The sequence below is a fragment of the Ammodytes marinus genome, assembly GCF_949987685.1.
Source record: "Ammodytes marinus genome assembly, chromosome: 17".
NCBI classification, from domain to species: domain Eukaryota; kingdom Metazoa; phylum Chordata; class Actinopteri; order Uranoscopiformes; family Ammodytidae; genus Ammodytes; species Ammodytes marinus.
The window spans coordinates 17,364,899-17,509,077 of NC_137221.1; the positions used below are offsets into that span (position 1 = coordinate 17,364,899).

The 144,179-nt window shown below is 41.6% G+C and overlaps 5 protein-coding genes across 5 annotated transcripts; 1 reads left to right on the top strand and 4 right to left on the bottom strand.

Moving 5' to 3' along the window:
• Nucleotides 1-20,858: 20,858 nt before the first annotated feature.
• trappc3 (trafficking protein particle complex subunit 3) lies at nt 20,859-29,372 on the bottom strand. Its single transcript, XM_080046135.1, has 5 exons — nt 29,219-29,372; nt 27,885-27,982; nt 23,865-23,964; nt 22,057-22,239; nt 20,859-21,238 (listed from the first exon to the last, which is right to left on the bottom strand). The coding sequence occupies exons 1-5, from the start codon at nt 29,258-29,260 to the stop codon at nt 21,119-21,121; spliced, it is 543 nt and encodes a 180-aa protein (XP_079902261.1). The 5' UTR covers nt 29,261-29,372; the 3' UTR covers nt 20,859-21,118.
• Nucleotides 29,373-31,648: 2,276 nt separating this feature from the next.
• Nucleotides 31,649-44,532, top strand: smap2 (small ArfGAP2; the record flags this gene model as incomplete). The annotated part of the gene is made up of 9 exons (XM_080045513.1): nt 31,649-31,754; nt 40,255-40,388; nt 41,341-41,505; nt 41,615-41,674; nt 41,990-42,047; nt 42,277-42,434; nt 43,263-43,437; nt 43,613-44,019; nt 44,407-44,532. The coding sequence occupies 9 exons, from the start codon at nt 31,649-31,651 to the stop codon at nt 44,530-44,532; spliced, it is 1,389 nt and encodes a 462-aa protein (XP_079901639.1).
• A 10,415-nt stretch (nt 44,533-54,947) lies between these two features.
• On the bottom strand, nt 54,948-89,469 carry rims3 (regulating synaptic membrane exocytosis 3; the record flags this gene model as incomplete). Its single annotated transcript, XM_080045787.1, has 7 exons — nt 89,437-89,469; nt 75,899-76,247; nt 56,928-57,069; nt 56,204-56,316; nt 55,502-55,603; nt 55,251-55,390; nt 54,948-55,160 (listed from the first exon to the last, which is right to left on the bottom strand). Exons 2-7 carry the CDS (start codon nt 76,164-76,166, stop codon nt 54,948-54,950), a joined length of 978 nt encoding a protein of 325 aa, XP_079901913.1. The 5' UTR covers nt 76,167-76,247; nt 89,437-89,469.
• A 5,433-nt stretch (nt 89,470-94,902) lies between these two features.
• On the bottom strand, nt 94,903-98,895 carry nup42 (nucleoporin 42). Its single transcript, XM_080045694.1, has 7 exons — nt 98,615-98,895; nt 97,406-97,772; nt 97,197-97,285; nt 96,989-97,065; nt 96,641-96,727; nt 96,440-96,542; nt 94,903-95,877 (listed from the first exon to the last, which is right to left on the bottom strand). Exons 1-7 carry the CDS (start codon nt 98,811-98,813, stop codon nt 95,339-95,341), a joined length of 1,461 nt encoding a protein of 486 aa, XP_079901820.1. The 5' UTR covers nt 98,814-98,895; the 3' UTR covers nt 94,903-95,338.
• A 769-nt stretch (nt 98,896-99,664) lies between these two features.
• LOC307264533 (gasdermin-E-like) lies at nt 99,665-106,926 on the bottom strand. The gene is made up of 10 exons (XM_080045951.1): nt 106,672-106,926; nt 104,958-105,196; nt 104,623-104,818; nt 104,137-104,314; nt 103,778-103,898; nt 103,328-103,450; nt 102,234-102,355; nt 101,916-102,099; nt 101,717-101,787; nt 99,665-101,023 (listed from the first exon to the last, which is right to left on the bottom strand). The coding sequence occupies exons 2-10, from the start codon at nt 105,166-105,168 to the stop codon at nt 100,790-100,792; spliced, it is 1,440 nt and encodes a 479-aa protein (XP_079902077.1). The 5' UTR covers nt 105,169-105,196; nt 106,672-106,926; the 3' UTR covers nt 99,665-100,789.
• Nucleotides 106,927-144,179: the final 37,253 nt, after the last annotated feature.

A 144,179-nucleotide genomic window follows, 5' to 3' on the forward strand; every position in this document is an offset into this window, starting at 1 on the left:
CTGTATGTAACAAAAAGGAAAACGTGTTTCGTAAGTTGTAACATTCACTCATATGCGCTTGTTTCAAAAATGGTCTTGGCCTGAGCCTTGTGTTTCCAGTGTGGGTTCTGAGGATTAAAATGGAAACACATTGAAACCATGGTGCTGATCCAGCTCTCTTTTAGTTGTGTACATTCTTCATCGACAGTGAGCACTGCTGAATCAGAAAGAGTTACATAACAAAAGTTGCGAAACCAGGAGACTCGGGGCAACAAAATGCCCCTGGTCGTCCCGGTTGCGTGAAGGATGTAGTTTGAGTCGAAATGATAACGCAAAAGTACCCTTACTCCATTTTAGAAAAGCTTGCAGTACCACTATCTCCCCTGATATTCTGCTTCTTCTGGGGAGTTTGAAATGTATAATCAAGGTCTGGAATAGGCCCTGCACCGCTAGTTTGGCTATTAAAAACACGGCCTCAGTTGGACAACAAACAATTTCTTGTTTACTTCCCATGGTTAATTAATAAGTTGGAATGATCAAACCATTCACGTCCCCTGTATTTACATTTCAATACTAAGGAGAAGGAAGCCACATTGACCTAAAAACTGTGCAACCCCAAAATGGGAGTGCATAAAAGTATAGACTGATTGTCTGTGATTAAAATAAAACCATGCAGTCTGAGCTGAAGGGGTTTTACTATAAAGCACAATCACAATGAAACTTGACACCCATCAGTGTTGTTAGTGTTTGTGTATTTTCAGCCACGCTAGAGATGTGATTCTAGGGATGACCATGTTGAATTGTCAGTTGGTCGACCACTTTGTTCCAAACTTATAGGCTATATCTCTGGATGGATGGTGTGCCATTTTGCACAGAATGAAGCTTACTGTCTTTTGGGATCCTCTTGACTTTTCACGCAGTACAACCAACAGCAGAAAGTTTTCACTTATTAAGGGAATAATCTCGACATCTGCAAATAGACTGGCACAGACGTTCAAAGCTACCAAAGGACGAAAACCTTATATTACTTTTGAGTTCCGTCATGCCATGATGAGGTAGACATTTGTGGTGATATTCTCAACAACGAGATGGATTGCCATTAAATTGGTTTCAGACATTCATGTAGCATTTAGGATGATTTATTATAATTTTATGCTATACCGCCTGTTGGGCAATGACTATGAAATACTTCACAGAAAAATGTAATCTGTTTTTCAATGAATTGTATAAACATTCACAGATTTTCCTTCAGAACCTACTTTAAGTGAATTGTTTTTGACAGTGTGTTGAGTCTGGACTAGTTTTTATATTTTTTCTTTTAAAATCATTTGATTCCCCATATGTTTGGTGTCTATCAAAGGAAACCCCATTTTGATGTGAAGACATGATGTCAGAAAACACCAAATGGTAACATGGTGCAAATGGATTATGTTTTCATCCAACACCCTCGAGGCAAGAATGAAAAATAACAATGAAACTGTCTGTTACTATTCCAGGGTATAATAAAAGACAAGCTGTCCTATGTCATGCTCATTGGTCAGGAAACTCACATTATATAAAAAAAACTATTACATTTGAAAAAAAATAGCTATTGTTTTTCAGGATTGTATGGGGAATGTTACCCAGTCCCTGCATTTGATTGGAGGAATCCATGAAATGAACAGCTAGAGGGGTTTCCACTCATGTACACAAAAAGTGTTTTTGTTCCTTCAGATACCATTGTCGGTTAAAGCTCAGAATATCTGTGGAGTTCAGCAGGTAGTGCAAATATTCTTTTAGGACCCGCCACTGAAATCTCCAGGGCTTTGCAGCGAGTCATTGGCCCAACGCTTCAAAACACTCCCCAAATCCTGGAGATCACCCTGAGAGGGAACATCTGTGGGCTGGGACGGCCTGCATATGAGAACAGTGTGTGTGTGTGTGTGTGTGTGTGTGTGTGTGTGTGTGTGTGTGTGTGTGTGTGTGTGTGTGTGTGTGTGTGTGTGTGTGTGTGTGTGTCTGTGTGTGTGTGTGTGTGTGTGTGTGTGTGTGTGTGTGTGTGTATGAGCGTGCGCGCATGCGTATGCATGTGAGAGTACGTGCGTGCATGTGATAGAGAGCGAGAGAGAGGGAGAGAGAGAGAACGAGATTGTGGTTGTGTGCGGTTGAATGAATAGATTGGATGGTTATGATTTATGTCAAACAGTGTTTAAGTTCATGTATGTGTGACATGTATAGGTCCTTCTGTTGACACATAATTACTAGTATGACTATGCATTAGTGTGTGTTACTCTCTGTATCAGCGCGTGTGTGTGTGTGTGTGTGTGTGTGTGTGTGTGTGTGTGTGTGTGTGTGTGTCTGTGCGTGCGTGCGTGCATGTGTGTGTGCGTACGTGTGGCGTGGGCCATCAACTGGTACAGTTCCGCCTTCCTAAAAACCAACAGTGAACAGTCACCGGGGAAATTGGAGGATTATTCTATAATTGGGATCATACTAGACCAAGTGGAGGCTTGTGTGTTTTCATGAAGTACATGATGTTATCCTGACCAGTAGTTATATTCATACAACAGCTGACCTGCAGTAGCACACAATTCACTCATTGTACACACGATATTCATAAAATGTTCGGACCATAAAAACAACAGCAGTGGTTATTTGTTGAAAGGCTGAAAGCAGCCAATGTTTTTACAAAACTGACCTCTTCTAGTCATTCAAGTAGCTTCTAAGCAGTAAAGGCAGAAGTTGCATGATATTGTACAGCAGCACAACCTCTTAGTAGGAGTGGCGGGTGGTAAGCAGCATATACAAAGCTTGTGACATGCCATGGTTTGCACCCAGTTTCATACCAGCAGTCAGTTTTTCGATTGATAGAGGCAGGCTTTCTCAAACGTCTACCATGACCACAGCCCTTTTCTAATGTTAACAAAATACTTTTCATTGCTGCAACCTTTACCATATAGGTAACAGATGAGTAATCATCAGTATAAGATTTTTCTAGAGCACTCATATAGGTTGTTTTAGACAGCACTGACAAGCGGTTTTCTCATTTAAGGTACGAGGACTTGTGGTAAAAACAGACTTTATACAAAGACAAATACGAGTATGTCAAGTACAACACACAACGACAGCATCACGTAATGGCAAGTTATTTGATTCACATCAGTTCCTCATTGTATACATGCCAGTTGTGCCATACAGAAGTAGTTTAAGAAGTAGTCTCTGCACCCTGCACACACTCACACAACACAACTTAACCACATATACAATGCACACAAACACAGCACATACTCTAACACTCTACATAATCCCAGTACATCAAGGTGACACACACAATCCCATTCTGTACCCAAAAACCATATGCACAATACAAACAATGACACATTGTAGAACCATTGCACGCACACACCACCCACACATGCTGCAAATGGAGCCAAGACCAACTCTGACTGACAGCTTAAGCAGATTCAGCCTATCTGTTCCCATCAGGTGTGATGACTGGCGGACTGAGGGGTTAAATCCAAAACTCCACTCTAAACAGAGAGAGCGGGCGTATGTTTAAACAGGTCTTTGGCCAAGTAGCCAAGGAAAGCAGGACTTTGTGACCACCTCAGCAAACAGCTCGATTAAAAGGATTTACCATTGATTTCTTGGTTAAGGTTACAATGGAAATATTTGGACAAAAGGCTGCTATCAGCATGAATTACCACTGACATGTTTGCACGTTTGAAAAAGAAAAGAGGCAAGAAAGAATGCATTAGTTGGTGAAACCTAAGAAAAATAAGGAAGAATGGGAGAAAGACACAAAGAAACAAAGAAAGACACGGTGGAGATGGAAGTGTGGTGCCGATTTTCATCTGTGTGTGTGTGGGGGGGGGGGGGGGGTGTATGGGGGGTAGTGAACGTCCATGATGTGCGTTTCTCTGTGGGTAGCATGTTGGAGGCCGGGTACACTGCCGTATGTGGTTTTCCCAAGGCCAAGCAGATCCAGCTGGAACCACCACTATTTCTCTCATAGACACATAGAGTTACACACCACTACTCAGAGGGAGGTAGAGCCAGGGTTTTCCTGTGCATGTGGAAAAAAGGAGGGAAGCGGGGAGGGGGGAAGAATGAGCGGAGGTAACCCTAGCCACCAAGGTGGCCCTCCGGTTGGGTCCAAATCCTACTATTCTTCTTTCCTGAATCTCTGCGAGGGAGTTGAACACGTGGGGCGAGGCGCCGTGCATGGACGTTGACGAGTGGGGTGGGGTCTGGACACTGTTAAAAGCGTCTCCCTGTTTTTTGACCACAGTTACGTTACATGCCAGTGGGTGTCTGGTTATGAAAATAAAGCAGTGCGTGGGCCCAGTCCAGGCTCATATATAAAGCATATGTCTCCAAACACAGGAATCCAAATTCCAAAGGCAGGAATTTAGCAGAGCTCTTTAGTTCTACTTCACTGCGGCGCGGGGCTCTTTCGATCCAAAATGTGATTATCTCCCTTACAAATTGTTCGAAAACAGCAAGAGTACAGGGCCTAAGTCGCAGCATTGCAGGGTATTGGATTTGACTCGCTCTGTGAGACACAGGAGTATTTGTCTCTGTCTGTATCTGGTATTCTCTCTCCTTCCACTCTCTCCATCATTGTGTCCTGCTCCTTAATCTATCTTCCCTTTTCTCTCTTTCCGTCTCTCTCTAGGGGACATTGTGCAGGCACGCTTTGGTGTTACTGGTCTGGTCCCAAAGAGGACCCTGCTGAGGAGGATTCCATAAAGCACTCAGCTCCCAATCCACATTCAGCACCTGGCTAAATATTATCCTCAGAAAACATGACTGCATCGTTAATGCAGTTTACAATGATAACAGAGAGACAGACTTGATACTTTAAATTCTTGGTCATTGTTGAAAAACAACGGATCTTTGATTTTACACAGGAGTAGACAATGCTGAGCTTAGCAAATGTTACTAGCTAGCTAATTAAGATAATGATAGCTCCATGTCAAGTTGGATGAAAACTCTGTCTCCAGCTGTGAGAATGATGATGTGCCTCTTGGCTTGGAATTAAAGCTTGGTTGCTACTTGCTTATTACTCAAGGTAGTAAATCTGAGAAAACACAAAACTTGACAGGCCTGATGTGCCTGGTTTTGGTTGCAAATATATGATTGGATAATTGCTTTTGGGGGGGATGGGTTTAGCCAACAGTCAATTGCAAGCGTGCAGATTAAGTGTCTATTTTAGACAGACTGTAAAAAACAACAGAGGCTGAAAAGGGAGCCTCAAAACTACATTTTTTGTCTGTCTCTAGAATGAGACTGAGAGAGATCAGCAGTTTAACTGATGGATCCTGAACAAGGGATGTTATTTGGACAACGCCAGAGCTCTTGTGGGTTTGTTTGAGTAAGAAACGGTGCTGACATACTGAGTGTCATTAACTACACAAAAAGACTACATCCACCAACGACCCCAAAGAAAGTTCACAACCTTATGGTTACCCTAAGAAACCTAAGAAAGAAAGTGTGTGTGTGTGTGTGTGTGTGTGTGTGTGTGTGTGTGTGTGTGTGTGTGTGTGTGTGTGTGTGTGTGTGTGTGTGTGTGTGTGTGTGTGTGTGTGTGTGTGTGTTTGTGTGTGTGTGAACACCTGTTTCTCTACATCCTCTGATCTGCTTATCATGGTACATGTAGTGCAAAGATGGATGAATCAGGGAGGATCTGAAAACCATCCAGGCTGTGTTCCAAATTGCATACTCTTTATTTTTTTCTATTCTACATACTACATCTGACCATAACAATACAATTGGGACATACTTTTACTTATTTATTTTATCACAACATTGCGCCTTGATCTTGCCTCTCCTCGTTTGTTTTCATACGGAGGCTCCATCGATGTGACGTCACCTCCATTGGCACTGGATTGTGGGTCAGAATCGCCCAAATAGCATTCTGTAGTTAGTAGTTAACATCCGGGTATTTTTAAGCATACTTAATCTGACCACAAGAATTGGGACATCCTAAATCTTTTTTCTACCATACTAAATAGCAACATGTATGGGTATTGGAACGCAGGGCAAGTTCCTAATTTTTGATGGGCTTCGATGATGTAACCAGTTAGTGACAGCGCATTAAATGAAAACACCCTTCTTAATGAGGATCCTCTTGGCTACTGTGCATGGGAACCAAAGAGCTGCAACAGAAGCCTCTGACACTTTCAGCCTCAGCAACCCTCGCCTCCACATGGAATGACTTATATTCAGTGCCTGACTGCCAAGATGCTTTGCATTTTGAAGTACAACCACAGTTGATTTTATGATTTCATGATGAGAACTCCTTAACTCTACTAACATACTGCACCGTTAAATATAATGTCAGGCCTACTGGAGAGGCAGTACAGGGCAAAGGTTAGAAATGGACAAGGAAAAAGAAGGGGAATGAGGCAGAAGTGTCTGTTCATGCAATTTGCCTCGATTGTTAAACAATCTACTTAATTACATGTACGACATTAATTACTAACATTTGACTGGCTTGCAAATCAAAGCCCTGTTATAGCAGATCGTGTTGCTACGATGTTACTTTACAATTAATCCAAGCCTGACTAGAAATCTCACATGAAGTCAACAGATCTTTATCTAAGTTCGAATTGATATTTAAGAGTGTCCCTTCAGCTCACTCATAAAACTCAGGCTCAGATGTCAAACATGTTCACTTTTAATGGGCTTTGGCGGCTCAGAACTGCAACACTAAGCTCTCCGGTTTCCACAGCTGCACGGTTCACAATTGGGGAAAACCAATTCGAAGAGGATGGATCCAAGACAGAGACTGGATCCAGTGGACTTGAAACGACCTGGACTACCTCAGCCAGCGCGTACTGACAGTGATGGAGAAGAAAAACAAAGGGCTGAAGGGAGCGAGAGGAATCGCAGAGGAAATGAATATCTTACAGTAACACATGGTGTGAAAGAAAGAAACGTCTCTCGCTGACCTCCTTGTGTTTTTCATTCCTCCCCTCTCTCCCCCCTTCCTCCTCCACCCCTCACTTGCGCTCCATGCTGATTGAAATATGCAAGCCTAATAGTCTGGGAAATAGGATCGAGAGGTTTGTGAAGGAAAGTGCGTTTGGGCAGGGCCTGCTATGCAGTGTTAAGTCGACGTTGAAGACCAGCGAGAGAGATTTATGCTGTGTGTCAAAAGAACGTAGGTAAACTGGAATTATCACTTTGAAACTATAATACCATGAAGAGAACATTATGCAGAGGAGAAGCTGAGTGAGTAGGCAATGAGGATGGAGCGGGTTACTGAACAAGAGGAACATGTATCAGTGGTTAATACCAAAAAAACAGCTGAGGAATAACCTAATGGATACATTGATTTGCTGCGGTTTCTCTACATGTTCAAGGCCAGGCCTCATCCGATGTACGTAACTCTTTATTTCACCCTCTATCTCGCATAATGTGACACCTCTATTAAAAAGAATTTAGCCGCATTATTTCTCTTCTGCTCTCTTTACCCACATTGAATGCCCTCAGCTAGGGAAATATCTTTCTGGAGCATGGGATGTCCTCTCCAGTTTCACCTCAAAGGTGGCTTAGGTAGTAATAAGGACTGTGGCATGGCCGTTCCGCTTTTGACCTCACTCGTCCAAGTATAGTAGAAGCCAATTATCACGCTCCATTGACTTCATAATTACTTTGCCAGACTGTGTGAAAGATCCGTTCCCACCAAAGCTTGAACCGAATCAAAATCATTGAACCAATTAGATTGATAAACTTGGCAACAGACACTGCATTAAAAACACTGTTTTGTTTAAACCTATGCAGCCGCTTTGTTATTGGCATAATGCTGAAAGAGTAAAGGCCTCATATGCTTCAAACAAAACTGTGACTTTTTTCAAGCACTTACAAGTTCAACACTTGAGTGCCCTCAAGGCATAGCATGCATAGTGTTATCCCTATTTGATAACTGAGTGTGTCTTTCCCTTTATCTATGGCGACTATAGTTTTGAGCATACCAGGTAAGCATAACTTTTATGCAAATCGCTGGGCATGATGTCGTATCGTATACGTTTAAACAATATAATCAGCAGGGATCAGAGGTTGTTGTAAGACACTGACAGACTGACCTGGTCTGACTTGGCCTCAGGTGACGATTCACATTGTCTACGCCCAGTTGACAGGTCAGACATCCGACTTCCTTTTCCTACAGTGGCCTCATTTGTCAGCTGAATTAGCAGGCTTGGACACTGCTGCCGCCTCAGTCTCCTGGTGCCCTTAAACGGAAAGACAGGAAACATTATTACCATCCCACTGTCCTTCCAACATACATGTACATGTCTCTCTTGGCTTATAGTACTAATGTAGAATGTTCAGTTATGACTGCGTGCTTGCTACTACAGTACATACAGTATATGGAACAATGTGAAGTATTTGATTTTGAATGATTCCATATTACTGTCAAACACTGACACACTGTACACACATGTGCATACACACAAAAAGGAAAAACGTAAATGGATTCAATCCTTCTCAGGAAACGAATAGTCCTGTGTTTCCTGCTGAGCTGCTGGTTAGTGTTATAGGCCTACTCCAGCCTTTAGAACACCGGTAGTGAAGGCAGGTCTACAGGTGGTGTGATGTGTTCAAAGACAAACATTTAACTACGTCATATACTTAGCGTGAGTGCCTGGAAATGTGAAAATGGAAATATCAGATGCATTTTTCCAAACAGGTCAGTCCTATTTTTAGATACAGTGTACCTTTTAAAAAAATGAAGTACACAACTCTATAAAAAGGTTGAATGAGTCACACTTCATGGAACTCTCAACTATGCCTGTCATGTTTTCCTTGCTGATTCAAGGGTCCACACCTTGCACCACTGGCCATAGTCAGTTACTTGTGTGGTAGCCATACATATTGGTGGTCATGCTCATTCTTCCAGTTTGTAATTTGTTTTCATGGTGCAGGTAAATGAATATACTGTAATGGTTGGAAAATATCATTTTGACAACCCATTCATCCATCCATCCATCCATCATTCTATCCAACAGCCTTTTACTCCCTCCTGTTCCACACCCTTTCTATCTTTGCCGTTCATTGATTTGAAGGACTATGCTGGTAGTTTGGGGCGTTTTAGCCCGTTAGCTTCAAATCACAATAAATTCCTTCCTTTCTATGCCTTCTCTGGATTCCTATTCATTATTGTGCTATAAAATCTTCTTGCTCATACTAAACTTGTTTGATATAATCCATCACAGTAATTGTCGTTCCATGAATCTGGCTTAAGCACTTAAAGAACCATACTGATGATTTTCGCATGGTTGCATGTTCATGAAAGCTCCATCCAAGAGTGAAGATTATTTTGCCAAAAAGCATCACAGTAACAAGCTATGTAGTCAAGAATTTAAATTGCAAAGGACAAACAATAAGTAAACTTGGTAAAGAAAACCATTGTGTTCATTGTTTGTTGTTTTTGCATGAACATGCTGGGGTATTAACTTTCCCCTCGAACAGGCCCTGCTTGCAACAGCATTATCATACCACATGACTTTGTCAAAATAAGTAGGGGAAGACAAATGTTCACTGTGACAGATTACCCTGTAGCCTACACAAATGAAGTGAAACCAAAGTCTGCCTCAATGAAAAAATTAATAAATTGAAAACATATGAAGTGCTTTGGCAAATGATGCAGACAATTTGATTTGTGTTAGTGTTGTAGTTAAAAAAAAGTTAAAAAACATCCTAAGCCACTGGCGCAGCGTTTAAAAGCAAATGAGCCTCAGATGTAGCCTACACGTTTTTAGTTAGCACTACATGTACAGTATGTGATCGTTATACAGTTTGATGAGAATGTAAGGTGTTGAGAGGTACCTGAGGTGTCCCAAGGAGGGGTCAGGGGTCACTTTGGTGTGAAAAAAGAGAGTGGGCACTGGTCGAGAGAGCTGAAACAGTGATTGACGGCAACCTTGTTATAATTACACACTTATGTTGAAACCTGGATTTCTTCTGAACACACTCACCCCCTGGGTTATTATTCTATGTTATTTTCCTCTGTTCACCGTTGCGAGCCAATCACAGTTATACCATACACTGACATGTTTTCCCAAAGCCGATGTTATTGCTAACATGGTTAGTGCTGGAAAACCAAACAAAGCATGACACAGCACTCCATCACCCGGTCTGGTGATGTCATGATGTCATGAATACCCTGTTTAAACGCCTTCCTCCTAGCACGTGTCAAGGATTGGTGAGCTGTGGGCAGGTGAGTCTATGTGTATGTGCAAATCAGTGACATATTTTGGAGGTTGAATAGTGACAGGGCATGTTTTTAAGACCCCCCCCCCCCAATATGTTGTAAAGTTGAACCAGACCGTGCAGCACCGAAGCTGGGTGTGAATGGGGGGGTTGTGTCTCTGAACAGTCCACCCTTTGAGCTTCTAGAACCAGGTCCACCCTAGCAGATCAAGCATTCATGGTATAGGGGTGTTGCCATCAGGATGGTTGGTGCCTCTGGTCTCAGGTGTTAGAGTATATTTAGTGTTTCAACCGAATTGCGGTTACATCAGGTCCCATTACTACAAGCTAATAGCAACAGCAGTGAGATCATGTATGACGCCGTAGCCTTGTCCCCTTCTTTTTAACTTGTTTGTGTTACATTGATTGAATATACCAAATAAAGGTGCATTCATTCTGTAAAAGCTGATTTATTGAAAAACCATAAACAAAGTTTAAAAAATATATATATATATACATATAAATCATACCAATCAAATTATTGTGCAATAAGTTTAGTTGTAGTGTTGTACAGGTGTAGAGTTTCAAATGGAAATATTGTTATACAGTTTTATTTGTGTTTTAATTGATCAACTGCTGGTTGATGAATTAAAACACAAATAAAACTGTGTTGAATACTCATTACATTTACAAAATGAACATATTCCCTTGACATAGACGAAACTAAGACTCTATAGTCACACTTATTGCTATGTGAGGCTATATTTAAGCACAGCGGTGTTTTAGGCTAAAATATTGTGTCGGCATGCTAACATGCTTCCGATGACAGTGGCTAACATGCTGATGCTTAGTAGGTAATATTTGCCATGTTCATAGAGATATAATGTTATGCATATACCCTTAACACAAATGATGAACATGTATGGAGTTATTTTCTTATCTTTATTCAAGGGCATAGTCTTTTGATAAGAGAGCATCATATATTGTTTCCACGTTGAGATGTTGTAATCCTTTCCCTCAAACTCTTGCCCTGGCACCTCAAACTGCAACTACTTGCTCTCAAATTGACTCTGCTTCTGCTCAAACTGTATGCTTGTTCCCGAATATATTGTTGATGGCACAGATTTCCTGGTTCCAGCATATTTCTTTGTCAGCAGTTTGTGTGCGAAGGGCAGAGTTTGAGGGAACACATTAAAAAATCTGAACGTGCAAACAATAAATGATGCTCTCTAATCAAAAGACCACGCACTTGAATTAAGATATGAAAATAACTCCATACATGTTCACCATTTCAGTTAATGGTATTAGCATAACATTTGCTAACGCTAATGGGAATGTCATTAGTTTAGCAGAGATTTGGTCAAAGACACCTGTAGGTACGGAATTAGTGGAGGTTAAAAGTTAATGGATCACCAAAGTGATTGCAATTCATCCTGAGGGAGACAGGAATGTTTTTAATGTTGTGTTCATGTCACTCCATCGAAAGGTGTTCACAAATTCTGATGAATGTGTGGTTTTTTTTGTATTCGTAATTTTTCATACTATTGTGTTTAGTTTTAAATAAATACTGACTGATTCTCATATTTTATATATAATCATTAGTCTTTATAGACATACTCTTAGGGTGTGTTTAACGCTCTGATTTTTGGTAAGAATATTAGAACTTGAAGACAGATGTTGGACTCAACTCAATATGCGGACAAAGACATGTCTGGTTACTGGTGCCAGATAAAAATACTGCTTGAGAGAAAGAGTGTCATCAGTTTCATTTTGGCTGAGGCATTTCCTCAGTTTTATCACAGCATCATCTATTTGCACTCATTCACACCTGCCAAGAGGTACAGTAGATAAAACAGAGAAGGACAAGGGAGAGATAAAAGCGGGGAGGAAGAAATGTGATTTTTGGATTCTCCCTTGCAGTTCGAGTCATACTATTGTCTTCCAAAGAACATCTAAGAAGGAATCCAGGGTCTCGCTCATTCAGCTCCATTGGTTTTCATGTCCATTGAAAATGTCTCCGTGGTGTGTGCCGCATACCTAGTCCAAAAGAAAACCAAATGTGGTATTCTGAAATCATACTGTTTTCAGTGATTATGTTTCACTTTCCTTTGTTTCTTTGAATACAATTTTGGTTACACAGATTATGGTTACATTTCTGAATCAAGGAAAAGCTTTCATTGAATTAAATAAGGGGGGAAATAGGAAATACCTACATGGTCTCGTAACATATTAACAACAAAATCGGCCCATAGTTACTCTGAAACCTAAACCCCAGTGTGCTTGGATGACAGTGGCTGGAAAGACTAACAAACGCAAAGAGAATCAGCTACCCGCTGTTCGCTGAAAACAAGGCCCCTTCTGCTGACATGAAGCATTGCTTCTGCTCCAGACAGTCCAGAGAGGAAATATGTTATACTGTATTTGTGTATGTGTGGCTGTTAGTGGCTGCATTAGTACATGTGTGATTGTAACATGCCCATCTATCTAGCTATCAGGTTTATTCTTTTTCCCGTAACTGAAAACACATGACTGTCCTTTGACAGGCTAACTCATGTGGATGCTAAGGGGCCAGACAGTGACTTGCAGCATGAGAGGCCCGGAAAACCATCCGACAAAATGCTACACAGCTTTTGACAGTTTCCTCCCTCTTCCTCTCTCTGTAAATCCCTTTGGAGTTAGGTTTTGTCTGGGTCAGATTTACAGTAGATCTAAGAACCACCGAGCCAAACCTGGCCAACTAATTGAAAAAAGGTTTGTGCGTTATGGGGTCCGCGGAGAGCGCTTTCACCACCTCCACATTGAATGAGTAACGAAATCACCCACAGGGAGGCACATAGGTGAAGCAGATGCTTGCATGTACACGTGTGTATGGTGAAATCCTTTGCAATATATTATGTACACACACACAGACAGAAACATCGCGTTTGCAAAGCCATAAAATTAAGAATAACTTTTGGCGCAGTATCCACGTTGCTGAATGACATGAGTGAGGAAATGGGAAAATGCTAAAGTTGAAGTTGAAGCTACACGTTTGGCACGAACACTGTTATTTGAGAAAACATAAAATAGTGCATAGTCCATACACATACTCCCATTATGCGTCCCAAATGTATGTATGCATGTGTTATATTTGAAAGACAATAAATACACACAGGTATACCTGTACACTTGCACTCTCTCTCAGACACGCACACTCAAAATCGCACATTTGGTAACATCATACACCTAGTAGCAAGTTATTCATCACAGGCAATAAAATAGCAGAGAAAATAGCCCCTGCTGTACTTTATGTGCAAGCACAACATCTTTCCCTGGCAATTTTAGATCTACTGCGTCTAATCTCATTTGACCTCTGATTTCTATTATGGATAAGTGAAGACGCATGCTCTGTGAATACTGTGAATACTGGCCTGTCCGATGAATGCGGCCCGTTTCATAAATCTCTCATCACCCTGAGGCCTTTGTATCACTGCCCAGTAAATGAACAAGAGGTCCTGAACTTGGCAAGAATTGAAACACTTTGAAGGCCTCACAGTCGGGCAGACACACACCCCCACTGACTGTAGAAAAGTTAGGATGAGGAAACACTTCACCTGATGATAAAAAAGAAATAGTATGAACAATATTGTAATTAATCATTGTTCAAAGGTTAAAGAGTGAAAAAGATAGAAGGCAACATTTGGACAACAGCGTGCCTCAAGGTTTATACATTCATCCTTCCCCAGTAGATGCATTCTACTGACTTTGATGAACCCTGGCTCTTTCTCTATTGAAACCACCAAGTCAAAGTTACACTTTCATCCCAAAAATTACTCAAACATCTATAAAATTCAAACGTCCATGGTTCCTAAGTAATGTATCCTATGAATCGAGTCGTCCCCAGACCTCTAGCACCATCAGCAGGTTGACATTTGTGTTTTTTTTTATGATACAGATTGGCATGCATTTCTTCTACAACAATACTGTACATGTTTGAGGAATTGTAGTGTCTTTGGTGATCCCCTGACTTTTCATTCAGCATCACAATCAGGTCAAAATGTAAATTAGTAAAGCACTTTTCTAATAAAACAATACAGACATTACCATTATCTCTAAGCTCGACTTGACCCTGCTAAATGAAGATAGCAACCATGGTAAATTTAACCAGCCAAACATTAACGTATTACCCAAGACAATGCATTTGATAAATAAATAGTGGCTGGTCTGGCAGAATGTTTGAACTCCATTACTAAAAAGTTAAGCATTTTCTTGACTGTTGATGGTAAAGTATATGGATGCCACAACGTCCCAGAAATGTCATGACTGGTGTTATGGTCAGTTTAAATTTTGGGTAAATCTGAAATATTCAATCTTTAATGATCTGTCTGAATTTCCCAATTCAGTGTGTATAACAAAACAAGTCATGTTCTCCTAACACAAAATTAATAAAAATAGACAACACATATATCATTATTACTACCTGTTATCCATATTGCAAATGACGCTTTTCTACAACACGGTTTAGGATTAGGTTACAAGAATGGGGTTCAGATTATTTTGAACAAATTGTGTGTCTGTTCCCATTCTTTAAAACTTCTGTATTTTGTAAATAACAGTCTTAATTCTCAAGTGGGAACCGATAACTGTAAAGGCATTGTGTGATGCACTGAAACATTCAGGATTGCATTTTTTTCATCTTTATTAATAAAAAGCATGAAAAGTTACCAACATTTTCCACTGGCAATGAACAAAAACCGAGTGCCTCAAACCATTTCTTCAAAGCCTTTGTGCTATTTGAACATGTGCAATTGACACAGATAGTGGTTAAAACATGAGTTTGAAAGGAAACACAGATCATTTGCATTTTGCATTACATTTCAGATTGTATAAAATTGATGAACATCAAATGGGAATATAGCTTAAAATGCCCCCATCATGCACCTCCCACATTTTTTTCACAAAACCTCCCCTCATCAGATTCTAGTCAGTCTAATTTTTCCAGTCTGACAGCTCGAGGTGTTTTATATGGAAAGTCGTACTCACAGACCTGAAAACGTCTAGCCCCCGTCACATCCAGACTCCTTACAATCACACTGACTCGTGTGAGAAGTGCATGAAGTGGGCGGATAACAAATGACTTGCTGGAGACATAAAGCCTTTGAGCTGGTGTGTAGATTATGGCGTGTAGATTTATGCTGTGATATCAGCTCGGATATTATGCTTTAAAAAGTTGGGAATGGAAGGCCTGTTTGGGAGACATGAGTCATCACAAGTACTTGGCCCTAATCAATGTATGGTGTGTGTTTTGTCACTTCGAAAAGTTTGATGTGACATACACTTACACACACACACACACACACACACACACACACACACGGCCGGTTCATGCTTGGCAGCGGTGAGCGGTGATATCCCGTCCAGTGCAGCTGGTGTGCAGCCTCTAGGCAGCCCCTGTGCTCTGGGAGGGAAGCCTGGTTTGATTTTAGTCCAGGGCAAACCAGGACTTTTCACATTCCTTCTTTTCAATTGGAATTAATGTATTTGTTACTGCCTGTGAGACTGATATAAATATATGCTTACATATGTGCATTTGGAAGAAAAAGGGGGGATAATGAAGTCTAAGGTGAGGTGCCGTTTACCCTCAGGGTAAGCCAGTGTAATATTACATGACACCTTCTTTTCTCTCTCTCTCCCACTTATTCTCCTCACTCCATCTTCAAGTGAGGCCGTTCCAAGCTGTTACATAAACTCCAGCTCAAAAGCGGCTGTGGGGTCAGGAAAAAAGGGAAGAGAGAAAGGGAGAAAAACAAGACAGAAGTGCAGTGTGTTGTGGGAAAATGAGGCACAAAGATAGAGAGGATCTGGAACGGGTAAAAACTGTATCTAAAAAACTGCTCTTCATCAGATCCCGGAGAAAAGAGGAAGAACAAAAGAGCGGGAGGAAATTGGAAGCAGAGTGAAGGCAGCTTAGCAGCAACTCATCCAAAAGGCCTGGAAGAAAGGGATGGAGGGAAAACTCAAAACAAGGCATTAAATGGCTCGGTGGCGTCCAGGACTCCGGCTGAAAAACCCTCGCAGAACCAGCCAGGTCACTGCTGAGACAGAAAAGAGAATCCAGCTTTGGATCAAATTCAACCTTGCATGTACACCTGAAGAAAATATGTTTTTCTTTGTTTACACAAATCCCTTGCTAGAGTTGTTCTAGATTTGTTTCTCAATTCACCCCTCCAGCCAACACCCCTGCTGCTGACCCACACCTAACTTAAGTAAGGCCTGCAAAACTTTTCACTTTTTATTGGATGTGCTGTCCGGGCTAAATTGTGGCGCAAATCATGAGTTATTAGGTTTATAGGAAGTGCTCAACAGTTTGTCTGGAAGTGGGAGATGATTCATATTCCAAATGGCTTGCAGATGCTGTAGCAGGTTTCTAGTGGGTACATACCAGGACCCGAATAACAAATCAACTCATAATTACCTCTCGAAAACCACATCGACGTTTATTTACCGAGGTGTTTACGCGCATAAATCCCAAACGAACATCCTCTCAAACCGCTAAAGTCACACTTTCATCAAGAACAACGGGGTACGTTTAAGTATACCACTGTGGAGTAGGCTGTGAATTGTGTAACAACTCTTGGTTTTATGTGATCATCTTTTCAGGTGTGCACCAGAGAGGCACGCTCATTAAATCAACCACCTCTTCCCATTGATTCCCTGCCCGGGAATATTACTCAAGTCTGTCTGGGATTCTTTTTTTCTTTTACCACAAAAGAACACTTGTTTGCTGACTCACTGCATACTCTTCTCAAAAGAGTGCTGTCCATTCCGCTGTCATCTCCTGCTCCTTCCACTGACCAGACACGTAACACACTCCGAAAAAACCTTTCGAAATCCCTGGTCGCAAGCGTCTTTAGCCAGCCCCTTACCGCACCTGAGAGACAGCACTTTCGCCATCAGACACACTAGGCACATTCCCAGAAGGTTAACCATCACACATCCTTTCTTTGATTTAGAGACTGGCTGGCTGTCTGGCTGGCTTTTTGCTCGAGCACATCAGCAAAACATTAACAGGGCTAGGAAAATGGAAAACAAAAGGAGGAATGATTGAAGCAACGAAAAAGGACCGAGAAAGTAGAAAGGATAAACTATGAGAGAGACAGTGGATTGGAATGGATGGAGTGGAGGTTAGAAGAAAGGGGGATGCGGTTTTCAATAAGCGCAGGTCAATACCAGGCTGTGCGCTGGGCTTTACTGTCACAGCGTGCCTTTCAACATTTGTTTCCCATAAAGGCCACATGGAAATGTTCAGCTGGCCTAAAGGAGATCGGCGCACGTTGTCTCGAGCCCGTAACAGTTGCTACTTGTTTCCCAGGTCCGTCTTAAACTATAGGCAACTGCAATAAATGATACTAATGATGGCAATGTAAAGGAAAAATCTAAAAATGAAAAACAACGCAGGAGTGCCGGTGGGAGGCACCGAACAAGCTGTGTCCATGATATGACTGATGGGAAATGTCCGTCTCGCAGAGCGCATGTGTGTTACTACTAAACTACTCAAGAAGAAAAAAATAGAGAAGGGGGGGGGGAAACAACAGATAAAAATAGCATCTTCTGAGCAGTTCTTCATGGCTCAGAGAGAGTCTAAAGTGCTTCAACAACAACTCTTTTTTTTCTCCTTGTGTTTTCATTTTGCAACAACATCTGTAGTTTTGCAACGGGAATGGAAATCACAGATGCACAGGTTATGAGGAGAGGGAAGCCATAACCCAGTGTTAGTAAGTTTGTGGTCGTCATACTTCCTCATTTAATGGGTAAAACTGCGCAAACAATCAACACAAAACTCTCACCAGACGTACTGGTAGACCTTTGGAGTTGGGGTGGGGAGACAGAGAGAGGCCTGTTTGCGTTTTTGGACAAGGTCCATATAGTGTGCATTAACACCTAATTGTGAGTGCGGTCGCTGTAATAAATTAATCCTCACTTTGGCCCCCTTGTACAGTATGTGCTGTGCATACATGTGTGTGTGTTTGTCAGGTCAAATTCCTGCGAACATATGGCAGACTAATACATTTTTTCTTTTTCTTTTTTACAAATACACAAACCCAGCTGTCCATCCATCCATCCATCCCCCAGGTACGCGACTCAGATTCTGCCAAGTCATTTACATTGAGCTTCTGCACAAAAACTATTTCCTGCCCGCACCCCATCCAACATCCACATATCAGGCCTACAGGTTGCATAGATATGTGTACCTAATGTGTTGAGATATTGCCTAATGGCCCGCCTAGCATACTGCAAGGCTGGATAGTGGCGAGTTGTGGTGATGGTGGGGGTAACACCTTTCCAATCTTTATGCTTTTAAATGAGCACTAACCCCAGACAGGAGTGGGTAAACGCTTAAGACACTATATAATACTAAGAATCCCATCCTAATCCATCTTCTGCAGGATTATAAAGTACAAAGACTCCATGGTGTCATCATGTGTCTAATGGCCAGCCAAATAAAAGTTAAGAGTGCACATATTGGCATCAGCCACTCTGCTAGCACTGCGAATAGTCTGCTCTTCCCATATTTATAATCGCCAAATGAACCTTTTATTTATGCTCTCTGGCAGCTCCGGCCTTCACTCCCACCAATAAGGGAATGTATTTCTCCCAAAACACCCATTTTTGTAGCCTGGCATTCCCAGACCTGCCACTAGGCGCTGGCAAATTAAATTTGCTGCGCCTGTTGGTCTGGACACTCCGTTGAAGCTTTTTCAAGAAGACCAGAAATCCGGGCTCACGTTTCGATTGGTTCTATCTAATATGGGCGCGCCAGAGCCCTTTATATGGTACTCTGGGTAGGACGTAACCGGATGACGACAGTGACGTGCATGCGACGTCGAAGCCGTGATAGTAAACATCAAAGATGGCTGCGGATATGTTGTGTGAGTTTGAGACTGCTTTGGCCTCGACCCTTTACGATTTGGAAGACGGCACTCATATCTTTCATTAGCAAGTAAGTGGAATGTTCTGTTTTGCCGACAACGGCAAACGTTTAATTTAACAGTTTAACAACTGTTCGCTAAACGAACGGGGCTTACGTCACCTTGTGTATCGCTCTGATTGGTTGTAGTGCTATCCAACTGTGTGCAGTGGCATTTGAAATGCACGAGTAGGAGCCGCCCCTTGAGTTGGAAATTACTATTGATCGTGGCCAGACCCTCTATCGTTTAAAATATCAGGGTCTGGATTTCCAGGCTACCATTTTTGGCAAAGAAATGCCAAATGTACATATCTAAAGCCTTGTACTAAGGAACCATGCAGCACACAGCTGAGGAAGGTAATGTACACAGCATCCTCTGGTGGCTTTTTGGAGAATCTTAACTATCAAGTGCCAGAGGACTGTGACTGTAAAAAGCAGAAGTGGGTTCAGAGCAGCTATAAAATAGGATGTGTAGAGGCCTAAAGGTTTCCAGTGGCTAATAGCTGACAGATTTATCCAAGAGGAAATCCCTATCTAACAATCTCATCCTCTAAATGCTTTCAGCAGACTTGTGAGTTTGGTACCCAATGTTATTGTTCTGTTGCACAATGAAACAAAAAGAGAGCGGGAATAAGAAAAAGATGACTGACTTTCTAGTGGAATCTAGACCAGACTTTTGCTTCTAAAGCAAGACCAGGACTGATTTGTTAGTGTTCGAGTGTGTGTGTGTGTGTGTGTGTGTGTGTGTGTGTGTGTGTGTGTGTGTGTGTGTGTGCGTGCGTGTCCGCCTGTTTTTTCAGTTATTGATGAGGTGTGCAGAAGGTCTAAATGAGCAGCTCTGTTCGTTACCTTTGGGTGATGTAGAGCCATTCACAGGTGTTACCACCAGAAACAAGCGCTGGTTACTATTTTTTAATAAGGCAGTCTGTCCTTTTCTACACATGAACGCACAAAACACACAAAGATTACTTCCATGTACCCTGAACAAACACAAGAGAGGCATTAGTTTTGTTATTGTTTGCCTTTGCTGAGTGGCTGCGGTACTCTAAAAAAATAAGGCTCCCACAGTACACCGAAGCAGATCTGACAAGGTGGTGCAGAGGACACTATGTTAGTGTGTGTGTGTGTGTGTGTGTGTGTGTGTGTGTGTGTGTGTGTGTGTGTGTGTGTGTGTGTGTGTGCATCTGTGTGTGCGTGCGTGCGTGCGTGCGTACATGTAGTCAAAACTGTTTCTGGTCATCCAATTAGGCATTTTAAAAAGCTTTAAGTCTTTCCACTTGCAGAAACATACACACAGGAATAATATATTATATGTCGACTTTATTTGACATATCTTACTACATAAATTAACATACCATATAATTGGTAGCAATATAGAGTGTGATTTCTCAAAAAGAAAAAAAAAAGAAACAAGACAAACATAAAAACAATGTAAGGTGTCCAGCCTTAAACCAAAAACAAAGAACAGAGTATACATTGCCAAAAGAAAATACATCATTCTTTGAGTGACAGGACGATATTTTATCATCAAATTAAGAAAAAGTGACTTCCCAATGAGGGGTGGTGACAGATAAAGGGTTGGGGGGATTCTCTTCTCCCCAACAGCATCAGCTGTCATGACAGGCACACTGCCTACAGAAAGATTTTCCCTCAAACTGGACCACAGATCAGTGCCATGGAATTTGTTTTTACTCATAAGTTATTTAACGTAGCAGGGGCGTGTCATGATCTTGTGTTTCAACAGTATACAGTGTTTCCTTTCTCTGGGAAAATCTCAATAGTCTCTTTGAATTCCTAGCATTCTTCTCCAAACAACACAGACGGAAAAAGAAAAAAAAAACAGGAGATGATGATGCAAGAAATCGAGGAGCGTTTTTTTTTTTCGTAACTTCCCACAAGTTAAGTGTCTAGGGTATCATCGAGATATGGCGCCCGCCTTGATGTTTTGAGTTCGGCTCTTTCATCCTTTCAGTCTGTATGTGATGGTGATGTATGTTTGTTTTTTAACTTCCATCACTCATCTCCTGCCGGGAGATTTTCTTCGATCCTCTTGATAAACTTCATGCGGATTTCCGTCACATTGTCCCCTCTCAGAGTGTCCTGAACAAATTTCACATCCACGGCCATCTGGACCTAAATCACAAACATAATAATTTCGATTTTATTTCATTTCATGAGTTTTCTCTTTGTGGACCCTCAATTTACCACATTTATATTTTGAAAATGTACAATGAGTATTGTATTTTTTGATATACAGTATTTAAGCTTAGATATACTTAAAGCTACAGTGCATAACTTTTTCATATAAATGAATGTCGGTTACATTCATTCAATCGCTAAACGAGTTGATTTTAAGTTGATTAAGCCCACAAGCTCAGTATGACCGTGTTTACAAACTGGTGTCAACCTCCCGACACTGGCGTAGTTGCTCAAGCGCCCACGAAATGTTTCACTTGTTGATTCTTCTGCTAAGAAAACACCTGGATATACAACAGAAGGAATAAAATCCATGCGTGATCACCAAAGGCTTACCTCATGTAGATGCACTAACAGTGTTGTTGTAATTACTCAGATTTCCTCTTGGGGGCAACATAAGTTACGCTCTATAGCTTTAAGTAATATTAGTTTTTACATATTCAACATACTGACCCTTACACATCAGAGAAAAACTTAATCCAGACTGTTTAAAGGTGCTACGAGGGACTATTTCTATCTAATTTTTCCTCTGATGATAATAAATAACATGTAACAGCAAACAGGACCATCAGTGCAAATAATGCTGTTTTTAAACAGTTTTTCTTAATGCCTTTGTCATGGGTACGCTCACCCAGGAACTACACCTATCGTAATAAAAACACTACCGCTTTTGTCCAAAGAGAGGTTGCAAGAATGAACACAAACTGAAAGCTCTTCGAAGCAACTTTAAATATCAGCAGTGTTGACCATCTTACCATCTCCAGAGCTCCTCTGAGGACGCCGCACAGCAGGTTGGAGTAGATGAGTGTGTTGTGGCTATCGGGCAGCTCCACAAAGTCCACCAGGGGGTTGTTCTCCAGCATGAGGGAGAACTCGTCTCCGGCTGGGCTCCAGTTAGTCACACTGGGGGTGATTCCCAGGTACATCTTAAATGCAACCTAACAACAATCACAGCACGGTGAGGGGGAGTGGGTAAAAGAAAGACAACAGAGCAAGATTACTCAATTAAGGTTTTTTTTTAATGCATGTGAATTTAGCTGAAGCAAATGTCACATTTTCCACATCTGAGACACCTGTGGCAATAGGTTTTGTCATTGGCAATAAGTTATTCTGCTAATGTTGCGTAAAATATATTCACACAAAACATATCAGTCACTGCAGTGTCACACAATATAGGTGTTAAACACATTAAACTCTAAACTTTTATTGAACATTTAAAAACGTATTGTAACCATTCAACCTAATGACCAAATATTATTGTAAAGATTTGATTACTGTATATGTTTCTAAAAACTTCAGCTTGTGTTAAACTGATCCACCAACAAACCCCAGTGAATACAGCTGCTTCACTTCACTGGACGGCTTTAACAGTGAGGCATCATCTTCACACAGTCTTAAATCTGCACCACGTGCATATTGACGATAGTATCTGCACACACCTGATTTCTGTTAACTGCTGTCTGATGCTTCCTTTCTTCTGCAGCACTCTGTCCCTGTGATGTGTCACGAAAAGGCAAGCACACTTTTTCCACGCGTGCGAGAAACAAATCAAAGCTTGTTCGAGCTACTAACATAGCTTGTTCGAGCTACTGAAATTGCAGTCCAAACCGATTTAATCATTCACCAGCGCTGTGCGGATTTTTTGAACGCAGCCTTACCTTAACGACAAAAAAGTACTTGAGAATATCAGTTAAGAGCACCACAGCTTAAGTGGTGTGAATACATCTTAACCTCCCAAAGAAACCATTCATGATTGAACTTCTGGTTTTTAACAAACAGCAAGGCTCCTTCATGTTTACACATCTGACTGAGGTAGTTTCAGAGTTCAGCTAAAGGCTCTCTTTTTCTCAACCTACACCTTTCTGAAAACCAGTCACATTTCTCCCCTTATAACATCATAAAGGGAGAACACCTCCCCGGCAGTTACTTTAAAACCGGCAGTTTGATTCAGAGCAAAACAGCGAAGACTGGGCTTTTTAGAGGCCGGGACTTGAAGAGACAGGCTCTAAAACAGAGTGTTTCAGACCGATGCTGAAAAAAGGAGATTCAGCAATGGCACTCAGAGATGTTTTTCAGACACTGTAAGGTGAAAACAGTTTCTTGTACAACCCCAAATTACATTTTTGAACCTTAAAATGAGCATAATATGTTACCTCTAACAGGTACTTTAGTTGTCTTAACTAAGAGTACTTAGACAAAGGAGCAGATCAGGGGTATTGGTGGATGTGCATCACCTTTCTGAGGGATAAGATTACATTTCATTCCACGTAAGTGTATCCTCGCCCTCTGAATATCAAGGCAACTATCCCACAAAGTCAAGGAGAATGCGATCTTGGCCTTGCGAGGAGCTAGACGGAAACTCTAAGTGTTTTCTAATCTACTGAGTCACAATAATCACATTACCCTTCCCCTCGCAAAATCCTTCTCTTCTTTCGCTCATCAATCTCTTGGATGTTTCATCTAGATCACACGATCTTATCTTCCCTCCTCTGTCTCTCCCCCTCCCTCTATCTTGGGAGAAGTCCACGGTCACGCTCTGATTGGCCAGCAACCTTCCAATTACCTTAGCAATGACATCTGCCGTTTCTCGGAAATCCTGACACCTGCCGATGCTGGAGCGTGCCAGGAAGTCCTCGATCAGACGCACTCCGATGTTGTAGCCCCTATGCAAGAGAGACACAAGAGAAAGAGGAGTTAAGTCATTATTCGTAGTAGTAGTAGTACAGGAAAATAATATTGAGGAGATAGAAGACAGTTCCAAATGCTCTAACACATTTCTGCGTCATAGTGCTTGGCAAATCATGTTTAGCTATGACTAGAAGGCCATGTCAAATCTCCTAACTGCAGATTTTGAATACCACTGATCCCGATCCTAACATGGTCTGCCTCGGACCAGTTGGCAGGCCACTACCACAGTGGGCAGTGCTGCCTTCTAAGGCCAGGTAAGACAAGCCTTACAGTCACTTAATTCGCAAAGAGCTTAGGGTTGCTGCACAACCAGAAAAAGCAAAGTAGCGCAAGTCCAAAGTCCTGTCAGCGTGACGGGATGTTTTGAATTTTTTGAGTTATAAACCCATCGATTTTCCTTAATCTGATTTTGTGGGAGAACCGTTAGCCAGCGTTGCTTTCCAGATATTTTTTTTTCTCTCTAACTCTCTCTCATAAAAGCATACACGTTTTCTCTTCTTCTTCCCATAAGTTTGAAGAAATTACAAGAGCAGAGTGGGTAACGTCTTAAACAGACATGTGGGAAATAAAAGCGGATTGTGTCATCTCTCCTCTCTAGTCTGTGTTTAAGTATTTGATGAACTTACTGAGGGCGGACTAATGTGTCGGAGCAGTGTGAAGGCGTGAGTTATAGGGAGACACCCAGGAGGCCAATACAATTACTTCTCTTCCCTTGGATAAACAAGCAAAAGATCAACTTCAAAACATTGAAGCCAAGCGAGTGTTTCTGTACTTAATATGTGCATGAGAAGAATAGACCATCTAATGCACAGTATATTGTAGGATATATAAAAAAAATGTAAGATATTTTTTGGGCATTTTTGCTTTAATTGACAGATGAGGTGAAATGGGGCAGAGAGGGGAAGACATGCAGAGATAAGACCCTGGCGGGATTGGAACCCGGGTCTGCCCGAGGAGGGTACGCCCTTACACACTGCGCCACGGGCGCCCCCATGTTGTAGGATATTTGAGGTGGTTTGCGACTATGATGTAGAAACTAGGGATGGGCATTTTCATTAATTTCAATATGGGAATTCTCTCATTACCCTTTGAACAAGTAATCGATTACTCTGGAAACACATTTTTAATCGTAAAGAAAAAACCAGGAGGTCCATGCCCGACTGGAAACACAAGCTGAACCGATGTTAAGACAGTAAATAGTCCACTATGTTTTCCTTGGTGTGTGAGTACTGTCAGTATGTAGGACAGAGCTCTTCAAATCCAAGTTATGAATTAAATAACAAGTGATGGTAAAATACGCAACCGTGGTGAAATATGTCCACGAGTCTGTGGTAGGCTAATAGCCACCTTAATGACGAGTTCCAATCAGCCCTCAATTTAGCTGGGTTTTTTCTGATATTTTTCGATCTCTTGTTTGTTGTTCGCTGTGATGGTGGCTTGTACTCCGGCTCGACAAATGCTATAAACTCGCAGAAGCTTTCATCTTACACCAATACTTAATGGAAGCATTATATATCCACTCACCATTTTCACTGTTAGCAGGCTAATATCTGATCTGCTATCATCACAACGGTGTGTGCTAACGGCGCTAGCAAATGCTGTGATGCAAGTCTGTTGTCTGACCCCACTGTTTACAGTTGTAAACAATAGTTAGCTGCCAGTAGTGAAACGTATATCGAATAATAGATTAAAATGTGACCTTTTGTGATTAACAAAAGAAGACAAATGCCAATAATAAAACTAAGGCTGACTGTATGGTTAAAAAACGTTGTTCACTGCCATGGCATGACATTACAAATGATCGTAAAAATAAAAAATAAATAAAAATAAAAAATATATATATATCAATAAATCAAACGTTAACTTAGCTACAATCGTAGTAACTGCATTCAGATTACCACACATTCCCTATCTCATGTGCCACTGCAGCTCCACAAGGCCAATTAGGGCTGGGAGGTATGACGGTATCATACCGTGGACGGTATGAAAGTGTCTACTGGGAGAGATTTGGCCATACCGTTTATACCGCAGAGAAATACAGTTCATGTCGCATCTGTCCCTCCGAGTCCCCACAGTAACACCGCCGCGATCGCAGTGTTTGCCGTTCATGTCGAAGTACACGCCCATTTTCTGGTGCATGTTTGAGCTTTGAGCGCCGCGGAAAGGAGAGGAGAGGAGAGCGGAGGGATGGAAATTAAAACCCGCCACACGCCATATGCGGATAGATTTGCGTGCTGGCGTGTAAATTCCATGGTAAATTCTGTCACTTCACCCGCCACTGTGTCGGGTAATACTTTCCAGTCAGGTCCGATCGAATTTGCATATTTAATACATTCGTCATACGCATGATGACAGTGCGCTGCACAGTTCAACTGTTTGTTTTTGCCTTTCTTGTTGAGCTGAACTACGGCGCGATCCGCTCCGCGAGGAAACGTTTTCTCCGAGTTGACGTGTGGAGGCATGAGTCGACAAATCAATCGACTTACTTTGCCCCCTTTTTTCCCTCCCAAGGCAGAGGTTGAGGTGGTGAAAACAAGTGAAAACTGTGCTTTTCCTTTAGCCATTAGAGCTGCCGCCATTATGTTACAGTATTTACATCAAAGCCCTAATGGTAATACAAATTAGATGCTTTTTTTAATGCTGCCCATGCTTAGCAGGTGATTGTAATTTTGTCGGCTGTAGACAGAAACTAACGGAGGGGAGCGGCTCACTGTACAGTCCCTTTAGTCGCGCAGGAGGCTCGAGACATAGCCTACAAACAGATTGCATACAAACAGATCGCGGAAGACTTTCCCATCGGCATCTCTAACCGGGAGAATATCCCAGGTTATTATTTTAGTCTCAAACCACAGAGTTCTTTTGCACGGCGGCTCACTCGCTCACTGGCGAGATCTCACAGTCAGTGAAACGCTGCTTTGCTTGGAATAATCTTTGTGTGTTTCTAAGGTGATTTAACATCACAGTCTTAGACGAGCGTTTAACTTGTGCAGCATATTTTGCATTGTACTGTTTTTTTAATCAACAGTGAAAAAGTAGTCCCACACCGACCGGACTCTTATGTGAAGCGGACACTTCATGCAGAAGTGACGCTCCTGCAGCGCGCTCACGACCAGACGTGAACTCGCATGACACGGTTATAATATAACGGCATAACCCCCTGATTTTCGGATTTCTAATTTCTAATAAAGTCGACTTGAGCATGGAAAACCGGTCATTGGGTCGACACATTCACATCCCTAATGCATATGGAGAAAGTGATAAACACTGCCTACCTCAACACAAAGACTGATCAGACCTTCATCACTTATTTTTTTTAATGTTTGACCATGACTTCTTCTGGTAAACTATTCATTTACCAGCATTCATTATATCCCAAATTCAAGAATAAAATCAATCGTCAAACCACTGCACTTTCAATTACTGGCCCACTTCTTCCACATACTTTCAGTTGTAGGCTTCAAATTCAATATGGAGTTTAACGTGAAAGAAGTTAGAGCTTTTTTTTTATTTACACTATTTTAAATAATTCAAGCTATCTTATATTTTTTTGTTAGGGGCAGATAAAACATGTTTGTGAAGTTAAATGTTTATATTTAAAGGTGATTCAATGTTGCCTCATCACAAATATTCTAATAAACAACATTGTATGTTTAAACTTATGAACACTTTGATTTCTTCAGGCTTCAGCAGTATCACATCATATATCGTGATTAATATCGATATCGATCAATATCGAAAAAAAATAATCGTGATAATCATTTTTGCCATATCGCCCAGCCCTAGTTCAGAGTGATGGGGCAGCCCCATATCAGGTGCAGTTAGGGTTTCAGTGCTAAGGAGGAGAACGGACACCTCTCTCCAGCTACAACTAATGACAGTAGGTTGGGATACTTACATCTTGTCCAGTTGTTTATTGACTTCCTCGTCATTCTCGTAGTCTTTACAGAGCTGGGTGACTAGGGCCCCATAAGTGAGAGTGAACAGCTCAGAGTTCTGCAACAGAGGAAATAACAGAACTCTCCTATTATTTGTGCAGCTTAAAATGAAATGAATAAGGCAGGAATAATGTAACTGAAAGAGTGTGGCAAACTATTATGTGGTGATGAGAATTACACTAGGTCTAATACAGAAAAAGCAGGCTTCCTTGTTTGTTCCAACAGTTCCGGGATGAATAATGTAAAGAATCTATACATATCTAACTACCTATCTATCTTTCTATCTATTTAGTGAAGTGACCAGAGGGTACAAAAACAGAAAATGACATTTTTATGGTAACAAAATCTAAACCCCATATATTATAGGGTTTTTTCTTTCATATCTAAATACCAAGCAACTTTCAAGGATATGTTAAACAAAGCAGGAAGCACCCAGGTATAAGTGTCTTAAACAAAAGTATAGCAGCCAGAAACCCTGCCACTTGTAACTTTATAAATCACAATGGCTTTTTGGCCAGGTCTCATAAGAAAGGAAAAGACCTTAAATTGTCATAAGTTCCTCAAAGTGTAGAGAAGCATGTAGATCGACCATTGAGTAGACACAGGGCTACTTTCTCCAGCTGGGGGTCTAGCAGCTTGTGCTGTGGACAGCTCCTGGTGCTGAAATTAACTCTTAGAGGAGAAATTAACAATTTAAGTTTATAACTAATAATAAAAGTGAAAACGCTTATTTTTATTGCATTATTGGTTAACGCAATATATGATCATTTACACGGAAGGCTTGTGTCTTAAAACAGTTCCAATACAGAGCCAGTGTTGAACATGGCTGCAAAACCGTAGCATAGACTGAATCAGTAACTTCTTACTTAGCGAGAACGGTTATTTTCAGCTAACTTTGAATCGCAGTGTGACTTAGCTCAGGACATGTTGATTTATGTTTTTAATTTACCCTTGTAAAAATGCCGTTCCGGAATATTTGCTTTAACCGCATAGTTTCATTCAAAAATAAAAGGGCTGGGACTGGGAGGGACTATACCATATACGGCTACGGAGGCTAACCATTTAGCCTGTATGTCACAACAAACTACATTTCCTGTCAAAGCTAGTAATAATAAGCAATGAATAAAATGCATAGTGCTTTACGTGTATCTAGCCACACATGCCAAACAAAGATACAAGACTGTCAATTGGTTTAGCTCGCGGAGTGCGCCTAGTTGTTAGGTTAGCTATTTGGCTGCGCCTAGCATTGTGCTAACTAGCTTTGGCTAATGTTAATCCTGCGGGAGTCGCCTACCATCTTCTTGTTGTCAGATGTTCGGTTGGATTGCCGGGACATTGTGGACAGGATTACAGGCACACACCGGTGGCGACACGATATTAATCCTTTATTTATTTGATTCTGGCCAAGCAGTTATTTCCGTAATCGCCAGTTGAGTCGCACACATTCACTAACGTCAAGCCAGCTAGATGAAAAGATAAACTTCCGGTGATACTTCAGATTAAAATGACTATAAAGAATAGCCCATGAGACAAATACCAAGAGTAGACTAGACAAGAAAATAAACGAAGTATTTGATATTTGAACAAATGTAGGTATACGAATGTTATATTGCTGTTATCAAGCCATTGCAGAGTTCCCTTCCCTTCTTACCAGAGAAACACATTACACATTTTATTTTGAATTTAAAAAATCATCTCATATCCGGTATTTCTTTGGTAACTCTTCACTAGCTTGACATAGCTCGTCGGTCAGCTGTCTCATCAGTCTTTTCTCCTCTCGGTGTGTTGTTTTATCGCCGTCGTGCGTACTGGAGGGGAAAATACATGGGAAAAGATGACCACAGTGAAACCTACTGCTCAAAAACCATAATGCTGTCAGGAGTAAAACTAGAAGTTGTCTCTGAGTTCAAATAATAGGCCTCCTAATCGACTCTCAACTGTCCTTCAAATCTCATGTAAAAAAAAGTTAGTCACAGGGTTAAGTTTAACTTATCAAATGTTCGCTTCATTAGAAATTCAATGACAACTGATGCAGCCAAGATTTATATGCATGCTATGATAATGTCTCATTTCACATAGGCTACTGTTTGACCAGCTTTGCACAAGCCAATAAGACAACACTCAAACCACTTGAAACACTGTACCTACCACCATTGTCTTATGTTAAGAAAGTATAAACTTCTGAGCTGGGACAACCTAATAAAGTATGCAAATCTTTGCCTTATTTTTAAAATGTTGCACAACAAACCTCTTCAACAGTGTATCACTCAGAGGTCAAATTCAAACCGGACAACCAGAGGCTTGTCCCGGGGAGACTGTGTAGTACCCTTTAGAAAAAGTGCCTTTAGCCACTCAGCATTCTCAGTTACAGCGTGACAGGAGTGGAACTCACTACCAGCTCATATTAGAGAAATTAGTTCTTACCGTCCCTTTTCAGGACAGCTGAAAATATGGCTTATTAGTAGGCCTAATCAATTGTGTACACACTAGGACTGCATTTGCTTCTCCTGCCGACTTCTTAGTAACTGTTTTGTCCTGCTTGCTTGTCTCTTGTGTGCTCCTGTCCTGTGTTGTTCATGTGAGTGTCTAAATGTATATGTTTGGGCTGCATGTTTGTGCTTTATGCTGCTATATGTTTGTGCTGCTGGTTTGTGCGTTATGCTGCTGTATATGTGTTTTTATTGTAGGTGTGTCTGTCCTGCTCTATCTACTGTTTTGTGCACTTTCCTATAATGTTTAATGTACGCTGTGTTTTATTGTCTGCTTATTTTATTGTTTGTTTGCCATTGTCTGTCAATTCGTTCTTACTATGTGTTACTGTATTTTCTGAGTCGACTATGTTGTTTTTTAATCTTTGTTTATACATTTTATTTCTATAATTTTAGGTTTCCTTTTACATATCTGGCAGGGGACAACAGATGAAAACTAGCCTCTTAGGCTAACTCTGGCTCATTTACATTTTGAATGTTGATTAGTGTGCAATGTCCCTGAAATAAACCAATAAAATAAAATAAAAATACATAGGATTGGCCACAGGATGGCGGCATACGGGAAATATTGTCAATGAAATTGCTGAATTAGGCTACCTGAATTACCTTAGTTAATAGTTTGTCATATTAAAGCAGGGCATGCCGATTTGAAGTATAGCCTATGATAAGTCACACTTTTCCAGATGTATTTGAATAACAATACATCATAGTGTGTGTGTGTGTGTGTGTGTGTGTGTGTGTGTGTGTGTGTGTGTGTGTGTGTGTGTGTGTGTGTGTGTGTGTGTGTGTGTGTGTGTGTGTGTGTGTGTGTGTGTGTGTGTGTGTGTGTGTGTGTGTGTGTGTGTGTGAGAGAGAGAGAGAGAGAGAGAGAGAGAGAGAGAGAGAGAGAGAGAGAGAATGACAGTCTGATGAAGACTCGGTATCGGCACATTCGGTGATGATAGGTAACAGATGCGCAGCGTCGCCGTAAATAGCCTACATTATTCTGAATCTTAACATTCACATGGTGTGTTTTGCTCCACACGTTACGATCTCGATCAGGCTATTTAGGTAACCTACATCTCGAATAGCCGCGTACCGGTTGGCTGAGAGGCAATCATCCCATCGTTGAGAAACAAACTCGCTCTGCTTTACATCGAGGAGGAAGAGGAACGGGGCGCTTCGGCTCAATAGGCTGTTTGACAATATAGCCGGCACAGACTGTATAGGGGCTGTGGAGGAGGTCGACCGGTGCAATGATGACGGGGAAATCTGTGAAAGACATTGACAGATACCAGGCTGTCCTCAACTCTTTACTGGCGCGGGAAGACAATAAATTCTGCGCTGACTGCGAATCTAAAGGTAGGTGATTGCCGGCGTCTCTGGATCCTTTCCGTGCCTGCACAACGCTCAGCCTCAATTGAGCCACTTGCTCATTTACTACGCTGGAAAAATGCGGCATCGCATACATTCATCATCCCTCGACCAATTACGTTGCACTATGGTGCAAGACTCGGGGCCATATCCTCACAATGCTGGAGCATGGCATGCTCTACAAATCATGTCAGCTGCCCCAAGGCATAGGCTACTGATAAACACTAGGTAGCCCTAATATATTGATCTTATGAAAAACGCCATCTAAAGAAAGGTTTAGTTGAAAATGAGAGGTGGACAACTATATTACAAGGGGAAATAATGAGTAGCCTAAATGTGATCATTAGTGAAAATCAATGACACTATTGGGCCATACTTGCCACACATCTGAGACTCCCTAAATCCCAGTTGGCTAGGCTATGGAAACCACCTGGGCAGCAGACATAGACATAGAGACATTTGTACTGACTTTGAGTCACCCTGAACACACTGTTCCTGCAGGATGAGTGCAGCTGGGGACACAGAGAAGTCCAATTCCTAACCCAAAGGCATTATATCTCCCGACTTTAATAAGTCGTTCATCCTAAGTGATTAGCCTATTTATAGTGTAATAGTGTCAGTGAAGTAAGGAATTATTTGTGGTGAGAGACGCTATATATCGTCCCTCATGTTTAGTTTTTTTAGGGGGGACGCGTTGGTATTGTACCATTCTGCAATAATTTTAACATGTATAATTATTTCTTATATAAAAGTGTCCATAGTGAGACGTTCAGTTCTATGGGTTTGTCCATGTGGACTGACCCTTCAGTCTGTTAGTAGTCTCACTGAGGCCTTGAACTATGTCATCAGCCGTTTGCTGCCATGCTGGTGCATGCTGTTTTGGTCAGACATATCACAGATTGAGTCAACAAACACATTCCCCAACATTTTGCCTTAATTTTTGTTTTAGGATAAACATCATCAAGTCCATTGAAGTGTCGTGCCCTCAAAACCCCTGCACGGCCAGCAATGGTTCCCACACATAATCCTCAGCTGTCAGTGAAAAACACTCCTATTAGAAAGCTGTCACATCCTTTTTTGAATGTCTTTTTCTATTTTCTTTTTTTTTAGGCACATCAGGTTGTATAGGAAACATACTGTATTTTGGCGCTGATGCCCTGTTATAGTATTAGCCCCTTGCATTCCAATATACAGTGCTATGTCCTGCACTAGATTTCAAACTGCCTCTGACGTCACTCAGTGGCAGTGTTGTTGATGAGATTGGTTTCTCCATGCTGTACCATGTCCGGGAAGTGATTCAACAGGGGAGTTGCATGTTGATCATTTTCGACATCTACAGTACATAACTGGCACCACTCCCACCCTTGGTCATAAATTCTCAGGTGAAGACTCTGAATGTACAGCACGTAAATAACAACACAGCACATCTTCGTGGGACACCCATGGTATCCCTGATGAAACCTTCATGAATGATGAATGAGAAAAAGCGGCTTTCCATATTTTCGAAGGCAGTAAGATGTATCATGTATCGCTTGCCTTTCAGCATCAGAGCTGATGAGTTTGCCTCTTCGACAACCACACACAGAGCTTGACAAGGAAACGGCATTATGGGATACACAAAGTGCACAAAGCACTCTCATGTCTCAGTTGTGTCATAGCTTTAGAAAAATCCCATTTAGCCTGTATCAGAGCCTGAAAGTACACTGAAAGTTATGGTAGCTTTTCACTGTGGACTTAAGTGCCAGGCTGTGTCATGGCAGGGAGGAAGAATTTCTAATGTTTGGTGGAACCAGTGGAGACAGACACACTAGGTGAGCAATCATGTCATCATCATAACATTATCATATCATCATTACTTCATGCTGGGTGCATTCGGGGCCATCACTATCCAGGTGTTCTTCCTGTGTCTCTATTTCCACATTTCATATCCTTCCCTTTCTTCCTCTGTCTCTCTGTTCTTTACAGTGCTGGGCCGGCATCTCTATATCCCTCTCAGCTATAGCTGATAAAAAATGATCTTGGGTGCCGATGCTGGCAGCACACATATTTCTTAAGAAACACTGAAGCAGGTCGTGTTGCTGCTGAAAAAGATACTAGTGTAAAGAGAATGTATCTTTATTCGGACAAGCCACCTCACATAACATACTATAACAGCATAATACTGATACAAACCAAGAGTGCAATTGCCTACAATTATGTTTAGAAGCATCATCGACAATATGCATCATCTGCCCAATCTTGAGTTTGTCAATATATTGTTTTATGATGGATCATTGATTTGTTCAATACTCACTATATTTAGGTTATCTTTGTTTAACTCTTTCCCATCAGAGGTGAAATGAAGTTTGGATCAAATCTTGTCTTATACACACACACAAACACACGACTACACACACACACACACACACACACACACACACACACACACAATATTTCATGACACGTGAACAATTCGTTTTCCAGCACAAAGTTTTGTTCCAGTGCATCTGGCCATCAGATGGTGTTTCTTTTTTTAAAGACACAAATAGATCGCTGCAGTTGTCGTCAGACTTCAGGCGAACACACTTGTCACTGTTCAGAAGTACATTTTTGAACAAGCACACTGTTATCAGGCTCTGGAGGGTTGTCTGAAGAAGTGACTGTTCTTAGACAAAAGCACAAAAAATATATAATGAGGCCTCCCTTTTTTACATTGTGGAAGCTTTGAACTTTTCTGGACTCATTTTTGGGGACATGTGGGGAGAGAAAGTTCATTTAAATGTTTTAAGTTTGTTGTTCATCTTCGATTTGTCTTCAAACTCATCTCTTTTTTCTTTTTCTCACAAAGTCAAACCCATGTCAAGCATGCCTGCATGTTGCTTTTTTGATTGGTGTGACAGAATGTTGTGACAGACTGGTCTAATTGGACTGCAGAAGAGATTAAGGGTAAGGGGAGAAAATAGCAAACACACACACACACGTGTACACACAGCACGGAGGCTGAAGTTGTACAGTTGCCTTAATTTTTGAAGGAAAGGGACATCTTTTCTGTATCATTTACTGGCCTTTTGCTCAAACTTAGAGTATTTTTTATCAATGTTGCCTTTAAAGAAAACACGCTGTTCGTTTATTATTATAACCATGATATAATATATCGCTCCATATTGATTGAAATTATACACATCAGTCTCATTCCAAAAAATGTTTTGTTTAACTGTGGCTATGAATAAGCTGACACTGAAGTCTATGTTGATGCTTTAAGAGAGGTATTTATCATCCTACCTCCTATTAGCGCCTTTTCTTGAATCAGTAAGTGTTACTCTTTTGTGCATTAGATGACATTAACAACGTCTCACCAAACCACAATGGGCAGACACACACACACACACACACACATGGACACCTTTTAAAGCATTTGTCTGCTCTTCCTTTCCTTCTCTTGAGTCAGGCTTTTTGGCCATATGGTGCTTGACGAGGTTCGGTCTAATCTTGTTTGCTTTGACCGAGATTATCACCTTCCTCTCTACAGGTTATTGTAGAGGATCTGGCAAGATGATCAGAGCTGAGTGTTTTTGTGCTTACACCAGCAAATATGAAGAAGAAAAAAAATTCAAAAACACATTAGCGGTGCTATCTGTCCACCATCATCTACACTTAATGTACAACTAACTCAGAAATGTATCTCTGCTTTGTGTCTGTCTGCAATTTACCGCCTGTGCTGCCCAACTTCCTATATCTCATTTCCTCTTCTCTGCATGAAATCCTGTATCATTTGTTTCTTTTTCTTTATAACCTCCTGACATTGTGATGCTTGTAACCTCCTGTGAATTCGCAACACTGCCAGGAACTGATGGAGAGAAGGGGGATAGCGGGTGAGGCAGGTGCATGATGTAGTCAACACTTCTTCCTCTGGCTTCAGTCTCAAGGGGCTCTCTTTGTGTGTGTGTGTGTGTGTGTGTGTGTGTGTGTGTGTGTGTGTGTGTGTGTGTGTGTGTGTGTGTGTGTGTGTGTGTGTGTGTGTGTGTGTGTGTGTGTGTGTGTGTGTGTGTGTGTGTGTGTGTGTGTGTGTGTGGTTGTGTGCGTTTCTGTGTGTGTGTGTGTTTTCTGCGTGCGTGCGTACTTGCTTGCGTGTGTAAATAAAGCCTTCCTCCTTTCTTGTCCCCATTGTACTTGTGTTTACGTACACACTGGGCGCCCTGGTTGCCGTGGAGATATCACCTGGTGATAAACTGCTTGTCCCTCCTTGCACACTGCCACCTATGCCCCCTTCCCCCTCACACCCCTGAATCTCATCCAATGGGACGCCAGCAGGGATTTCCATTGGAGCAAGGAGAAGGTTGGCTGTTTTTTTTTCGTGCACTGGCTGATAGTGTTCAGAGTCTAGCAGAACCAATTGGTTGTGTTTTTGCTGATGGTGTGGATTTATCTCTCTTGGTTATGGACTAGAGCAAATTAGAGCTATAATAGAACTATTGAGAAGATTACTAAGCTCTCTAACAGCCATTGAAATGCACGTACTCAATGCAAGAAGAACCCACTCTGACTCTCACATAAATAACAATCACATTAACCACAGAGAGCACAAACAATGACAGCAGGGACGGGAGTAAATGAAGCATAAAGGCAAGTCAAAAAAATAAACATGTTGAGAAGAATCTAACGCTATGATGGAGTGCCTTACTCATCTTTTGACGCATAAGCCATTAAACCTCAGTGACTCACCTGCGGAATCACAGTCGTGACACTCACATTGTAACGCAGATGGTTGGTACCGTAGATATACGTAAGTGAATTATCAATAGGGGTCCATCTGTTTAGTCAAGACAGGGAGTGGGTCACAGGGTGGCTTCAGGGTTTTTGTCATGGGGGTTTTCTGGATGGGTTTAGACGCTGAGGTGCCGCAGGATGGGACGAGTGTGTGCTGTGTATACATGAGTGTGTGTCTGTGCTGTGGTGTAGGAGGGTGTAGGCTCCACTAATGACTGAGGCGCTATGGGATTAACTGGATGCACCATTTATCCTTGTGGGATATTGGCTAATGAGCCATATGCACCTGCCCATTGCTCGTGTGTTTGTGCAAGTCAGCGGGTGTGACATTAGCAAATCTTTATGTAAAGTCGGTCGCCATAGGTGTGTGTCAAGAAAAGGCAATGAGATAATAATATTATGGATGTGTATATGTCTGTTTTTTGTTTGTTTGTTTGACATTTTGAGAAGGGAAACCTCACAAAAAAAGTGCAAGTCTTATTACCATTGTGGTCCTTATCAAACAAACCAACTCAATCAATACCAATATAATGAAATCCCCTGAATAAGATTTCCTGTGATTGTTAATGCATCACAGTGTTGTGTTTTAGTTATTTTTCCACATTCAAAATTATTTATATCTTCATTAGTTTGATAAATGAGAGAAAGTCTTCCCAGTTTCCAGGCAGCCATTTGTTTAATTAATTTCCATTTATTTCCCATATGGTATGAAAATATATTGGCAAAGTTTCATTGTCATTATGCATTGAGGTTCACCCCTTTAAATCCTACTGACTCGAATAGTTTTAAGAGTTTCCTTATTGAATGTTATTAAAAATGAAAATCAATGGCTGACTATAAGATTGTACTTACGAGGATAAAATGTATAGACAATCTGACTTAGACTGTACTGTAAAATGTATGCATTCAAAAATGCATGCATTTTATATAAGGAAAGTATTCAAGTTAGAAAAGTATATTGGAGGGACAACATTAAAAGTAAAAAAAAAATGCCTGTAGGCAGTGAAGGTCATCACAAGTATTGTAACACAAATCATCAGTGTGTGGGTGAGTGACAGAGAGGTTCATTATAGATGTCCGCTCGTCATACCCCCTGTTCGTCCCAGCAGGTCCTCAAACAGCTCCATAATTTGATGACTCTTAAAATCCCCTCTTGTTAGTCTATGTTCTTGGCCCGCTCTGCCTTCTCCTCCCTGATGTGCTTTAAGCAACCACAACAACAGTCCGTTTTTTTTTTTTTTTTTTTTTTTGCCAGGATGATTCATCAATCTCCTATGCAAGCCCTCTACTTTCGGATAGTTTGCCCTCTAAAAACCGAGCACAGATTTGTTATTCAGACCTACTAAGTGAATATGTCATACCTCAAACTAAGGTGTTGGCATTTGTTCTTTGATTACACAAAGAGAAGAGGAAGCGTGCTCACCACTTTTACTCCACGGTGGAGAAATGTACACTGCATTGCAAACTCTGTAACACGGAGGAGCAGATTTGTAGAGATTGTTTTTTTTTTCAATCTTTCTCTTTTAAACGTCTATATTCCTCCTACTCTCTTCCTACTATATCTGTTCAAAGTACCTGGAGGTGTGCTGGATAGACATACTGCATATGGCTTCTTGCTCAAAGCACAGCACCGATTGGAACCAAACAGGCTACTGTAGTGCAGTATGCAGTTGGGATTCACTTGAAATATACTCAACTCAGCTCAACTCTGTCCTGATTAGACACTTTTCCTTATACCAGTGGACACAGGGCAAATGATTTGGAGAGGAAAATATGGCAGCCTGTATGTAAACAACACAAGAGCCATACTAGAAGCTCTTTGAGGCTGTATACTTTGGCCCATTGGTGCTCTGACACTCACAGCGGCGCTAGAGGAAAAGTCAGTGAATCTATCGAAGTCAATAGGATTCTGTTGAGATGTTTAAGTCTGAACCACGGCAGTGGACCAACAGAGCAACATTACCTTCCCTGTAGAGCTGTGACACTTGCCTGGCTAAAAGAGATAAAAAAGAGCACAATAAAAAAGAAAAAAAATACAACAGTGCCAGTATCCAGGCGAAACCCCGGAAAGCATATGGGTGGAGAATGTAATAGGAGGGGAGAATGAAAACTGCGAGCGCGAGATATGGACGGCCAGGGGGAGAGGAGGAGGGAGGCGGCGGGGGTGAATGAGAGAGATAAGAAAAATGGCATCCGGCACATAGTGGAGCATGAGGACAGGACGGAGGAGGGGGGGTGGGGGGACAAAGTAATTCCAGCGTTCAGGGAGTTCAACACAATTGACACAATCTCTCTCTTTCTCTCTGTCAGTGCCAATGTGCACAGCAGCTAAGAGGGCTTTGCAGTGTAATTCAGCTATTATTAGCCGGCATGACAGCTAATGCTGCAGCCAGACGGACAGGATAACGGACAGGGCTGTTTGTCTTACTGTCTGTCTGTTTGCTGACCCTCTGTTTATGTTTTCTGGTTTGATCTTTGATCTTTTGTTCTCACCCTTTAGCGTCTTCCCCTGCCTGAGGAAAATACATAACAGAAAATACATGAAAACACAGAGTCAGTCAGTCTTGTGATTGCCTTTTTAATTATGCAAACAGAAGAAACCCTTTAGCATTAGTTCAGGATGGAACCAAGACAAGAGGTTATTATTTGACTCTGCACCCAGACACAGTGTTTCCGCCAGCTGCCGCAAAGAGGAAGGTTGTGTATGCTTTGTCTTACTAAAACCCAGCTTCCTCTTAACATTTGCATAGAATGCCCCCTTTTTTTAAACACAGCACAGTTGACTCTGAGTACTAATCGAAAGCTGCTCTTCCACCTAGTGGCACAAAGGCCACAGTGCATCAACGTGTAGCAAGGTTGGGAGCAAGGACTGGCAGCCGAGATGCATGGTGAGAGAGTGGTTGAGACAGAGGAGAAGGAGGGGCAAGAGGAGCGGGGAGGGAGGAACCAGTAATCTCTTTGAAGCTGACTGTATCCTCTGAAGAGGACGGTTGCATAATTTAAGTGGAAAAATAGCCCGACTGTGTTTGTTTTGTATATCACCCCCTCTCAGAGTCTTATGTTCAGGCAAGGATCCTGACAGCTCTGCTGGTAGAAGGAAGATAGCACACACAACACTACAGCCTACACCTACAACTAAATAGGGGTGAATATGTTATACCATGAAGATACAGTGCATATGGCAGTAAGATGGGCCAAAACGTCCCACACGGATAACCACGCACCCACACACACAGGCTCATGACCAAATGACTAATCATCCCTGCAGGTATCCAGGCTCTGAGTGTGTGTGTGTGTGTGTGTGTGTGTGTGTGTGTGTGTGTGTGTGTGTGTGTGTGTGTGTGAGTGTGTGTGAGAGAGAGAGAGAGAGAGAGAGAGAGAGAGAGAGTGCTTGTGTGTGTTTCTACTCCCCCTCTATCCACTTTCAGTGTCAGTTGTGTTATGTAGGCTAACTCTCCTATTGGATCCCATTATGTGTCAGGACACCGCATGACTTAGACAGGATTAGATGTGTTCCCAGCTGGATTCAAACTCATAATTGAATTTCTCGCTTGTGTCTCTATAATTGGAATCAAATTAATCAAATTAGTTTTATTCATCATACCTCGCCTGTTTACGCTACCTCTCTATTTCTCTTGTATTGTCATCTTTTGGTTCTGCAGCACATTGACTGTGTTGTCCTTCTCAAAAGGCTTTTCCACTTTAAATATTACAAACTGCTGTACCTTCGTCTCTCTGCCAGGTCCAAGATGGGCCTCCTGGAATTTGGGCATCTTCGTGTGTATCCGCTGTGCGGGTATCCATCGAAACCTGGGGGTCCACATCTCCAAGGTCAAGTCTGTCAATCTGGATCAGTGGACGCAGGAGCAGGTCCAGGTCAGAGGTCGCACCACACATCCAAACATCTATATGGGGCAATTTGCTACACATTAACGTGTGACAAAGAGTGCATGTTTTAATTTTTTTCTAAAATAGTCATGTGATACAGTACATGATGATTGTATTCACATAAGATAGATGCACCATTAGAATTTATTAACGATTTCCAAGTTGGTTTACAACCAACCAAAGCCCAACAACCTTAGACATCTGAAAACTGCACCCAAAGCCTTAATGCTCTGATTTCCTGCTTATGGAGCCACTTGTTTGCATTTGTAGGTATAAAATGAAGGTTACACATGTTGAGAAATATGGTAATCGCATGTGTTTCCTAAAAAAGGTCAAACTTCTCTTTTAACTTTACTGGACAAAATATTATTTGAGTGAGTACAATGTGAAAATGTAGGTCAGATTTTCACTTTCTCTCTTTGTTCGCTGTTTACTACAGCCTTTTTGTGTTGCAAATGGTAACAGGACTAAAAGGAACAAGGGACCTAATTGGGCATTTTAGACATTGGAGAAATACATTGCTCATTAAGTATTAGAAACAAATGCATGTGCCCTTTTCTAATGGCAGTTATTTGGTAAGGTGCCCAAACTAGAAAGGAGAACCCTGACCAGATCTAATGTCTTCATGAGTATAATGTATTTCTCTTTTCCTCTAAAATGCCCATTTGTTACTCCCTTGTTCCTGATAGTCTTGTTTTCTTCCACGCTACCTACCAGTGTGCAGTGCAGCTTGTCAGGGTCTGACAGTAAAAGATAGCCAGCATAATGCTTCCCTAGAGTGTTTCCTAAAATCGGCATCTTCATATTTCTCTTTTCTCCACAATCCTTTTACTAAGACTTATACACAACATGAATAATTACCCTTGGATATTGTGTCTTCACTTATTACACTGCTTAACAACATGACGTGGCTTAAGTTTTTTTGGGGGGCCATCACCAGTGTGTTCAGGAGATGGGAAATGCCAAAGCCAAACGTCTCTACGAGGCTTTCTTACCCGAGTGCTTCCAGCGCCCCGAGACGGACCAGTCTGCAGAGATGTTCATCAGGGACAAGTACGATAAGAAGAAGTACATGGACAAGGTCATCGACATCCAGATGCTCAGGGTATGCATCTCAAAACAGGATCAGCGGAAAGAAGAAAGAAAAAATGGGCCTCTCCATTGAGCAAGGCCATTCAATCTTTAAGTGTCTGCTTTTGTTTTCCTCCCTACAGAAAGAAAAGAGCTGTGACAATATACCCAAGGAACCCGTTGTGTTTGAGAAGATGAAATTGGTGAGTACGTCATGCAACCGCTGCTTCCCAGCACGAGTAGAGTGTAACTGATCTTGTCCTTAAAGCAATAGTGCGTAACTTCTGTCGCCCCCCACAACCCCCCAAGAAGAATTCTGAGTAATTGCAACAACACTGTCAGAGAGTTGAAGAGATGAAGTTTCAGCTGGCAGGGGAACATTGGGAGTTACAGTGCTGTTCTGACTAGAGGGGGAAGGTCATTTCCCCTCCAAGGAGTCTGGAGAGAAAAGGATTCTGGACTAATATATCAATGCAGACATAGTGCATTCATTGTATCGACTTTCTCTGTTGTGACAGAAAAAAGACATCAGCCCCAAGACAAATTCACAGGCCGTTACAGACCTGCTCGGATTAGGTATTGTAACTCTCACACACACACGCACGCACGCGCGCACACACACACACACACACACACACACACACACACACACACACACACACACACACACACACATTCAAGTTGGAACAACAACAACAAAAATAAGTTCAAGTTTAACAATTGCATGTTTGATTAGATTTTATCTTGAAGAAATAGTTACAGAGATACAAGTTGTATACTCATCCTTCCATCTGCCCTCCATTAGATGCCCCTGCTCCGAGTCCTGCTGTGTCTAATGGTGGAGGACGTGTTAGAAACAATAATGAGAGTCCAGCGGTGTCTAACCCAGCCCTGGCACACTCTGCACTGGATCTCTTCAGCTCCCTGCCACCACCCTCCTCAGCTTCCTTCACTAAAACCATGGTAGGATCCAACACACTGTGCAGACTGTACGCTTTATGCTCACCACAGCAGCCTTTAGTGGCGTGGCTTTAGGGATGGCAATGACAAGGCCTGTCCACCGCTTTGGTCTGTACTGAAATATCTCAACTCAAATTCGTCACAATTCTGTGAAGACATTCATGCTCCCCAAAGGAATATGTTAGATAACCTCTGTATTTCCATCCATCATCCTCATTCAGTCAAAACTTGAATTTGTCATTTAAAGGTGGAGTCAGCGATCCTGGAGAAACATTGATGTCAAAATCACTTTTCTTTCAAACTGTGAATATCTCCTCACCATCCGCGCTACCTGTTTGTACCGTGTGTGCTGAAAAATAATCTGGTGTTAATACACAACAGCAACCACGGGCATGTTGCTAGCTACGGTGGCACACCCTTTTTTGCATTCCATTTGTTTACATACCCGTTTACAGAGCCTAGGCTGTGCATCAACACCAGATTTTTTTCTCAGCCCAAACACAAATGGACAGGTGGCGGATGGGGATGAAAAACACTGATTTTGATAAAAAGTGATTTGACAACCAGCCTTTAAGAATAACTTTTAGCATAGCAGTAGCATAGCTAATGACATTCCCATCAATGTCAGTTGTAACTTTATTTAGTGCCAATTAGCAAACAGATGCATGCTAAGAAAGTGCACAGGGCACTTAAAGACTCAAAGTGAGCTAAGATGGTGAACATGGTACACAAGAACTGCCTAACCTGAGAATGTTTTCTTTGTCACAGTGAGCATCAACACTCTCCTTTGTTCCTCTTAAACCATTCCACCCTTTTGCCCCTCCACTCTAGCCTATTTCCAGCTCCATGCATCAGAGCAGGGTAACAGCCTCAGTGCCCGAAAACCTTAGTCTATTCCTGGATCGGGCACCCAAAGTAGAGGGGGGCAAGAAACTGTCCAAGGACTCTATTCTCTCCCTGTACGCTTCCACCCCCTCAGTGCACGCCAGCAGCATGGCTACTCACGGTGAGAACTTTGAGAACCTTATCTCAGATGTTGTTTTCTCCATGTGTCCCTACGCCTCAATATAATTGGTGAGTTTAGTTTTGTCCAAGGGACTAGGAAATTTGCATTATTAATTATTATAGTTAATATTAAAGTCTACCTGCATCTTTTCTCTCTGTGTGGTTATTTTCAACAGGCTTGTACATGAACCAAATGGGATACCCGACACACCCGTACGGTTCCTACCATTCTTTAGCCCAGGCAGGTGGAATGGGAGGCGCCGCGATGACGTCACAGATGGCAATGATGGGACAGCAGCAGAGCAGCATGATCGGTGTTCAACAGAACGGCATGATGGGACAGCAGAATGGTTTGATGAGTGCCCAGGGTGTCATGGCCCAGCCGAGTGCCGTTATGGCGCCGCCCTACATGACAGGGATGAGCCAAAGCATTGTGGGTCAGCAGCAGAACGGCATCATGGGACATCAGCAAAAAGGCATCATGGGACAGCAGCAGGTTGGAAGTTTGGCCACATTACCTCAGCAGCAGCAGCAGGTGTATGGAGTGCAACAAGCCCAGCAGCTACAGTGGAACATTACCCAGGTACATTTTTATTGTGATTTTCTTTTTTTTAATGACCTAAAATAGAGGTCCAAACTTGGTCAGAGTAGTCCGATCGTCCATTGTAGGTAATATAGGAAAGTGTGTGTGTGTGTGTGTGTGTGTGTGTGTGTGTGTGTGTGTGTGTGTGTGTGTGTGTGTGTGTGTGTGTGTGTGTGTGTGTGTGTGTGTGTGTGTGTGTGTGTGTGTGTGTGTGTGTATGTGTGTGAGTGTGTGTGTGTGTGTGTGTGTGTGTGTGTGTGTGTGTGTATACCTTAAAAGTTCATTTTCTATTGTGATTTTTTTAAATGACCAGAAATATAGGTCCACACTTATGTATACCCGTATCCACTGTTGGTAATATAGGAATGTATATGTGTTCGCTTCCAGGTGACTCAGCACATGGCTGGCGTGAATCTCCACAACACCAACGGCATGATGGGATACAGCGGTCAACACATGGGAGGATCAACAACTCCAAGCTCAGCACACATGACGGCACATGTTTGGAAATGAGCTCATCTATCCAAGAAGTGATGTAACGCCAATAGCCAATAAAAGAGAGGGGAACTGGGTTGTAGGAATCTGCGAACTCTCCACAAGACATTTTCTAATGCAAGGGAGGAGGAGGAGAAGGAAGAGGAGGAAGAGGAGAAGGAGAAGGAGGAGAAGGAGAAGGAGAAGGAGAAGGAGACATGTGTGAAGAAGAAGGTTTGGGAAAACCACTACTACCTCTCTTTCTCTCTCCTCTCTGCCCATGCTTCCCCTTCTAGCCTCATCCATGGCCATGTTTTGCATATATCCATGCTTGCCTTCAGAACATTTTCTTATAATGACCAAGACAACAGGGTTCACAGGTTTACCGGAAAGGATCATATATCTCTGTACCTACCTTGAATATTGACATCTATTGGAACTAGACACATTTCCCCTACAATTAAGGAGATACCTTGTTGAAGGTATAATATTTTCTACTTTCTGAAGAAGTTTGACATTTTCAGAAATACGCATATTTGCTTTTTTTGCAGAGGATTAGATGAGAAGATTGATAAAAAAAATACCAGTCGCTAAGCTTAGCAACATAAGGACTGGAAATTGGAGACTTTGAACACAATATTAAACAAACAAGATGTAATGTCTTAAGTTATCCTACCCCATTAATATTATTTCAATATAAGAAACCCCCTTTATGTGTTGAGAAGTTTCCAGGTCCTCAGTGCTTCACAAGTGCAAGTGGCTACAAAACCTACCTTAACAGCTCTTAATTATGATGTCGTCTGCTCAATTTACAGAGGGCTTATTTTACAACCAATAATCTCAATTTTAAGTGTCAAAAAGTCCTACAGTGGATTTTTGGAGAGACCAAAGATCAACGCTAGCTTTATTAAGGTTGTACAGTATTCCAATGCTTTGTTAAGTCTGCATAACCACCTGATAACTAGTGATTAGAACAAACAATTCCACTAAGCAGTCCTTTAACTGTAGGCCATGTTTGGTTATACCTTCTCTTATATGAAAATATATAAATTGGGGCTTATCAACTCACTGTGCTACTTCCTCTACAAAAAGCTGGGACACAAAGTTACTTGCATGCAATGCAATCACGTAAATGTGGAGTCAACGCTCATACATCTCGAGTTAATCTACAGTACCTTGTACAATGGAGGCCTCAAATGATGTTGAATGTCCGTAGATAGGAGAGAAACAGAGGGAGAGAACTGGGTTAAGGCAAAACTAAAAGGTACAGATCGGTCATGTTTCAGATTCTTCCACTGAATTGCATGAGGAGAATGTTTTTCTAGCTCTGATTGTATGTACTGTGAGTTTATCGCAATATCCGAATGTGTGTCTGGAATTGTGTATCTCTGAATGTTTCTCTCTACATGTCTCCAAAAAAGGCCAACAAAAAGAATTTCAATGAATGTGCGTCCTGAATGTGTTCACTGGACTTCCTAATACATACGCCGGAGCGCTGCCTGGGTTGTGTCGGTTTTTGATATTCTACTACAACAAGCGATGTAAACCTGCGTCTTTTGAATGGTCTGTGGTCAACAGCGTCCTAGTTCTGCTTTCTGGGAATTGTTCGATTCTGACCAAGTTGTAATGTGACTGTCTTTCCGTCCAAAGGGGGGCCTACTGCGACTAGTTTTCACATCACTCGGGGGGTGTTTACAATCCGGCCAAGCCACAAAGTGATTGTACGACTGAAATCTGTCACCTCTTCAAATGTTCACGTCAACCCTTTTACATCTCTGCAACACAGGCCATCTCCGTGTACCTGATTTCTCAGAAAGTGTTTTCTTAATAATAATCTCTCATAAGTGCATGAAGCCATGAGTGTCAGTAATCTCAGTCTTTCCATATGTCTATAGAAGCACTTTGGTGTTAAGTTGCCATTATGAATGTAAGGGGTAGGAGTGTAAAAGGAGCAGCTAAAGGATACAATAATGACCATATTCTGGAATAGTAAAAACTGCTCATTTGGCAGCAGTTGAGACAACAGCGTGACAGCAGCAGTCACCTACTCTGCAGAGAGCAATATCACCCTAACACAACATGTCGTCTCTGCACTGTAGCAGATCTGTCAGCTATGAGCTCCTGGAAAAGCAGTAACAATCCATCTCTATGGGTGATTATGCTTCACCTGAGAATTTGGGATTATCTTGTTATCATTTTATATGTATACTGTATATATATATATATATATATATATATATATATATATATATATATATATATATATATATATATATATATACATACACAGTATATACACACACACATATATATATATATATATATATATATATACAGTATCTCACAAAAGTGAGTACACCCCTAACATTTCTTCAAATATTTCATTATATCTTTCCATGCGACAACACTGAATAAATGACACTTTGATACAATGTCAAGTAGTCAGTGTACAGCTTGTATAACAGTGTAAATTTACTGTCCCCTCAAAATAACTCGACACACAGCCATTAATGTCTAAACTGTTGGCAACAAAAGTGAGTACACCCCTAAGAAAAAATGTCCAAATTGGGCCCAAAGTGTCAATATTTTGTTTTGCCATCATTATTTTCTAGCACTGCCTTAACCCTCTTGGGCATGTAGTTCACTAGAGCTTCACAGGTTGCAACTGGAACCCTCTTCTACCCATTCATGACGACATCAAGGAGCTGGTGGATATTAGAGTCCTTGCGCTCCTCCATCTCCCGTTTGAGGATGCCCCAAAGATGCTCAATAGGGTTTAAGACTGGAGATATGCTTGGCCAGTCCATAACCTTTACCCTCAGCTTCTTTAGCAAGCCAGTGGTCGTTCGGAGGGGTGTTTGGGGTCGTTATCATGTTGCAGTACTGCCCTGCGGCCCAGTTTATGAAGGGAGGGGATCATGCTCTGCTTCAGTATGTCACAGTACATGTTAGAATTCAATGAACTGTAGATCCCCAGTGCTGGCAGCACTCATGCAGCCCCAGACCATGACACTCCAACCACCATGCTTGACTCTAGGCAAGACACACTTGTCTTTGTACTCCTCACCTGGTTGCCGCTCCACACTCTTAACATCATCTGAACCAAATAAATGTATTTTGGTCTCATCAGACCACAGGACATGGTTGCAGTAATCCATGTCCGTAGTCTGTTTGTCTTCAGCAAACTTTTTGTGGGGTTTCTTGTGCATCATCTTTAGAATAGGCTTCCTTCTGGGATGACAGCCATGCAGACCAGTATGATGCAGAGTGTGGCGTATGGTCTGAGCACTGACATGTTGACCCCCCACCCCTTCAAGCCCTTCAGCAATGCTGGCAGCACTCATACGTCTATTTTCCAAAGCCAACCTCTGTGTATGACGCTGACCACGTGCACTCAACCTTCGTAAACTGGGCCGCAGGGTGGTATTGCAACATGATAACGACCCCAAACACACCTCCAAGACGACCAGTGGCTTGCTAAAAAAGCTGAGGGTAAAGGTTATGGCCTGGCCAAGCATGTCTTCAGACCTAAACCCTATTGAGCATCTTTGGGGCATCCTCAAACAGAAGGTGGAGGAGCGCAAGGTCTTTAATATCCACCAGCTCTGTGATGCTGTCATAAATGGGTGGAAGAGGGTTCCAGTTGCAACCTGTGAAGCTCTAGTGAACTACATGCCCAAGAGGGTTAAGGCAGTGCTGGAAAATAATGGTGGCCAGTGGCCACACAAAATATTTACACTTTGGGCCCAATTTGTAAATTTTTTCTAAGGGGTGTACTCACTTTTGTTGCCAGCAGTTTAGACATTAATGGCTGTGTGTCGAGTTATTTTAAGGGGACAGTAAATTTACACTGTTATACAAGCTGTACACTGACTACTTTACATTGTATCAAAGTGTCATTTATTCAGTGTTGTCCCATGGAAAGATATAAAGAAAAATGTGAAGAAATGTGAGGGGTGTACTCACTTTTGTGAGATACTGTATATATATATATATATATATACATATATATATATATATATATATATATATATATATATATATATATATATATATATATATATATATATATATATATATATATACATATACTGTATATTGTCCATTATATTTTCTGTGAAATTAAAGCAATGAAGGAATGTATCTTTTTATGTACTTGTCAATCAACATATTGTGTTCATTATTCTTTGTCAGAATATCACTGTGTATTATATTTCTTCAAGATTGATGGACATGTAATGTATATTAGTTCTGTATTTCTTTCATATGCTTTGCTCCAATTTGATCGTGTGCTCACACAAGTTAGTCACTTATATTTGGGGATATGTATGTAACATACGATACTCGTCTCTGTGAAAATATACAAAATAAATATTGTTTTGATTAAATTCTATATATTGCATTGATTTAAAAATGTTAAACATTCACTGACTGAACTCACAAATGAAGTCTCACATGGATTGGTTTATTTAGCTCTCAGTCAGGTTCAAGAGGCAGACTATTGACAGAAAGTTTAAGAAGTCTGGGAGAGAAAAGGTTAAGATACACAGTAGACAAATGGTTGTGACTCAAATAAACTTTATTGACTTTGCGTCCAGATGTCAAAGGGCATGCAAATACAGGCGTCTGAATCCAAAATTATTATAATTTTTTTCCTCAGTTTGGTTCTATTTTCTTACAAAACTACGTGCACCTTAAGTAATCAATTCTGCAGCGTACAAACCACAAAAATACCAGTTTTACATTATCAAATACTGCACATAGAAAACATTTACAAAGCACAGGTATAAAATTACAGCTCCCTTTTATCTTCTTTGCCATAAACTGCATCCATTCGTCAGACAATCTGCTATGCTTTGCCCTTTAGAACGTACTCTGCCAACACTCCTCTGTGGAAAGGTTAAGGCCGGATATGAAAAGACAACCGCTCATCTACCAACACCAGCAATCCAATTTAACTTGGCTGAATGTTTTGTTGCTCAAATCCATCTTTACATTTGATTTCAAGATGGTGATGTGCTTGAGAATGTCAATGTGGTCCTTCATATATAATCAAAACCCTCCCAAATGTTTACTCTTTTTTTGGAAGTTCCACATTGAGCCGGGAGGTTTGTGCTTTGCTGGGCTTGATAAAACGAAGGTTGTCTTGACAGTGGGGAGGGGAGCTACGGTGGCCATAATATAGTCTATGATATAGACAGACAGCCTGAAGGACAGAATGGCTACTATGGAAACTTGTGCTGTGATTAAAAACATGGAAAGATGCGGATTAATACAAACTGGCATATTCAGCAGCAAAAAACTCCAAATTTGCCCACCAGCTCAGAAAAAAATTCTGTTTTGATCTCGTTGACAGCTGCTACATTGGCCAACAGACACATGGAATGCATGCTTTTTCAGAAAATCAAAGTATAATCTAAATTCAAAAACTAAAAATGTGTCACTCATTGGGGCCTATTATAAAATAGCAGTTATTCATAATGCATCGCATGCTGTGTCGAGTACTAATTTCTTCCAGTGCTTGTATTGTGAATGTGATTCAACTTTAAATCTTATTTTTCATCACGGTGAGATGACACACATTCATCCTGAAGATGCCACCACACAGCTCTTGTTAGTGAGAGAAGTGAAGGAATGGAATATAAATCTATGCTACTTTAGGATACAGCACTTAATGAATTTCCCTTGTATTGGGTCAAATTGGCTTCATCACCACTGGTCATGTTTATCAAAATGATTATTGTCATGATCATACCATCAGAAGGATTGCAAGCAAATCATCATGCTGCAAAAAAAATTGTAGTTCAAAGTACAAAAATCATAACAATTCCATCAGCTTTAAATATAAATCTGTAAGGTTATCGACGCAATGGGGGGGTCAGCAATCCTTTCCGTTTGGAACTCTGTGGCAATAAATAAATAAAAAGGCATTTCGCCTCACAGAGTTCATGCTTGTTTTGACCACAGAGCTGTTCTTTGAAATGAACACACAAAGGATAAGACATACAGTGTACAGTACAGTAAAAGTAGGGGCTGCCTGAACCAATGCAGCCTTGGAAAGTCCCCAAAGAGACGGTATAGCAAACAAGATGACAAAAAAAATGTACACTCACTTCCTGTGTAAGGATTAAGAAATACATTCAAAAAACTATACATATAGATATAACTCCAGTACAATATTTCAAGCAAAATACATTTTTCAAAACTTTCAGTCGTGTGCTACAATAGTGGATAGCAATGTCTCCAACACAAAATAAGGCCATTGTAAACCAACGAACAAGCCCTCATTTTTCGCGAAAAAAATCAAAAAAGGCAGGTTTTGCCCACATCGCCTCTCCGACTCTCTCACCTCCCTATCCCAATAATATCTCTTTCCTTACAAAAATAAAACACGTTTTCAACATAGCACTCAAGAGACGACTCGGGTTGATGGATAGTACATTACAAAAGTTTTGCACGCAATAAAGTCGGGGTGGTTTACAGGAAGCAAGCAAACGTATGGGGGTTCACATTCCCAAGCAATCCCCAGCCTTTACATTCAAACCTCAGCTAATAGAATAATCTCTACCTGAAACACTGGGTTCCAAGATCTGAATGCCCCCGTGCCCCTGCTCCTAAGTGTCTACAATCGACACTTGAATTAACCCGACAATTTCACCTAACCATGCATCTACCTTCAAGTTTACAAAAGTCCGGCTCAGCTTCAAAATCCACCTCTCATCCACCTTGCCATAGTTAACAACCCTGCTGCCAGAGAGGTTTCAACCTCCTTTTTTCAACTCACTTAAAAACAGCAGAGTCTGTGTCGAAAAAGAAATACAAAATGACCATTTGATGAGACAACAACACATGCTAATTGTGTGACACTACGGTTCAATTTCTAAACTACAATGAGGAGAGAAAAGTTGTTCATGTTCATGTATGAAAAGAAAATGCCCTGATCCTTAAGTTCTGTTCACTGCGGTTTAGTTCAAAGTGGTTTTGAACTAAAACTCCTTATTATACATCAAGCATGAAGTACAATTTATCAACCTCATTACACGACACACCCACACTGCACTTTGAAGAAAATGCAAATTTCCTTTTTTGGTTGCAGGAATCAACATTTGGCAAACTCTCTCTCTCTGCTCCTCATAAAAACACTCCTCATTGGATAATAATGTATCTCTCTTTGCATTGTCTGCTTTCAATAGATTCGAACTGCTAATGTTCAGGGCTACTCAATAATATACAGCAAAGGGACATATAAGTAGTCTCATATAGGCTTCAGAATATAGGAAATCACATGGAAAAATATTAACAATCTTTTGAAAGAGTTTACCGAGGACAAAACATTCAGCAGGGGTGTTACACGGGTCTGGACATTTCTTTAAGATATTTTTTTTAACTTTCATGTTCTTGCCGTTAATTTTCTCTCTCATCAACAAAGGTTTTTTGTCATCACAGAAGGCACACACTGAAGAGAATGTGTGCAAATACCAAGAGTACTTATTTTTACATCATGCCAGCTGTCCACAAAATTAGTTAGATACAAATGCATAAGGTACTTAAAATTACTTCATATACACAACCATACAGTTACAGATCCAGCAAGGTGTGGTTCCAAAAAAAAATAAAAAATTTGGAACGCAGACCTTGATGGGGTTTGCTTTTTTTTTTGTTTATGTGATGGGGGTTCCGAAAAAAATGGCCATCACCCTCCTATAGAGATCCCTTTATCCATAGTTTAAAGAGCGCTGAAACGTGTATCATTTGGTCTGAGGTGCTGAAAAGACAAAATGCCTCAGTTTCCCTTTTTGCAGAAAAGATGATGAAAGGAATGAGAAATACAGTTCTTCGCAGACAATAGAACAAACGGTGGTAATAAAACCCAAATGTGAGCTCGTAAACAACCCCTGTGCGCTTTTAATAGCTTGAGACGTGCATTTCTTCTAAGACTTAGGGCAGTCCTCAGTGTCTTTATTCACACACAAGGTTTGGTGTTGGTCTCAAGACGGAATCCAAAACGCGGAAAGAGAAGGGTGATTTTTTTTTCCATCATAAAGAAAATGGTAAACACCAGAAACTTGAGTTTTCCCTGCTGCTCCTCTGCCATCATTGTAGACGCAGACATTGCACATTTTACTCAAACAGCCGACAGGTCAGTTTCACCTTTGTTTGTGTTTTCAAAAGGCAAATAAAATGCTTCAAACACCCAGTGGCATTGGAAATTGTACGAGGTAAACGTTATAAGAAAGGAGCAATTTTTTGAATTACAAAAAAGAAGAATCTCGTCGGGTAGATTCATTTCTTTAAAAAAATTATAATAATAGAAAAATTCTATTTTTTGACAGTTGGATTTTTTAAATGTAAGATCTGAGGAAATTAGAAGTCCAAAATCAGTGGCAGAAGTGACCTGTTCCAGCTACCCCAGCGGGCCTTAACATTGAAAAGCAAAAACACACTAAAGTTACATGCTGGCATTCAATTAAAATATATGCAAACTGCAGTGTGACCCAACAAAACAGAAGAATAAATCAAACAATAAGACAATAAAAAAACAGGTGGTCAGACACCGCGTTTTTGTAAATTCAAACATAATACATATTTTACAGTAAAGTGCCGTCTTATACACACCCGTCTGACAGGAAATATGAAGAGTGACATATTGCACCTGAAACAAGTAAAACTACCGTACATGGCAGGTACACAATCGCCCTGCTAGCAAAGTAATACTGGCGTAAATAGTCAGATATACAGTATATATATATACTGTATATATATATACTGTATATATATATATATATAAATATATTAAAAAAGAAAAAAAAGAATATCCCATCTGGAATCAAATAAATGTTTACACTTTTACAAGAGGTTTTCAGTTACAGTCGCTGTGACGGAGATGGGTGATGGAATAGAAGGTAGGAGGGGTTAAAGGTTTGAGTGTGTACCAGCTGTGTGTGTGTGTGTGTGTGTGTGTGTGTGTGTGTGTGTGTGTGTGTGTGTGTGTGTGTGTGTGTGTGTGTGTGTGTGTGTGTGTGGCTGTGATCTGAGAGAGACACCTCCTTCGTCAATTAAGAAGAGTGTGAAAAAAGAGATGACATCAAAAGTTCACACGTGTCTGGGTGCTGGTATATATGGAGAGAGAGTTAGTGTGAGACTGTGGCACCCCCTGGATGTGGGAAGGGAAACCCCGGGACGCATTTACTGGATCGTCTTTTGTGCTCAGTGTCCGGCGGGTTCAACAGTCCTTTTTATACTCTAACAGGATCAGAAATGTGTTCACCGGCGAATGGGTTGCTGGCTTTTTTTTCTTTTCTTCTTCTGCAGTTTGGCAACGATAGCGTTCTCTCTCTCCCTGTGTCCAAAGCCCACGATTCTTCCCAACCCTTACCCCACCTTAGTGCAGTGCAAAATAAAGTGCCAACACACGCCTGGTACATCCGTCAAGGCAAGCTAAATAAAACTGTTTAAGCACTTTAAAATGTCTCTATAAGGGGGTTGCAAGCGAACATGCAGAATGCAGCCGATACATACGGAAACACAAATAAGTATTTAAATATCTCCCTCCCTCTGTATATATGTATATCTATATATATAAACTCTGCCCTGTGGAAATGATAGAATAGCTGTGTTGCTACCTCACATAATAGCCATTATGTGAATACCCAAGCCCAGGTATGTGTAAGTGTTTCGGCCTGCCGTTCTCAGCTCGTGTGTGTGTGTGTGTGTGTGTGTGTGTGTAGAGTGTGTTGTCTTCTTTTTTGCATTACATCTAAGTCATTGACTCTGCTACATATCCATACTTTATATTGTATTCTAGTTCACCTACTACCTATATAGCAATAATAACAACAATAACAATTGCTTTGGTTTTTTTAGAAAATAAAGTTTTTTTTTTCTTAGTTTTGGCATAGAGAGTTTAGAAACTGGCATCGGAATGGGCCCTGGGATGAGACGTGGTGTGTGGGATATTCCGGTACCCTGGAAATGCAGAATACGGCATCCAGTGGAACGTTTTGTCGTGGGTGGGAAATGGCGGAATGCGAGAGGTGAAAAGTGCTACATGTTCTGGGAAAATTGTGTCTACTTCAAGTCGGACCTGCTGAACATTTATCTCAACTTAATGGATGGAGAATACGGACGTGGTGAAAAGGATGTGACGGCATGTGCCGATGTGAGTGTATTGATGGGGATGAGATCAAGGTATGTGCAACTATGTGTCGAATATGACTTCCTGCACAGATGTACATGGGTATATATAAATATATATGTGTGTGTGTGTGTGTGTGTGTGTGTGTGTGTATGTGTGTGTGTGTGTGTGTGTGTGTGTGTGTGTGTGTGTGTGTCTATGCCTACCTGTCCTGCACTTACAGTACAGTCGTTTGTGTATTTACAGTACATGTGTCCCTGTCTGCGCGACTCTAGTGCCTGTGTGCCCGGGGCGCTTGAGTGTCTAGGGGGGGAAATGTCTAGGTGCAGGAGGGGCTGGTGGCGCTCTCCAGGCTGGACTGTGAGAGGCGCCTGGTGAGGGGTCCGATGCTGGGGTCAGCCAGGGAGGAGGTAGGGAACAGCTTGTACCAGCCACCCACTGTGGCAGACAAGTCCAAGTCCTCTAGCAGGATCTGGGCCATTCCCATGAAGCACTTGTGGTCCATACGCCCGTAATCCCCCCACACTATTACCTACAGAGTAAATGAGAATAAGTTGTACTTACACCGTTACACGTTATGTAACCAAAGAGAAAAGATGGGCCAAAATTATAAAAGGAATACCTGTAGGACTTTGCCCTGAGGACTCTCGTCAAACAACAGAGGCTGCTGGTAGGTGGGGTCCAGAGTCTTCCTCACTACTTTGGTTTTCTTCTTGGCCAAGCACATGCCGTTCTCAAGCACGTACACCTTCACGTAGGTCGCTGCGGACAAAGCAAACCAGATAGAACAAAGTTGTAACTCCACACAGATTGGACAAAAGAAGCTTGGTGAAGGGAATTTGAAACACTGTAGGTGAAGTCACTTTGGAGCACCTGGTATGTTCTTGGAGCCCTGTTTGGGGGTCAACCCTCTGGCCTGGTTGACCTCCACCTCCAGCTGTCCTCCTCTGTCCATCATGCTTACATGGACATCCCCTGTAGATGGGATACAAAAACATATCCCAATGTAAATGGACGTAATCAGAACCAAAACAACTTCAAGCACTGCGTGGCTTCAGTTGAACTTTGGTTCACTGAGGCTGCAATGGCCCATATCTAACGGCAGAGGGCGACACAGAGCCTTAAGTCTTATCTTCACAAGCAGGTATGGTGGGAGCTCAGTGCTCGGTTCTGTTGTTTCTCACAGGCAATGACCTTTGCATGAAATATTTATACCCTCATGCAAGAATAACTTTATCCGTGCTGAGTGAATACACTATAGTGTTGTATTTTTAGATGCCGCAGCTTAAATGTTCAGCTTATGGCTGTGAGTCATTCTACACACCCAACAATATTTTGATACATTTGCATTGCAGATTTTTTTAACCTATGACTATCTGGTTGCTGATTAAAACTGACTGTGATGATATGCATGCAATGTTGCTGTTTTTTGGTATTACTTAACAGAGTATCAATCTTGCACCTACATAACAATCTAATGAAATCACAGAAAGAATCCAACAGTACAAGAAAATGATTGAATAAAGTTGAAAAGGGAAAATATGGCTTTGTTGATCCACTTCTCTCTTGACTTACCCATGGAGGGTGTGGCTAGTGTTTGCCGGCCTACGATCTGGGCGGGGCCTAGTCCGTCCAGGAAGTCACTGAACTGGCTCTCAGGCCCCAAGCGTGTGGTAGGGAAGACAAACCTGAGAGAGAGAAAAGAGGAAATGAATAGATGGATGCCGTATACTGTAACTTGGAAAGACAGCTTTTAGCTTCAGTGCCCGTGACTCCAGGAACAATTTACAGCAACAAATTAAAATAAATACCTTGATATCCTTTAACAAATTTAGACATATTATCTTAAATCTACTGAACTCTACCTTCAACTGTTTTAATTAGGCTATATTGTACTTTCACCCATTTCATTTTAATGGCAGCCATTCTGCATCGCTGTCTAAATGTTTCAATTGTTTTGTCTCTTTATCAGCTTATTTTGTATTTGATGTATTTGCATTGTATATTGCGTATGTATTGTTGTTTTTGCTTGGCAATTAATTGACTCAACATCATTGCAAATTAGGGTAACCCCTCAATTGATCTCTCGAGTATAAATAAAGGTTAAATGAAAAAAAAATGAAAAAATGTAATGCGTGGATGTATGGATGGATGGATGTATGTATGGATGGATGGAAGGATGGATGGATGGATGGATGGATAGATAGATGGATGGATGAATGGAAGTATGGATGGATGGATGGATGGATGGAAGTATGGATGGATGGATGGATGGAAGTATGGATGGATGGTCACTCACGTTCCATCGGAGCTGTTTGAGTTGGTGCTGCCGTCGGTGGAGTCCTTGCTGCCTTGCCGTGTCACTCGGTTCCTCATCTCCACAGCGATGCCGGTCTCTGTGCTCCGTCGGATGGTGCTGCGAAGCTTCTTCGTCCCGCCATCTAAAGACGAAAAAAACAAAAAAGACAGAGGTGAGAACCATTATGATAGGAAGTCTTTCATTGGGGGCGTGATGCCCTTTACATTTGGGAAAAATAGGTGTTACGAAAATATCTCAAACCCAACATTTCTCGTTCCGCAGATGTAAGTTTCCCTGAGCAGGAGTTCTCGTTCTCATTCAGTTTGTCAAATGCTTTTTCATTGACCGAGTTTTCGCCCCCAAAAAAGTCAGAACCAGATGATGGATGTTTCCGTCAAACTTTTTTATGTCGTTTTTAATGGGTTGGACAAGAAATATCCACACTGTTTGCTTCTTTCTTTTACACTTTACACCAGAAATAAAGAAGAAATCCAGGTTGGCATTGACAAGACACATTTCTCTCAGCTACTGTATGTGTATTTTGAAGCAAGTCAACATGTGAACACCTCTGACCTTATTTCCACTGGGACATCCCTCCACTATTGGATACATCTGTCCACTTCGCTGACATTACTACAGACCATTTTGAACGCTATTTTAAAATGGGTTGTGATGGGGGGGGGGGGGGGGATAAGCTTTCAAGGGGACTGCGGAGCTTAACTTGCAAGGGCAGAAACGCACACAATTTGCGAGATTGAGGAACGGTTTTGAGTCGCAGGGTCGGAAGAAAGTTGTGGGGCTGAGCTGAATGGGTATTTAGGCTTTAGTCAGCGACTGCTTTGCTGACACTAGGAGAATGGAGAGCGGGCTGGAGAGCGGCTATCCACAGAAGAAGCTCTCAGGGCATCACCCCCCCCCCCCCCCCCCCCGTAATGACACACTGTAGCTCTTGTGTGACTCGACAGTCAAAGTAACGCGTGAGATTGTGCACTCGAGCAGTTTCAGCTGACAACCCCTTCGCTTTTCCCTTCAATCACTCCCATCTTTGTCCCGCTGTCCTTCTTGCAGCTCACCCGGAGTTCTTAATGCACGTTAACATCTCCCCAATTTCCTCAAAGACTACTCTACACAGGCACACACAAACACACACACATACATGCACACACACACACACACACACACACACACACACACACACACACACTGATATGTAGAGACTATTCAAACACTAAAATGAGGAAAAAGATGTAAAAGAGAGACAAATGAAAAGTAAACAGTTTCTCTCACCCCAGTGTCCACAACTGTAAACAAATAAGTAATATAAGAACTTCAAACTCCCAAAGCTATTTTACGCAATAATCTGTGTAGATGCTTGCACACATTCACACTCAAGCGTGGTGTTGACACCAGACAGCATGTAGTGTCTGTACATTCACACCTCAGCACTTATACAGACACGGCCGTCTGCACGGGAGCTGTCTGGGCTGCAGGGTGACAGTTTAGTCAGACAGGATTACTAGAAAGTTGCCGAGAGTCGTGTTGCGTCGGCAAAGCTTGCTTCATCAAGAAGACCGTAAAAATCTATTTTCTGGGACTTTGCTTAGACATGGGCTTTCTAGGCAGGGCCCTTTAAAAAGAAAACCCCACAGTAGGGATTTCAATTCTTGAAAATGACTTTGTTTCTCCCTTCAGCTACTTCATTTGGAGGTACATCACTCGTTAACAAAGCAATGACAAGGGCAACAAACTGATCAGCCTCCTTTTGTTTTTAGTGCTGCATCCCTGCTGCTCATTATCATTGCAAATGCAGTAGGAACTGGTACACCTCTCACCCTATAGGAGCCCAGATAGTCGCCAAAGGAGACTTTTAACAAGCGCCCGCTCATTGTTGCCAGTTAAGCACACACCTATGGTACAGCAGCCGTCCCACTTCATTAGCCCGAGCAACTCCAAGCTCATTAAGCAACCCTCGCCGTTGTCTGTCTCGTCATCCCCATGACAACCACAGACACCCCACATCATCACCATCGCTATGGGGATAAACAGATAGCAAACAAAGCCACCACTATGAGACTTTGGTAGGAGGATATTTAACAAGCGGGGACAGAGCTGAGCAAAAGGGTTGAAGAGTGAGACTGAAGCCAGAGAAGGAGTGGAAGCAAAGTGTTGATGAGGACAAATGGGTGGCGAGGGAGATGAGAATGATGGGGTCCTGGGGGTGTGGGAGATGAGCAGAGAGGGGTTCTGCCTTCTATTAATAAGCCCGCAGTCAAGAGTATTTCCAACAGACAGTGTGGGTGTGAGAGAGGGAGAGATAGAGAAAGAGAAAGAGTCTGTAAGAGCCGGTGTGTGTGTGTGTGTGTGTGTGTGTGTGTGTGTGTGTGTGTGTGTGTGTGTGTGTGTGTGTGTGTGTGTGTGTGTGTGTGTGTGTGTGTGTGTGTGTGTGCGTGTGTGCGTGTGTGTGTGTGTGCATGCATGTGTGTTTAGCATCCCACCCAGACAAACTCCATGTGCTCCGGCTGCCATGACAACCCGCGCCCTCGGATCTGGACTCAGACAATGCCACCTGAGACAAGTGGCGCCATGGTGACAGGCTCATACCCCCCATCACTTAAAAAAAATGCATCTTAACTTTACACTGAAACATGGGCCCGACACAGTCACTGCCATACAAGCCTGGTGGTAAAGAATACAACGTTTACATGTGTCATTTAAACATAATCAGGTTACAAGTGTGTAGTATGACGTCAGTATCATGGCTGTGTCTGGAACAATGGAGAACCTGTCAAAATACCTTTAAGAGTGGGACATCTCTGTTACGAATCCATCTTTGAACTATCTTGTTGCTATTGGTTTATCTTCACATCTATCTTACACTTGTTACGCTTCTATCAGCCGGGGCCCTTCCCTCATCGTGGAACCACCTCCCCCTTCCTTTCCCCCATGGTGCCGAGCAGTGATCTCTTCCTTGGTATATTTAATCCCCTCCTCCTGGTCTGCGCTTTCCCTCCATCCGTTTCCATGGCAATGCCGTCTGCATTGCACCAAGAGCCGCCCCGGCCCGGCGCTTTCGCTCCCAAGCCCTTTCCCATGTCTGTGTGTCTTTCTTTCTCCGCTAATAGGCTATTGTCCCAATCCTTAATCGTCAGCCACTGCTTCTCCTTTAAATCCCACCTTCCACCACTCTTCCATGTCATTGTATTGCTGCTCTTTATCTTCAGCTCTGTGTTTGCTGTCTTTTTTTCATCCCTTGCTCCCTCCTTTTGCCTTTAACACACTTATGCACTGGTTTCCTTTTATTGCATTTGCCTCACCTGCATTCTCCAAATCACTCTCACCTTTTTCCCCCTTCTCTGGTAGTTCCCCAGTTCTTTGGTCTCTGTCCATCTTCAATTATGTAACCCTTATCTCTTTTCCCCTCTTCATCCCATCTCAATAATTTAGCCTAGCGTATTTTCTCCTCTGTTTTTCTCTGCTGAACTAACTTTGTTATGTGGTGTAAAATCAAATACACACACCTTCTGGAGGAAGTAATTAAAAGTTACTCTGACATATATGCCATTTGAGCGGCAATAAATAACATTATATAAGCTGCTACACTTTTACTGTTCCAGAGGAGAGGGTTTCTTGGGGTCTTTGTGTGCCATGTGGCTGTTTAAAGTGTGTCCCCGTGAGCTTTCAATGTGATGAGTAGGGGAGAACGGGGTAATATGTCACACGGGTTGGTTAATCGTTATATATCGGAACCAGATGACGCTGTCTGTGAAATTTTGGTATGTAAATATCCAGAATTGGGATCAGGTCACTTACATAGTCTTCCTTGGAGTTAGACTGCTGAATTTGAGGTGAGAGGACTGTTTGTGTTTTTCATGTCAAATTTAAAATATTTACCTCCTCAGTATTTTTCTTCTACGCTTTTACACAATGGGTTTATAACAAAACACTTGTTACCCATAAAAAGTGTGAAGGGTACACTATAGCTTAGATTGTGGTTAGCAAGCTAATTAGTTGTCAGATGGTTGTTGGCCTTGATGCTAGCAAGAAATTCAAGTTGGGGTTGGTCGTCACATGTTATCCAAAGGAATACTTAGCAATTCTCACTAGAGTAAAAAGTGTGCCTACTTACCCCGTTCTCCCCTACTGCCCAATGTCCCCAAAGACACACTCATATAAATGTGCATCCTGAGGAGTACAGTCGCACACTCGAAAACTTTCTTTGTGGGAGTAATAGAAAAACAATTTGTTCTGTTCATTGAAGCTACTGTACTTATGCAAGCCACGACTGGTAATCACAATAAGGCAAGATCAAGTCCTGGGGGACGGAGCTTAGGATGGGAGAAAGACAGAAGTGGTGGGCATGGAAAGAATGAATAGCATCAGTGGAGACAATTAATAGCAGAGAGGGAAATAAAAGGAAGGTGGGGTTACTGAGAACGGCAACAATGCAGAAACGAGCCACACACTACATGCACACTCGCATACGATACACAGCTCCTGTGTGTGTGTGTGTGTGTGTGTGTGTGTGTGTGTGTGTGTACGCGTGCTCAGAAGATCATTAAAGCTGATCTGACATTTGGAGAGAACACTGATGAAGCCCTTCTCATTATATGCTATAATGTAGAATGCTGTTTTTAGACTCCCTGTCTGAGCCGACATGCCTATTGGATGCGTATAGCTCCACGATTGGATGCACCAGTGACGGCAACGATCCACCATGCATAGCAACAGTAACCAAGCATGAGTGTCGGAGATGAATTATCTGTTGTGGTATCTTTACCGCCGAACACCCTCCTAAATTTGGACAAAAGGATGATGCGGGGTAAAAGCCAAAGAGGGAAAAGAGATTATATATGTATAAATATATAAATCTGTGATTCAGAGCCCTATTATGTATCACATAAGACTATAGTTAGTGATTCAGTGGTTATCAAAGTGTGTGTGTGTGTGTGTGTGTGTGTGTGTGTGTGTGTGTGTGTGTGTGTGTGTGTGTGTGTGTGTGTGTGTGTGTGTGTGTGTGTGTGTGTGTGTGTGTGTGTGTGTGTGTGTGTGTGTGTGTGTGTATAGGCTTATCATCATACAAAGCTTTATGTATCTTTTAACCTATATATAGGGCTTTCTAGGAATTTCGATTAAGGTTTTACTACGTGACAGTAAACTCTGTTCTGCAAATTAAAAAATTGTGGAGGTCAATGGTTTTATCCTCGTGGCCATCCCTGGTTAAAATATAGATGTAGCCTATAGGCTAGGTGTTGTTTTCCAGCATACATTGCCAACTGAGCTTATGTTAAATTTGATTTATGTAACCAAATTGTTGACGATGAGTCAGACTATACAAATAAGCTTTGCTTATCTGGTAAACCGGCGCTATGCAACAGCTGGGTTTAAAACCTGAACAGCCTTGACAACAAGTATTTCCTCAATCGCCAGTATACTATGGGTTATGGAATCCTACATCAACACACTACTTTCGATAATAATAACATATATATACAGTCAAAACCTAAATTATTCATACCCCTGGCAAATTTTTACTTGAAGCAGCTCAACATTTAAATATATTTTAAACAGCCTCATGTTTCCTCACATAATCATAAATTACCTTTAACAGCAAACGAGACCATCAGTGCAAAGAAAGACGTTTTTATATAGTTTTTATTACTGCATTTGGTCTGGTCGCACACCCAGTCCGATTTTCGGTTCACGCGTGCATGCTCTATGGTCACATATCCGTATTGGTCGCAGATTTCAGTGTGGCGCAACAACGCGATTTGAGAAGCCTATCCCTCCAGGCAGGGCCGCCCATAAGGGGTAGAAAGTGGGAAAGCTTTCTAGGGCCCAGCCACCAGGGGGGGGGGCCAGAGAGATTTTTTTTTTCTCTTCTGCAGATTACCTAATTTAGCCAACCTTTATTATGAACGCTATATTTGCAAGAGAACTTTCTATAAAATAAAACATTTTATTCATTGTTACTTGGGTAAAATTTATCACATTTTATATTGAAAAACTAAAAGTATCATGGGTCATTTTTCCCCCTCAAAACCGTTGCAATAGTTGTGAAAAATGCTAAATTTGTTATTTTGCCAAGACTTAAGTGAGATGATTGATAAAAAATTATGTCTTTAAGGACAAATTAACAGTCTGAGGAGAATCATTTATAATACTCCTACAAAGTTATGCCAAGAGTTCAGCATAAAACTTGCTTACATGTCAGGTAGTTAAGTTAATAGACATGATTAGTGTGTGTGTGTGTGTGTGTGTGTGTGTGTGTGTGTGTGTGTGTGTGTGTGTGTGTGTGTGTGTGTGTGTGTGTGTGTGTGTGTGTGTGTGTGTGTGTGTGTGTGTGTGTGTGTGTGTGTGTGTGTGTGTGTGTGTGTGTGTGTGTGTGTGTGTGTGTGTGTGTGTGTGTGAGCGAGCGAGCGTGCATTCTTCCTCAAACCCATTTCTCCATAATTCAACCATTTATGAGACACTGCCAGACAGACCACTTTTATAAGACCGTAATTTAACTCTAACGGGGCATGCAGAAACAAATAAATGTGGCGAATAGTTAAGTGTAGCCTACTGTAGTGTGCTAAGTGGCACTCTGCCTTTAATGATAAAGCATGGGAGTTCAATAAAACTAATCTCCTGTGTTGTGTTTGTGTGCACCGTCAGTGTATGTGTGAAGTGATATTTAAAAGTTTACATGAGGCGGACAACGTAAAGTGGTTTGCCTTTCTCAGCACCGTAATCGCACAGCAAACAATTTCCTCAAATCTACAACCTTCCGTGTATGGCAGGATGTCTGCTAGTGTGTTAATACGCCGCACTGCCTCCTGTCTAATCACAATTCATTACAATGAGAAAAAGAGTAATCTAATTCAGATGTAATTTCCTCTTGATTACTCAACTCTGCAGCTGATGCAAGATGGCATAAGACGAAGTAGATGATGACGTCACATTATATATTTCAATATATTTGCCAAAACTTCTCTTGCGTGTTTATCGCTGAGCATAATGTCACACAACATGCCCAGTAAGATGAAGAGAGAACGGGATAGTATTGTGTGCTCTGCAACAACAACAAAAAAACATTGACCATCTCAATTGTCAAGTATTAAGTCTTAAAATTAAAATCGGACAGAGATATTTCCTCTTGAACTAATTGAGCTCTTTTTCTTTTACAGTTTCAGTGTTAATAATATAATTCAATATAATAATAATTATTCAGAATAATAAGGCCAATTCCACTTGTGTATGAATAAAATGAGTCCTGGGTCAACAACATTTTCCCCTCTCTACTTTCTCTCACCATTTTCTCAGTCTTGGCAGCTTCTGTGCTCTCTGATTCAAGAGCTAATAAAGTGTTCAGTCTCAAAACTAGACAAGACTCATTTGATGTTTCCTGCAGTGCAGCAGCAGCCCTCCTTTGCCATGACACAGATTTAGATAAGCGAGCTGTATGTTTGAATTGGCTGAAAGGGAACTCTGTGTGTGTGTTGCTCCTATGCGCCAAAAGCTGCCCTCCCATCCACCCTTTTCCTTTAGCTGTGCCATACGGCAGACGGCAGCAGGCTTGTGTGAGCACTCTACTTAAGTGTGTGTTTGCAGCACTTGGGAGGAGTGGTAATGACACCCTGATTATAGCTCTTTTACACACAAACATTCATATAAACATTTACACACAACATGGTGACTCACCACACACATACACACTTTTGAGCTGGATGACACTCTGCCGCCAGTTCAAGCCTTGCTGGTTGTGCCGCTGAAGTGCTCTTGCTCATTTTCGACCCGGGGTTGCTAAATTTGAGAGCTTTTACTGTATGCAAGCCAAAAAAAAAAGCTAGGAACAAGAAATAACACCTCGGCTGACTCTGCTGTGTGAAACACTATGACATACAAGGAGAAATATTCTATGACCTCGATCTGCAGAGCTTTGAGCTATATTGTTGTTATAGACCTGGTTTGATGTTTGGGGAAATACATTTACTTGCTTTTTTGTTGAGCGTTAGTTGAGGAGACTGATACCACTATGTTGTTTGTACAAGCCAAAACAGGACAGCTTAGCTAAGCACAAACACCAGAAGCAGGGGAAAACAGATAGGCTGGTGATGTGCAAAGGTTAAAGGTAGAGTCATCTTCTATTATTTTACTATGGTAGTGGACCACGTTCCCTCTGTGACCATGCTTATGTTATGTTGGTACTTGTATTCCTGTGTTGTACTGTATGTTCTATGTTGTATACAGACCATGGTGGCAAACCAGTTTCCCCATTGGGGATTAATAAAGTTGATCTTATCCTATCCAGCCGTTCCAGAGAATGTTTGTTGTAAAAATCACTTTGTCAAAATCAGGGAGTATCTCCTCACGATCCATGACCTGTCCTTACTGTGTATGTGCTCTAAAAATAATCTGTGTATTGACATTTTTCAGAGCAGACTTGGTGAAACAGACTTCTGTAAATTGTTTGAATGGGGGGACCAAGGGAGTGTTGCATTCTGGAATCACACCACTAGATGCCATTAAATATTCCGATATTACACACATTAAACATTTTATCTACACTCAACAAAAATATAAACGCAACACTTTTGTTTTTGCTCCCATTTTTCATGAGATGGACTTAAAGATCTAAAATTCATTCCAGATACACAATTGTACCATTTCTCTCAAACATTGTTCACAAATCTGTCTAAATGTGTGATAGTGAGCACTTCTGCTTTGCTGAGATAATCCATCCCACCTCACAGGTGTGCCACATCAAGATGCTGATCTGACATCATGATTAGTGCACAGGTGTGCCTTAGACTGTCCACAATAAAAGGCCACTCTGAAATGTGCATTGTTTTGCTTTATTGGGAGTCTGGGGACTCCGAACCAGTCAGTATCTGGTGTGACCACCATTTGCCTCATGCAGTGCAACACATCTTCTTCGCATAGAGTTTATCAGATTGTCAATTGTGGCCTGTGGAATGTTGGTCCACTCCTCTTCAATGGCTGTGCGAAGTTGCTGGAGACGGCTTATGGTGGAGAAATGAACATTCAATGCACGAGCAACAGATCTGGTTGACATTCCTGCTGTCAGCATGCCAATTGCACGCTCCCTCAATGCTTGTGGCATCTGTGGCATTTTGCTGTGAGACAAAACTGCACATTTCAGGGTGGCCTTTTATTGTGGACAGTCTAAGGCACACCTGTGCACTAATCATGATGTCAGATCAGCATCTTGATGTGGCACACCTGTGAGGTGGGATGGATTATCTCAGCAAAGCAGAAGTGCTCACTATCACACATTTAGACAGATTTGTGAACAATGTTTGAGAGAAATGGTAAAATTGTGTATCTGGAATTAATTTTAGATCTTTAAGTCCATCTCATGAAAAATGGGAGCAAAAACTAAAGTGTTGCGTTTATATTTTTGTTGAGTGTATTTAACTTGTTGCCCCACTCTCAGGTTCAAGACTTGGAACAGACAGAAACCATTCCATTTACTGTGCATGTATTTTTGAAGAAGAAATTGGCAAAGGCTGCTCATCAATTATTAGATTAGCTAAAATCCTGGTAATCAATGGGAATTGTCCGCCTGCCTCTGCCGACAGTCAGAAGATAAACGTTACACATATTTACCGTTTATTAACTCACAAGCACATCTGCATTAGTTTGCACATGCGCACTGTGCTCCTTCTGGTATGAATTTGAATCTAAAATAACATAAAGTGAAAAAATATGGAGCACAACCAGAGCGCCATATCGTGGTAAATAAACAAGTCCCAACAAGCATACAGGACCATTTACTGATGTTGTAAAGTTTATCTTCTGACTGTCGGCAGAGGCAGGCTGATACTTCACATTGACTACCAGTATTTGAGCTAAGCTAATTAGCGATGAGCGACCTTTGCACGGTTCTTTAAAAAAAATGCACGCACAGTTAAAGGACATGTTTCTGTCACCTTGTCCTGAACCCAAGAATGAGACAACAAGCTTAAAATGTTGAACTTTTCCTTTAGGAAAAAAGTCATCCAACCAGCATTTATTAAGCTCACTATTATCTAGTTATATCTTGTTTTCGTACTATTTTGGTTGTACTGGGAGCCATCTGGGAGAATATATCTCTACGTACTACAAGAAAGCACATACGCATATTTTCCAAAAGTACTGTATAAAGCATCAGTTGCGTCAGACTGCAGGTCCCGTGCTTTACAACTGAGATTAGTTCACACTTGGTCGAGAGGCAGCATTACACATGCAGAAGATAGCCACACATATACACATTTGTCCGCACACAATAGCAGGTACACAATTACAAAAAAAAAAAGCCAGATTCACAGGCCAGTGGTTCACCGATCTGTCTGGCTAAGAATAGAGCATGCAGCCCTGGAGCAGTCGGTTGGCGAAGATTGAGAAAACATGATAGACGCTCTGACTGAAAGTGAGAGCGTAGAGATGAAGGGAGGAGAGATAAAGGAGGAGAGAGAAGGGGGGAGATTAAGATGTCAGTGAGCTGGAGAGGGGAACACAAAGACGGGCCGGCGAAGGGAGTACGGCAAGACGAGAGATTAAGGAGGGGAAGGGAGGGACAGGGAGAGAGAACGATCACCGGTCAGCTTGGGTGGTGTTCGGTAGCCTTTTCAAAAGCACCGGTGGGGAAGAAGAGAAAGCTTTTAGAGACGCGAGTAAGGTTTCAGTTTGTGGAATGTGTCAGGAGAGCCAGTGACTCAATACGTTTCAAGTGAGAAATGAGCCGGTGGATGAGGGAGCAAGGGAGGTGAGGGAGATAAACACAGTGGCAGACTCTCAGCTGAAATAGCAGTTCAGAAGACACAAGGCAGATTTTTTTTCCATCAGTCAGAGTGAAGCTATAATGTGTAGTCATCCTGTGAAATAGCTATTATTATACCAATGTGCAGTTCAAGCATAACCACACTGTCAGAAACCTGCAGGGATTTAAACAGCTTCCACTGATACTATTGGAACAGCTCATAGCTTTTCACCCGCTGTTTGCTCATTTAGTTCACAAGCCTTTATTTTTCCTCTGAACTTCACTTGATATGTACTATTTTTTTCAAGATTTCTCTCAAAGGGCCTGCGCACCATAAGCTCTCCAAAATGCCATCACATTCATGGAGTGTGTTTCCTCACTGTGACTCACCCTTAAAATACACCGAGTATCGAAATGCCAGGTCTGTTATGTGATCCACTGTAACAGGCTAAAGGGCATGCAGAGGGCTTACTGTTTTTAACCCTTGGACATAGCAGTCTGTGGCCCCTTTCGTTGCATTCTTGGTGGGTTTCTTTCTCTTGTCAGAACATCTCTGATCAGTTCCACATGTTTAAATATCACAAAATGACTCAAACCCTTGGAATAGGATGAGGAATAGGATATAGCGTCCTGATCAAACGTACCAAATACTGCTACGCTAGAGCATACTTCTTATGTTAAGGGAAAATTCGCCGATTTTCAACCTTACCTCATCTACCATAATATCCTTTGGGTCGCATTATATCCCCGTGTATTTTTTCTACATTGTCCATTTTGCGGGGACCGAGCGGGACCGAGCTTCAAAATTCCACTCACCAGTGACGTTTCTGTGACGTCTTTGGCGAGAGGAAGAGCTTGTGCGGACTACAGCCCGAGCAGCTACCCCCCTCCCTGTGAATCCGTGCGATCCAAAACCAGTCACTGACAGACAGTTTGTTTTGGTGCTCGGGGCTGTAGTCCGCACGAGCTCTTCCTCTCGCCAAAGACGTCACAGAAACGTCACTGGTGAGTGGAATTTTGAAGCTCGGCCCCGCGAAATGGACAATGCTGAAAAAATACACAGGGATATAATGCGACCCAAAGGATATTATGGTAGATGAGGTAAGGGTGAAAATCGGCGAATTTTCCCTTTAAGTGAATAAAGGTCAGATATCAACATATCAGAACACTTAACGCATTACATATCTTCAAGTACTCATTACTAACATTCCTCAAAAAATAAGGTTGCTGCCTTTAATGATAATGTCTTTCTTGTTCTTTTAATTTTGAAAAGCATCCACCTGTCAATATAGCTATTACCATGTCTGTTCCATTTTGCAATCACTTCGAGTTCCCACAGACTGCTTCGATGCCAAACATGACAGCTTGTTCTTACCTCTGTCCTTTAGTTATTGTTTTGAGAATAATTTGTATCAGCCTGTCTTTAAGTAGCTATGGATTCATCCAACGCTTTCCAACAGTAACTGTCAACTTATCACATGTCATGATTTAGGTTTGAAGCATAACGTTTCAGAATCTTTTCAGGAGTTGAGAAAGCCGCATAGCTTTAAGTTTGCTCTACACAGACAAGCTGAAGTTTATAATGGTTTTATTCTAGTATTTGCTCATTTTGTCAGCTGGCATAAAAATACAACAACACAGAATTCATGGACCAGTACGGGAGTTTATGATACTGACTCAGGCACCTTTTATAGCCAGGCAAATCAAACAGAGACACCTGTTTTTTAACCCAACATAACTCAGTCAGAAGAAGTATGGGGGAATGGGTTTCTTAACATTTCAGGCAATGTTGAAAGCCGGTTCACATAGGCCTACCTTCATTCCAAGGTTCGGAGCGGCAGTTACAGTCAACAAACCCAAATAATTTGTCTCCGTACACCCAGAAATGTGGTTGCTATTGGTCTATGGGCAAAGTTGGAATCAATTCAATAAGCAAACTTAGAAGCGCTCTCTTCCTGTGTCAAACTCCCTGTCTCTGTTTCTTTTCTGTGTCTCTGGAATGCTTCCAAGAGTATCTGCAGGAATAAACACTGCAGTGGACAGAAATATTTAAATGAAAGAACATTTTTAAAAGGGAATTGAAAAGTCGAAGACGAGAAGAGGATGGGGTGTTGAGTGGGCCGAGGGAGCTAAGTGGAGCAGAAAAGAATGAGGTGATTGAGTGTGAATGTGCACCAGCCAAACACATCAAGACTTATAAACTGAAGGGAAGTGTGTGTGTGTGTGTTGGGGGGGGGGGGTCCGATTTGAAGCTTTTCACTGGTGACGCTAACCAAAAACACACACACACAGACACACATCCACGCCCCGGCTTCCTTTGATCTAACTCCTGGTGCACTGCATCTCGTCAGCAGTGCGCTTGTTTCCCCGCAAGCCGTGTCCCCTCCGTGCGGACCGACTGACAATCTATATCTCGCTTAGGGAGCTGCTCTGCTGGCTCTGTCTTCACAGCGGTGGGTAAACCTGCTCAGGAGATACGAGCGTGTTTTTTCGGCAGAGGGAGTGACTCATCCATTAAACCTGGGAAACGGTTATAGCCCTCCTCTCTTCTCCCTGGTACTAATAATAGCAGGTAATACACAGAACACAGACGGAGCCAAAATGCCATTCCCAACGCTCAGTGCCTGTTACGAAACCTAGATTAATGAGACAATGCCACGGAAGGAGTCTTTTTTTGGCTTTTGTTTTGTGCGGTGACAGTGTGTTGTTGGGAACTGTGAACCATTTTTGCTCTAAAGAGGATTAGGTAAGGAAGTAATAGTGTTTGAGTATTTGTTGTTACACCTGTAATAAAGGTATAATGTAATCATCGGACCGTAGTCAAGCCAGAGTTAACAAAAGTTTAAAGCCACTCAGAACCTCAGATGAGAATCCTGGTAATTCTGATCTATATATAAAATAGATATATAATAGAAAAACAGTCTTTATTCTTTTAAAATAGTCATAACATCCCTATTTTCTGGATGACACAGTTTATTTTGTTACAGTTTGGAAATGGAAAGTGGCCGAGCAACAATTGCTTGGAAATGGACAGTGTCCAATTAAGCGACAATTTCTTGGCTACGAAAACACTTTCTTGCTTGCATAAGAGCTCAGATGCGGCTGCTAGTTGTATATTGACTGGGTCCAATTCACAAAAACGGAGCACAGCTAGAACATACCCCGAAGAAAGTCTGACACAATAACAACGGCGTAACCAAATTACCTCCCTACAGCGCCTTATGGTGAGACGGTGACTTATTCGCCCACCGTCTGTTCACTTTGTCTTTTTCACATCTCTGTGTCTCTATCAGCTGCATCACTGTTCAGTCACAATCTCTATTCCTATTTGCTAAGATGAAAAACAACACATATTAAATAGACTGCTTATGATGGGATCTTAAATGTCATAAAAAGTGTGCAATACATTTAGTATAATGGCAAAGTACAAAAACACATTTAATCTATTGGTAGAGCTTTTGCTGCAAGTTATTTAATAACATCGGGTACCAATGAATCAATGACCACAAGCCATATAGTCAGTTGTTCTTCTCTAGAATGCATTTTCTGCATCCATTCTCTAGGGATCAGTTCAACAACCTGCAGCCTATTAGGCTATTAGTGGACCAACATAGCAAAGCATGAGGCCCTGGCACCAGGGCCGACCCGCCCTGTCAGCCAATCAATGCCTGTGTCACTCGGAACATGGCGCAGTGACAGCTGACCAGAATGGGCCCGCTAATGATTGCCAGGAAGGAAGACAGAGGGGGACCATAATCAAACTTGACCAAGTGAGGAGGAATCTTTGTCTGTTTTTCTTTGCCTGTCTGTCTTTGTGACCTTCCGTCTGTCCGTGCGGCTCACCCAGCTGATTAGATGAAGGCATTTTATTTGCCTGTAGCTGGTGTGAATTATGAGGCAGTGAAAACAACTGATTAAGGTAGCCCATTCCGGCCTCGCTGGGTCAATGAGCTAAAAGTCTTGTTTGGGTTGTGCAAACAGGTTTCCAGGTTGTTGAGTGGAAACAACCAATTATTCAAAAAAACAGGGACTTGGTCACTTTTCACGTAAAATAATCTACGTGAAATACCTGAATTCGACAAAATTAATTGAAACTTTGAGCCTAACTGGGGAATATTGAAAAATATCAATGCACAAATCCCCCTTTTTTTCTCCCTCAATACAGATTGTGAAAACTAATCTCAGGATATCTGCCAATAAGTACAGATTCAATAACAGGTCTTTCATTTCCTGTGTTTAAAATCTGTATAACTCGCTGGTGTTCTTTTTATACTCACTGCTCTTCTGTATTAAACTTCCAGAAATTATACAAATTCAAAAGCTACTGGAAGCATGCAATGTTTCAAAAATGCTTTCCTGACATCAAGGTAAACGTTACCTCGAATGACACTGGCAACTTTTACCGTTTCACAGTAAAAAGCCTCCAATTGTCCTAACATTAAAATGCCTTAATGGTGAAGCACATCCAGGGGAGTAATGAGTAACAGCTTGGATTTTAATGCATCAAAATTAGCTAACCACAAACCAATGAATGGAGGCAAACAAAGGAATATTTCATTTAGATCAGTCACGTCTGGCTGATGATACCCCCTCCCCGAGCTTTTAAAAAATATATCAGGAGAAATGATGCCGATTGCCTTTCTCATGCTCGGTAGGTCGATTCCGTGTGTTGTGGAGTTGCATCTCAAAACTTGCTGTTGACAACAAGGCAAGGAGCTGAAGATGATCCCACTACAAGCGAGGAGAGAGATGTGCTGCCGATGGAAGACTAAAAGGAGCGGTGCATGATACTGTGGTTTTTTAGTTCCAGGACCTGATGTGTTCCTGCAGCTGAGAACATCTAAATTTAGACACACCCCTCGTCTCCCCTCCCTCTTTCTCTACATCCTCAGCCCCTCCTAGCCCTCCTCATCCCCGCCAAGCACAGAGACATGAAAGCCCCCGTGGTGAAACTATCGACAGCGCTCCCTGCGTCAGACAAATGTCAGCTGTGCATGAGTGCGCCAAGCTCTTTGTGTGTGTATGTGTGTGTGTATGAGTGACTGCTGAAGAAACATCAATCTGAAACTGATTGGAGACAAAAACAGGTAATAAGAGGAAAATTATTTAGAGGTAGGTGTGTGTGTGTGCGGGTGTGCGGGTGTGTGTGTGTGTGTGTGTGTGTGTGTGTCTTCCTGTGTGTGTTCCTGTGTACGCTGCCCATTATAGCCATATGGTGACCATGTCAGAGCTGGCATGAGATAACATATGAAGTATGTTTCTCCGCAGCTGAGACAACAACCTTACTGGTCTTGTTATATATTTATATAATGCAATCAAGGTCCAATGATGAAGTTATTTAGGGAAATTCAGATCATTAATAAGAGAGGTCATTGTGTCTGTGAGGTAAAGATCATCCTGAACATTCCAGTATTAGGTATGGGTGAAAAAATGTGTGAGCAATTGTGCTTTGATCACTTTTTCAGATGCTAACTCAGACTTGTTTACTTGCTCTTCGATGAGATATTCACTTTGCTAATTTTTGTACTTATTGCACCGTTGGTCGGAGAGAAAGGTAATTTCGATTCCTCTGTATGTCTGGGACGTATTGCAGAAGTTGACAATAAAGTTGTTTTTTCTACTTTGAAATTTTGAAAATTGTATTCAGGCATTTACCAGGTGCAAGTTATTCTGTTACATAATGTCTTGATTTTGCAATATTTTGCTAAATATTTGTACAATTATGTTTAGTTATCTTATAAGAAATGTACTGCATACGCCTACAAGTAATCATTCTAGTAATGATTTGTATGTGCTTTTTTACAATTACATTTTTGCGTCTTGGACTATCTATGTTTGACAATTATTTTCATTATCGATTAATCTGTAAATGATTTTCTCAATCATCCAATTCATTATTTAATGTAGAAATGATCCCATGAATCATCTTTAGAAGTTCCCAGAGCCAACACCCAAGGTGAGCTACTCAAATGTCTCATTTTATTGGGGAATAAAAACAGCAAAAATTCACATTGAAAAAGCGAATAATCAAGTAGTCAAGACACCACCCTCAAATATTGAATTAAGACCCATACTGTACAACCACAAAGTAAGCACGGAAACAGAAAGACACATGCAGACATCTCTTTTCTTATAAGGTTAAAGTTCAGCGTACTGTTAAGGAGGAACAGAATGTGCAATGAGGATGTGCGGAGATGACAAAAGAACCGACAAAGAATTTAACTGCATTGAAATGAGATACACGCCATCAGGAGTGAGTGCATTTATGTACCGACACCGAGGCGCCAAATGAGAAACACTTCTGTTGCAGCTGCAGTGGGTCTGTAATTATACCCCACAGGACACATGTGAGAACACAGCATAGCTGTCACACAGCCACCATGCCTACTGGCTGCTACTGCTGCACTTCCCACTTCAGAATTCAACAGACAATGATGCTCACAATAGTGTGACAGGCGTTTCTTTTTAAAGGACTCATTACTATTATAATACCACTAAGGGCAAAGCCAGTGGGAGCTTGTTGAATAAGATATAACAGGTTTTATAAATGAGGCAGTGCACTATCAAATACTCTTTGGAGTGGATTATGCTAATGTGTACACAATACAATAAATACAACCAGTGTTCACTTCGACCAAAGTTAGCATCTGTTAGTCATTTTAAAGGCATGTTGAATATATTTTAGATGTAATAGCCAAACCAGAATGGTAAAAGAGGTCAGATTTCTTACCTAATTAAATAAATAAATAAATCTTAATTTACTTCCATAAAACAAAACAAGGGTAAAACAAAAGCTTGATCTCCTTGTACCGTACTTTTCGGCCTACAAGCCGCGACTTTTTCCCCGTTTTTCGACCCTGTTATTACACAGTGACAGCACAGTATATATTCTGTAGCTACTGGGGATGGGCGTTAGTAATCGAGTACTCGAGTACTCCTCGTTTCAAATGATCTCGATTGGTGGATAGGAAAATCGTTTTTTGTTTTTTTTTGTGTTTGTAGCCTTTAGGCCGGCTGGCGGGCCGCCCCTATTTTAAAATGTTATATACGTGTACAAAACGGCACAAAACGGATATAAAGTTGAACAAAATTAAATATTTTGATCCAAGTTAAATAAACTAAGCGTTGTGTCAAACAGAAACCGCAAATAACTGCCACCTCCGTGCAGCGCAGCCAGTGTGTGGTCTCCACAGCACCGCGGAGCTGAATGCGGTGCTGGAAAACTTGGAAAGACACGTAAAGAAGCCAGGCTGACTTCGGGCACATTCGAGCAAACAACATTTAAGAAGCCTTTATTATGGAATATAGGATTGAGATTCAAAAGCCGACGGTGTAACGTTCCGTTAACGAGGAATTAGTCGCGGTAATTAGTCACGGACAGGAGTGAGCATTACGCGGTTGGATATACTAGCCTACTACTTCTACTGCTTTGGTGAGTTATTTAGCCTATCTATGTGTTTAAATTGTAGGACAATAATTTTATTGTATTTGCTGCCCTTCTTATTTTAAATGTCTATTTTGAATGTTAGCCAACTACAGCCCATGCTTTTTTTCTCTCTTTTTTTTCTCTCTCCACCGCAGACCTACTCGATCGGTTTAAATTGTGGCCCGCTTATTTAATTACTTTCAGTTAGGAAAATGTGTTTTAAACTTGTGGAAAATAAATCCTTAATATCATATGGCAACTGTGACTGTTTGACATAAGCATTGAGCGCTTTATTGCGGTCAACCGTTGTTCTGTAGACAGATGCGTTGCGTCCTAAAAATTGAAAAAAGTTTAACGAAGAATCGATTGATCCTCGAGGAATGCAAGCGATCACACGAGTAGCGAAAACACTCGTGCCCATCCCTAATAGCTACTATTGCACAAAATGGTAACACTTACATACGTTATGCAAATATGCAACTTGTTTGTTGAAATGTGGGAGCTTCCTCAAGCAGCCATCTCTTTCCCGACAATCCCCTCTGTGCACGAACTCTTACATATGGTAATTAAACATTATAACACCTGCGGCTTATTGTCCAGTGCGGCATATAGTACGGAAAGTACGGTACTTAAGAAATAAGACAAAAGAAGAAGAATTGAAGGAGTGAAGAATGGAACAAAAGGCATCACACTGACCTTAACTGGCTTAACAAAAGAAAAACTATCTAGGGATAGAAGGAATGTGTGCTCAAAGGATAGAAAAGTAATCAGAACGGGGTGGGGAGGGGATGACTGTAAGCTGACCTTGCTGGTTGAGCTGCTGTGTGCTCCGGCTCCACTGTGACAACCCCACGATGGCCACCATCTTGGCGCCCAGACTGGAGCGCCGCTTCTTGTTGCCGGCCAGCGAGGTGGAGTCGGGGCCCCCGCTGCCGGGGCTCTTGTCCAGGCTGTACATGGCCCCCGAGATGCTGGAGGAACGCACCACGTTACGGGCCGCCACCGCGCTCAGCCCTCCGAGGCCGCTCATCCCGCCCGGGCTGGGCACCTCCACCGAGCTGCTCAGCATCATGGTCAAGCTGCACTGGAGGGGCCTGGGTTGGCTAAGGGGAGGACGGGTTGGGAGGAGCAGGGCGCTGAAGTTGGAGCTGGGCTGAGGAAGGAAGATGAAAGTTAAGTTATCTTTATTAGTCAATTTCCCACATGGCACATTGAAATTCGTCTTTTTTCGCATATCCCCTCTCAAATGACCACACTTGGAAGGGGGTCAGAGGAGTGCAGGGTCAGCCGTAGTACAGCAGGTTTGAAGGATAGAACAACAAGTCAAATGAATAGCTCGTCCTATAGCCGCAATAGCTCCCCCGAGGCAGACGTTTCCTGATCTTCAATTTTTCAGCCACAGTTTGGTTTACACTTAAATTCACTATTCACTCGTTGCAGGCAAAAATGCTTTCCTAGCCCAAAAGAGACAAATAAAAAGTATTTCTGATCTCCAATAGTTAGGAGCAAAACCTCAGAAATACAAAGAACACAGAGGTCAGTGAATGAGGACAATGCAGATGGCAGCAGACTGTTCAAGTGAGTTAAGACATACGTCTAGTCACACACACACACACACACACACACACACACACACACACACACACACACACACACACACACACACACACACACACACACACACACACACACACACACACACACACACACACACACACACACACACACACACACACACACACACACACACCCCCCAAATGCCAAGGCTGGCCTGCTGCTGAGGGGTGACCCTGTCAGTTGGTATTTGTCTTATGTGTAATGTTTTTTTGGAATCTCATTCTGCGTCTGACCTTAAACAGTGACAGATGATCAACTCTGGAGCCTACGTCATCACTGGTTGGTTGAATCCTGGGAGGATACCAGGGTGCTTGTGCGTGCGTGCGTGCGTGTGTGTGTGTGTGTGTGTGTGTGTGTGTGTGTGTGTGTGTGTGTGTGTGATGTGTAACTGATGCATACACACACACACACACATACACTCTATACAGGTGTTACTTACAACATCAACAATGGCTCTTTTATATTCCGGTGTCCCAGTCAGCATTAAGAATAACAGAACCCTGACGCTGAAATAATGGAATTCAGCCATCATCATTAATTCAATATTTGACATGTCACAATTTCTTCAGCGGAAAATAAAATGGTCTATTAACATTCATTATCTATGTCATGCCATATCTCTCTCTCCCTTCCTTTTACTCTCTCCTAACTTCAGAGTGATTATACTGAGGCTAAACCGATAGCCCCATGGGCACATTAAATTTGCAGATGCACTGTGGCTAACACTGTGCTTTTGCACTCCTTTTTAATATTTCTCTTTCGGCACTTCCCCGCTTCCACATAACTTTTCCTTCCACCTGCTTGCATAATCATTACAAAACCCTACTGAAATATTTTTGTCTACTTGTTTATATAATTTTTTTTTGTTGCTCAGAAAGTGCAGCAATGCAGTCTTTTCACTGTCTCAGAACCCACGTAGTAAGTAAGTACCATGCAATATTTTGCTGATGTCTACAGCCATGCTAGCAAGTCAGCTAAAATGCTGTTGTTTGGTGTGGAGGCTGATATGAAGGTCATTAGTTTTGCATGTATTTTGTCATGAGAGAAAGAGAGCTTGAATCAATGCAATTATATACAACTCATCCTGCTGAGACAATGCGACAATTCAACATTAGAAGTGTCCAGAATTTTAAATGCCATAATAAACAAGGGTTGTACAGGAGAACACACTGGTTTTGATGAAGTTATAGCTTCTGTGCATCAGAAAGCTCAAGTCATTTGATAAGGTTATCCATGGCAGGTGTACAAGTTTTTCAGAGAATATCCGACTTACATCAGTTCTCTTTTTTTATCAAATTCGTTTTCCAACAGTGGCCCTTACATGCCGTCGTACAGCCAAAAGATTCCGAGCACAATGCACAAATTATTCGACTCAATCGACCCATTATCATAAATAACACATACACACGACAGCAAATTCGCCCTTCAAACGTCTTTCCAATTGAAGAATCAAATGTAAATTCCCTGGGCTTGGGGTTGTCTCTGTAAATCACCATCATTGTCCTGCCCTTGTCACACCAATGCAACTGTGATGCTTAAAGCCCAGAAAAATGGCGCTGACCGGCTTCTTGTTTTTGTAGGGATGCATTTCAAGCATTACCTGATGCTGCCCACTGAGGAACGCTGAAGCGATGTAGCAAATGGCAATTTTTGGCATTTTGTAATGAAACTCATAATAATAGCTGATCAGGAGGAGATGGAACACTGCATGCTTTGTACAGAACTACTGCAGTGACATTTGTTATGACTGCAAAAGGGGATGGAGGGCGGAAGAGAGGGAGAGAGAGAGGGAGAGAAGGCTTACAATCGGAAATTTAGGTGAGTCTACTCTCTCTCTCGTTCCAGCCCAGGCACACTTCTCTCCAGCTCTCTGGGGGTTGGTGGAGGCCGCTGTACTTTGAACACACAGCGAGCAGCAGCAAATGAGGATAAGTGAATAATGGTGAAGGCTGTTGAGAGAATGGGGGAGATATTTCAGTTTTTCGGGTTAACGGAGAAGAGCTGTTCAGGGGAAGGGACGAATGAAGGATGGGGGAGTAAAATGTGGGCGGTGGGGATGCTCCATAATGAATGGACGCAGCGGGAAATAAAGAAAAAGAAACACTGCGGGAAGCCGGGGCCCTGATCTGTGAGAAATAATGGGAGTGAACAGCCAGAGGATAGACAGAAGGATTTGACACTGAAAGATACAATGACTGATACATGCATCCACTCCTCGTTTTACCGTTAACGATGAGCTCCTCAGTGTGTGTGTGTCGACTGAAGACATGCTCCAAAGTGACAAGGGGATGAACCTAAGTGAACTGTATATGTAAGCTGTGTAATGTTTATACATGTTTTGTCCCAGTATTGGTATTGTCGGTCTTATACTATATGCAAAGCTCAAGTTTCATTGCTTACTTTCAGGTTTTAGTTAAAGGAATAGTTCAATCATTTGTTAAAAGATGCGTTCTCGCTCACTTACACTAACTTTGTGACATCAAGGAGTCAGTTTTGAAAAATATTTAAAAAATAAAATGCTGAGTAGTGTAATTTCCCAATATTATTAAGCTGTTTTCGGGGTTACTTTGTGCATGCTTTTATTCTTTGAGGCAGAACTTCTAAGAGTTTCTTACCCTGTGCTGCGTGAACCCCACTGTTTAAAAATCAAAGCATGGATAAAAATGTAATAATTCATTTGAAGTGGGGCTTTCAGCAGCCCCTTGACAATATTAAGTGAAAATTGAGAGTTGTTTATGTTGGATATGAGTAATGGTTAAAACATAAGCACACACACACACACACACACACACACACACACACACACACACACACACACACACACACACACACACACACACACACACACACACTCTCTAGTAGCTGCAGTTGAAAATTCCACCTTGAACCTGTGCCCACATGGTGTTTTGCTGGACCAAGAGGTACAACCCAGAGCCCATCTATCATCATCTCGGTGCCAGACAGCTCCCCTGCCATATGTCTCTGTGCTCTCTAACTTCTCATCTCAGAGCTAATTTATTTCTCCTCCCGTCAGCAAACCGCCCCCTCCTCCACCAAACATGGATGCGATCAGCTCCTCCTCCGCACCTCCACTCCACCCATCTCCTTCTCCACCCCCTCACCGACCCCAGCCATATAAGATCTGGCCTCTTAATTGGTGCGAGTGTTACGTCGCTCCTACAAAATGAGGTGTCGGAGAGGCAGCGCATTAGCACAGCAACAGCAGACGCTTCAGTGCTGTGTATACAGTACTCAAGATGTGTTCGGGCACAGTGTTTGAGGAAAGGTCCCCTTGTGTTTTGGTAGTGCTCAGGGCCCAATACAGCTCACCGTTAGTTACCTTTGTTACAGTTACATCCAGGCTTCAGAAGCATGATATTCAACGGACTGACATGTTACCGGTATTCTTCTTCTCATGAAAGTCTTCATAATAAAGAGAATGAGCATATCCACCTCCCCCCCACCAGTCTTTCCTGGTTTAAACTTAGACCAAATGTCCCGCAGAAAACTGTTGCTGTTGCTATTCAAAAAAATGTGTAAGCTTATGCTAAGAAGCAAACAGCACAACATGTAAACACTCCTTTCAGTTTCTCCCATAAACACAAATGCCACAACCTTGTAATTAGATACAGCTGAGAGTTCCTTTAACGGCCTCTGTAAAGTGCCTCCATAGCATGCAGGCCACACTGCCACTGTTAGTCACTTAATTAGCCTACGATTTGGCTGCAAACCACCAGTGTTTATCTTAAGGAGCTGTCACTCTTGATTGAATCAAAGGCTTAAACATAAACATGATGATACAGTATTTTTTATTTAATTGTAAGGAGCTGACATTTTTCCAACAGGCCAAGTTTGCCTCTTTCACATCACCCAGATCATTCAGCCAGTGGCCTGTATCAGAAGTATTAATTTAAAAAGATCTCAACCTAAAATCATAATTAAGCGTAATTTTAAAGGTTTTAATGAGCAAGCCTTTTTAAGTGATCTCCATCATAGTGACATTCAACTGACTACGCAAATTTCGGATGTTGAGTTAGCCTTAGACCATTTCATCAATACTTTCACCTCAATTATAAACAAGCATGCGCCCCTAAAAAAACATAGAGTAAAAAATAGATCAAACCCCTGGTTTACAAGTGAACTGTCTGATTTATTTTCCGAGAGAAATAAAGCATGGTCTGTAGCTAGACGCTCTGGAGATAATACCAATTGGACAATTTTTAGACACCTTAGGAATAAGTGCACAGCCATGGTCAGGAAAGCCAAATCTGAATACTACCTTGAATTAATCTCAAACTGCTACTCTAACCCTGCACTATTTTGGAAAGCTGTGAACTATAATAAAAACAATTCTAGCACAGTTCCCACTCAGATCAAATTAAATGGTCATACTCTCAATGATCAAAAAGAGATTGGCTTAGCTTTTAATAAACATTTTGTAGCTACTGGTCAACTCTTTCAGAATGGAGGATATAGGCCTTCTACCACCAGTAGTAACGTACCGCCTGTCTCTCAAACTCCTCTTTTCAGCCTTGATCTTCTTCCCACAAGTGTTGTTGTAGATGCGCTCCTCGCCATCAACCCCAAGAAGTACATGGGAGAGGACAATTTGGACCCGTTTTCAATCAAGCTCTCTACACATATAATATCAAAACAAATTACCCATATTTTTAATCTTTCCATCTCCTCTGGAATAGTTCCTAAAATTTGGAAAAAAGCTCATGTAATTCCTTTACATAAAGGTGGTGACAAAAATAATCTTAATAACTACAGGCCAATTTCCAAACTCCCATGCCTCGCAAAAATTCTAGAATCACTTATTAATAACCAGTTAAAAACATTTCTAACTAGTGCTTCCATTTTGAGCCCATTCCAATCTGGTTTTAGGGCAGGTCACAGTACTGTCTCTGCTGTGACTTTGGTTGTAGACAACATTGTTACAGCATTAGACAAGAAAAAGCACTGTGCAGCACTTTTTATTGATCTTTCAAAGGCCTTTGATACTGTTGACCACCATTTGCTTTTACAGAGGCTGCATGACATTGGCTTTGATCAGTCTGCATGTAGCTGGTTTAGGGATTACCTCTCTGATAGACAGCAGTCAGTTAAACTGGGAAGATACCAGTCTGAGTTTTTAACTGTTACAAATGGTGTCCCACAGGGCTCAATTTTAGGTCCAGTTCTTTTCACAATTTATATAAATAACATTGTTTCATCGCTAAAAAACTGTCACGCCCATCTATACGCTGACGACACAGTACTGTATTGCATTTCCGATTCGGTGCACCAATCTATTGAGAACCTACAAAGCTCTTTTAACACCCTGCAGGACTGTCTAGTGGACCTCAGGCTTGTTCTTAATACAGACAAAACCAAATATATGTGTTTCTCCAGAGCAAAAACTATACATTTTAATGATCTTATTATTCACACAAATAATGGATCTCATATTGAAAGAGTCACTGAATATAAATATCTTGGCATCTGGATAGATGAAAAACTCTCTTTTACATTTCACATAAAAAATCTTGTCTGTCGTCTGCGACAAAAGATTGGATATTTTTATAGGAATAAAGCCACCTTCCCGTTGTTCAGTAGGAAAAGGATTATTGAGGCAGTTTTTATGTCTGTCCTTGATTACGGTGATGTGGTCTACCGGCATGCATCACATTCATGTCTAAAACTCCTAGACTCAGTTTTTCACTCTGCTTTAAGGTTCATCACAGGAGATGCTTATGACACACACCATTGTCTTTTATATGAGAAGGTTGGGTGGCCCTCCCTTAAAGAGAGACGTGATGCACATTGGCATGTTTTTATTTACAAAGCCTTGACTGGGAAGCTTCCTCGTTATTTAACAGAAATGCTGCTTGTTTCAGATGGGCTTTATCAGACCCGCTCCACTGACATGCTTATGCTTTATGTCCCACAAGCCCGGTCTGAGCTGGGAAAGACAGCTTTTAGCTTCAGTGCACCTGACTCCTGGAACAACTTACAGCTAAAAATTAAACTAAATACATTCATATCCTTTGGCCAATTTAAACAGACTATCTTGGATCTGCCAAACTCTACTTGTAACTGTTTTAATTAGACTATATTGTACTGTATGCCTTTTAATTGCTGCCACTCTTCCCCACTCTGTAAATGTTTCAATCGTTTTGTTTTTTCTTCTCTTCACTTGTTGTGTATTTGATGTTTTTGCATTGAATATTTTGTTTGTATTGTTGTTTTGAATTTGTTTTGACTCGACGTCATTGAAAATGAGGGTCACCCCTCAATTGGTCTCTCGAGGATAAATAAAAGTTAAATGAATGAAAAATGAAAATTCGGATCCAAATCTCAACTATAGGATACAATAAATGTCATACACTGAAAATATTAAAGGGGATATTGGATAATGTGGAAAAGGATCCGAAAAAGCTGAAAAACTGTGAAAAATTGGTGAAGGTATGTCAACACATTTAAGAAAATGCATTATTCTAATTATATTATGTATCTACATTTTATATCCTATCCTAAACATGTCATGTACTTGAAACTTAATAGAAGTCACAATGAACAATCACACCGGCAGTGCACAAGGACAAGCAGGAGCTGCCTTGCACTTCCTGTCAAGGCTGCCATGGAAACTTCCCAGGTTATGATACCGTGTGTGTGTCTGTGTGTGTGTGTGTGTGTGTGTGTGTGTGTGTGTGTGTGTGTGTGTGTGTGTATATAGGCCTGGCGCCTGCTGTGCCTTTGTGTTTACGCCCTGTGTCGAGGTTTGTGGCTGATGTGTCTCTCTGTGATCATACGGGTTCTCTTAAGGTGACGAAACCGAAGGCTGGTTTTTGACGTTACACAATCACACACTGAGACAGAGTTTAGAGTGCCAGAGCTGTGGTACGACTAAGAGCCAAATGGATCACACACAAAAATCACACACAGAGACACCAGGCACAGTGCAAACACATTATGCTGTACTGAATGTACGGGCCAAGAGCGCAGCAAAAGAAAGACAGGCTACTGAATGACGGAGGCGCTGACAATGCTGTCTCGGCTGATGGAGTCCAATTAACGTCCAATTCTTCCGTGAAACTGACTACTCTGTAACAGGTTTCGATCTACTCAGCAACACATTGACCAAGAGTGTACTGTGCATCAGAAAATAATTGACCAGATACAGACATGGTGTTATTTAATATTCACAAATTTCCCATTTCACACTCTGCAGAGCAATATTAAGCCTGGTTCACACACACACACACACACACACACACACACACACACACACACACACACACACACACACACACACACACACACACACACACACACACACACACACACACACACACACACACACACACACACACACACACACACACACACACACACACACACACACACACACACACACACACACACACACACACACACACACACACACACACACACAAAATAAAGGCTAACATCCGTGAAACGAATAGCAAAAAGGAGCTCATATAGAGCTTTTGCTTTGCCTCTCCCATTGGACCAATCCAATTTTTTATCCAATAAATTCTTTAATGAGGTCAGTCTATGAGTCACTCCCTCTTCATCCCCTCACGACAGCAGACATAAATGTGATCCGTCACACCATGATTTTCACACAAATTGCCTGGATCATGTTGAATCATTCACGGCGTCGAGGCGAGGGGTTTACATCTTCTCTATCCAAGCTACAATTACCGGGTCAAATTAGCCTGTCTGAGGTTGTTTAAAACATAATGTTGCATAGAAATGCTTGACTCAATTGATGACACAAAAACCCCGGCTAATACTTTAGCATGCTAGTTCTCTAGACAATTTAATTTTTTTTGGTTTGCCTCTTTTGAGTACATCTTTTCTCAATAAAATTTATATTTAATGTTAACATTCATTAGCAAGTTTGTAGCTTAAATGTATTAACATAGCTAACTTATTTTTCTTAGCATTTAAAAAATATTAAACATGAGAAGTCACCATACTATTATGCTAATGTATGCAACTATTTTGGAATTAAATCAAATACATGCTATAAGTAGGGGGCGCCCTTAGCCCAGTTGGTAGGGCGTCCCCCCCATGGGCCTCGGCCAGCAGCGGACCCGGGTTCGATTCCAGCCCGCGGTCGTTCTCTGCATGTCACTCCCCTCTCTGCCCCATTTCAACTCTGTCTCTACACTATCAATAAAGCATAAAAATGCCAAAAAAAATATCTTAAAAAAAAAACATGCTATAAGTTGTTAATGTTTGTTATCATGCTCAAACATTATCTGTTAAACTATATGTATTGTGTATCACCATTGGGGCATTTTTAGAGTTTTAGCCATTATTAGTGTTAGGAAAATAGGCTACAGTAGACAACAAGCTAACACTTTGGCCAGATTATCTTGACCACTGAATATGGAGGTAAAACCAAAAGTGGGTCCACAAGTAATGTGCACATAATTACACCAAGTTTGATGTTGAATTTTAACTTGGATGGTTCACAGAAAGTCTTTGAAGTTCAAATGTGGATGTTTACAAATGAGAGTTGTAGTAGAAATTTCACAGCTCCCTCGGTTTTACGTAAACACACACTCACTCTTCAGGGGCATGTTAGTACCTGTTCAAAACAATATAAATGATAGGAAAACACTTTTGGCATGAAGCCACAGCGATAACCATCAAATCACTGTGTAATATCATTTCAAATGTCCATTCACTCAACCTGAAGCCTCCCCCATATTCCACACTAATCCCTCCGAAGCTGAGCTAGCAAGACATTGTTTTTTCGTCTAAGCAGTGCCAGTAAATCCAATATCTCTTGCAGTATTTGAGCCAGCAGCCTTTTTTGGAGAGGTCAGACCTCTCTAATATCCCCACTTATCACCTCACAGCAGTCTCACCAGCTCACAGGGTTTCTCCTCACACCGCCATGTGGGGTGGAATCTGGTGTGAAAACTAGACACACTTTGTCAAATGTGCTTTCTTCTTCTTCCTTAGGGACTACACAAACTGCCTACAATCGTTTTATTTATTTTCTTCCAATGTAAAAGTTGTGAAGGTAAAGAAAGTCTGATTCCCAATTGTTTCTCTTCACTTTAAACACACCTTTTCACTCTTGCTTTTAATCCAAACTTTTTTTTTCTTCTCGTTTTGTTCTGTTTTTCTTTATTTGGCTGCTATTGTAAAGCATCTTGGAGCATCTGGAAAAGCGCTGAAAGACATTCCTCCTTTTCATCAGCATCAAGAGAAGGAAGGCAAAGTTACTCCATCATGAACAGGGGGGGGGGGGTTGGAGAGCTAGCAGAAAATAGAAATATAAAAAGTCAGAGTGGCTTGACTCGAAGAAAAAGTGGGTTAAGAGGGGCGTGATGGATGAGACTGGGAGCTTTCCTGACTCGTGGCCAGCGGTCTCTGGTGACTAATGTTCCCCCCCCCCCCACCCAATCTCTTCATCCCACCTGGGATGCTGCTACCTCAGCCCCGGAGCGGAGTAGCACACAGGATCACATCCCAATTGTAAGGTCTGGAATTACCCTGTCCTGGGCTTAAGACAGAATGGGTTGTGTGTGTGGTGTTGCGGCTGGGGCTACAACAGGCCTGAGGAGATGCTGCCAAGGGCTAACCAAAGCACGCCTCCCTTTCTTATTTAGTGCCAAACCTCTGGCAGGGATGGGTGCATTAGAACGTAGTCAGATCCTGCGATATAAGACAAGATGCAGCCATAGCTTTATCTCCCTCTCCATCTGTCCGTGTTTTTAACACTTATATCATAGGCTTTTAATCCACCTTTCTCCGAATGATCCTTCCATATGTGACCTTGTTTTTGGGTTCCTTGCATGTCTTTTTGTACAAAAGGATATTAACTAGTCAGTCTTATATTCCATTAAAATGATGGATTTTAAAGGCTGTAATTGTTTTCTTCCATTGCGTTCATATTGTGTTTTTAATGGTGTGAATCATCATGATAAGGAATTATATTATCTAAATCAAAAAATATTTCTAATTCAGATTGCAAATGTATCTTACAGTTAATGAGGAAGATTAAACTACATAAACTGACACCCAGTACTTTATCTGATCTATTTTTTGAGACACATACTAATGGTGAAAGGTCCAGTGATTATTGACATACTGTATCTCTTTTATTTTGTTCATTTCAATTCCAATAAATGCAGTAAAATCACATTGTTAATGCAAGTATAAAACCTTCATAATGTCCGGCAAGACACAACGATCATTGATACTAAACGCTAGTGGTTCTGAATCATGACTCTATAACAATGAAGAACCATGTGCATTTTCTGAGTCCATACATAATGATTTGCCTAAAAAGTACTACAAATAAATTGCCCATTTTCTATACTGCTAAACACTTCTGCTTGCAGGAAGTGCAGGAGACTTTCGTCTCCTAGACAGGTATCATGTTACTTTAAAAAGCGGGTAGCTCACATACATATGATGCAGGTCACCTTTGCTCCTCATACACATATCGGGTGTTGAGTGCAATTGATTTTCTGAGGACTGTTGTTGCTGGTGTAGCTTGGGAAAAGCACATTGGCATTCAGCTGGATGATCACCTGGCACGGTGTAATGATAAATACACTTCAAAAAAATATGGCTTCCAATCCCCATCGCCACATCTACACAAGTTCAACTGTGCATGCATAATGATCTCATACAAGATTTATTATGGCCTCTCATTAGCAAGTCCATTGTGAAGTGGGACCAATCACGGCTTCTCTCTTTGATGATACATACCAGTTGGCCTTACAGAATACAGATGGACTTCTACAAGTGTGCACAGCCAGCCACGTAAGGTGCAAATGGAAAAAAGAGCCCCACATTCACACGCTGGAGCCTGCTCATTAGTATGATAAGTGTCTGCTCTGCCCCTAGCTTGTTTTCATTTTATTTTCATTTCAAAGAGGAACAGGACCCGCAGCTGCCAGCTAGAGATTTGAAGTGTGGTCAGATGTGAGAGTAAGTGTGTGTGTGTGTGTGTGTGTGTGTGTGTGTGTGTGTGTGTGTGTGTGTGTGTGTGTGTGTGTGTGTGTGTGTGTGTGTGTGTGTGTGTGTGTGTACACACGCAGCAATGGACTTTGCTTTTGCCCTTTGCAGCTATCAATTTTCCTTGAGTGTGTGCATCTGTGTGTGTGTGTGTGTGTGTGTGTGTGTGTGTGTGTGTGTGTGTGCGTATGAGCAGAGACTATTTGATGGAGGATGATACCAGGCATAACGGTCAGGCTGGCCTGTTGAATAGCCAGTTTATCCGGTACTATCGGGCCCATCTCTTTGTACTACTCCAACATATACACTAGTAAACACGTGCATATATTTCACCCTGGGGAATACTTCAGAAGAGCATGGCAAAGCTGTTTAAGGGAGGTTAAAAAAACAAATGGGATGACTGCATGACTGAGCACAGAATTTGTGGCCTCTGCATTTCAATGTTTAAGTTATGTGTGAGCAGAGATACAGAAACTAGTGTTTCCACGCGACAGGGTTGAGATCTTTTTCCAGCTTCTTTACTGTCTTGATTATTTCTCGATGGATCATCCAGAGGATCAATCGTGAGTCAGGCAAGGATTTCAAAGAGTTAAGCACATGGGTAATTATTCCCTTTATACATAATATGGGGCCAATGAGTCCTTTAGTGCCCGGTAATCTACTCTGGTCTATAAGCCTTCTTCACACTAACACCTGCAGCGTCAGAAAGAACATTACAAAGCTTTCAGACTGTGATTTTGAAAAAAGGAACATGGGAAGCTCTGGGGGACTTCAGTGTCACGTGTCTCTGCGCTCATCCACAGGTGGTGAACACAGTTTGAGCCGAGATCTGGACGTTTTTTTGCACATGTGCATGTGTGCTGCGGGCCCATCTGATACAATGTAACACCTCAGCATGCACTTGGCCTGACCTGAGTGCTGGGCTGGCAGAAGACAAGACACCTCCAAAATATGCTTATTTTCTCCCAAACACTACCCTGCACCCCCTTCGCTCACAGGTACAAACACAAAATCAAAGACGGGGTTGTGACATCGCATATACATAGCCTTCTTATCCTCCTGAGGCACCATTATGTCTTTGAACCAATGCATTCACAGGCAGAAGTGAAAAGTTAACCTCTGACACGGTTGTTCCCATTGCTCCCATAGGACTTAATCAATTGACACAATTAGTTTCCCATTTCTCCAGCAACAAAACAATCCCCAGTGGAACATATGGAATTTTCCAAACATGCATAGGGGCATAGGCTAGTCATGTACATTGTGTTTATTGGCTGTAGATTCCTTTCAAAAGAAAAAAATACATATAAATAAAAATTGTATCTATTAAAATATTTAGGTCACGTTGCAATCCCTCTCCTGTAGCCTTTAAATATGCATTACATGTATCATCTCACATGATCACAGCAGTCCCTTTTAACAGTTAATAAGATTGACTGACATAGCAGGAGGCTGGAAACGGAAATCTTGCATTAGGGGGCTGATAAAGCTATAAAGATGAGAGGAAGAGAAGAAAAGGGATAAACCAAGTATTTTCAGCTGATGTTAACCATACTCTTTATTAGGCCTACAGATTGTCACAATAATTACTAATTCCGACGACTGCGCAGAGTTTCATCACTAATCTGCTATTAATTGCAAACAGCCGTCGCTGCCCTGTGCGGAGAATTGAGCACGGCGAGCCCTTCAAATTAAAATAAATAAATAAACGGAATCAAAAAGAGGCTTACCACGAACAGCAAGGAGCGGCGAAGGCGAGGGTGCAGGCAAGGGGGGTCGGAAGTTGTCAAATGATTGTCTGCTTCTGTCGTATCTGTAAGAATGACATCGTTAGGTTTTTTTTTATCTTTGCTGGTGTGCTGAAGCTACCGGTCGGTCTGTGCGCTCAGTTGCTGCTGGTCACCAGGCATCCAAAGGCGAGATGAGAGACGCGCTGCTGTGGAGACCGGAGAGAGAGGAGAGAATAGAAAAGAGGGAGAGAGGAGATTGGCTCTGCTGCTCCTCAGCGGTATGGCAAACAGCGACAACGTGTGGCCTTGTGTGAAAGAAGCATGCATACAGGCTACAGGTCTGTCATTCTAGGAGATGGAGGGAACAAGGTGCAGGTTCAAGTCGTCAAGTTAAGGTTGCACGTGTTTGCATACGTTGGAAAGCCCGGGGAAAAAAGGTGTTCTCCACTAAAACTACATGTGGGCTAAGACAGCTGCCATAGCGCATTTCCTTTGTTGGGCTATAGAGCAGTTGTGATTCTAGGGGGGGCCTTTTTTATTTTATTTTTTTCCTGGTATGTAGCCTAGTTCAGAGATGATATGTATTTGTTTTTTTCTTTCTTAACTTTTTTTTGATAGGTAGTTGCCACGTTCATCACACAAACACTCCAATCCACTGATATGAGATCAGTTTGCAATTTTCAAGTACTAAATTAATGGTAGGACTGTGGCCACTAGAACTGGTCTCTGGTCAGCAAAGGTCTTAAACAGCAGTGTGCTTGTGACACGCATGCCACCCATGCACGTGTATGGGCATGTGCCCCAGCAGATTTTTGAAATCTGAATAAAAAAAATAAAAGTTTGTAGTTAGCAAGTGTAACATGTTCTTAGTAAGGGCAGAATTTCATAAATAAAGGTTTATTTTTTTAGCAAGATATTTGGTCAAAAGCTAGTGGTCATCCGTCCCTCTGTCCAGTTGTTGCATCTGGCTGCTAGCAAGTTATGTTGTCTTGCTAATTTTACTATTCATCTGAACTGAAATAAATATTGACTTTTTTCTTTATTCTCTTCGCCAGAATGCTTAGATTACATGTTAAAAACACAAAAAAATCTTCTGGGGGGGATGCCCCCGGACCCCCCTTCAGGGGTTTAGTTTTCTGACAAACATTACAATGGATACTAACATGATTTGGGCATTTGGGATTATAAATCATCTTTGAATTGGCTGTACAGCGTATCACATGCTATTCATTCAGGTGTGCGATGGCCACTCCACTCTAGCTCTGTGGCCCATCTTGGCCACCCCAGTCAAAATTTCCTGGAATTGCCACTGCTATAGAGCATAACTTTTTCAAATAAATGGATGTTGGTCACAATTTAAATGAAGACGAACATTAAAGACATACGCCTACTCAGCGATTGTAATCCAGAACACTTTTTGTCAAAATCAGCCATCCGCTACCTGTCCATCGTGTGTGCACGCTGAAAGAAATGTGGGTGTTTATACACAGCCACAAGCTGTCAGCCAGCAGCAAACACACGTTTCAGGGAATGGCCTGGCCACCTTTGAGTGTCAAACATTGGAGCGGTTATAGGTTATAAACTTAAGCAAACTTTCGCCAGAGTTCCTTGGAGATTGTGTACCCAACCTTTAAACAGAAGTTTGTGGAGGAGACCAAAAACCGAGCTAAAAGAGAATGAATTTCGCACTTTCATTTGCAATATGGCCAGAAACTCAACTCCAAATGAGCAATGTGGCTCCAAAACATCCCAAATGACATGGAGATCTTTTGTGGATTTGGGTTGACAGAGGCTTTAATAGTAGACCTAATAATAGTCATAGGCTTTTACTTAAAGCCTACGACTATTATTAGGTCTGAACACACCATTGACATAGCACCTCTTAAGCTTAAAGCCTTTAAGCTTAAGAGGTGCTATGTCAATGTCGTCTTCACAATTTGTTTTTCCATTGCCACTAAGTGGCCATACAACTCCAGATATTTCATTCATTTTTTTATTAAGATTAATTGTATTATTTGTTAGTCAAGGAAATCACTGCAAAGAAGCTGTTGGCAAAGCTGTTGGCACCTATGAGCAGTATCGATCCTCTCATTTAAATCTTGGCAGGAAAACAAATAAGAATAGATAGCATTCTGACAAACTCATTTTAATTTGCTGTTCCTTTAGGCTTTATTATTTTGAGTTTATTCTCTGCTTTGTTGCACAAATCTCCAAGCAGACTAGCAGTTAATGAAATCACCACAAACCGCCTGAAGCACAATACAAAGGTAACTGTAGTTCTTGGCCCTGCAGAGTTGATAAATACAACATTTAATGTGTAGTGGCTGCTTGTTATCAGCGTACCATAATGATGATCCAAAGGTATAAATCAGCAGGACTAAAGCTCTCTCATCCAAACATCTCATCATAAAGTTCTACAAGGCATGGCTAAATTCTGAAAATTGATCATCTGATTTAGCAGAATGTAAGTAAAAGAGCGGTTGAAGCAAAGAAAAAAAATGTGGCACTACGTTTTATTGGAAAGCATTTTGAAAATGTGTGGTAGTTGTAGCCCATTGCAAGTGTGACATTTGGTTTGTCCTAACACAGATAGCTGCTAAGGAGCCATGCGCTTTGTGGATCCAGTGTTGAGGTTCAGAGTTGGACGGGATATGCTATTTTTAAATGTGTTTTTCCGTTTCTGTATTTTATCAAAAAGAACAGCTTGTACATTAGAAACTTGGTTGAGAAAAGTCATCATTCCTGTAATGTATTTATGTATTATTGTTGATGCTCAGTCTGCATTGCATCACTACAACAAAGAAATGTTTATTTTATTAAAAAAAAGATGCAAAACAGTCTTTTGCAGTTTGATGCAGAACACAGATGCATAAAGACTGCGTGTTTCCTCCTTCCGCATACACTAATAAAATGAATGTAATGAATGCAATGGAACCTAATTTCCCCCTTGGTGCCACATCTGTCCAAACGTTCCAGGCCTCGCCAACTCTGGCCTCAGATACAGTGCGTATATATTCTCTGTACTGACAGTATTTACTAACGACAGTATGTTATTACTGTTGTCGTGTGTTGTCAGATAAAAGTGGCGCAATGATCTTAATATGAACCCATAAAAATCTTGAGGCAAGGAACCCTCGGTCCGGAACCTCACAGGTGAAATATGTGCCACTCAGTCACCATGCGGCGAGCCACTCAAACAAGCATAAATCACAGGCCTTGGATCAATGCCCTGTTTCCCATAGGCAAACCGCTATGACACAACACAATCAATTCTCGTTCACTGCTGCAACAGTATAGGCGGGACGATTGGAATCAGCCCCCCCATCAAACCTTAATACCAGCGCTGAATTCCAATCAGCTCATTGGCATTCTGTAGAAAGACGGGACTCAAGTGGTGGGAAGAGCATCTGTTGCTGTCATCAGCTGATGAAGTGACCATAATGGCCGTGTAATAGCATTGAACACAATATGCGTGCTCTATGCTTTAAAAAAGAAATGCTGATCTGTTGAATCCAGCAAAGGATGACCAATTTGATTAGCTGCAGGCAGAAGTCATTATTCAGAGAATTGATCCGATGTACACAGCTACACGTTATACAGTCTAAACAGGGAATTAACAAGACAGATAACCCCTTGTTGCCCCAAAGTGGAAGTGTGCTCAATGTGTTTGAGCACCTTATACAGTGTGTGTGGCTGGTCCATGTTGCTGTAGTCAGGTCAGAGTATATTGAATTACAGTACTCATCACAACCGCGTGCATGACTGGCTGTGCGTATGCTGCTGTTTCACAGAAAGGAAGGTGCAGGTTGGGGATTTAAGCAGGAAGAAGAGTGTGTTAAGTACTTGACAGGTTGTGTGTGTGTGTATTTCAACTCAAACATCATGTCTCAAAATCCAGGCTTCCTCTCGAGAAATACTTGACAATACCCAGGAGTGAAGGACAAGGAAATGACTGCATTCACTACTCGTATTCCTAACAATTAAATACAACAGGTCCTATAAGTCAAATTGTATAGTTTCTTAAATATAATATCACCGCACCCTTGCACCATAAATGTACGCAGGTCTAAATATTGAGTGGTATAAATGTTACCAAAAATAAAAACGTCCCCGTCTGGCTGTGTGCTTGCGTGCAGGCATTCAGAGAATCATCCCTCATCTTTAATATTGCTCTAATCCACTCTCTGCAGCTCATGCATACATTGCACAAGCAAAGGCCACAGCAGTTAGTGATTCAATCTGGTTTATTTGCTGTTGGGGGGAAAACAACGATTCACTAAATGCCCATATTTCTCAGATAGACCAGATATAGTGTGTTTAAGAGTCACTGGGTGGCTATTAAAATAAGTTGCACTTACAGGAGCATGCCAGTGGCTTTACGTGATATAGTCTTTTTGATCAATCGCTCAATAATCCATGAATTATTTATGTTTTTTCTGCTAGTGTATTGACTGAGAGGTAGGAGAGGAAATTATGATGCTGCACACTCTTGCTGGCAGTAAGTGGTGGGAGAAGTATTCAGGGCTTTGACTTAAGTACATTTTAGGCTACTATAATACTAATAAAACACTGTTAATATACATTACTCTATTGCAAGTAAAGGTCCTGCATTTAGAATATTTCAAGTATAACTTAGCATGAAATGAAATGACTTAAGTAAACTAGCACAACTACCTACATTTTTGTATTTGTGTCAATCTTTGCATCATAACACTCCTGGCAGCTGATGATGCGTTATTCGCCATATACAGGTGTGCATACAATTGTATTATTCTATTTGTACACAATGCTTTAAATGATTTACAGTAGGATGATGTCACAAGCACAAGCTAACATTAAGACACACAAAAGGAGGCAGCTCCAGCTGTTTCACCTCTTGCCAAAATCACAAACTCACTGTCAGCTGAAAATATGCTCCAGTCAGCAGAGCCGTAGACCCCTTCAGGAGCAGAATAGCTTATTGCTGCCTCTTTGTCGCTGAGTTCCTCTCCGTGTGGGCCCAACGGGTGCTCAACACTTAATGAATACCAATTGAATAGCTTACTCACTCACTGTGAGTAAGCTATACCACACTTTACTCTCTTCAAGTGGATGTAAGCCTATTAGCTGGTGTGGATGGATGGTTTGAGATTGTGTCCCATTACAATCTGGTTAATACATAAATAGCACAATACCTGGCCTCAGGCAACAAACTACCTCTCCTTTTCAGGTTAGTCACACAGCATTTTACGCTTGTGCTTCACTATAATAATTAAAGGCTGATGGATTGTTTAGCAGATATTCTGACACCCTCTACTGGTTCAGTTATGTAATTACAATTTCTGTAAAATGCAGGTAATTTGGATGTGAGGTCGCAATATGTTAATCAGAAGAGATCCTACTGTATCTAAGATTTAGCTATAAAAGTTTTGATTGTTGCCAGAGCTGCCGATTAAAGTTTCCCTCCAAGGCATGTTTTTATTGTTTTGTTGTAACATAAATCGTTTATGACAGAATCATGCAAATAAACCTTCTGAAGCTTTGCCCATTATTTGATCAGTTAACTGTCAGCAAATAAACAAATGTGAAAAAAGGTAAAATTGGCAAACCGATTCAACCTGAAAGACAATCATTACCTCAAAAACAGCACTTCATGTGACAAAAGTATATACTGTGAATGGTCCAGCTGTACCATAGATAGTATATAAAAGAGCTGTACATAAACCAAATGTTGCGTATGCACACAAATCGTTAATGTAACCAAAGTGGGGTTTTCCCTGCCAAATTCATCTGAACTATTTGAACATGAGCCTTATTTTAAAAAATTGCATAATTTATTTGGTTTAAACAGAAGCACTATGCAGATGTAAGTCCTTACTTTGTATAAAATATCTCATTGATTTTCAAACTCTTGTGGACAGCATCATATCATCAGCATGTCAGCTGGGGGAGGCTGTAAAGGGATCTGGCCAAGAGTGAACCTCTTAGCCTTGAACTGATTGAGTTCCTCTGGAGTCAGTGTGCCCTTGGGTGAAAACAGACTGTCCGCTGCCCCTAACGCAGACCCCGTTCCTGCAGCGGCGGCGGGTGGAGCAGCAGCTGGAGCACCAAACCCTCCACTCGCCTGTCCAAAAGTACTAACACTTCCTGCCGATGGGGCAGCCCCAAAACCGCTTCCAAATCCTGCCCCCGTGCTCGCTGTGGAGGAGAAACTGAAGCCTGACGCAGAGCCGAATCCTGATGGGGCCGCTGGCGTGCTGCTGCTGCCGGTGGGAGCGCTGAAGGAGAAGGAAGAGGCCGAGGGAGCAGAGGAGGAACCGAACCCAGAGGGAGGTTGTGTAGGAGCCGCTACGCCGCCACCACCGAAACCTGTGGAGGGCGGTGCTGACGAAGAACCAAATCCACCACTCGGAGCGGCAAAGCTGAAAGTGCTGGCCTGGGCCGGTGCTGGAGCCCCGAAGCCTAGTACATGGTCAGAAAGAATTAATTAACACACATATATCTTCACATATATCATTATATCTTCTATTATCTACAAACCTAAATTTAGATTAATGTCCTTAACGCCACACCAACAATTAGCCACTTGACTGAACACTATGCTATGTGTCTGCTCAAGCACCTTCTTCATTAGATATGAGAAACAGCAATAGTTCTTGCTTACAGTGAGATGATGTCACTGTTAAATATGAAGCTACCACCGGCGTCTGGCTAACTCACCATATCACGAAGATTGGAAACGTGGAAATAGTCGGCATGGTTCTGTCAAAAGGTTGAAAAAAAGAAAACACCTACCAGCACATCTAAAGTTCACTAACGCATGATATTCTGTTTTCTCTAGTGAGTCCATACAAAAGTAGATGTGCAAAGACCAACATTGTTGTTGTTTATGTTTTTATTTATTTGCCTGCTAATGTCCTGTCAGTGAGCAGTCACTTCCTTTGGTCCTTTCCAAAGATAAAAAAATAAAAGTATATCCTGAAGCGTTGAACTTTGCTCTTCTGCTGTCACATAGAAGCAATACCTTTGCTTTCAAAGCTGGATGTAGCGGATCCAAATCCAGTTGATGTCACTGAACCAAAGCCACTTGAAGATGCCTGGGGTGCTGGGTTGTTTAACTCTGTGAGCTGTAAGGGAAGTACGTTTAGTAAATATCAAATGTTTTCACTTTATAAAAAAAAAGGTACTCCTTGATATAAAAATCAATTGTGTTTGTGTGTCTCACCACAGCTGTTCGGGTGGCTGGATTCATAACCTTCAGTTCCTGTACTCTGTTTCTCCACTGGTTAAGCAACTGAGTAATACCATTAACCTAGAAACACAAAACGGGAATTTGTTAGCCTCATCGTCACCATTTATCTTTTTATGACACTAGACTTATTCAGAAAATCATGTAATAGAAACATCGGAATATCATTTTTACTAAAAGGACTACTCGTATCCATACTTAAAAATCAAGAAAAAAGCCAATTCAGAAAATCACAAAATAAAAGCACTCTCTTAACTTTGTTATTGACCTGAAGACAAATATCAGGAATTCTATTCATGAGTGAAACTACCCAAGTACACTTACATAACTCTGTGGATCACCTGAAGCTCTTGTGGAGTAAAACTCAAACCTCAGCTCTTCTGGAGACAGATCAGTGAAACCTGTAAACAGGAAATATCAAACATGTTCAAGGTACAGGGTTTTGGTGGCTGGCACACTGAATACAATCATTGATTTATACTGTCGAGGCTACAACAGAAACCATGTAGTTAAGTGTTTATGTAATACGGACCAGATAGAGGTGCCTTGAGGCTTGAATAGCAGGAGAAGACCCACTGTCTTGAACTTTCCCAAATGTCCATGTCCAGCTGAATGATCTCCCTGGGGTGGGCCGTGAGACAGACATCACATCAATTCTTTCCTCATGACAATAACTGTATTCATTGTAATGCTGCACAGCTTAGAAACAAAATTCAAAAATAATTTAACAAGGAGACTCACAGTTTTTTGTCATCATCTTCCTCACCAGCTGCCACCTGCTGCTGCCCTCCTCCTCCTCCTCTTTCTCCCCTGTCGAAGGTGCTGGGAGTATCAAGCGATGAATATCTGTTTTGACTGGAGAAGCTGAATTCGGAGCTCCTTACGTTATCTTTTGTACCTCCACCACGACTCCAATCTGTTCCTCCGCTTCCACCCCCACCTCCTCCACTGCCCCAGTCATTCCCTCCTCCTCCTCTGCCCCAATCTGCACCTCCTCCTCCCCCTCCTCCTCGACCCCACTCTTCAGTTCCATGGGAGGAGAAGGATGAAGGCTGGACATAGTTTGATTTTTGCTGGGAAGGATTCACCCAGACTCGGTTTCCAAAACCTAAAACAAAATAATATAAAACACCATTATCAGTCAGTGTTGAAGTTGAGTGAAAAAAAAAATGTTGATGTAAGGACAGAGATGTTGTACAGGTTTTTAAAGGCTGACTATGCAACATTTTAATTAAAAAGGAAATTATAGTCCTGCCAAAGTAATCCGACTCAATTGTCATTTCTGCCTCACATTTGTTTTTCTTCTATCGAGTCATTTTCTCTTAGTTAATTAGCTTGATGTAACCTCTGTATTGCATTGATTAGGGTAACGTTACTGCTATGGGTGCTTCTCTTGTTACACATACATGCCAAAAGCTTGACTTAATGCAGCCAACATCATAGGCCTGGACGTGTTTGGTGGTTTGACATTGGGCCCTATGTTCTCAGATTCCAATGTTCCCCAATCACACACATAACTTATTAATTTTATATTGTTATTGGTAGGGTTCTTCTCACAGTAAAGTGACTGAACTGTTAAAATTTAAAAGCAGGGCCAAATTAAGTAAGAGGGAACCCACAATCAACATATCTTTAATAAATATATTCAAATAGGACGTAGGGAACATGGGGATGAGCCCGTATCTAAAAGTTGCTGTAGCCTACTAAATTTTACTATCTAAATTTAGTTCAACTTGTGTGCTGGAATCAACTAGTAACTACCCGCTTAGTTACGCTCCAAATACTTAGGGGGAAAGTAAACAACCTCTAGATTGAAGTCAATTCATAACAAACCAAAAGTTCACCCGTCGTCATTGCAAGTTGCGTAACTTTTTTCAGACAACTTAAAACAGCTGCGGTAATACTTTGACAGGTTACAGTTCAGCGATATGCATGTGTCCTCGACGTTACCTCCACCCCCTCCTCCTCTGGGCTGCTGTGGAGCAGAAGAGCGGCTGTAGTTGTTGTTGTTGTATCCCCCTCCTCTACCACCTCCACCTCCACCTCGTCCTCCTCCTCCTCCTCCTCCGCTTCCTCCTGTCGGGTGTTCATTCCAACATTTATCGCCATAACGACAGCGTCCCTGAACAAAAAAGTTGCAAACCGGCATCTTTCACGCGGGTATGTTTGTTATATCGAGACAACGTTTCCTCTCCAAGCTCCCAAATATCGCTCGGCTTCGTGTTCGGCAATGTTTTCATGCGACTCTTGAAGAGGCGCGCGCGAGCTGGTGTCGCAGTAGATTTACGTCATAGAGCGAACAAAAAAAAAAGACAACAGCGTCCTCGCGTGGCGATTTTCTTTATAGTTCCATGGGTTGAGTTAATGTTCCGGTCTTTCAGGTCGCTTACATCACTCTGGTTTAGGGTGGAAAACATCCTGAAAACATCTCTCCAACTTCCAATGAGCGTTTCGTCCATTGGCCATTTTGTTTTCCAGAAAGGGATTGTGTGTAATCAAATAATGCGTGCATACATGTAGGCTATCTAAGGTTATACTTTACTCCACAACAAATATGTGACTGGCTGCATCAGTAACATGTTATGGTAATTTTTCCATTTCACTCCCGACATATTTTCAATTCATTCAGGAGCTTAAAAAAATCGTGCGTGTCAGAACACACTAGGCTACTACTACTAGAGAGTAGAGTAGGCGATAACGTGTTCATTGTGCCAAAGTAAAGGCCCAACACACTCGCACAGGTGTTTGCAATTATTCTGCCTGAATACACTTCCTAAACAGGGCAGAGTTATGATGGAAGTTTTCAGGGCCAACAAACTCTTCTCTGCCAGTAGACACACCATGCTAGCAAAACATATCTTGATTTATGTATGGACGTCAATGAAATCGTGACTTGGTAGTGCTGACAACTGTGTGGGTGTATAATAAAAGTTGGCCAAATCAGACACGGTGTTGAAATACAAGCCTTAAAATGAGAAAATATTTTCAATACAAATGAAATTAAAGTGTGACTGTTTATTGTTTTTCAATACAAACCACAGGGGTTAACTTCACAGGTAAACATTTTCCTATGAAAGATTAATTCTATTTCTCATTTAGCAGCTTTGGGAGATACTGTTCATGCAATATAAAAACAGCTTAATTTGCCATTTCTGCACAACAAATGATACATTTTGATGGAGCAATGAAACCGACAGATGCTTAAAGGCAAAATACATTTCAAAATGTATTAATATACTATTAAGTGAAACATATTATTTCCAGACAATAAATCAAAACGTTAAGAGTTTACAGAGTGGAAGCATGGTCATGGCAAAACCAGCATCATAAAACTTTATACTTCAATATCGAGACATAAAACAGAAGGCTACTGCATTTTAACATAGTGTAGCATTTTGGTATTCATTGCAAATATTTCAGTTGGATTTTAGATATATTGTTATCTTGGTAAATAAAATACTAATAAAATAAATAAAAAGCAAGCAATAGCGCTAGCAGCAATAAAGTGCAGCCTCAGAATAGGCGTGCAACATAATTAACAGCATAGCACATACATGTAGGATGGATGTTATTCATTTTATGGCACACATCAACAATACATTTTGTTTGTGAATTAAAAAAAACTTCTTGAGAACTGTTTTCAGCTTGACCACCATGTTTACAGTCACTGAATCTTCTCAACCCATCTATGAACGAGGCAAACCTTCATTCTTGGCTTAAAATCAATAAATAATACAAAATATTTAGATGGATTAATATGACACTAATAATAACTTGTAAGACGTTATGCTTTATGTAAGTTGCATGATCGCGTACCAAATTCCTTAATGGCTTACAATCCCTAACAGAGCAAGACACATCTATGAACCGTGCCGGAACTGCACCAACTAAACCACTAACAATTTATCACATAAAATAGATATATTTACTTTCTCATACAAAAATATGAAGTGCTTACCAAGTAATAAAAATATATATTTAGGAGAATCAATAACAATATATTACAAATATATAAAGAACTTTTTGCCATAGAATATACTTAGCATAACAATAAAGCAAGAAATGGACAGAACGTAATCCACGAAAAAGAAAAGGAAAGTGCCCATGCAGAGTGCGACACTAATACTACTTTAGCCCCTTGCACAGAAAGGATAATCCACGTGTGCTGAGACGGAGGAGCACTGGGAGAACTCCTGCTTCACTTCCTCTCTCTGTCCAGAGCCTGTCGGTGTCTCTCCTCAGTTTCACGCTGGCGGAGCTGAGCAGCTGTTCTGCCCTTTGGAAGGCCTGGTTGTCCTGCAGAGGCACCGGAAGACACCGGATGGAGACAGACTCACTGCTCTCTTTAAACATGCACATCTGGCAAGAGAGAGAGAGAGATCAGTTATTATTGCAAAATCACAGTTTTGTGGGTTTAAATCAGAATTGTGTTAAAGGAACAGTTCCACATTGTGGAGAATAACAGAAATGTAAGAAAAACTATATTCTGATGTCTCTGCGTTAAATATGAAGCTAAAGGCTGCTGGCATACATTACAGTACATACAGTACACAAATGTGCTAATTAGTGAACTTTAGAGGTGCTGGTTTGTTTCTAGTCACTCTACACCTCTGTCTAAAATGTTTCTCTTTACCAGCTTGTTGTGTATTTGTATTGTATATTGTGTTTGTATTGTTGTTTTTGTTTCTCGACATTTGTCTCTCGACATCATTGTAAATGAGGGTCACCCCTCAATGATATCTCAAGTATAAATAAAGGTTAAATGAAATTAAATAAATAGTAGATTGTGTTACCTTTGGACATACCCAGGCTAGTTGGTTCCCCTTTATGCTAAGCTAAGCAAGCTGCTGGCTGTAGCACAACATTAAGTTAACTGACAAGAGAGGTATGGTATTAATCTTCTCGTCTAAATCCTGCCAAGAAATCAAATAAGCCTTTTTCCTGAAAAATGTCCAACTATTCAATTTATGCACTGATACAATAAAGTAAACCTGTTGTCTTGAAAGCATGTTTAGGTCAACGGCGTGAAAAAGTACAGTGAATATAACCAACCAGTGTGTCGAAGGCCTCCACGAAATCAGGACGGCTCTCACTCAAAAGGCTCAGAGTTTCATCGGGCAGCTCTGCAGAAAACAACACACAGAACACACACCAAGATCAAACTGTGATTCTGGTGTACTATTTTGTTTTGCACAAAGTATGCTGGAAATAACATGTTCAGCCCCTCTTCAGAATGGAGTTCGCCCCTCACCTTCCATGGCGCTGACCAGCAGGTGAGCTGCATTTAGAGGAGCAGGGACGACACACTGGCCGTTCTCAGTATGACCTCCTGTTCTGAGTTGGTCCAACATGGCTGACAATGATAACCTCTGACTCTCCGACAACTCCTCGTACTTGGCCATATCGAGTGTCTCACCACTGCACAAGTCGTCCAGCTAACAGAGAGGAGGAAAGGTGGAGAAAGACAGAACAATTACTCGTTGCACATATTTCTGCCTAAGAGAACTGTCTTTAATTGTTTGGCCAGGTTTATTTAATCATGGTGCTTTTGTATTCGGGACATACTCACCACCAACTGCAGACACGACAGAGCACTTCTGTCCCTCAGAGTCTCTTGGAGCCTTTTGAACAAGTCACATCGAGTTTGCTGGGCGAGCTCTGCCAGAGGAGCAAGCTCCATCTCCTGTGTTCCTGTGAAGATGCCACGAGACACAGCATTAGATTTTAAACTGATGCTGCAAACGCATACAAATATATGCATATAAATATATTCAGTCAGTGTTGATTTTGATGAGGGTCCAAATCCAGTTGCGAATGGAACTCACTTCTTAACATTTTTAGATAACACATTTAGAGGACTGTGCAGGTCCTCTGAACCTTCTTTAAAGGCCTACTTCACCGGTTTGAATATGAAGGTGTATTGAATTCTGAGATCCTATGTAGTATAAATGTGCAAAAAAAAATTAAATTGGTTCATCCTAGCCTGAGAAAAGGCAGAAAGAGTGTTTTTTTAACCCTATATTAATCTTACTGTGACATCACAGTAAGATAAATATAGGGTTAAAAAAAAACCTTACTTTGTAAATATGACTGTGATTTCTCTTACTGTGACATCACAGTAATATTTACAAAGTAATTTTTTTTTTAACCCTATATTTATCTTACTGTGATGTCACAGTAAGATTAATATAGGGTTAAAAAAAACACTCTTTCTGCCTTTTCTCAGGCTAGGATGAACCGATTTTTTTTTTTTTTGCACATTTATACTACATAGGATCTCAGAATTCAATACACCTTCATATTCCCACCGGTGAAGTAGGCCTTTAACCTATTTCTAGTCCGTACATTTTTTCTCTCAGATGGGATCAACTGATATGTTAATTTTAGTGAGTTAGGCAAGTTTTAGTGAGTAAAACTATCGTAATTTTGAAATTTGAGAATTATTAGATAATCTATTTATATCACAGCATAATGTGAAGTACTGCATCTATTAATGTGGAGAGAAAAGGGGAACGTACTATAATTCCAACACTTGTATACTGTATTTCACTTCCTCACACAAAAAAGCAGATAAAAGGGAATTGTAATTCACAGTTGGATAACCACAAATCATTTCCCATTTATACGTTACTGTCATTAATGTGTGAATGAATTAACACAAACCATTTAGAGCCTTCTGCCCATTGCCCATGCTGTCCACTGTATCCAAACATTCGTCTGATGACCAGGAACCTGGGATGGAGTCTGCCTCAATGCCTCCTATTGTTCCAGGTTGCAGGCATATATCTAAAACAAGCACAACATCATAGATAAAAAGATTGGATGAAACACAGAAGTAAAACCAATAAAATAAACTCAATAAAAAAAACCACAACTGAACATATGCCTGGTGTTGGGTATAAAAAATTATGTACACTAACCACAGGGAATTTTTTGAGAGGGGATGTGTAGCCAACCGTTTGCTCAACTTCTCCATTCCATGTGCAATGTTCACAGTTTTAAATATTTAGAAAGCAACTGAACTGTGTTTCTTGGGATTGGACTGTGTTTGCCTATAATGTGCTTAACACCGTGACTCAATCTCAATTTGCCGCCCTGTAACGACACACTTACCATAGTGTCCACTTTTTTTGATCTCCAGCTCCAGGATGCTGTACGCCACGACCGTACCAGACGGGATCTCCAAGGAAACGTCACTGTCCTCCTCAATGTTGCTGCTCTCCTTCACACATACCTGAAAATACAAGTAAAGATCTATTTTTTGGATTATATATCTGATATTTGTACTGTAGAAGTATTCAACCTTTCCCCAATATATGACACTAATAACAACGTATAGGTGTGTCCTATTAAAATGTAATCTTACACTTTATTAAGAAATTCCCATAGCGAACCAGTTCATTATTGATTCATGTCAGTGAGCTTTAGGCCAAACTATTGTAGTAAATAATATCATGCCCGCCCAAACCCACGTTAGCAGAGCTCCCCAGCATGGCCGCCAGCCCGAGCATCCCCTGAAGGGTGCACTGCTCCTTTTTGGTCTGGGTGATGGAGCAGGAGTCGGTGGTGAAGATCCTCTCCTTCACCACTGCCAGCAGCTCGGCTCGCTTTTGCATCTGCTGCACCAGCACGTGCTGCATGTTCACCTGCCTGTTGCATAGAGAAACTGGTCATTCATTTACAATGATAATGTGGCGGTTTGGTCAGCGTAATTTCTCACTATCAGTCAGCTATGGGTGCATTCACATGGAGAAAGTTGGATAAGAAAAAATCCCTCATTAAGGCTGTGCTTCTGTAGTTAAGTCTCATGCATGTCACTGGTCTGAGTTGTCAACCTTCTGATGTCAAACTACATTTATGTGAGTGTTCATCTCTTCAATTACGAATTCATCATCCTGTCCCCGCCCTCTGTCGAGATGCAATGTGCAAACGGTTGGAAAAAAGGAATTATATAACACCTGTTGCTGGAGTCGTGGAGAAGCTCCTTCACATCCAGTTCCTCTTTCTTCAGCTTGCCAAAACTTGACTGGAGCTTGGAGGAGCCCCGCCCCTCCAGACCTATCTTAATAACAGAGGCAGCCTCTGCGTCCACCTTCCCAGATTTGGCGTCACCAAACGTCCCCTCGTATGTTAAGAAATCTGACACGGACACACCTGACGAGACATATATTGGCATAGTTTGAGTGATTGCCGTTTACATTGCATGATTGAACACTTAGAATGTGTATGTTCACACCTACCGTTTACATTGCATGATTGAACACTTACAATCTATATGTTCACACCTACATACCAGCACGGAGCACCTTGTCGCCCTGCAGCAAGTCGTTGAGGGTGAAATCTGTCGGTTGGTACTTGGGCTTTTGCCAGAACCAGATGCGGTTGCGCTTGACGACCAGTGCCATGGGAACCAGCTTGTGTGAGTCATTTGGCCGGGACACGTGGATGAGGCTCCCTTCGGGGTCAATCTGGTGGACGAACTTGGCAGTGGCTTTGGAAAACATGGCTTCAGCACACGAGGACTGCGGAGAGCTGAAAAACAGAGACGTTAAAGGCTTCAATTTGACCTGATTCTGTCCACTGGAATGCACGGAGAGCAAAAGCAAGATCCCAGATGTGGTTTCAATTAACAGCTAAACTGCTTAGGGTGATTTCCCTTTGTTATTGGTATTTTCCCCAGCTTTCCCCTTCGAAGTCCCGGTAAAGCCAAGCAGACCCTGTTTGAGTGTTTGTGAGTACCATGTGTCACCCCACACCACTCCGGGTCCTCAAATCAACAGTGACTCAGAAGGCATCAAGGAAGTCCCCTGCACGTTGTTAACACATACTGTGACCACAAACACATGCCACGGGTTGTTAATTCTGCCGGCTCAGCTTTCATAGCATAAATATTTAAAGTAATCAGGCGTAAAAGGGGATTTGTGCCGTGAGGAAAGGGAGGTGGAAAGAAGAGAAGTTTGAGCGGTGTCCCTGTTGGTCTAAGGAATGTTTACACAAAATGAACACGGCTCTGGTTGGAGGACAGCGAGGGCAGTTACCATTACGTATAATAAACAGGAGGGTGCTCAGACCTCTGAAGCTTTTCCCATCCATGAAATCAAGAGCGCCACCGCCTTCCCATGCGCACAAACAACACAAGTTCCCTTTGACTTAACATGGTTTCAGTGTGTTGGGCCATTTGGTCTGAATTATTAAAGTGTAACATCAGCGGGAACCTCTACCTAACCTCAAACTCCATCTACAAAAGCTTAAATACATCTTGGCTGTTTCTAAATATTTTGATTTGGTCGGATCTGGTGGACCAAGGAAACACAATACAGATAGAGAGAAAGAGAGAGATTGAACATAAAAGGAATAAACTCTAAATATGTGAAAAAACTTTACTGTATTTCATGTTGTTATGGTGACACTGGGCCTATACAAAATGTATGTTTTTTGTCCACATGTAATCGATAAATGGTATAGGCAACACCATAACAAGGCATACTTGAATCACCTTTAAGTTCACTCTACTGATCTTGAAATGTGGTCCACAGTTTAAGGAAAACAAAAATAAACATTTAGGCTATTAATTAACAGTAAATGAAAATTCAAAATTCCTGCCGCGTGGATACAGATAATACATACACAACACAACCACGCACACTCTTGCACGTGTGCCAGTGTGCGTGTTGTATTTCCCGGCAGCCTACTTTTCCTGATATAACCCCACAGCAGCTCTGGCTTTGAGCTCTGCGTGCTTGCACAGTGAGATCAGCTGCTGCGCGCGACCCTCAAGGACGCATGACTCGAATTATGAATGTAAAATCAATGAAGGAAAGTGTGGTGGTGGTGGGGGGGATCCTGTTGTATCTGAAAAGTCATAAAACAAATCGACCACATTGGCTTTCCCGAGTAGACCAGAATGAAAGTTGATGTTCCTGTCGGTTCTATTCTGCTTCCCCCCGCAAAAAAAGAAAAGAAAAACACAGATAAGCGACTCAATTATAAATGAAATGGTCCCTTACCTCAAATTAGATCATAAATCAGACTGCCTTTGCGTCGTATGTTCACCCCTTCTGTCCGTAGGCTATGGTTGTCACTGCTGGAATGTCGCCGATGTTGCCATGCGTAAAAGTAGACCAAGAAAGTTGTCCAAAAGGCGCACAAAAATAGCCTCCTGGATGTTACGATGACAATTCACCGCACAGTGTTATCATAAAGCTACCACAGGCCGTGAGAAGAGCGTGAAAGAAATCCGTGATAACAGCAGCAATCGGTCAGAGCTGTGGCTGAATGGTGGGAGGAGGAGGTCTGACTGTACAGTTATCCACTGCACAGCGGAGGATATGGGCGGCCTTCTCCTCCCACTCTTACTGCAGAGTTAATTATGATCATATGAACTCTTTGTTTCAGGACATGAGCAGACTAGCCTTTTTGATTTAGAACCAGTGGTATTACAAATGCTCGCAAACCATGCAATTTTGACTCATTCATACCATCTTGCTGCTGTTCTGCTTTTTTTTTCTTTTTTAAAAATAGGTTAACAGAAACAGTGACACATTACCACCAGCTCCGCCACATCCTGTCTTATAAGGAACTCACCTACTGTGCAGGTGAGTAAAATATTTAAAACTTTCTCTTAACTATAATAGTACCAGAAAACTCCTGAATTGGAAACTTTGTCACAGGGATAAAAACATATTTCAATGTATATCACATAGGCCTAAATACCTAACTGAATTAACTAGGTGGTAATTTTCTTTGTGTAAGTAGAAACCATATTCTCTATCAGTGATGCTAGTGCCAGTATTATGTGGGTGTTCAGATGTTAAATTAAACTATAAGAAGAATGGGGTTAGAAGAATGTTAGTGCTTGTGAGTAGCTGGGTGTATTTGGTTAGTGACATGCTTGCCAGTGGTGATAAGTTTCGACTTTCTAAAGGGAGGTGACAGTCAGATGTAGAGATAATGGCCCTCTGAACGCACCCAGAAACACATGTGTATTTATAGCTGGTTCAAGACAGGCTTTGACAGGCTGCAAATAAGCAAAACTATATTAGTCAAGTGCACATCCTCAACAGTAAAAGTGTCCACTTTGCACAATGTTGCCTTTAAAAGAGGCATTACTCCTATTACTGTTATTAGTACTAATGTGTTAACATGTATTTCATGTTGCAGCTGGTCAAGGTGCAGGGCCGGCACAAGCCTTTAAGCAGAATTTGATTAGGGGGCTCCTCTCCCATCTGTATCACCACCAAAATGATTCTATTGTCAATGTTTGATAATTTACACAACTAGTGTAAGCCAACACAACAATGATCAATTATGTCAGTTGTAGCTGTGCTGTTGATGCATGTCTTACATGTTTTTAACCATCTGTTTTTATATTAAAAAGGAAGCAAACTCACAAGAGTGGTATTGTGTTTATTTCAATTTAACCATTTGTTATTCTCATTCACAGTGATCGATACTGAACATGGTGCACTGAATAAACTACTTGAATCAGCAGGCACTGCCTTTACAGTAAACAGGTTAACACCTTAATGGGATTAATCTAATGGTTTGTAGGGTTATCAAATTAATGAAATTACACAGTACATCCCTAAGAAAACCTTCCTCCTTGAGTAAAAAAAAATGCAAATGTAAAAAACAGGACATTGAATAAATACTTAAATAACGGCATAAAATGAACAGCAGAATCTAACATGATGACAATGAAAATAATGGTTCAAGTAGGATACTATAAACCCCTCGCAGCAATTGCTGTGTCTTAAATGGCGCATATCTGCACTTAAACTGGCTTTTTTGAGTGTTCACGCCGTAAGTTGGCAAATGCAATTTACTGCAAGTTCCCAGATGGAGCCCTCAAAACGGCAGAAATGTAGAGTGTGGACCGTTGGACACTCAACCAGGCCCCCAGGATGCTGCCTTCTCCGAGCAGCCAGCATGGACTAGTGGCCAACCCATTGGTACAGCATGCTGTGAATGGGAGCTTATTTTCATGGTAGCCCTAAGGAAGATTTCCCCGTCCACACCAATACAAGCGGCGAACAAGATTGTGTCGCCGCAAAAATTTTCTGGATATCAATCATAGGCTCAAACTTATCCTGAGACCATATACTATTAAAACTGAAGTTTTTTCATTTCAAAACGCCACATAAAGCGTTTTATTAGCCCAACGGCTTTTAACGGCTTTCAGTTTGTTTTCGAGGGAGGAGGAGGGAGCGGCACGTCATACACTTGGGCGTGCCAGGGCTTACATGAAAGCAATATGGCAGCTTCCTTGTTGCTTCTCTGCGCCTGAGCAGCTTTCATAGGAATGAATGGGCGCCATTTTTCAATACGGTGTCCATTTCTTTATATGTCCATGCACTCAACGCACTCAATCGCCGCCATCTTGTCTACGTAGCAGAAGAGGCGGGACATATTTCAAATGGAAAAATGGTGGCTAATGAGGTCACCATCAACATCGAGGCCCTTTATAAATGTAAGTCAAGTAAAGTTATTCATGTGATTTTCACTAAACACTCTACTGTACTGCTTACGTATTTAAACGATAGCTTGTTTATTTATAACGTTGTATTGCTAGATAGCCACAATACGTCCATCGTTCCGGCACTGACATTTACAGGCACATACCACACATTTCCAGTGTGTACTTGAATATTGATCTGCTGATGCGTATATATTATCAGGGGGCCGATAAGGTGGCGGACTGTCAACGCCTCCCTTTTTACGTTGAGGCGTAATACGGCAGTGCACTAACATTACCCCAAAGCCATGATGTTCAAGTTGAGGTGTTTTCGAACAAAAACAATGCTTTAAATTCTCAACAACAAAAAGAATGACTTTCTTTGATCTCAATAGAATGTTCCATAGTCCAACAGTGACATCACTTAGAATGTTTTCATGTATAGAGGGTAGAATCAAGATCCAGTCAGACACTGATCAAGTTGAGAGAAACTACTCAGTCTTGTAATCTCGTTCGTTAGTGAGATTTTCTACATCGGTGATATCGTTGTGTCTTTCTGATACTCATGGCTAATCGTGGGACATCGAACACCTTCTTGCAACTGTTGAGTGAGAAGAAGAGCTTTAATGATGACAGTTTTGTAAGTAACCAACTCTATTTACCTCCTTCTTTTCTTAGATAAAGTGTATATGTTTGTGTAATGTACATGCACATCCTAAATAGGTTCAGATTCCAGAAATTAAAAATATCAATAAAAGTCAGTTTGTCAGACGTTACGATCATACATTATTACAAAGATTACTAAGGTGCAATATTTAATATTTGTTTTTAGCTTTGTGCTCATTAATGTTGTGCATGTGCCACAAAAAGATTTTATCTAGTTTGATCCCTAACCAATAGTGTGCCACTTATGTTGCTCTAGTATAAAGTATAGTGTATGGATAATGTAATATTATTTGGAGAATAATATTATACAATATAACTGATTGATTGTAATTAGTCCCAATCGACTCATTTAACTTAAAGTACAAATATGTCTTGTATGTTCTTCCATAGCCAACGCGTAGCCACAGTAGAGAAAGTGGCTCCAGCACTCAGTCCAGGATCCTGAACATTGAGAGAGCTGAGAGAACTGAGAGGGCTGCACTGATTCAACGTGCAGAGAGGCTGTGTGCTTCACAGAAAGCCCACAGCAATGCTGTTCTGGAGAGACTGGGATTCTCCATCCAGCATGACACCCTCCCCTCAGCACGGCCCCCAGCTCCTCTCAGATGGAACCCTGAATCCTCTCAGCAAGGAGGCAGGATCAGGCCCATTTTAAAAGTGGAGGAGAGAAACAGTGTCTGGAAGGCCAAGACCAACCAGATATGGGATGAAGAGGACCCCTTCTTTGAAAAGAAAGTCCGCCTGGGGAGTCAGATGGCAATGCTTGGCTGTAAGATGGCTAAGCTGATGCCAAGCCCTGAACCACCCATCAGCCCTGTGGACAGTCTCAGCTCTGTGGACACACACACTCCCAGTGAGCTGAGGGCCATTTCACATCTTGGCAACTTCAACCCTTCACCTCCTCCTGCAGCTGCACCCAGGAGACCATCTCGTCTCCCTGTGTGGTCCAGGCAACTCGGTGGAGCAGGTATGTTCTTACTTTAATGTTTTAAAGGACTTTCTTAATGGAAACTTAAATAGAATCAGTGAAAATGTGATAAACATCAATTATTAATAATAAGTTATTATGACTGTTTTGCTGTTAATCTGAACAGGAAAGGAATTGGCTGATGGATGCAAGCTCCAGTCAGCTAGATTTAAGGTTAAGGGCTTGATGGAAAAAGTGGATCAATTTAAGCAGGTCCACCTTGGTTCACAGCAACCACCAGCAGCGCCAAGAAGAGTCCCTGCATTGACACCCATGGCTCCTTCACCTCCATCAACAGCTGCCCCTCTCAAAACTAGGGGACCTCGCCGTGGGACAAACCTCCGTCCTTCACAGGCTGGGAAAAACCTTTGTCCTCCAAAGGCTGTGAAGCGAGCAGCTCAGGAAGACTTCCAGCCTTTGGACAACCCCTTTGCCAGTCTGTCCCTCTGCTTTGGCCAGTTAAACTCAGAGGACTGGTAAGACACCAACCCTCTAGATGTATAGAGATACAGTATATTCTAAATTGTATTGCTACTAGGGCAACAACAGTCCTCTGTTTCTAAAGCAATGATTAATGCAATCATATAACTTTCATCTTTACATAGGGAGAAGAAATTGGATGGATTTAAATCTGTTCGGGCTCTGGTACGACACCATCCACAACTGCTACTGACCAAACTGCACGAGTTCTGCCTCGTCCTGTCAGAAGAGGTATTGTGGAGATTTCCAATTTTTCTTGATTTAATCTGACTTTGTGTTGCATGTAGTTTTCATTTGCCTACTTTGCATGGATCTGTACACAGAAGTACTGACTGATGTTCTCATTCACTATCTAGGTGGCAAATCTGCGCTCTGTTGTGGCCTGCGCTGCAATGGACAGCATCGCAGACCTCCATGTTTACCTGGGAAGGGCCATGGACCCAGAGGCAGAGAGGACAGGCCGTGCCCTGCTGCTGAAGTTGGCACAGACAAGCAACGCCTTCATTCACCAGCAGGCCAACCTCGCCCTGGATGCTCTAGTGGAGGGCTGCAGCCCCAGCAGAACCTTGTGCACTCTACTCTACGCAGGGCTCAAGTAAGTGGAGACAAATGAATAGTTAATGCAGAAGCAGCAGTAAATTAAATTTAAATTAGCCTCATGATTTGTCTGACCTTGTCCTGTCTTTGTCTTTCTTCAGCCACCCTTGTGTTGCAGTGAGAGCAAGCACAGCACAGCACCTCCAGAAGCTGGCGAGCATCGTTGGAGAGGACCAGACCCTGACTGCAGGGAAGACCTTTGCAGAGCGCTTCCTTACTGCTGTCAGTAAGATGTCGGTCGATGCTGCTACTGAAGTCAGGTGGGTTATTAATTCTGGCTTGATCTTATGGTTTGTAAAGTCATATCTTAGAATAACTTTTTCATTTTGTGCTCATACACTAAATTGCTGAATAAGTCATGGTTATCTGCACAGGTTCTATGGACAGAAGATGCTCCAGGTACTTGCCCACCAGACCGAGTTTATTGCCTTGTGGAATAAGCTCATTCCAGTGAAAGACCGGCGCCCTTTGGATAAGATCTTGAGGAAGATGAGACAGTAGAGGTGCAGGTAGTGGAGCAACAAGAAGACATCTGGTCAACATCAAACTTGGTCTGGCATGGTGGTGCAGTGGTTAGCATTGTCACCTCACAGAAAGAAGGTTTTGGTAAGAACCTGCTGGGCCAGCTGGGGCCTTTCTGTGTGGAGTTAGCATGTTCTCCCCGTGCCAGAGTGGGTTTACCCCGGGTTCTCCGGTTTCCTCCCACAATCCCAAAAACATGCAGGTTAGGTTAATTCGAAATTGTGAATGTAAGTGAATTGCTGTCCATATTTATGTTTTAATATATATTAACAGCCTGATGTGTGCGCTGTGTATGTCTATGTGTTTGCATATACATGTGTGTGTTAAGGTACGCATATATATGTGTATATGCATCACTCATCATCATGATGTTGGTTCTGTTTGTCTTGTTTTTGTCCCTACTTTAACTATAAGCGTCTACTTATGCATTAGCACTTTGTATTTATTGCATTGTAATTTTTATCCTGTGCCTTTCCACTGCTGCTGGGCTGTTTTGCAACAAACAAATTTCTCCTACTGAGGATTAATACAGTTATATCTTATCTTATCTATACAGACCGGCAACCTGTCCAAGATGTAGCCTGGACAAGTCTTGAGTATCGCAGGGATGAGAAATTGCTCAGAAAGCTCCAGCACCCTGTAATGCAAAGGCAGACATAGATGACGCATGAATGAATGAAAATATTCTTCTTAATTATATATTCTAATTGGTGTTAAAAGTGCAATATTCATCTGAACAATTGACAAACAAGGAAATAAAAAAGTTGAACTAAATATTGTTTATATATTTATTCTTTCTCATGTAATATAATCATGGTTTATGCTTTAAGTTATGTTAATTAGTTTGCTGGTTTTCTGTGTTATGGTATTTTTTATTTATAATTATCTCAAAAGTGGACACTTTCTGATGACCATTACCTTCGACAAAGACTTACTTACTTTAAAAAAAACACTGAATTGCTACATGCTCTGCTCTGTTCTGAAAGAGGAAGCAGGAGGTCAACAAATGTGGGTTAAAATGACACAGGGCTGATTCATGTTACAAGGTCATTACACTTGAAGGCTGGTCTCAGCCTTCAGCTTCATACACAGAAATACAAATCTAAAAAATGGAACACCATTTACTTTGTATGTTTATTTTAATTTAATATAATCTCCTGTTGTTCTTAGCTTAGCTTGATGGTTTTCCGTGTTGCTTTTTCAAATTTAATTTTAAAGCATTGGAACTCATTAACATTCTTTATATTCCTCAAATCTATCACAATGAATAAATAATAAAAACAAATAAACTGATCATGTCTTGCCGATGAGCAGCAGTAGTTTAAACCAGTGTCTGGTGAATTTACTGATTGACTTTGGACTTGATAAGATACAGTGGACCAAAACCGGCAGGTGACACGGGCTGTATCCCATTACAGAGACCGCCTCCTTGGTAGGACGCGGTCTCGCGGTCTATGAAGGCTATAGCCTGTGAAGGCCGATTCGAAGACCGAACCAGGGCCGAACGAGCGTTGTTAAACGAGACGGTCTCCGCAGGTCTTCCGGTTTGCGTAACAAGCCGTTACCTTGCGTGAGGACTCGCCGCTCCTGTGCTGCCTGGCAACCCTGATAGCTGCCAACGGAAACAGCCTTGTCAACAGAGGAAAAAAGAAAAAGAAGTTGCCTACCAGACGAAAATAAAAAAAAGTACAAGAAAAAAAGAAAGGAAGATAAAAGTTAAGAAGATGTAGCAACACGTTGCTGTTTTGTTATTTTTTATTTTATTGTATGCCATCTCTGAAAAAAACGCAATGAATCATGGGATATGTTGGGCTGCGAAGGATACATCTGATGCAGCCTTCAAAACCGTGAAACGAAGGCTGCATTTCACGGCTGCATATGAGAAGCCTTGCAAGGAGCCTTGCAAATGGAACAACCTTTGCGCGCCGCTATGACGCAATCGGTCTTCAAATGCAGCCTTCGTAGACCGCAACCCCTGAATCAAGATACAGCCACAGTATCCCAAAGCTGTGCACAATTCACACCGGATTTCAAGCAACATTGCCAATTCATGGTATATACTCTGATTTGATTGGTTGCTCTCAGCATGCAATCTTTTGTTACTTACTCATTCCATGTTCACCCTAATCAATGTCGGGGTAACTTCCAAAACCAAACGTTCGTAAACCTTTCCACAGACATGACAATTAACGATAAAGATAATGATGTGAGCATACACACTGATAAATGATAACTTTCTGTAAACATGTTGAACTTGAGTGATGTGCTGAACTAAAGAGTTAAAAAACTATGACCCATCAACAACTGCACATGAAATGTAGATTACCTCATCATGGGAAGCATGTTCTAAAACAGTTAATGTTCTCCTCCCCATGCCCGCCTCAAGCAGATGAACTTGAGGCGAGGAGTTCGATCCGTGGGGCCGGACATGAGGAAGAACTGTAACCGGATGTACTTCACAGCAATTGCTGGAGACAGCTTTGATAACGCAGCAGCGCGTTTTTTTTTTTTGTTCAGACAGTTTCCCGACTGAAGTACCCTGGAAATTACCTGCAACAAAGAAAAAAATAAAATAAATGTACACTGCATTTAAAAATAAAATCAATATATCCTTTAAATATGTGTTATAATAACTAGTGCTGTCAGTTGAACACGCTATTAAAGGCGTAAACGCATACCCATTTTAACGGCGTGCATTTTTTAAAATTGCGATATTAACGTTCTTTTTGCCCTAGCAAACTTTGTAGATTTTTCGAATGCTACCAGTAACGTTAGAACCAGGCCTCCAGGATTCTGCCTTCCCCGGGCAGCCAGCATGGACATGTGGCCAAGCCATGATATCCCATGGTATCAATGGGTTGTGGGAGGAGCTTATTTTCAAGTGGCCCGGAGGCAGATATCCCCGTCCACTACAAGCGGCGAACAAGATTGTGTCTCCGCAAAAAAATTCTGGATATCAATCATAGGCTCATACTTATCTTTAGACCATATTCTAATAAATTACAAGTTTGCCGGTGCCGGTTTGTAGCGTTCTCTCTTGTGATTGGATATAATTTATTCACCGATTACATGAAGAGCGAGTGAGAGATCAGCTTTATGAAACGTGCACCCTATGTAAGTGATCACTGTATGAATAAAGAGCGATTTAATACTTATATTAACATAAATAAATCGCTTACTTCACCTTTAAGCACCATGGACCTATAAAGATGTAACACACGCTATCAAAACAGCGCTAGGTTTAGCTTTAATTAGCTAATAATTGTTGACAAGATGGCAGAGGAATCTTCATTAAGAAATTGTTAACCACTATATTACTTTACAAAAACGGAGTGTAATTTAAAATTTAAAAATCACATTTAGCGAATCATCGGAATCATACCAGTCCGCTATACTTGCCGCCCTCTTTCTTGATAGGTCCATAATGCAGCTACGTCATGTTTTCGGGCCCCCATGAAACCAGTATGGGTGCTTCCTTGTGGCTTCCCTGCGCCAATGAGCAGCTTTTATAGGAATGAATGGGCGCCATGTTTCAATCCGGTCTCCATTTCTTTATATGTGGGTGGTTGACGTGAACTGAAATCCAAAGTGGGAAAAAATATATTTCTAAAATGTATGTCAAATTACATATAATCATATTGCTTAATATGGGAATAACTCAAAACTGAATGTGTCCCTTTCGAATTCCTTAATTATTTGTGGTGGTCTGTGGTAGTCCTAAATATTGTCCACCGGTGTGACAACATTTTTAGTGTCAATATTTAATTCAGAGATTGTATGAGAGATTAGACAAATATGCACAATCCGTATCAATTTGTCCTGATTATATTCCCACATCAAAAGTAACCAATACAGATTCCAATCATGTTAATGTACACGTGGGGACTTTACCCAAACATCTTCATTATAATTAGTATAAAACCTAATGAAGCTTCATTCTATCCTTATATGTGCATAGTGATGATATAATTATTATACTTTTCAACACTTTTTATATACATTTGTGCATCAAAAGGCCTTTTCCACTATAATTCAGTTTGTCACACCACAGGACATTCCGTCACACCATTGGACAACAAAAAGTACCGGTATGCCCCTGTTTTGTACAAAGTAAAATTTATTATTTCTTGTTCAAATTCATTTAAAAATTCATAAAACAAAGTTACAAATACAAGTTCAAATGTTTTTTGTACAAGAAAGTCAGAACAAATAGGAAGAATCCAACATTCTAAAACTTAGATCATTATAAGAAGACTTGTAGCTATCGTAACATTAAGCAACTCAACATGAACATGTAAACAATATTGACTTCATCCTCCTCCTTTCACACCGCATTGAACAGCAGCCTGTCATATTTGGTGAGCTGGGCTGCACGCTGGTGGGGCTCTGGCTCAGAGATGAGACTGACAAGATTGTCCTTGCTGTACATAATGCAGTCTCGCCTAGCAGGCCACTTGAATTTGTTGTTCCCTCCAATTTGCACCATGCAATTGACCTCAAAGTACTCAGCATTTAGTTGAGTTATCTGGCCAACAAATGGCTTGTTGTCATAGTGGACAATGACAAATTTCCCTACAGAGTACTCGTCAAGCTCTTTTTCCTCTTCCTTTCCACTATTTGGACTCTCAGGCTGGGCCTCTTGGACTTGGAAGGCAAGCGGTTCCTCAGAATCTTTTGACCGATTGTCTGGTCTCATCTTTTTTGGAGAGAAGCAGTCGCACATCTCTGGGTAGCGGCAGAAACAGCTGAGAGCCCTATAGAAGATCTCTCCTGCAGAGAAAGAAAGTATTTGGTGCGTGTTTAAGATGCCAGGTACTTTCGGGACAGACGGTGGCAACATCTCATCGAACACCTGGATATCTGCCTCATCAATCCATTTAAATGTTATGTTTGGGACCTCTTTTCGGGCTAAGAACTCATAGAGGTCCTTCGGGGCTTTGTATGTCTTGCCCCCCATGGACATGGTTGTCTGCCATGCGTTTCACTGACCCCCCAACTCCATCGGGTGCACCTTTTCCATGAGCTCTCTCTGAGGCCCTGTTCTCACGGTGAAAATGTGACAGTTTTCCCTTTTTTTTTTTTTTTTTAAACCCCGTTCAGACACAATTTATCTGACATCTTCACCCGTACACATGTTTTCAGAGGAAACGGGACGAAATCGATGTAGTAAGCATGCCAGGCCAGCAGTTGGCGGTACAAGGTAGTAGTACATTTCCGGTGCATCTGGTGTCGGCTGTAAGAATTGAATAAAAAGGCGCGCCTGCGCAAGAACGATTCTTTTTCTCAGCTCTGTGAAAAACAACAACAAACATGGCGACCAGTTTTGTTTGGACCGACGACGAGGTGGAAGTTTTCCATCCATTCACTGTCGTCAACAATGCCATCCACAAAGTTATCCCACCACTGGCTTGTTCTCCCAGTGCTGGCTTGTTCTCCATGTGTAGGGTACACTGCTCAAAAGGTAGCAGTTTGCCTTGTTCCTATATTGGGTGACAGGGCCATCACTCAACACATGGAGCGTGTCAATCTTGTGGCCAGAGTTTGCTATCACTTCCTGTACCACTGGTTTGAGGTGGGCCCACACAGCACGTTCGTTGTGGCTGACAGAATCCGAGATTGTGGCATAGGATTGTGAGCCTGTGGACGTGTAAGCCACTGCTGTATGGATGGATGCCTGCTGCCGGTTTCCTCCAAAATGAAATGACTGTATTTCTGTGTTCAGTTTGCAGGCATAATTCTCTGAAAAATCCACGTGCAGAACCATTTCGTTGTCTTTTAGATTTTCTTTAAGATGCCTGAATTTCTGGGCCTGGTGAAGCCAGTTGAATTGATGGATGGCAATACCTTCCAACTCTTTGTTGAACTCCTCAACCAGTTTTCCTACTGTACAATTTTCAGTTTTCTTCACCCAGTTTTTGTATGTTTTGTCTCCCACCAGCACATCTTCCTTTGCCCAGTGTTCCCATCTAGCCCGATCATCTGTATTATATATGTCAGTCTGGACTTCATCAAAGCAGCACTCCAAGCATTTCATGTTGTCTGTGTTACAGGTTATGCTGGAGAGAAGATATGATAGGCTTTTTGAAGGTAGGATACCACGCTGTGACAAGGCATCAATGAGGAGACACATGTTCTCATGTTGGTAGCAGGCGCATGTATTACGATCATTTGCCTTGGCTTCTGTAACATAAAATGGCTTATAACGTAGAAACTGTCTGTAAGACATTCAATGTTTTAGCTAAGCTGTCTGGGAGTATTCCTTGTGCAAGTCCACCAAAGACTTTACAAGCACTCTCCTCTGCATTTTTTCTTTCCTCCCAACAGATTCCTTTTCCCCCGGAAGAAGCCTGCTGCTCTCGTCTCTCAATAGGAAGGACTCCACTTGCTTCTTCCTTTCTTCAGCAGTGTAACTTTGTTTTGACTGTTTTGCTTGTTTGTTTGTGTGTGCATTTTCATCCACATTCCGTCTCTGCAGAAGGCGTTGATTCTTTCGTCTAAACCTATCCACTCTTCTTTTTCCAGCTTCAACTTGCTTCATTAACTTCTCATTTTGCATTCTTAGATTCCTTAGTTGTTTGTTCACAGATATTTTGTGTACTCTTTTGGGTGTACTTTGGTCTCTGGTGGACATTTCTTTAGGTGACTGTGTTGGTGTGCTACAGAAAACAGGCACTGCAACTGGGGCCTCATTGATCTCTTCTTGATTGAATGGCTGGTCATGATCCTGATCATTAGGTGATAGTGGCGTTAGATCAAGGACAGCCTTAATGGCTTTTTCCCTTGCCCTTCATCTCCTCTTGGACTCTCTCCATTTTTCTTGTAGCTTTTTCCTTGTTGCTGATGACACAGACTTCACACTGAGCTCAACACTTTTCCCGCATGCTTTCTTCTCCTGATATCGGCGGGGACAATTATGAAACCAACGATGAAGATGTGATACGATGAAGCCTTAATCATGTCATAAAACGATTCAATTCTTATGCTAAGATAAATTTTGGTAGCTTGTCAAATTTACTTTCTGCATCTCTCTCTCAGGATGTTCTCTCTCCTCTGAAGATCTTTATTCAGCCTCTCCCTATACTTCCTGGTCCTTTCCTTGCTTGTCATCTCAGCCTCTCACTTTCAACGTGGATCTCAAACTAGCCTTAAAGCTCACATATTATACACTTTTCTGTCAATATTATATGGTCTTAGAGGTCCCTAATACGTTTTTCTTTAGTTGTTTGCTGAAAAAAACGTTCAGATCATTTATTGTAGTATGCCTATATACCCTTATGTTCAGCTAATCTCACGATGCCCCCGCCCCTCTTTGGAAGCGACGGGTCCATAGCGTGTAGTAGTAGCCTGTCCACAGTGCCTGTACTTTTAGCCGTTAGCACGGAAGCTAACGGCTAAAAATATCACGAAAATCTGTGAAAGAATGAGCTTCAAAGTTAGACTTAAACTCCTATGCTTTGTCTGGCTAAAAACGAGGCATTTTCAGACTGCTGTGGAGAATATAATGAGCTTGTTATCGGCAAAATATCAATGCTTTTCCCGAAGCTAGCTCGGAAGCTAACGGCTAAAAATATCACGAAAATCAGTGAAAAAATTAGCTTCAAAGCTAGACTTCGACTCTATTACCTTCCTATGCTTTGTCTTGCTAAAAACGAGGCTTTGCAAGACTCCTGTGGGGAATGTAAACAGCGTGTTATGAGCAAAAGCTGGTTGCTTGCCCCAAAGCTAATAGCTATACACCAGGCAGACAAAAATACCAATAAAAACAATTATTTTAGTTTCACCGTTTAAAAAAAAACACAAGTAGCTTCCTATCCGTTGTGTTATTAAAAACGAGGCATTAATAGACTGCTGTGGTTAAGATAAATTAGTGTAGTATGAGCAAAAGCATTCTGTGTTGGTGTATGTAACATTCAGGCTGTAGGCTACTATGGGCATCTTGTCGCTTAGCGGGGAAAGCAACATGGCTGTCGCTCGGGAAATTTTCCATCGGATCTCGGGGCCGTGGACCAATAAGAAATGGGGGGGGGGGGGGGGGTTATCATATGGTGGACGTTTCTGGTTACTAATGTTGGGGGAAGCATGGACATATAAAGAAAATATGGGAATGTGGCTGTGCCGACTGTGACGTAATAGTTGACGAGAATTCTGACTCGAGTATATTGGGGGGGAGGGGTGGGGTTTTCAAAAAGGGGGGGAGTGAGAAAAGGAGAGATTGTTATTTTTTTTTATATTTTGGCAGTCTCTAGGCACACCGTGGACCCATTGATATGTTAGAACACATTTAAAAAGTGCATTTAGCACAATATGTGACCTTTAACAACCTGGCAACCATACGCACGGTACCGCAACGCTAGCTTGGATGCGATTTCAACATTTCATGCTGGCTATTTAACTGGTGTTATAAGGACTAAGATTGACTGAACATGTGCTGATAATTTATATATTTCTAGTCATAACCAGTTGGGCACCAGGTGGACAGATACAAAGCTCCACAAATGAGGAAAATTAAGTGTTTTGGCTATTGTATGTTCACTTTGATCAGGCAGGGTTTTATTCCAGAAAAATAATAGGCTGCTAAATAGCTCACATAGGACACAGTTGAATTAGCCTCTTAAGTTTCCTCTCATAGTGCACCAGATTGATGCATTTATCTTTGAAAGGTAAAAAAAAAAAAATGTATTCCAGGGGGGTATTATATGAACACACCCATTTTGATTGATTATAAGTAATAATTTTATTTTTTACAAATATTTGAATAAAAAGTATAATAATAATTTATTCTTCAATAGCTTCCATGTTATGTGACCCAGTGTCTCCAAATTATTCCAGATAATAGTACACAGTCACACAGTTCTTCATTTTCCTCTAAAAGTGCACCAGATTGATAGCCTGGCTCTGCCCGCCCACCTACTTCCACCCAAATTTCATTTTCCCTTCAGTAGTCAGTCTGGTGATGGGGCGTATTTGTGGGATTTTGCCCGAACAAATTTCTGAGTGTCCAATCAGCGAACAGAGGAAGTGGCTGAGAACGATGACGTCGAAGACGCGCTCCAGTTTCAGTTGAATTCTGCGTTCCTTTACACTCGGAACTTGGAAATTTCCGACTTGGTAGTTCCGACCTGACTGTGTTCCAGTGCATCTGCTCGGGAAAGTATGGACGCCTACAACCTTTCTCATCCAAATAACTAAACGTTAGGCTCTAGCAAGTTACCGTTGCCAGGTATCGGTAGATCCATAGACTACAATATGTAGTGAAGTCGGAAATTTCCGAGTTCCCTGAACGCACCGTCAGAAGCCGGCTCACGACCAAACGTACGTTAGGCTCTAGCAAGTTACCGTTGCCAGGTATCGGTAGATCCATAGACTACAATATGTAGTGAAGTCGGAAATTTCCGAGTTCCCTGAACGCACCGTCAGAAGCCGGCTCACGACCAAACGTTATGCGATTGGTTGGCTAATCCAGAGTGGCACTGAGCAGATCCAATAGTTTTAAACTTCAACAGACACCCGCCTCCAAGTGAGTTAAAGAGGACCTATTATACTACTTTTCTGGTCTTAATTTCTTGTTTTACACTGCTATAGAGCAACCTGACACGAATCACATCACAAAAAACTATGTAGATTTTCGGGAAGCTCTTTCTCTTATTTTGGCGATCCAGCACATCCTGTCAACACTTGAGTGTGTGTGCTTCGGCAATCTCCGCTCCCTCCGCCTGTGCATCGGCCATCTCCGCTACCCTCCCCCCCCCCCCCCCTCCTGCAAACCCCACTCCGTTGTGATTGGTTACCTTCCTTCCGAAACACTTTCAGTGGCGGGAAGCGCGAGCATGGACCTATAAGGGCGCGAGGCAGACGCGAACAGGGAAGTGACAGCATTACCATACATGGAAACATCCGCGTGGTCACATCACCAATTTTTATGCGACGTCACCAATTATGAAAGGGTAGACCGCTTTGAAGACGTGACTTCTCGACTGGCTAGAATAGTGTTTAGTGCTCTGCACAGACACCCCAGACGGTCAGCAGGGAATACGTCGAAATGCATGTAAGTCATTATTTGATAATTTAGTATGGTTAAGCATGACTATGAATCATCATAACAACGTTTATAGGTCATAAAAGTCAAAAAGCATCATAGGTCCTCTTTAATGTTTGCCAATTACAGCAGTTCCAGACCTTCTGTACAAATGAAATGAAGTAAGATGGTCTGGTAGCACCAGGCTACCAGATTGATGCATTCTGGGTTAAAAAGTACCAAATTTTCTTCCGGGGGACCCCCCTAAGGACTGGGTTCCCTATGTCTCACAAAATTCTGTGGGAAACACTGGTTCATGAATTACATATTAATTAGCAGGCGTTCTTATGTATGACTGAATGTATAGCTTTTGATACTCAGCGGTAAAAATGGATCCCTATTGACTTTGTCCTGTCAGTGTGGCTCTCCTGAAAAAAATTGTGAATACCACTGCTTTAGACCATGTGCTAATAGAATGGAAGTTTTCGCTTTTCAATAACGCCACCAAAAGCGTTTAATAGCCGTTTTATTTTCAGTTTTAGCCATTAGGCATGGAGCCGCTAAAAGGAGTCCGATGGCGGGAGGAATCTTAGTTTATCACTATATTACTTTACAACAAAGGGGTGTAATTTAAAGATTACATATAGAGAATCATCGGGGATTAGTAACTTACACTTCCATGGTCGATAAACAATGCAACTGAGCTCGTCCTGCTTAGTTTAATGCACGGACATATTATAACATTACACTGCTCGAGAATGAATAACGTCAGTGAAACGTACCCTGCGCGTCATGCTTTGGGGCGTGTTAGGCACCTGTTACGGGTCCCAGGTGGGGACGCCCGTGAACAGATTATATATAACTGAAAGACAGGAAAATAACGCTGAAACAGGAAACGTGGTTTGTTTCTTTTAAATCTCCATCAGTTATATTTTATTAATTCAACATGTAGCTTCACTGAAGGTCACTGTAACTTCACATTGTCCACACATTTCAAAGCCAGTATCATATCACTGTATATGTTGTCTATTTAGACATTTAAAATGTTCTTCAAAACTACATTCAAAACACACTTTTTCACACAGTGTTGTTTCATCTCTCTTGTCTCTGCACCTTTAATGCTCTTAAAACCCTTAAAACCCATTAAGTTTTTATTGGACTAGTATTCTAACAGTGCCTTGTAAATATTAACTATATTGAACATTTACCTTACATTTAAACATACACATTTTCTTATTAACTTCAACTACTTCTCTTAACCCGTTTTTAACAACAATCAATAAACCTTTTTTAACACTTTACAAACGTCAGGAAGAAAGCCACGTGTGGTGCACTTGGTAGAGACGAGCGTGGCTCACTACTGGCTTAAAGCTACTAGCTTAAAAGTGGGACCTGAAACGGCGCCGCCGCTACAAATACATTCATCTCCATAGTCACACTCCACCAACACACAACACCACACACTCTCCAATCACTAACATCGATCCGCTCCACATTCAAAACACACCACCCACCTGAAAGACAGGAAAATAACGCTGAAACGGGAAACGTGGTTTGTTTCTTTTAAATCTCCATCAGTTATGAGGAGCATCCGGGGACCCCGGCAAACCACAATACCACGGCGCCTCCTACTGGCGGGATAGTGTAATTGAACATACAAAACAAGATCGCCTCCGCAGAAAACAAAGTGTCCCAACATAAAACGGTGCAATATACAAAAATGTAACATACACAAATGGACACACTTTAGTGGGCATCACGCACCCATGAAGCAGAAAGTCACTTCCTTGTGGCTTTCCTGCGCCAATGAGCAGCTTTCATATGGGCGCCTTGTTTCAATACGGTGTCCATTTCTTTATATGTCCATGCGCTTGACAGAACGCAGCACCTTCTCTCTGCCCCCTCGCCTCTCCATAGAGCTGTTAAGCGGAAGTCCCTTACTTCCGGGACATGGGACCTCTCGGCTCGAAAAATTACAACGGTAGTCAATGGAAAGAAATGTATTATTTTCTGGTCCCAGTCATGAAATGCCTTCGATTACACATATGTTTTGTATGGATTTAGATGGTATTTATCGTGCAAAGAATGGAACAATTTAGCGAGTAGAAGCTGGATACGGTCAGGTTTTGTGCAGAGCGCTTTTGTGGACTACAGCTCTTCGCTGCTCTTGACGCTTATGATATACGTCACCACCACTAGCACCCGTTTAGCTCCGAAACATGGCTGTGTCAATAATGCACTTTACTGCCTTCTTTCAAGGACAAGACAAAAGTCTTCAGCGTGGCGAAAACCACTACAAAAGTGGACATGTGGAGAGTTTCACTTTCTTGAGTGGGGAGATTGTCGGCGTCACAGAGGCGACAAGACGTGTAGTTTTTCTCGTTACATTTTTTCAAAAGCCGTCAGACGAATAATCATACAACATACCGTCAAACTCTTCACATGAAAAATTATCATTTAGACCCATACAAAACATATATGTAATCCAGGGCATTTAATGACTGGGACCAGAAAATAATAGATCACTTTCCATAGACTCCCATTCATTTTTTTTCAGCCGATAGGTCCCATGCCCCGTAATTCCGCCACTTCCGCTTAACAGCTCTATTGAGAATGCATTGCCAGGCAGTGTTGCCAACTCTTCAGTAAGGAAAGTAGCTATTGGCTGTCAATAAAAGTCGCCAGGTAGCATCATCGCCTAATTTGCATATTTGTAGACAGGGTTTTTATACAGTAATATTTGAATAGCTGAGGTTTTAGTGTTATGAACGTGACAATCGCATAAACAACCAACGTGATAATGTTAAGTAGCTTAATCATACATGCTCAAAGTTTAAAAAAGCACTGCATAACATTTTGAATTGCACTACTCGTAGACTGTAGAAGAGGGAGGGAAAGCTGCTACTACAACAACTGCTAATAGGGATGCTAACGGAACACGAGCGGAGAGGTGTGTATCTCCTGCTCTGACCGCAGCTGGGAGGACCCAGCCGCCTGTCAGTGCTCTTTAACGGGGGAGGGGCCGCGGAGGCTCCCGCCGTTTGTTGTGGACGCAGCATAAGGGTATCTACTAGGGAGGGCATGATTACTCATTGGTTGCGTTCCGAATCGCATACTCTTTCTTTTTCTATTCTACATACTACATCCGACGATAAAAATAATCTAGTTAGGATGCAGTAGGCATACTATTGGGACATACTTTACTCTCTAATTTCATCATAACATTGCGCCTTGATCTTGCCTCTTGCTTTTATATCCGTCGCATCCCCGTTTGTTTTCATAACATGGACCTATAGGCTTCGTCGATGTTACGTCACTTCACGTGCGCACTGGATTGTGGGTCAGAATCGCCCAAATAGGATGCACTTTTCAACACTAACAATCTTGGCCGCATGAAGTAGACCATCCGGGTATTCTAACCATCCTAAATCTGGCCACAAGAATCGGGACATCCTAAATCTTTTTTCTACATACTATATAGTAGAAAGTATGCGATTCGGAACGCAACCTTAGTTTCAGATGAACTAGGCTGGTGAACAGGCAAACTCAAGCTTGCGTATAGATGGGTATCTGTGCAACGTCATTGAACATGTGTGCGCATATGTGGGGCAGAAAGCTAACTCTTCTCCATTGTTTTCTATCGGAGCCAAGTAGAAAAGCAGACACAAGCAGTTGTTGTGCTATTACCTGTAACACCACCAACAATGCAGATGGAAACATTTTAAGAAATACCCCCCTTGTATTGGTTTGCTAAAAGAAGTAGAAGAATATGACTATGGGATAGTAACCAGAGCTAGCTAACTAAGCTATAGCTACTATAGCTGCCCTACTTGTCTCCTCTTGTGTCGTGTGAAAGTAGGCTATGATTAAAGTAACATCGGCTGTTTTTTTCCCATTTATCCCCTATATGTGGCAGACCGTCAATTAGCCTCTTCGTTACATGTTTTACTTTGACTTACTTGGCTTTGTTTTTGTGACATTACGTTACAATGGTAACGTGATTTGACAAAGGCACCTCCTGTTGTAGACTTCCCCAACAACCAACAAAACCGAATGAGTTTAGCGAATATATGGACATTTCATTAAGTTTTTTTCTGATCTGTGATGCAAATCAAATGAAAGACAAACGTCTGCTCAAATGTTTTGCTTGAATATCATTTAATGATAAATTAATCAACGTGAAGTTACAAAAATACGGCATCTACACTGATAATATCAGTGAACTCGGCTAGTCCATGGTGGGAATCCAGGGCGATACAAACCGCTAACGTGGAGCTAAACAAAGCTAACGGCCCGAGCCTTTTCCTTTCTCTCTGTGGCCGGACCGTCCTGTCCCATTCACTGTATTTATTGGAGCCCAATTAAAACCCAATATTTAAAAGAATACTTCACCCTTACGGAACCGGCGTTCTATCATTATAAAATCGCTTTTATAATATAATGAATGAGGTTTTTCTTCCCTCAGTCTTCCCCTAGCCCGGCTGTCCTGTTAATCCTAACCCTACATTTTACCATGTGTAATGTCACACAAGGGAAAAGGTAGGGTTTTCTGACTTTTCTCAGACTAGGATGCACCAATTTCTAAAATATTTGCACATTTACACTACATATAGGATCTCAGAGTTCAATACACCTTCGTATTTCCACCAGTGAAGTAGGTCTTTAAAACGTTGCCTATCATAAATAAAGTTTTATACTAAAATTTAAAGTTGTTTGAATGACAGAAATCTGTTTAGCTGAAAGTTTATTTACTATATGAAATAGACCAAAAGCCGGTTTTAACCTATGCCTCTTCGGGAGCCATTCGTGGACATTACTATGGTTGTTATTTTTCATTTTTAATCAGTACAAGCTGATTTCAGCCAGTGTCTAGTATATTTCCTCAAGGGGTAAATGCAGCTGACCAGAAGCTGTAGCTGCCCTGCGTGCAGGCCTCCAGGAGCAGTGCCTTCTTCCTCCATCCAGCAGTGCTCAGTTGCCAAGCAGATATCCCCGTGCACTAGACTACAAGCAGCGAACAGGATTGTGTATCCGCAAAAAAATCTGGATATCAATCATAGGCTCATACTTATCTTTAGACCATGTACTAATAAAATGGACGTTTTCTCATTTTAAAACGCCACCTTAAGCGTTTTATTAGCCGCTTGATTTTCAGTTCTAGCCGTTTGTTTTCGCAGGAGAAGGAGGGGTGGGCAGCCGAACAAAGTTGTAGTCAAACCATGGACATATAAAGAAATGGACACCGGATTGAAACACGGCGCCCATTCATTCCTATGAAAGCTGCTCATTGGCGCAGAGAAGCAACAAGGAAGCATTAATGCGGAAATTCATGCGGCCCGGAAGCATGACGTAGCGGCATTATGGACCTATCAAGAAAGAGGGCGGCAAGCGTAGAGGACTGGTAGCGGATATAGAATCATTCTCATTCTGTAGCATTGTAAGCTAAAGGTCTTAGCGAGCACAGTTGCATTTTTTACCGACCATAGGCGTATAAGTCACTAACCCCCCCGATGATTTGCTATATGTGATCGCTGTATGTGATCCTTAAAGAGGACCTATGATGCTTTTTGACTTTTATGACCTATAAACGTTGTTATGATGATTCATAGTCATGCTTAACCATACTAAATTATCAAATAATGACTTTCATGCATTTTGACGTATTCCCTGCTGACCGTCTGGGGTGTCTGTGCAGAGCACTAAACACTATTCTAGCCAGTCGAGAAGTCACGTGTTCAAAGCGGTCTACCCTTTGTAACGTCGCATGTACCTTTGCGAAGTCACCACGCGGATGTTTCCATGGTAATGCTGTCACTTCCCTGTTCGCGTCTGCCTCGGGGGGGGGGGGGGGGGAGCGGAGATTGCCGAAGCACAGGCGGAGGCAGCGGAGATGGCCGATGCACACACACTCAAGTCTTGACAGGACGTGCTGGATCGCCAAAATAAGAGAAAGAGCTTCCCGAAAATCTACATAGTTTTTTGTGATGTGATTCGTGTCAGGTTGCTCTATAGCAGTATAAAACAAGAAATTAAGACCAGAAAAGTAGTATAATAGGTCCTCTTTAAACAGTTCGTTTTTGTAAAGTAATACAGTGGTTAACAAGTTCTAAACGAAGATTCCTCCAGCCATCTACACCAAACTAGTGGGCGGGCGCTGTTTTGATAGCGTGTGTTACATCTTTATAGGTCCATGGTGCTTAAGTTAACTATTGAAATCAACCAAACAAAGGTTCAAATGCTTAAGTTAGCTGTTTAAAGTTTTCCTATAAGACCAATGTTGTAGCTGTGAACGCAATTGCCTTATCAGAATGAGTAAGAATTAGTTTTACTTTCCTGCCGTGAGGCCGAGCCGAAACCTTTGTTTCACTACGACTCTGTTCGGCTGCCCACCCCTCCTCCTCTCTCGAAAAACAAACTGAAAGCCGTTAAAAGCCGTTGGGCTAATAAAACGCTTGACGTGGCGTTTTGAAATGAGAAAACTTCCATTTTATTAGTATATGGTCTAAAGATTTTGCCTGGTTCTACCAGACCATCGTACTTCATTTCGTTTAGTACAGAAGGTCTGGAATCGCTCAATTGACAAACGTTAACTCACTTGAAAGCGGGTGTCTGTTGAAGTTTAAAACTATTGGATCTGCCCAGTGCCACTCGGGATCTGCCAACCAACCATGTCATGCGCCGGCTTCTGAGCCACTCCTTCTGTTCGCTGATTGGACCGGCAGAAATCTGTCCGGAGAAAACCTAAGGATATACCGCACACCCAGACTGACAACTGAAGGGAAATGAAAATTGAGCGGAAGTAGTAGGCGGGCGGTGCCAGGCTACTAAAGATTAGTATGAGCCTATGATCAGTGTTGCCAACTTAGCGACTTTTCAGCCTCCCTGGCGACTTTTTTTTTCAAAACAGCGACAAGCGACAAATCTAGCTTTTTTTCTGGTGTTATTGGTGACTTTGTCGCCAAAGCAAGTATCACTTTCAACGCTACTCAACGAGCAGCGGGAGCCTCCACGGCCCCTCCCCCTTCCCAGAGCACTGACAGGCGGCCCGGTCCTCGCGCAGCAGACCCTCCCAGCTGCGGTCAGAGCAGGAGATACACACCTCTCCGCTCTAGTGTTCCGTTAGCATCCCTATTAGCAGTTGTAGTAGTGTACAGTCTACGAGGAGTGCAATTCAAAATGTCATGCAGTGCTTTTTAAAACTATGAGCATGTAGGCCTATGATTACTGCTAGACTTAACATTATCATGTTGGTTGTTAATGTGATTGTCACGTTCATAACACTAGAACCTCACCTATTCAAATATTACTGTATAAAACCCCTGTCTACAAATATGCAAATTAGGTGATGACGTCATCTGGCGACTTCTAGCGACTTTTTGGACAGCCAATAGCTACTTTCCTTACTGAAGAGTTGGGAACACTGCCTATGATTGATATTCAGAAATGTTTTGCGGAGACACAATCTTGTTTGCTGCTTGTATTGTGTGGATGGGGAAATCTGCCTACACACCAATGCCCCAACCTCAGCGATTTTTACCGGCATCCAATAAGGAAGTGACCTACAACTGTAGTAACCAGAAAGTGCCACTGGGGGTGGCGCCAAGACGAGTAGTTTTTCTTTGACTCACTTGTTAGATAGGCCGTTTTCAAAGTCTTATTAAACCTATTTACAGCCTGGGCCACAAAACCATTTTAGTCTGTATGTTTAGGTTATATCTCCATGACAACACTGAGGGGGGTGAATTTTTTTGGCCCACGCTAGTTTTTTTTCTTTTGGAGGTTAAAATGTATTGGCGCAATCTTTTGAGTGACAGCTCTCCGCCCGTTGTCCCTCACTTTGCCTCGGAGGTATACGTCAGCTATCTCCCTCCCCCCGACGTGACGTCGATTCCCCTTTTCGGCAAGAGGAGTGAGGCGGAGTAAAAATCTCACAAGATGGCGACGCGCACAAACCAGGATTATTGGATGCTGTGTGAATAACTGAGGTCAGCCCGGATGCTACATCCATATTATTTACTTTCTATGTACAGACCGCATGAAAATAAGCTCCTCCCACAGCCCCATTCATAGCATGCAGTACCAATGGCTTGGCCACATGGCAGAGTCCTGGGGGCCTGAGTCAAACAAATGTTTCGGTTTCCTGCCCGAATGGCAAGAGGAATCTTCGTTTAGAACTTGTTAACCACTATTATATATTACTTTTCAAAAATTAGTGTTATTTAAAGATCACATATAGTAACATGCACGGTGTCTCCGCGGCACCATCACTGTGATCAGCGGAGAGTGTCGTGCAGGGCTCAAATATAACCAGGGTGGGAAATTAACTTTTTTGCCCACCTGCTCTGACCGCAGCTGGGAGGGGCTGCTGCGCGAGGACCGGGCCGCCTGTCAGTGCTCTGTGACGGGGGACGGGCCGGGAGGCTCCCGCTGCTCGTTGAGTAGCGTTAAAAGTGATATTTGCTTCGGTGAAAAAGTCACCTATTACACCAGAGAAAAAGCTAGATTTGTCGCTTGTCACTGTTTTGAAAAAAAAGTCGCCAGGGGGGCTGAAAAGTAGGTAAATATAGCGACAAAATCGCTAAGTTGGCAACACTGCATGGATGTATTAAGAAGGTTAGCTTCGATGCTCGCGGCAAATGATTTCCCATGATGCTCTGGGAGAGTCTTAAACCAATCAAAGGTTTGGTTGGTTACGTCATACAGCTGTACACAAATGGGCGGCTGCCATGTTTGTGTGACGTAAACTAATGCTCCGACATAGACATATATCTATGATGCTCCGAGCCAAAGCCCGGGAGAGATTCTATGTTTCTGTACACAGCGCTTGAAACCGTGAACACGTTGTAGTATATTTTGAAAAAATCCACCCGCCACTGTGGCGGGTAGACATGGCAAAGTCACCCGCCAATTTGAAAAAATACCCGCCATTGGCGGGTGGCGGGTGCTAATTTTCCACCCTGAATATAACACTCGCCAATTTAGTCTAAGCGATTAGTAAGTAATTGAGACCACACGCTAGCCTGGCTCCGCCCGCCTACCTACATCCGGCCAAATTTCATTTTACCTTCAGTAGTCAGTTTGGTGATGGGGCGTATTATTGGGATCCTGCTCGAACAGATTTCTGTGTGTCCAATCAGCGAGTGGCTGAGAACGATGACGTCGAAGTCGCGCTCCAGTTTCAATTGAATGCTGCGTTCCTTTATACTCGGAAGAAGGAGATTTTCGACTTGGTAGTTCCGAGTTCCGACCTGTCTGTGTTCCAGTGCATCTGCTCGCGAAAGTATGGATGCCGACAACCTTTCTCGTCCAAATAACTAAACGTTAGGCTCTAACAAGTTACCGTTGCCAGGTACCGGTAGATCCATAGACCACAATATAGTGAAGTCCGAAATTTCCGAGTTCCCTGTCCAACTGGAATGCACCGCCAGAAGCCGGCTCATGACACACGTGACGACCAAACGTTATGCAATTGGTTGGCTAATCCAGAGTGGCACTGGGCAGATCCAATAGTTTTAAACTTCAACAGACACCCGCCTCCAAGTGAGTGAACGTTTGCCAATTACAGCACTTCCAGACCTTCTGTACAAATGAAATGAAGTACGATGGTCTGGTTGGACCAGGCTAACCACACGCCACTTTGGCCGGGGAAAGATTTGTGCTCTGCCGGCTTTTCTAGCAAAATAAACGTGTGTCAATTCTATATGCCAGGGACACGGCTCTCTCTACATTAAAAAAACACTATCTATAGATTAGCGCGCAGCGGTTAAGTTACTGTTCAACAAAAGGAGCATTAAGGCTACGGCTTCACAGTAAAAGCATTTCACTGGCTAAACATTAATAGCATTTCACTGGACAAACGTGAGTTTACTTTTATTTTGAAGTACGCCTAACAGGAAGGTAGCCGCTCACAAAGCCCCTTCACTATCAGCATGTCTTATGTTTCACAAGTTTAATGCGGTGGAATAAGAGGACAGAAAGCTTGTAATTTACAATACTTGTAACCCCAAGCTTACACCAACCGCTTTATGAACGTCAGTGGCATTAATTTTCAGTTACAGTAAGGTTTTATGCATCAAATTGTGCCGGAGGAGCTATCAAGAGTACCTATTTGAAGACCCATGGAGAAACGGAGCTCCACCGGAAATAAGAAATTTCTTCTTCGTTTTTTTTTACTGGCGGCGATCACCCAGCGTTTCTTCTTCTTTTTGTTTTACTGCCGGCGTTTACCTAGCGGTGAATAATAACAAGATACAGTTTCCACCGGTTATGGTGCTAGTAGACAGTAAAATAAGTCAGTTTGTTAAGGGTCCCAAGTCGCCAGGACGGTGGTAAAAAGTAGATGTGGAGCTCCGTTTCCCCATGTGTCTGCAAATAGGTGCCTCTCAGAGCTATCTACTAGGCTAAGTGTCACCGCTGACTATTGGCTTGGCATGCCTACTACAGCGATTTCATCGTTTAAAGGGCCCCTTATACTGCCATGGTAGGTAAACAATGCAACTGTGCTCGCTCAGACCTCTAGCTAACAATGCTTTGCTACAGAACGAGAATAATTCTACATCCGCTACCAGTCCGCTACGCGTGCCACCCTCTTTCTTCATAGGTCCAACGTACACAGCGCTAGGGCGTGGCCAGACTCCATGGACCTGTAAAGAAATGGACAGCGGATTGAAAACCGTTGGAACGTCACATTCATTCCTATGAAAGCTGCTCATTGGCGCAGGGCAACAATCCAGGAAGTATTCCTGGCTTTCATGGGTGCCTAACACCACACACACCTGTAAAACATGACGCAGCGTACGTTTCACTGACATTCCGGATGAAGAAAGGAGTGTAACATTCTAATATGTCCATGCATTGTAAGCTAAGCGGAGACGAGCACAGTAGTATTGTTTATCTACAATGGAAGTATAAGTTACATATCCCCATCTCTATATGTAATCTTATAATGACACCCCGTTGTTGTAAAGTAATATAGTGATTCACAAGTTCTAAGCGAAGACTCCTCCTGCCATCAGGGCAGCAATATTAGCTAATGTAAGCTAAATCAGCTAGTGGGTTAGCGCTGTTTTTGTAGCGTGTGCTGTTAAGCAACGTTCTTAGTTATCGATTGAAATAAAGCAAACAAATGTTCAAATGCCTAAGTGAGCTTATTAAAGTTTAATAACAAGACCAAATGTGTCTATTCCCCAGCTACATGCTAACTTTTTGTATCTGCCGTTGGTTGGTATATTTATAAGTGGATGTCACAGTGGGCACATCAGAGCTAAATAAAGCTGCAGGTAACAAGCAGTGAGACTGACCCAAACCCATTGGAGCCCATTACAATATGGCCGTTACCTAACTTTGTTAGCATTCATTTCTGTACTGAGGTGCTGTTATCAGAAAGATTTCACCCTCATCCATGACCTTTGCTGAAGGCTGATTCTTTATTGTTATTTTTACACTCTATTTAATTCAACTAATCGTCATACTTTAAGATGTACCTATTTAATGATATTTTGTACTTTTATGAAGGCCTTTCTACCTTTTGTCAGTTTTGGGATAGAATGCACATATGCCATTTCTAATTTTAATGCTAATGGCAGGTTTACATTTCTTTGTCATTGTTGTGCTGTGGGCGATGCTTTTCCTGTTTCTATATCAAACGTCAAGTGCCACCGTATGGGACTGTATGGTGCCAGCCTGATCCACTCTGCCCCAAACAGAGCATTTTACAACTTCAGTTAATATGTTAGTAATAATGTGATAAGCATTTATCCTCTGATATTGTGATAAGCTTTAATCACATTATAAAATGATGAGCCTTTTTCTCTTCATAATGAGATGTTCCTATCATGTTATAACAATAATTATCTTATTATAGCTGATATATTTTATCAAGCCATGATTTTCAAATTGTTGTTATTCAAATCATCAACAATGCTTTAAAAAAAAACAATTAAAAAGGAATTATAGAATCTCTCATTTGCATAATATCTTTGATCTCATTAGAATGTCCAAACAGTGACATCACTTAGAATGTTTTGTATAAAGGGTAGAATCAAGATCCAGTCAGACAAACACTGATCTAGTTGAGAGTAACTACTCTATGTTGTTTGTGAGATTTTCTACATCGACAATTTAGTTGTGTCTATCGTGTCTGATAATCATGGCTAACCGTGGTACATCAAACGTCTTCCTGCAACTGTGGAAGGACAAGAAGCGCTTCAATGGGGACAGTTATGTAAGTAACCAACTCTATTTCTTAAATATAGTTTTTATTTTGGAGTTTGTTATGTGCCAGTGAAAGGTTTTATCTAGTGTTAACCAATATTGCGGCCCTTACTATACTGTACAAACTAACAAAGTGTAATAAAGTATAGTGCAATATGGTAAAATAATACATAATGTAATAATATTTGAAGTATATTATTATACGCTATAACTGATTCAGTGCAATTAGTCCCACTTGACTAATGTAACTTAAAAATACAAATGTCTAGGGCGCCCTAAGCTCAGTTGGTGGGGCGTCCCCCCCGGCGCTTGGCCCCGCGGTCGTTCTCTGCATGTCACTCCCCTCTCTGCCCCATTTCACCTTTGTCTCTTCTCACTATCAACAATGTATAAAAAATGCCAAAAAATATCTTTAAAAAAGTTTAAAAAAAATATACAAATGTCTTGTTTTTATGTTTTTCCATAGCCACCGCATAGCCACAGTAGAGAAAGTGGCTCCAGCACTCAGTCCAGGATCCTGGACATTGAGAGAGCTGAGAGAACTGAGAGAGCTGCACTGATTCAACGTGCAGAGAGGCTGTGTGCTTCACAGAAAGCCCACAGCAATGCTGTTCTGGAGAGACTGGGATTCTCCGTCCAGCATGACACCCTCCCCTCAGCTCGGCCCCCAGCTCCTCTCAGATGGAGCCCTGAATCCTCTCTGCAAGGAGGCAGGATCAGGCCCATTTTAAAAGTGGAGGAGAGAAACAGTGTCCGGAAGGCCAAGACCAACCAGATAAGGGATGAAGAGGACCCCTTCTTTGAAAAGAAAGTCCGTCTGGGGAGTCAGATGGCAATGCTTGGCTGTAAGATGGCTAAGCTGATGCCAAGCCCTGAACCACCCATCAGCCCTGTGGACAGTCTCAGCTCTGTGGACACACACATTCCCAGTGAGCTGAGGGCCATTTCACATCTTGGCAACTTCAGCCCTTCACCTCCTCCTACAGCTGCACCCAGGAGACCATCTCGTCTCCCTGTGTGGTCCAGGCAACTCGGTGGAGCAGGTATGTTCTTACTTTAATGTTTTGAGGACTTTCTGTATGGGAACTTTAATAGAAATACGTTAAAATGTTACAAACATCTATTATTTATAATAAGTTTATTGACTGTTTTGCTGTTTATCTGAACAGGAAAGGAAGTGGCGGATGGATGCAAGCTCCTGTCAGCTCGAAAAGTGGATCAATTTAAGCAGGCCCACCTTGGTTCACATCAACCACCAGCAGCGCCCAGAAGAGTCCCTGCACTGACACCCATGGCTCCTTCACCTCCATCAACAGCTGCCCCTCCCAAAACTAGGGGACCTCGCCGTGGGACAAACCTCCGTCCTTCACAGGCTGGGAGAAACCCCTGTCCTCCAAAGGCTGTGAAGCGAGCAGCTCAGGAAGACTTCCAGCCTTTGGACAACCCCTTTGCCAGTCTGTCCCTCTGCTTTGGCCAATTAAACTCAGAGGACTGGTAAGACACCAACACTTCAGATGTACATTAGGGACATATTCTAAATTGTATAGCTAGTAGGGCAACCACAGGCCTATGTTTCTAAAGCAGTGATTAACGCAATTCTATAACTTTTGTCTCAACTTAACATAGGGAGAAGAAATTGGTTGGTTTTAAATCTGTTCGGGCTCTTGTACGACACCATCCACTTCTGCTGCTGACAAAACTGCACGAGTTCTGCCTTGTCCTGTCAGAAGAGGTATTGTGGCGATTTCCCTCTTGATTTTATCTGGCTTCGTGTCACATATAGGTCTCATTTGCTTAATTTTTCATGGATATGTATACAGAAGGACTGACTGATATTCTCATTCACTATCTAGGTGGCAAATCTGCACTCTGTTGTGGCCTGCGCTGCAATGGACAGCATCGCAGACCTCCATGTTTACCTGGGAAGGGCCATGGACCCAGAGGCAGAGAGGACAGGCCGTGCCCTGCTGCTGAAGTTGGCACAGACAAGCAACGCCTTCATTCACCAGCAGGCCAACCTCGCCCTGGATGCTCTAGTGGAGGGCTGCAGCCCCAGCAGGACCTTGTGCACTCTACTCTACGCAGGGCTCAAGTAAGTGAAGACAGTTTATTCACAAGTTAGTAGTTAGTGACGAAGCAGCAGCATTCAAAGTACATTTAATTTAAAGTAGCCTCAGGATTTGTCTGTTATTGTCCTGACTTTGTCTTCCTTCAGCCACCCTTGTGTTCCAGTGAGAGCAAGCACAGCAAAGCATCTCCAGAAGCTGGCGAGCATCGTTGGAGAGGACCAGACCCTGACTGCAGGGAAGACCTTTGCAGAGCGCTTCCTTACTGCTGTCAGTAAGATGTCGGTAGATGCTGCTACTGAAGTCAGGTGGGTTATTAATTCTGGCTTGATCATATGGTTTGTGAAGTCATATCTTAGAACAACTTTATCATTAAGTGCTCAAAAACAAAATTGCTGAATAAGTCATGTTTATCTGCACAGGTTCTATGGACAGAAGATGCTCCAGGTACTTGCCCACCAGACCGAGTTTATTGCCCTGTGGAATAAGCTCATTCCAGTGAAAGACCGGCGCCCTTTGGATAAGATCTTGAGGAAGATGAGACAGTAGAGGTGCAGGTAGTGGAACAACAAGGAGACATCCGGTCAACATCAAACTTGGTCTGGCATGGTGGTGCAGTGGTTAGCATTGTCACCTCACAGAAAGAAGGTTTTGGTAAGAACCTTCTGGGGCCTTTCGGTGTGGAGTTAGCAAGTTCTCCCTGTGCCAGAGTGGGTTTACTCCGGGTACTCCGGTTTCCTCCCACAATCCCAAAAACATGCAGGTTAGGTTGATTGGAAATGCTTAACTACCCATAGGTGTGAATTTAAGTGAATTGCTGTCCATCTTTATGTTTTAATATATAAAATAATATAATCCATCGACAAGACTAGTTACTTTTCCAGGATATAGCCTGTGGAATAAACTCATCCCAGTGAAAGACCGGCGCCCTTTGGATAAGATCTTGAGGAAGATAAGACAGTAGAGGTGCAGGTGGTGGAGCAACAAGAAGACATCCGGTCAACATCAAACTTGGTCTGGCATGGTGGTGCAGTGGTTAGCATTGTCACCTCACAGAAAGAAGGTTTTGGTAAGAACCTTCTGGGGCCTTTCTGTGTGGAGTTAGCATGTTCTCCCTGTGCCAGAGTGGGTTTACTCCGGGTACTCCGGTTTCCTCCCACAATCCCCAAAACATGCAGGTTAGGTTAATTGGAAATTCTAAATTACCCATACGTTGGGGTGAATGTAGTGTTGCTTTCCATCTATATGTTTTAATACGTTTACAGACTGACGACCTGTCCAGGATGTAGCCTGGACAAGTGTCCAGTCTATCGCAGGGATTAGAAATTGCTGGGAAAAGCTCCAGCATGAATTAATGAAAATATTTTTCTTAATTAATTCTAATTGGTGTTAAGTGCAATATTCATCTGAACAATTGACAAACAAGGAAATAAAAAAGTTTAACTAAATGTTGCTCATATATTTATTCTTTATAATGTAATTTAAAAGTTTTTTTAATGTGTTTAGTTGTCTTAATTCGTTTGCTGGTTTTCTGTGTTATGGTATTTTTGATTTATAATTATCGCAAAAGTGGAAACTTTCTGATGACCACTACCTTTGACAGAGACTTACTTACTTTTTAAAAGAATACTGAATCTCTACATGCTCTGCTCGGTCCTGAAAGAGGAAGCAGGAGGTCAATATACATTTGGGTTACCGCGACACAGGGCTGATTCATGTTACAAGGTCATTACACTTGGAGGCTGGTCTCAGCCTTCAGTTCAGTTTTATACACAGAAATTGAACTACATTTCTGTGTTGCTTTTTCAAATTTAATTTAGATACATTTTAACTCATTAAAGCTGAGGTGGAGAATTTAGGGAGAAAATGCGCGGGTGGCCTTGATTTTCAACTGACAAAAAAAAATGTTTTTTGCTAGCGAGCACGATGTGTGCTTGTGTAAGGTCATAATCGTGCAAAAGGCCGCGATTTGCAGTAAATAAACGTCCACGTGTCTCCAAGTGTCTCTGTATGCTATTTAAAAAGAAATCAAGCAAGTAGACTAATAATAACATTAACGAATTATAGGTTATCGCATCACAGAAGGCATATAGGCTTATAATAGTAAAGAAAAACACCACCTTAACTATGTTTAGAGTTTACAAATGTTTTAAATGAAATGCAAACCTCAGTTAATCAAATGTTTAAATGTTACAAATTGAGCTAATAAACTGAACATCAATTTTTTTTAAGTTGCTGCAGAAGTTATCTCAGCTAATTTTATAATCTAACATCTAATTTGATAATAAAGTGATTGTATGCAGAATGCCAGAAACTCATACAGTGGTTTTGTACAGATAAATAAATAAATATTAGCAGGTTCTCAACAGTATTTCAATTTAGGGGGGGCGCGAAAAAATTTCTGTCCCCTGGGGGGGCATGACAGAAAATAATAGAGAACCACTGCCTTACTGCATTATAGTCCTTTATAACTGTTTCACCAGGAACCTGAATGTTGTCTTTACCTTTACAAAAATAAAGACATTTCCACAATAAATGGACACAGAAAACCGAAACAGAAAAATCCACTAGAATACAGGAAATTAAGTGTTTGACGCACAAATATTTATGGGGGAGCACCCCCATACCCCCCACCTATAATTTGTCCCCCAAAATATGTAAACAAAACCTAGCCTATGCCCCTGTATGTACCCAGGTTATATACCTAGATATATGTTGTTTGATTTTTGGGTTAAAAAGAAGGCATGTCAGTAAGCGACATGTCTGGCCTTTAGTGTGATTATCATGTTGTAATTCGGCCCTCTGTGAAAATGAGTTTGACACCCCTGCTCTACACCAACAACATCGGTGCCAAAGTGAATGGACAGTCCCAACAGCCAATAAGAACAGAGAATCGGATTTTTATTTTATTTTTTTAAGAATCTGAGCCTCGCTCTGATTGGTCAAAGTGTACCGCTCATGTTAATTTTGACCTATCAGAAATCACATACCCCAGCTTTAACATTCTTTGTATTCCTCAAATATATAACAATGAAGAAATAATAAAAAATAAATAAACTGATCATGTCTTGCTATGGCACCAGGAGAAAAGCCAGTTGTCCTTTCGGTGCTCCTGTTAACAGATTTGACTGCTCCCACATCATTGTATACAGTCTATGGTCGACACCAGCCGTATCACTGCTACACCCAGAGCTCCACAGCAGGATTTTGATGAGCAGCGGTGGTTTACACCATGAGACGCAAACATTGACTTTGGACTTGATAAAACACAGTTCACCAACACAGGCAGGTGAAACGGTAGTCTTACCCCAAATCTGTGGACATCTCACACTGGATTTCAAGCAACTTGGCCAACTTCCCCATAAATCCCCATATACTATAAAATCACTCAATGGTGTCAATTGTGTCAAAATAATTAATATACATTATTTACAAGTTGACAGTAAAAAATGGCCAGTGAACTCCATTGAAAGAATGCGTTTCTCAGTCAAATAATTTAGAACAGTACACAATATGTAACTGTACGTAATATTATTTCCTTTAGCTAATTTCCGATTTCAGAGGGGGAGTTATTTTACAATTAGCGTTTTGCTGGAGAAAGACTGGTAGCCTGATAAAGAGGTAGCCAAGGAGGTAGGGCTGGGCGATATGACTAAAATCTCATATCCCGATATAGAAATTTCTTATCCCGATAACGATACATTTGACGATATAGCATATTTTCTGTAAATTCAATTAATAAATATTTAATATAAATAATTAAATACTCAACAAATAAAGTATTTACCCATATTTGATTATTTTCAGCTTTTATTAAAACGCAAATGTTCAAGCATTCAACAAAATAGAAAATTGCAATGTGACATTTGAGTAGTTTTGGGCCGTGTGGGGTTTCAGGGCACAGAATTGACTGAATTGGTGGATTCCTCCTTAGCTTAGCTCATTAGCCTAATGGAGCTATCCTCTTTAGCTGAGGCTGCGGTGGCTTGTAAATTCACCCCGCGGAGAGGGTGACCGCCCCGGGGAGCGCAGGAGCTTCTCACCGCTGAGAGAGCAGCCGAGCCGCGCATTACTGCGAGCCGGGAAGCGCGTGACAGCCCGTGGGGATAACAGCTCGCTAGCTCGGCTGCTATCCCCCCGCGAGCCTGTAGAGCGCTGCCCGGGTGACGTCGGTTCGACTGCCCTGTCAGCGGGGATATATGATCCTCTGAATACTCGTCTACACGTGTGCACAGACAGGTCTGTAACCGATGGATTTTAGTGTCCGAAATGAACTTTGATTATCACACAAGCGAGAAAGGCCTGGTTTGGTCGGGCGGAAGTAGTGTGATGGAAGCGCATCGGGGCTAGGAAGCGCTAAGTGTTTCTGCTTCAAAATAAAAGTCAAAGTTGACTTTGATTTCTCACATTTCACCATAGATAGCATTTCACCAGTTAAATGCTTTTAATGTGAAGTTACGCTGTAGGAAATCTTTGGTTTAATTAACAGTAACTTCACTGCGAGCTACATGTATAGTTTGTGTCCTAAAGAGTGGGATTTGCAACATAACGAAATAAATGATATTGCATAAAATGAAACTATAAACGTTTTTGTTTCGTCAGACGATATATATCGCCATATCGCACAGCCCTACAAGGAGGTAAATAAAAGGTTATCATTCATGTATTATCTGTATAGAGTTCTTCAGGAAGTGTATAGAGTGTAGGCTAGAGTTTTTCGGAAATAGATAAAAATCATTCAAATTACGCAGGCCGCCTGTCAACTCTTGATATCAGTAAAATGTGTTGTATATAGCACATTTCTTACAATATGTTTCACAACATGTTGTTATACCTATAAAAAAAAATTGATAAAATGATGATTAAGTTGTGTCATGAATTGATGGTTAATAAATGGCAAACCACATACAGTAGTTGGTCAAAATAAAGACATTTAAAAATAACAATTCCTATCTTGAAATGCAATGAAATCTACCTTCCACAATTCCACAAACTGACAATCTTGGCTCTTTTGAATAAACCGACAGGTTAGGAAAAAGGAACTTTGCCGGGACACTTGACTTATGACATTAGTTTTCTTTTAATATGCAAATTACTTAAAACTGAATGTGTCCCTTTTTAATTCCTTATTCATTTAGCATTTTATTAACTTTTATGTGGTAGTACTAAATATTGTTCACCGGTATGACAACATTTTTAATGTTAGTATTTAATTCAGAGATTGTGTGACAGAAAAGACAAATGTGCAAAATCCATATCAATTTGTCATTTTTATATTCCCGAATCAAAAGTAACAAATACAAATTCACAATGATGTTATTATCCTACTATAAGATGTACACATAGGGACTTTACCCAAACATCTGGATTATATTAATTATAGTAAGTATAAAACCTAATGAAGCTTCCTTCCATCCTTATATGTGCATAGTGATGATATCATTATTATACTATTCAACAATTTTTACATGAATGTGTGCATTAAAATCCCTGTTCCTTATAATTCAGTTTGTCAAACCACAGGGCATTCCGTCACACCATTGGACAACAAAAAAATACCGGTATGCCCCGGTTTTGTACAAAGTAACATTTATTATTTCTTGCACATAACTTAAAATTCATTAAAATAAAGTTACAACTTCAAGTTCAAATGTTTTTTGTACAATAAAGTCAGAAGAAACCAACATTCCCATAAAAAAGACTTGGGAGCCATCCAAGCCCCAACCTCAGCGATTTTTACCAGCATCCAATAAGGAAGTGACCACAACATTAGTAACCCGGAAGTGCCACTGGGGGCTGGATGCAGAAGACAGCCATTTCTCATTGACTCCAATGTTAAACATGCCGTTTTCACAGCATTATTAAACCTATTTCAGGCCTGGATTAAAAAAACATTCTAGTCTGTATGTTTAGGTCATATCTCCATGACAACACTGAGGGGGGTGAATTTTTTTGGACTACGCTAGTTTTTATTCTATTGGAAGTTAAAATGTATTGGCGCTATCTCTTGAGTGATAGCTCACCGCCCGTTGTCCCTCACTTTGGTTGCGTTCCGAATCGCATACTCTTTCTTTTTTCTATTCTACATACTACATCCGACGATAAACAGAATCTAGTTAGGATGCAGTAGGCATACTTTTGGGACATACTTTACTCTCTTATTTCATCATAACATTGCGCCTTGATCTCGCCTCTTGCTTTTATATCCGTCGTATCCCCGTTTGTTTTCATATGGAGGCTTCGTTGATGTGACGTCACTTCACATGCGCACTGGATTGTGGGTTAGAATCGCCCAAATAGGATGCTGTTTTCAACACTAACAATATTGGCCGCATGAAGTAGGACATCCGGGTACTTCTAACCATCCTAAATCTGGCCACAAGAATCGGGACATCCTAAATCTTTTTTCTACATACTATATAGTAGAAACTATGCGATTCGGAACGCAACCTTTCTGATTCTTCATACTCTTAAGATTTCCAAAAATATATAGTTTTCATAATCCCCCAAAATGTTTTACGAAATTACACAAGGAAACTGACTATATCAACGGCATCCCATTCCACGTGAAAAGGGCGAAGCAATGGATAACAGATAATGATAGAGTGCTAAGTCCATTTTTGAATTTAAAAGCATTTAGGATTTTCTACTTATTTACTGCATTAATGAAAACCATATTTGTCTACATTTTTTAAAGCTTTCCAGAAAAACACATATTTATAACCATTACAGAAACATATGCAACAAGACTTGAGAGCCATTCGTGGATGTTTCTATTGTAGTGAATGTTGGGCTGTGATCAGAGAGTGAGCCACAGAGTGGCTGCGTTGTTAATTAGGTGATTAGGATGATGCGCTGCAGCTGAAGGGAGTGGGTTTGGGAAGAGGGAGGTTAGAAAAAGGTCAGAGATTGAAGTTAGTGTTGGGGAGCGGACTGAATGTTACAGGGCGTGTGCCCAACTAAAACAAGTTCCAAGCCGAATGCACTTGGGCCTGGGGGGTTGTGCCGTTCGCATGCCGCTAGGGTTGCCGGTTTTCTGACATTTTCTGCTCCCTTATCAGATTTTGCTACCTATCAGAAAATGCTACCCTACGTCATTATTAGCGTATAGACCAATTACCTCTATCAAACGATGCACCCACTACAGAATCACGTTATTTTACACCACTACTCACCGTATGTAGGCCTACATTGTAGGAATATGGGGAGCATATTTTGATGCTGTTTAAGAGCCAATATATCAAATCATGCTACCCTATCAGAAAATGCTACCTTACGTCATTGGTAGCGTATTTGATCTGTAGACCCATTAACTCTATCAAACGATGCTCCCAGTACATAATCACATTATTTTACACCACTCATCCAATGTAGGGAAGATCAGGGACAGTTGTAACACGGGACGGTTGTAACACCTTGAATTCCTCCAATCAGAAACAAGCTAGAGTGATGACACTCACTGTGCTCGTGCTCCATCAGTTTCCCTCCTTTCATTCAAAAGAAGAGCCACATCAGATACTTCAAGAAGACGTTAT

Coding starts and splice junctions, on each gene's coding strand:
- trappc3 (XM_080046135.1), bottom strand. CDS start 29,260: ATGTCCCGGCAATCCAACCGAACATCTGACAACAAGAAGATG. Junction 23,965..27,884: donor AATAAACAACTGGACAAGAT/GTAAGTATCCCA, acceptor TCTCTTGCATAG/GGGCTACAACATCGGAGTGC. Junction 21,239..22,056: donor TCAGAGGAGCTCTGGAGATG/GTAAGATGGTCA, acceptor TTTGTGATTTAG/GTCCAGATGGCCGTGGATGT.
- nup42 (XM_080045694.1), bottom strand. CDS start 98,813: ATGCCGGTTTGCAACTTTTTTGTTCAGGGACGCTGTCGTTATGGCGAT. Junction 97,773..98,614: donor CAGAGGAGGAGGGGGTGGAG/GTAACGTCGAGG, acceptor ATTTTGTTTTAG/GTTTTGGAAACCGAGTCTGG. Junction 96,543..96,640: donor CAGCCACCCGAACAGCTGTG/GTGAGACACACA, acceptor CTTCCCTTACAG/CTCACAGAGTTAAACAACCC.
- LOC307264533 (XM_080045951.1), bottom strand. CDS start 105,168: ATGTTTTCCAAAGCCACTGCCAAGTTCGTCCACCAGATTGACCCCGAA. Junction 103,451..103,777: donor CAAAAAAAGTGGACACTATG/GTAAGTGTGTCG, acceptor TGCTTGTTTTAG/ATATATGCCTGCAACCTGGA. Junction 101,788..101,915: donor GCTGGTCAGCGCCATGGAAG/GTGAGGGGCGAA, acceptor TGTTTTCTGCAG/AGCTGCCCGATGAAACTCTG.